The sequence below is a fragment of the Ictidomys tridecemlineatus genome, unplaced genomic scaffold (genome assembly GCF_052094955.1).
Source record: "Ictidomys tridecemlineatus isolate mIctTri1 unplaced genomic scaffold, mIctTri1.hap1 Scaffold_96, whole genome shotgun sequence".
In the NCBI taxonomy this organism is placed as follows: domain Eukaryota; kingdom Metazoa; phylum Chordata; class Mammalia; order Rodentia; family Sciuridae; genus Ictidomys; species Ictidomys tridecemlineatus.
Genome location: NW_027526172.1, coordinates 530,279 through 674,457, shown reverse-complemented (window position 1 = coordinate 674,457; position 144,179 = coordinate 530,279). Strand labels below are relative to the sequence as shown.

General features: G+C 38.1%; 1 pseudogene across 1 annotated transcript; it reads right to left on the bottom strand.

The window, feature by feature from the left end:
• Positions 1 to 35,590: 35,590 nt before the first annotated feature.
• Positions 35,591 to 142,606, bottom strand: LOC144374931 (neuronal acetylcholine receptor subunit alpha-7-like; annotated as a pseudogene). Its single transcript, XR_013434166.1, has 13 exons — positions 142,461 to 142,606; positions 142,065 to 142,204; positions 94,510 to 94,554; positions 84,723 to 84,832; positions 50,008 to 50,087; positions 46,520 to 46,687; positions 44,768 to 44,962; positions 43,734 to 43,820; positions 42,638 to 42,747; positions 37,844 to 38,416; positions 36,290 to 37,184; positions 35,874 to 36,193; positions 35,591 to 35,669 (listed from the first exon to the last, which is right to left on the bottom strand). The product of XR_013434166.1 is annotated as a neuronal acetylcholine receptor subunit alpha-7-like (transcript).
• Positions 142,607 to 144,179: the final 1,573 nt, after the last annotated feature.

The following is a 144,179-nucleotide window of genomic DNA, read 5'->3' as shown; positions in this document are numbered from 1 at the left end:
TGATATAAGAATTCTAATCCAGAAAAACTGTCCTTTGAAACTGAAAAAATAAATTGTATTATAAGATAAACAAAAGCTGAGGTTTTTGTCAGCATTAGGCCTGCTCTATAAGAATTACTAAATGGAGTCCTTTGGGCTAAAACAAAATACAACTACATAATAACTTGAAACCATACAAATACAAATAAAAAATCTCTAGAAAAAGTAACTGTGTATGTGACTATAAAATCCAGTATTTAAAATTTTTTATTTGCAAGTAGATATGTCAAACATGGTGAATACATGCTACAGACAAAATGTAAAGACAACAAAAAGAATATCTTAAAAACACATCCAAGTGGAAAATTAGGAAGCGTAATGTAATATATAGCAAAATCCTATTGATGTAACTTTAAATATATGCAAAGAAAACAGACCTTATAGTATAATTATAATTATAATATATTCCATTATATTATAATGGAATATAAATGAAAAAATGCATTCTGGCTAATAAATTGGGATGGAATTTTAATATGCTAAGAGGATAGAATGGAATAGGCAATAGGGACAACGTATATGAAACAAAAGAGAGGTAGTAATCATGTAAATTAGGAGACTTGACCTAAGATGTATGATTAATATTCTTCTCTTTTCACCTGAGTTCCTCAAATAATTGATAATCATATACATACATATACATATATATTATATAGATATATATGAAACAAAAGAGGTTATGTTCAGGCTAATGAAGGGTTTTGATCTGAGATGTATAATTAATGTTCTTTTTACCTGAGGTTAAAAACTATTTATAATTAAATATCACACCAGAATAATATATAATATGTATTTAGCACTTATTATGTCCAGCTACTGCATATGTATATGTGTATGTGTGTATTCCTAGATACATAAATTATTTACATATTTAAACCTATATAAGTATATATAAATTATTTATATATATAATTATTTATATATTTAAACCTATATATATATATATACACACACACACTCTCTCTCTCTCTCTTTAGAGAGTATCTGGTAGTTATTTGACTTTATTTTTCACTTTAAGTTTCTAATGTAATCTGGGAAGGAAAAATTATGAATATTGAGTTTTTCTCTATTTTTTTAAAGTGTCTAAGTTGTACCTTATTGAAAGTTTATACCATTAGGTTGAATCCCTTTCAAATCTTTTTGTATATAAATTGTCCTTAATTCTATATTCTTGATTCGAAAATGCTTATTTGATGCTAGATAGCTTGGGATCACTTAATGAACGGTTATAGAACAGACTTGTTTAGATTGCTGCTTCCCAGCCCTACCTGGGTCTGAAGACACAGAATAAGAACCACAAGATCATCTAAGAAAGAAAGTAGATCCATATTTTCCTCACTCTCAGAGTAGAAGACCCAGCATTTTCTGTCTGTCCCCTGAGATACACCAGGGACTCTGCTCAAGTCCTAAAAGTGCACTGTTGATAATACGAAAATGTGCTTCTTGGGAGCCTTCTCAGTGGCTACAACTTTCTCAGATGACCTGCTGCCATATTAATAAAATGTTAAACCCACAAACTCCCCACTAGTCAATAAATAATGCAGACTGAAATCAGTAAGTATTATGCCTCTGAGGGCTGTTTCATTGAAATTCACTGATTCAACACTATTCCAAGGAAGTTCTGCCTCATTCAGCATTCTTACTTGGAGTTTGCCAGCCTGAATACCAAGGTCCTTAAAGGCTCTTGCTATGGTCATCCTTTTCAACTCACAAACGATGGGGATCTAAGGCTGGTTCCCAGAGAACTGCAATTGTGTTGTGTCTCTAAAGACTAGTTCATTTCTACTTAGTTGCCAAGTCTGTGGAAGAAATCTAATAAGCTCTCTGTCTGACTAGTAACTTTTGCCCTTCTTCACCTCCATCACAAAGTTCAGAGGCACAAATTAGAACAACCTTTAGAAGGCTGACTCATACCCTTTTTCTTCTGTTAACAATCCCAAAGTATGAGTTTAAAAAAAATTGATTTCATAATTGCATCAGGGCTCTAATTCTGGAATTTCCAGAGCCAACTCCTCAAATGGTCTCTTAAGCAAATACATTCAAGCTATGTAATAATACATTCAAGCTATGTATTATTAATGTTTCTTTCAGCAACAAGAGGTATTTTTGTTTGTTTGTTATTTTCGTTTTTTTAAACTTGATGACCTTTCTCATGTTTCCTCCCAGAGGACAGAAGGAAGATGTATTTGGAGAGATTGTGAGGAGAGCAAAAAAGCACACAAGCAGTCCCCTCTGAACAATTACTGATGGAACACAGAAGATGCTTTAAGACAAACATCCAACATTTCACATTCAAACTCCTGCATCACGTGCTTTGAATGTGCCTCTTTGGCATAGGTAACCTAGGACATTGGCATCTGCTCACAGTTCAGTAGCAGTAAGAGAATTCCGGGGCAGGTTTGATACACTGCAGGCAGGCTTGACTTCATACAAATACGTATGTTGGCCTGTGCACTTGGTTTTTTCTACTCACATCAGTCTGTGATGATTTGTAAGCATTCTTTTGCATGTACTTGGTATATGGTCTAAGGGCTTATAATACTTGGTTTCAAAAACAAATGAGATTTAAGTTAAGACCCTGAGATTTTCTGAGTTAGTTGTGAGATTTTGAACAAATAACTTTCCCTTCTTGCCTTTTTCATTTCCTCACCTGTGAAATGGGGCCCAAATACCTTTTACACATGGGCTTTTGTCTAAGGATGCAAATGAAATAATGGGTAATTTCAAGTAACTGTAAACATCATGGAAAATGTAATTTGCTTCCACCATGCCTTCTCTTCCTTCTTCAATGTTATACCTTTCTTATAACTTTCATTATGTCTGCTGCCAGGGACAATATCTCTAAGAAGTCATTTTAAAGACTGACTTTTGGTAGGAAATTTTATAGGAAAAAAATGGTTAAAGAGTTGCAGGCAGGCACGGGTGCAAAAGATGGCCTAGCTGCTGCAGGAAGTGAAATCTATAATGGTCCCGGAAACCCAGTGTGTATTGTAAGGGATCAACAGAACTGGTGTGCAGTTGGTGTTTAGAAGAATTCTTAATCCATTAAAATACCAATAAAAGCATTTCTCCAGAAGGTTAATTTCTTCCTAAGATGAGGTTTATGCATTATAGCACACAAAAATGTTCTGTTCTAATCAGAATTAGAACAAATTTTCTTCTACGATGTTTGTAAAGTATACCAGGGCTTTGTTAATAATTTGCTAAAAATAAAAAGAAATTAAGATGTGTTTGTTCTTTGAGGCTAGAGAAGTCGTATTTGCCTACCTGCTATTCTTCCCATTAAAAAAGGTTAAAAGTATTTGATGGGCACCACTGAGCTTGCTGCAATCAAGGAGAGACCCACGTGATTCCAGCTCAGTGTGCTAATTTGTAAAACAGCAGAGAAAGTCTTATTGCCTTTGGAAGATGGAATGGCAGGCAGGCCTTGAAAGTCTCTGTCTTCCTCCACTCCCCACAAGAAGTCCCTGCTTTCCTTGGCATAGTTCAAGTAAGACAATCATCTTAATTCCTGGCTGTACACTTTCACTTTTATTCTTTTTTCTGTTCTTGAGAGGCACATTTTAGTGAAAAAAAAAATAAATGTGGTCATATGTTAATTTGAAATATTGGCCTTCCAGCATCCTTGTACCAGTTATATTGAATCCATTCTTTAGTAAGATGATAATGAGAGTAAAGTTGCAGATCTTCACAGTGCAGACAGGGGCCACTGAACTCGGCCTGCAAGTAACAAGAAAATGATAATTATCCAAGAAATAAAATGTGCATCAGCAACAGAGCCGCCAACATACTATAACTTTAAGGGTAACTGCAGAGAACTAATGAGGGCAGTGTGACCCACTGGATGCAGTGCTCAACTGGCCCATACCATGTGGTCACATGCTGAGGAGTCCCTGAGCCACAGAGCCTCAGGCACAGACCTCTAGCCTGAAAGGTGCCAATCGCTCATCCTATTCCTCAAGAATATCCTGCCCCAAGTCTTTGAAAGGAAACAAACATCTGGTCACAATGGGAAGCTGGAGCTTGAAAATTATCATTAAATACTCATGTTTCTTTGGCAAGAGATTTAATCTTCCTGACTCTCAATTGTGGTCCTAAAACAGTGGATTTAAAACTATGTTTCTAAAGCACCTGAACCTGTTAGGAAATGAAAATCCATATACATACATACATACATATACATATACACACCTGCATGTACCTACACACATATATAATCCATATCCATATCCATATCATCTACATATATGCATATACATATATAGAAGAAGCTGCCTCACTTTCCTCCCTTCCCACACCATACCAGTGTGAATGTGACATCTGAGTACCCTCAAAAATCTCCTGCACTAAACATTCACACTCCCATATTTATTGCAGTACTATTTATAATAGTCAAGATATGGGATCAACCTAGGTTTCCATCAATGGATGAATAGATTTTTTAAGTGTGTAATAAACATAATGTAATATGATTCAGCCATAAATAAGAATTAAATCCAGTCATTTGGAGCAACATGGATGAGTCTGGAGGACATTATATAAAATGGGACACCCCAAACCCTTTTCTCTCTTGTGTAGGCTTTTCTATTTTAAGCACTTTCAGTCACAATAAACTAGTTTCCATGGGCAGATTGTTTCACTTGTTTCCTTATGAGAAAAATAATGGTATGTGTCTCATGAGATCTTGGTTTGGATTATATGATGGACATGACCATGAAAAGTGCTTTGTGCTTAGTAAGCACTTTTCACGCAGCATATGTTTGTAATTACCAGACCATGTTTGCATTTGCAGACCTAGTTGTTATCAGCACTCATTAGAGTGGTGATACACAGCAAAAATAAAAATATTTTTTGAAACAAGTAAATGTGATTTAGTAACCAATCAACTTCAGAGGACAACAGGAAAAAAGGAAGAAATTCCAGCCAGATAAAAGAACTCTCAAGGGCTCAACAAAAATATCATGAAATAAATGGAGGAATTAAGCATAAACTAGATGACAATACTGGGTTAGAGCATGTGGAAATGTTGGGGAAGGTATCACACATGAACAGAGCATTTAGAAATTGGTAGGTTTCCGGGTATGTGGAGGGAAGTAGTGAGGAAGAAAAAAAGATATGAATGAAATAAAATCTGGATAATCACAGATTTCCCAGAACTGGAGGAGTTTGTGCTATAAAGGAGAGAGTTGCTATGCAGTTGAGCTAAGTAAGATGAGAGAGGATTATGGGGCCTCATTATGAAAACCTGGGAAGGCTGATCAGGAGCAAAGTTGATTCTGTCCCTCTGTCAGGATGTATAGCCCTATTTCAGAGTGGGGCAAGAATTTAGTAGGCTGAATTCAACACTGACCAAGTAAGGGCCTTAGCATTTGCAATGAGAGAATAAGTAAGTAGCTCTAAGGAAATGGCAGAGATTCCTTCCTGTTTCCCTTAGAAGTCCATTAACGCACTGTTTCTCCAGTGTATTTGCTATTAATCAATTCTGCGCTTTCCAAGTCTCTGACCATCTAGTCAAGGTACTGCACATGAATTTTTGTAGATCTGACTTCTAGCCATCACTTATGCAGATGAAGTAAAAGCTAAATATACTGCTTAAAGTTCTGCCCACTTGGGAAATATGCCTTTAGTAGTAATCTTCAAGGTCATTTTTGAGTAAGGCTATGGTGCTGTAGGTATCCACTTGTGGCTGGTGCCAACACATTAGGTAGAACCACTTGGAATCCAGTAAGGAAATACGATGGGGTCATCAATTTAAACTGTGGAGGAAAAAGACAAATGAGCAGGAGAAGATGCAATCAGTGTCTAAGCCACCTGCTCACAAAATGTGTTTCTGGTGTTGCTCAAACCTAGTCTCTGTGAAACCACTTCCATCTCATGGCTTGGTGTCTCAGTGCACAGAAGTATATAGGGAATGGCTCAGGCCATGAGGTCACAGAGTTCCTGTTCTGTCTCTACAAAGCTTGGTGGCAGAGCAAGATGATGGCTGATTTAAAAATACTAATAATTAGGGGCTGGGGGTGTGGCTCAGTAGTAGAGTGCTTGCCTGGCATATGCAGGGCTCTGGTTCCATCCTCAGCACCACATATAAATAAATAAATAAAATATATGTATTGTGTCCAACTACAACTAAAAAATAAATATTAAAAGTATACTGGGCTGGGGATGTGGCTCAAGTGGTAGCGTTCTCACCTGGCATACTCGGGGTGCTGGGTTCGAACCTCAGCACCACATAAAAATAAAATAAAGATGTTGTGTCCACTGAAAACTAAAAAAAATAAATATTAAAAAATTCTCTCTCTCTCTTTAAAAAAATACTAATAATTATACACAGATTAGAACACAGATTTTCTCCTAGATATTTACATAGTGATTATAATTTAGCTTTGACAGAAGGTTCATGATGTTAAGGCATGATTCTAAAATTCCAAATAAAACTCAAGGTCTTTTTGAAGAAAAGACAAAGGATTTATTCCGGCCATTCCAAGGGAGCAGAAAGCAGACAATTCTGCAGCCCAAGACACTGAATGCAGGTGGAGGGGCCATTTAAACAGAAAAACTACAAAGGAGGTGGGCAGGAGAGGCAAGTACAATCAGGAGACACATTTCATAAAGTGTCACTAAGTTCTCAGAATTGACATGCCCCATATCCACTCAGAAAGTAATCTAGCACCAGCTCCATAGTTCAAAGACATGTGGTCAGGGTGCAAGTGGGTGGGGTTGTCAGCTTCTATGCAAATGAGCTCTTACATGAAGAGGGGCTAATTTGCACTGGTGAAATATCTGAGCAGAATGGGGTTGGCCTGACTTAACTTTCAAATCAGCCCATAACAATACCCCAGTTTCACTGAATGAAACAGACATTCAGTGTCCATTACGCATGTCCATAATGATAAAAGTCCTGCTCCAAGACCCACTCAACACTTGAATCTTTTGGGGTAGCTCAGTAAATAGTTGGAACAGCACTCTCAGGTATGGTATATGTTACCTCCAAAAGGGCAAAAAACTAAAACTGTACATTTTTTAGAAGTAGGCAGCAGAAGATGGAACAAATTTTCTATCACTTTGAAGAAACTGTCCCAACATGATTCAGACCACATGGTCACAAGAAACCTCACCAAATTCATTGGCCTTGAGTTTTCGATGCTTTTATCACTTACCATAGGCCTCACATATGTCTCATTAAGACATTTAGGGTTCTTGCTATTCCTGCTCACCAGGTCCAATCAAGACAATGTCATCAGTAGTTTGGCAAGTTCTGTGGGATGCATAGATTTCTGTGCATGGAACTATCACAGAGAGCAGAAGAGTTTGAACTCACTAGATGTGAACCATCATCGATTCTGTGTTTCACTTCACTAGCCAAGCAAGCTATAAGAGCTGCTCCAAAATGCTCAAGTTGACACATTCAGCCCGAATCTCTGTAAGTATGGATAAGTTCAGCTTACCTAGTGTTGAATTCTGTGGCTTAATATTCTAAGGTTTAATATTCTTAGAATCCACACATATACTGTTACCTGTGTTTCCAGTGCTTTGAATCAGCAAATTTTTTTTCTTTTTATCTTTTTTCTCTGCTGCCCCCCAACTCTCCCACATATAGGAATCTCCCCAGGAGCTGGGGATGTAGATCACTAGTCAACTGCCTACCTTGCATGTGTGAGACATGAGTTCAATTCTCAGTGCTGAACAAAGACTCTCCCCATGGATCAGATTTTGCATTTGTCCCTGTGGAGCAAACTTGATGTTTATAACCCTAATTTGAGACCTCAAGACAATAAGGAATGATGGGGGTAGGCTTTGAGGGTCTCAGGCATCAACTGCAAGGGTTGTCCTCCCAGGTGAAGTTATTAAAAAGTCTTTAAATAAGGAAAAGTTGTTCTAACAGAGTGAGTGGACTGCTTTTTCCAGAAAGAAATGGTGCAGATGAAGTTCACATTTTTCAACTTTTCACAAATTCACATAGATATCCCAGTTCTGACTTATTCACAAGGGTATTGGTAAGTCTGAGAGTTCAACTTATACTCTTGACTGCGACCTACTGAATTAAACTTGGAGTTTTATAACAGCCCTTTCTAAATTGCTACTATAAGGAAACAAGATGTTTTGTGTTAGTGCTCATTGCAGAAGCTGTCTGATTGTCTGATCATGATACAAGCCAAGAGTTTACTGAAACCACATCATGTCCTGTGACTGCTATTTTGTGCAGTCATATGTGGCTATCATGTCCCTCCCCTCATTCCCATAGCACTGCCACTACAAGTGTCAAGAGTGGCACCCAAGGCACATGCTACATTTCTTCCCCAGCAACCTCAGGTTATAGTTAATTATAATGGCACCACATGCTTTGCGTTGTTGGAATTCCATTTTCTACTTACCATTGAATTCAGTGTGAAGAACACACCAAATTAACCCTAAAGTCTCACATCGGAGGTTTTAAAACAGTTGTATGGTCTGAATTTTATGCATACGTTTTTACTCCTAAGAGAGTCAAGGGGGCACACATCCAAGGAAAGAGCCCAAATGCTATTGGAATTCATGCTCACTTTTAAGCTTCAAAAAAGATAGGTGTCTAATCACTACTTTTCTCATAAATGTAAGAGAATGTTTTAGTCATTGTAGATTTCCTGATATTAACTATTAATTATAAAACCATGAAAGTGCATTATTAATTATTTATTAGGGCTCTCTTGACTTCAGGCTGACCTAGGTACCTTTGAATAACATGAGATGTTTTGTACAACAGTACACATCTATCCTGGAAGTATCCCATGGCAATAGCAAACTGTATCTCCTAGTATCTTGTGGCTATGTATCAGAAACCTGTCCACATTTAGAACTCCAGTGACTTTACTGAATCATGTTGGCTGGATGTGGCCTGTGGTCTTGGTGAGGTCTTAAAGGGCAAAGCTTGTTAACTTGTTCATTGTGAAGAAGAGATCTTAATATTCCTAACATGGTGCATAGCATCAAGGTTATTAGAATTCAAGGATTTAATAGATTTTTTTCCATCTGCTACATCAATAGCTATTATAAGAATTAGCTGAAATGCAACACCATTTAAATGTAATGGGAAAATATTTATCTTTTAGGAGGACTCCTCTCCACTAACCCTCACTTTTTGATGCTTAAAAAAGTGAGGAAAAAATGTTGTTATATATGGACCATTTTTTTGTGAAAATCCATATATTCACATGCATACATACACACAGAGAGCTAGATATAGATGATATAGATAGATATTGACATATATGATGTAGACATAGATGTGTAAATATAGATATAGTCATCTCTCCATATTGGTGGGCTCTTAATCTGTATCCAACCAAGTACAGATTGAAAATATTTGAAAAAGTTGAAGGCACAAAAAGCCTCTTGGGTCTTTTTTCTAAGGGTACTAATTCATCATGAGGGTTCTACCCTCATGAATTGCTCACTTTTTAAAGATTTTCATTTTTTAATAACATCACATTACAGAATTAGGTTTCAACAGAGGAAAGCTAAACTTTGGGTAGACACAAAGATTCAGCAAAGTCCAGCCATACAGGGGTAAATATTTATCGGGTCAGGATCCAGGTGGTAACTATCAGATTGTCAGATTTACCAAATAAAACATATGGGCACTTGTTTAAATTTCAGATAAGTAATTTATAAGTTTTGTTATAATATGGGTTTGGGATTTGTCATGTGAAATTGACTGTTAGACAATGGATCAAAATCTTACTGTTTTTTTTTTTTTGAGGAAATTGCATCCAAATAAACAAACATGCAAACAAACCATGAATGTAAGAAAATCCAAAAATATAGCATAAACTTTGAACCTCCCAATTGATACTGGCAGGAAAATGTCCATAAAACCATATAGTCTCCCCTCTAAAATGGAAGGAAAGAAAAGTTCTCTTTAAATGGTAGAGCCAGGAGCCACTGAGAAATATGGCCAAAGGACATTCTCTTGAACTCAGATCCAATGTCTAATCAAGATCCTTTTCCAAGGGCTGGCCCAGTTCATTTGAATCCACTATGGAAAGAGGCTGTTGATTTCTATGTTTCCTGGTATTTCTGGTGTATCTCCTTCTGAATGGGAGTTTTGATTGGGGCTATACTCTGTGCTGTGGTGTGTAGTTTATAGGTTACTGGATGATGAGGATCTACATCCTGGCAAAGAAAGAAAGGGCACATTATCCAAAGATCTGAGACTTTGAGTTTGTTGGGGCTTGGTGTTGATCTCCTGGGGAAATGCTTGAACAAGCCCCAAGGTTTTCATGCCAAGAAAAGATTATGATGAACACCCCTGTTTAAAAATCTATCATCCCTTCATCTTTTCTCAGCTCCACCTGCATTTCAATCTTGTCATGTGACTGAGTGCTCACCCACAGAATGTGAAGGTCACTTCATGGCCTGGCTTATGAAGACCTTCCATAGGTGATATTCTGTACTTTCCTCCTCTCTGGCTAACTTGGATTATAACCCCCAAGTCACTTTAGAGGCAATGTGGTAAAGATAATAGTTGCTGTTATTAGATGCAGACCAAGATGTCTGTGTATGGCACAGCTCCCACATCTATCTGGAACTATCTCCATTCCCAAGACAGATATTCTTTAACTTGGGTTTATTTAATGCTGTAGCTAATAAGATAATGACATATTTCTTTTATTTTATGTTTATTTAAGCGAATGATTATAGCCTTTATTTCTTTCTATTGCATTTCTAATTGGTTATTGTTGGTAAGTTTTATTTTTTAAAGTTCATTGTATATCAGGTTGCTTTATTGTCAATTAATTGGAACTTTGGAGTAGATAATCATATAAAATTTTTTGAAAATGACAGTTTTGTCTCTTTTTTTATTCTTTATGTATTACTAAGATTCATTATCCAATGTTAAATAGTAGTGGTAATGTGGGTGTCCTTTTTCTTTGTATGATTTTAGTATGAATACTTCTGATATTTCACTATTAGCTCTTATGTTTGGTTCTGTTTTCCATATGATTTCTCTTATATACAGTTAAGAAACTTTTCTTTTGTTTCTAACTTTATTGTTGTGTTTCTGCTTACATTTTTATCAGAACTTAGAGCTGACTTTTAACAAATTCTTTCTTGAAATCTATGGAGAGTTTTTTTTCTCTCCTTTAATTCTTTTAGGCATCTAAATCTCCTTTACAGGCATTGAAATTTTCAGCTGTTACTTCATAGTTGCATCTCTAGTCTTTTTTATAAAATAATCAATTTTTAAGAACTATTACTACCTGTCATTTGCTGAATGTGTGGGGTGTGTGTGTGTGTGTGTGTGTGTGTGTGTGTGAGTGTGTGTATGTGTGTGTTTAATTTCTGCACCTCTATATGTTGGTGAGATTGGCTGGTAGTTTTTGCTTTTGTGTTGGCCTTGTCTAGTTTTGGTGTTAGTTTTTACAGAAGCCTCATAGAATGAGGTAGACTGTTTTCCACCCCGCTCTATGCTGCTGCAGAGTTTGCATAACAAAGAGATCATCTAATATAAAAGGAAATGCTTTAGTAAAATTCACTCAACAGACTCTCCTAATTTGGTGTCATTCTTATGGATATTATTTTCTTTTTACTATCTTTTCAATTTTAACTTTGATATTTCTGTCTAGGCAGCTTGCTCTTGATTATAGTGTTCTGCACTTGCCTTAAAGTACCTATCATTCTCTTTCTGTCTGAGTACTTTTGAGGTATTGAAAACTCTGATTGTCTGTTTAGTTTTTCTAAGTCAATCTAGTTCATATGCTGCAACTTCTCTCATTTTTTTTTAATCTTACTCTGAAATGTTGCATTTTGTTACTAATGCATTTGGACAATGTATACTAATTTCTACTATTTGAGGAAATTCCCTGCCTAAGTTTTACATTAGGTTTAAAATGGACAAATCAAAATATATCATGGTTTATCTAGAATGTCAGTGTTTGAACTGAAAATAACATCATCCACATGCATTCTCATGGTATGTTTCTAAATCATTTGGAAAGTGAGGTGTGATTTCCTTTTTAACTTAATAATTATTAATTAAGGTAGTTATATTTTGGGGAGGGTGTACCAGGGATTGAACTCAGGGGCACACAGCCACTGAGCCACATCCCCAGCCCTATTTTGTATTTTATTTAAAGACAAGGTCTCACAGAGTTGCTTAGCACCTCCCTATTGCTGAGGTTGGCTTTGAAATCATTATCCTCCTGCCTCTGCCTCCCAAGCTGCTGGGATTACAGGCGTGTGCCACCATACCTGGCATAGAAAGCTACATTTGTATATTCTGGTAATTAATGCCCTAGGAAGCTAATCCAAAATAAGGGTGGGGGATTGAAAAAGAGAGAGAGAGAATGGGAAAAAAGGGAAAGGGAATTTCATCAAAATTGAAAAATTATCAGTAAATAGACAAATAGGATTAAGGAGGAATACAAAGGGAGAGGAAAAGAGAACAGTGGAATGAATCTGACCAAACTTTCATATGTGCATGCATGAATATGGCATGGTGGGTCCCCACATAGGGTGTATCCACAGGACACTAATTTAAAAAAAAAGGAAACTGAAAATAGATTGAAGATGGATCACCACCACTGGAGTGGAAGGAGGGAAGTGGGGGTCAATGTCAGAGCATACCCTAGTGTTGTATATAACTAAAAAGAATAAATTGAAAAGAAAATTTGCATTTATTAAAGGGGCATAGATCATATTTTGTTATCCTTTTATTCTTAATTGATAATTTAATTGTTTTATCAAAAGAAATATTGTTTATAACATTTTTGCTTTTAGGAATGTGTAAGGCTTCTCTCTGTGGCCAGAAACATAATAAATTTTTGTGTGTCCGGGGTGAGGATTATTTCAAAATTAACTGGAGGCAAGAAAAAGGAACATTGTTTTAAAACAAGAGTCAATTGTGACTCCTAGAGGCTCAGCTCCCTGGCTTTAGGTAGAATTCTGGTCAAAATCCTTGGGTTAAGAAATAGGACCTCAAGTGATATGTGCTTTCTTGCTAGAGCAAAGAAAACCTAAAGGAATTTCAACTCCTCCTCCTTCTTGTGCCCTTGTCACAAAGCTGTCTTGAAGGTCAGCATGATGGTGCTCCTTGTGGGGGCCAGTATCTGAGGGGCTGAAATGCTAAAGAGACTGCTCATATGAAGAAGATTGAACCAAGTTAAGGAGAAGATCAAGTAGTAATTCAGAGGCATGAGGCATTTTGAGGAAAGTAAAACTTGGAAGAGGAATTTTTAGCACTGAAGGATGGTGCCTGCCAGGTGATACATGCAGATACTCCTCACACTTGGGAAGCTGATGTGGAAGGATTACTTGAACATAGGCATTTGAGACCAAATTGGATAATATAGTAAGACCCCATCTCAAAAAAAAAAAATCACCATCTTAAGGATGGTATGTTACTCAGATTTCCATGACTATAACAAAAGACCTGAGGTAAACAATTTATAAAAAGAGTTTATTTTGCCTCACTTTTTTGTCCATGATTGACTGGCCCCATTGCTTTTACATCTGTGGTGATGCAATACTTTATGGCTAGAATGTATGATATTGCAAAACTGCTTACCTCATGACCAGGGAGCAAAAGAGAGAAAGAAGAGGGGTCCAGAATACCATTGTCCTTTTCAAGGGCATGTTCCCAATGACCTCCCACTTGGCCCCATCTTTTAGAGGTTCCACAGTAGGTCTTCCCTGAGAGACCAAGCTTTCAACATATGGGCCTTTTGAAGACATTTAAGATCCAAACTAGAGCAGATGGCATGGGTGTCTTGGAATCCTAGGGTAGAAGAACAATATATAACGGGAAAGTAAAAGGTGGAAAGTTCAAAGACAACAGCCCTGAAACTGTCCCTGACCTACCCCACTTCCTGAACATCAAGGTATAATTCACACATTTTCTATACTACAACACACCATTTCTATTTTTCTGGAAATAGGCAGCGTTAATCATTTGTTTCATGAAAAGACAAAACTAAGGCAAAACTAACAGGCTCCCTCGCAGTCTCAGGCAACAAGCACAGTGTGTACGCTGTATGCTGATAACAGTTAATATGAATTTTACTCACACTTTAATATGAAACGTAGAAAGAGGGGCACAGAAAAAGTGCAGGAGGCAGCAATCGGGCTGGGGGCAAATATTAATATTCAGATCTGTCCTGGATTGTAGTCCCCAACCTCTTTGCATTGTAAATCATCCATGTGGAAGCCTTGAGACTCTTAACTTTCCCTTTCAACTTTTAGCAATGTTTTTTGTCTTAGATCATTTTCTAAAATTAGATAACATGGAGATTAATTTATTTGCTTGTCACTTTCCCATTAGAGGGTTGAATTCATTTCTATTTTCATTACCAGTACACAGTGGCTTGTCCAAAATTACCTTCACCCAAATCCCACATGGATGAACTTACAGCATTTTAATGAGATGGTTCTTTGCTTTGGGAAGAATTTATAATAGGTGAAATAAATCTCCTTAGTTTTGAAGTAATACCTCACATGTACAGGCAGATATATACAGGCATGTGCATACAAACACACACACACACAAATACATACACACACAGCCATAAAGGTTGAGAAATGAGTTTGAATGTGAGACCACAGTATCCATTTTCTCCTTTACTGCAGGATAACCCACAATTCCTTTTCTATAAGTTCAAAGTTGGAGTTGTTATGCAGCATTTTATTAGATGATAAAGTGCTCTCTTTCTTCATATATACTCCTTAAACTGCTGAGTTATCAAAGTGCTCCATAAATAATACAAGCCTCTTGCCCATCATTAACAAACGACACCGCTAAGTGGACAGAAAATTCAATGATTCCCTTTTATGGAGATCACAGGACACACACTTAGAATAATTTGCTGACCCTGCCATTAAAAATTACTGTCTCCAGAAACCCTGGCCCTTCCTCTTGCCTTGGAAAATGGAGAGTTGGGTTTTTAGCAGTACACAACCAACACTGGTTAAAACTGTGACTTCACTTGAAAACTGGTCCATGGAAAGAAATTGGAACTATTGCTTTTCTTTCATTCAAAACCCCCTTCTAGCAAAGGCATCTTGAGCCAGGAACCTAAATTCTTTCAAGAAATCTTTTTCTTGTAAAGCCCAATGAACTAAATCAAACCCCAGTGTGACAATCATCATATTATTATTCATGATATGTCAAGAATCATTGTTCATGCATATCTTTCATACCATGAGAAATATACCACTCAATCAGATTTCCTGTGCACCAGTGTCAGGAAGTCAACTTGGGAAATGCAACCTAGAGTAAAAGGAAACTTGATAAGTTTATAAATCTGAACAAGGCAACTTCCCATAGGACAAATTTGCTGAAGCCAATCATGTATCCAGGCATCTTGTTTGATATGTTCTCCCCCAGCCCAAATAAAGTTACAGTGCTTTATTTCTCAGATTTCCAAGCAGCAACAACCCCATGCCTGCACTAATATCTCTGAAGAGTGCATGTACTCTGGGAACTGACCATCTATTCCCCAATTTAGGATGTCTTTCACCAGTCAGTTAATCCTGTGTTCTAGAGAGTGTAGTTCTATGCTAAGTTCTTCATAACACTTAAGTGTGTTCCCCAAAAAGAAAAACCAATGCTGTATTCTAGAGAAAATTCATTGCCCCTTTCATCCAGATGTACTTTTCTCTTCAGTTGTATCAGAATAAGCTTTCAGGCATGTTAAAAATATGGATACAGACCTCATCCTAGATCTATTGAATTAAAATTTGGGATAAAGGTGCATGCTTGGTGACTTTTATTCTTTGTAGGCTTCCAGACAGTTCTTTGCACATTTTTGTTTGAGAATCACTCAGGGTAGATGTTCATTATTTCTGTCCTGATGTTCAGTTGTCCTGGAAGCATCCAAGGAAAACTAATTGCACATAACAAGGTAACATCTGCAGGTATTCCCAGTACCTACCAGCAACCCTCATCCTCAGACCACTGCAGGATTGTGCACTGAGAGTTCTTGACAGGGAGAAATAGGATGGGGAATCATCTGAGGCTGGAAATCACAAATCTGTGTTCAAATTCAACATCTTCACTTCTGGTTTGGCAGTCTTATTTTTGTTACTCAATCTATCTTATTTCAGATAAAAGCAAAATGGAAGTAAAAGCAGGTACTTTCCATTCTATAGAAGGAACAGATGAAGTAATGAAAGTCCATGAGCTTTGTGTATAGTGATGCTCAATTAACATTTGAATAATCTAACTTAGAAATTTTAGTCTCCTTCCTAATTTCCCATTTGTAAGATGATGGTAACAGTGAACCCTGATTTGTAGATAATTTTGAGAGCTTGTTAAACATATGTGAGAAAAACTCCTTGTAGAGGACATTGTGAGGAGCAGAGGTCTTAAGTCCCTTTCTCTGCCTTGGAAGAGCAGGTGGGGCCATCAGCTCAATCTGAAGAATATGGAGTATGACCGGATAAATAATAGCCTCCTATGTGTCAACATCGTAATTCTCAGAACCTGTGAAAGTGTTAACTTACAGACAAAGGGTACTTGGCAGATAAAATTAAGGTAAGGACTTTGAGGTAGGGGAATTTAACCTGGATTATTGAGGTAGAGCCTAAATTAAATTGTATTAACCTTTGTAAAACAGAGGCAGAGGTGGATTTGACTGTATAACAGTCCTTCTTTCAGCCACAGATTTTGTTTTCCAAGGATTCAGTTACCTTCAGACAACTGTGATCTGAAAATACTAAATGGAAAATGCCACATAAACAATGTAAACAATTTATAAACACTGAATTGCACACTGTTCTGAGTAGCATGATACAAACTTGCACAATCTCACTCCATCCTGCCTGCAACGTGAGTCATCTCTCTGTCTGGCATATCACACTGCACACACCATCTGCCCGTCAGCCACTTAGTAACTATTTCAGTTAAGAGACTGAGGATCATAGAATTGTGGGGCTTATATACAGGGCTCAGTACTACCTGGGATTTCAGGCATTCACTGGGGGTCTTGCAACATATTCCCTAGATTTAAGGGGGTGAGATGTTTTAGTAAGTAAGACAGGCGATTTGGTGTCACAAGTAGGGGAAAACAAGGTGATGGGTTGTCAAAGGGCCAAGGAATGCAAATAGCTTCCAGAAGCTGGTAAAGAGAAGGAAACAGATTCTCCTTTAGAGACACCAAAAGAAACAAAACCTTTGATACTTTGGTTTGGCCCCATCAAGACTTCTTTCATATTTCTGATGACCAGAATAATAGGAATGCATTTTTTTTTGTACTGGCATTTGAACCCAGGAGTGCTTAAACTCTGAGCAATATCCCCAGCCCACTTTTATATTTTATTTAGAGATAGAATCTTACTAATTTGCTCAGGGGCTTGCTAAATTGCTGAGGCTGACTTTGAACTCAAAATCCTCCTACCTCAGCCTCCAGAGCCACTGGGATTAAAGGCACATGACACCACTCCCTGCCAGAATGCATTTCTATTGTTTGAAGTCGCTAAGTTTACTGCAATCTGTTATAATAGCCATCCAGAAACGAATACAGGTAAATTTAAAAACAACACGACTCCTAAGAAATTACGGGAAACATCTTACTAATTGACAGAGGAGAGCTATCTGAAACTTGAATGATCATATGAACTCACACTGTTTACTTCAGCAGCATTTACCAGGCACCTGGCTTTCACAGCTGAGCATCAGCCTGACACAACCTGCCATCTGACACAACAACCCCATCCCAACCATATTTGTTTCCTTATAGGTGGCCCCTGACACTTTACCCTATCTGAAGCATCTTGAGGATGAATGCTAAATCTCTCTTCACACATATGGCCCAGAAGAGATTCAAGCTGGTCTACTTTCCCCCAGAGCTGGCTTCAGTATCTTCAGAATCCACCTCTCGGAACCCTTTCAGCATGTGAGTTTCTCAGAGCAGTTTCAATGGCCCAGTCTCCTTGGGACTTGTCCCAGATTTAGCATTCCTCCCCAAGATGCTTCAGATAAGGTAAAGGGTTGGGGGCCACCTATCATGGCAGGTTGTGTCAGGCTGATGCTGAGCTGTGAAATGCCCTCAGCCAGGTACCTGGTAACACTGCTGGAGCACACAGTGAGTTCACGTGATCATTCATGTTTCAACAGGGGGCAAGAGGGTATTTACTCTCCATTCCTACAATTTTAACTGCTGACGATCCCGATCATATTTGTTTTCCTTTCTGTCTCATGGGTCCTTATCCTGGCAGCTGGAATCATATTTCTTACCTATCATAAAGGATTAGTTCTATGGTACCAACAAAGTGGATGCAACTCGTTCAAGGCACCGAGACTCCTGGGCTCACACTGGGATGATCATTATTATGTATCATTCATATCTGGACGCTTTTACTGGAGTGGGCAATTCTAACCAGAGAGCAGCAAGGCCAGCCCAGAGTCAGAACTCAGCCAGGCACAGGAAGGAAAGAAGGAAAGAAGGAAGGGAGGGAGAGAAGGATAAAGAGAGGAAGGAAAGAAAGGAAGGGAGGGAGGGAAGAATGGTAGGTGGGTCCCTCCCTCAGACTCCTGTCTTCTCTTCCACACAGCAGACCCTGCAGACACATAGCTGTCTTGAGCTCCAGGAACAGCACCCCACTACCCCTTAACCCCACCCCACCCCACCAAAGCTCAAATGGTTAAACAGAATGCTCCCTCCCAGGATGGAGAAACAGGACACAGACCTCTTTATTCCCCTTTCTCCAACAATACCACCCAGACTAGGGACAGCTCTTTTCCCACACAGAGCACTTTTCTCAGATGGCCAGCATGTGGCTCAGCCTCCTGACCTACCATTCCAGGCACTGCCTGGCACTAGACCTTCCTGTGAAACCCACAACTCTCTAGAACACATCAATGGGGGATCCCCTACCACGTACATTATCCTCGTGTTCTCCTTTAGCCAGCCATAAAGTTCCTATTTCCTAGAGGGATACTCAAAGCCTGCAGGCCATTTTCATAGCAGTCATGAATCACATGCCTTGGACCCCATTATAGACAAAGCCTTCCTTAATTTAGAACACCATGACCATCTACTCAGTTTTTTCCCCATATTTATTGGTACTTTATAGTTGTATATAATGGTGGGCTTTGATGTTGCATATTTGTAGAGGTACATAATATAACAACAGGACTTGGCCAATATCACTCCCCAGCACTTACTCCCTCCTCCCACCCCAAGTTTCTTTCCTCAGTTCTATTGATCTTCCTTCAATTTTCATGAAATCCTGCCCCCTTTCTTTACCTATTTCCTCTGTAGCTTCTACATAAGAGAGAAGACAGGTGGCCTTTGACCTTCTAAGTTTGACTTATTTCACTTAATATGAGGCTCTCTGGGTCCAGTATTCCCACGCTAACTCCTCTGAGGTGGGCAGATACCTCCACTGAAATGTGAATTCCAGGTGAGCAGCTTCATTTGTTTTAGTACCAGTAGGGCACATCCAATGTTTATTCTATACAGCAGCCCTAGATTTACCAACTCCCTTCCACCAAACCTTGAGGAAAGAGTTTCCAGAATTCTATTACAACTGTTTAATGTAAAAACAAAATACTTACAAGTTTTTTTAATTGACATGTAAATTGGAATGAAGTGGTGACTATTTAGTGGGCACCCCCACACCATCAAGTCCATGAAGGCACGTTCTTCCACTGGTACAAAGCACATGCATTCAGGGTTCAAATAATATCTCCTGCATGCCTCACAGACTTTTAAAAAAATCTTTTATGAGTGTATGATAGTTATACATAATAGTGGGTTATTTTTTTAACAATTTCATACATGTATGTAATATCATTTGCTCCAGTTCAATCCCCAGTGCTTGAGTTTCCCTTCCTGCTTCCCTCCCCCATCTTCTTCCTCTGCTCTTCTGGTCCTCCTTATATGCATGGTATGTTTGTTTTTCTTTTTAAATTGGTGCATTATAAATATACATAAAAGTAGAATTCAACATGATGCATTCATGCATGTACATAGCATAATTTGGTCAATTTCTTTTGAAAGGTAGAAAGAAGGGCTTTGCAGACCTTCGCTGTCTTCCTTGAGCTTCGTAAACCCCATCATCAATTCTAGACACAGACTGCAGACAGCTTAAGCACAGGGCTCTCAGACTCCAGCAGAGGGGCAAAGGCTCTCTGGCTTGAATTACTTCGACTCAGTAACAAGAGACTTCAAGTCAATTTTCCTTCTTTGTTGTTTGTCTGTTTCATTCCTTTTTGTTGGTTCTTTTTAGTTATATATAACTTTAGGATTCATTTTGACATAATAATAACAACATGGAATATAATTTGCTCTGATTCAGTCCCTAGGACTTCGGCTTTCCCTTTTCTACTCCCTCCCCCTGTTCCCTTTCCTGCTGGTTTTTTCTGATATTTACATACTTATTTTTACTATTATTAATGTCTTGTGGATACACATGATGGTATATTCACTGTGTAATAATCAAATATGTACATTGGAAAGTTAGGTTATTTCATTCCTCTGTTCTGCCCTTGTCCTGTCCCTTTGCTCTCCCCCTCAATTCCCTTCATCTAGTCCAACGATCTTTCTTCTATTTCAATGAATACCCCCTGTTTTTGCTTTTTTTCTTTCTTTCTTCTCTCTTTTCCCCCATATTTTGGACTGGCTTCTGCGAATGAGAGAAAATGTTTGCCTTTTGATTTTCTGGATCTGGCTTATTTCACTTAGCATGATGTTCATTGGTTTCATTCATTTACCAGCTAATGACATAATTCATTTTTCCTTATGGCTGAGTAATACTCCTTTGTGTATATATCCCACATTTTCTTGATATATATCATAATTTGTTTGAAGGTTACCTAGATTGGTTCCATAGCTTGGCTATTGTGAATTGTGCTGTTATAGACATTCATATGGATATATGATTTTAGATCGTTGGAATATGTATCTAGAAGGAGGATAGGTGGGTCATATAGTGGTTCCATTCTTAGTTTTTTGAGGAGTCTTCATACTGATTGCCAGAGTGATTATACCAATTTGCAATCCCATCAACAATGTACGAGTATAAGTTTTCTCCACATCTTTGCCAATACTTATTATTAATTGTATTCTTGATAATTTCCATTCTGACTGAAGTGGGATGAAATTTCAATGTAGTTTTGATTTGCATTTTCCTAATTGCTAGAGATGTTGAACTTTTTTTTATATATTTGATGAATATTTGTATTTCTTCTTTTGAGAAGTGTCTCTTGAGTTCCTTTGCCCATTTATGAATTGGGTTATTTGTTTTTTTTTTGAATTTATGTTTTTGAGTTATTTATATACTCTGGATATTAATGCCCTATCTGAGCAACGTGTATGAAGTTAATGATATTTTTGCAATTCTACTAATAAAGTAGTGGTGAACATTATGTCTTTTGTGTTGTTGTTTCCTGAAACAAAAATAATGTTCTTTGAATGGAATTAAATAGTAATCAAAAGTCATGGCAGTGCCTGTCTTAGGAGAGCTTTGGGAAGAAGGATTTAAAGGCCTGGAGCTTCCAATTTGTTACTAGTAGAATCATCCAATGAGCAGGGGGAGAAAAAGCAAGTTTTCCACTTTAATGAAGTTACTCCCCTTGTGGTATCATTCATACACTACAAAAATAAAACCAAGTAAAACAACAAGGATGTTCTTAACTCAGAAGTTAAAATTCTGCATGTTACAGCATCCTAGAGATCAAATCCCAGGGTTTAATTCTAAATTTATACCATCAGGATGTTGGTGGGCAGGTGGAAGTAGAAAATGTAAAATATTTTACATATTTTCAAAGTCCTCATGCAAGTTAGCCCATGCACTCTATGTGAATATACTGTAAGTGAAAATATCCTCCAGCCAAAGACCCTCAGGAACACATTGATAGGTAAACAAGTTGGGTTTATGATTCACTAACACTAAAGAGACTACATCTAATGCATAGGGCACCTGTGGGTCTATCAATAGGAGTGATTAGAAAGGGCTCATCACAAGACTTGGGCTTGCATTGGGTCATTTGGGGAAGTGTAATGGTAATACCATAGCAGAAGTTGCTGCCTGGACATTAGAAATACAATACTACACCCAAATAGCTCAAGCCACCCAAGGCTCAAGTCAGTGTTCAGAGATAAGAACTTAGAGGCATCTTTCTTACTTAAGACAATGGGCTCTCTGTTTATCCACAGCTTCTTATAAAGAGTTCATGCAGGCATTTCTTCATGGACCTAAAATGACTCAATTCATGTTGTTTGGTGTACATATATAAAACTTATTGTCTCTCCCTACCCCTGGCCCCACCCTTTCTGCTGAATTCTTCATTCCTGCTTCAGATGACCTATGAGCAGAGGGCTGTCCTTCTCACTCACAGTGCTGTAAGTACCTGTTCAGGATCTGTAAGTAAATATCTTGAATGTGTTTCCTGTGGCAGTGGTATACTGAATTTTCCCCTTCTACTTGAAGGACAGGGAACTATCTCTGAGACCAGTTTTTTTTCCCCTGGAACTCCAAGGAGAACACAACTCCAGGCTCCCAACAACAGAGTGATGATCAGATAGACATGAACCGGACAAAAGTCAGAGAAGAGCCACAAGAGCATCTTCCAGTATAAACACACTGCCTATGAGAGGGACACCAACTTGTTGGTCTGCACTTGGGTATTAGACATCCATCAGGGAATAAAAGCATCCATGAAAGGCATGCTATACATACCCACCTCCAGAGCTTTATTTCCCATAGGCAGTGTTGCTAGTCACTCTGATCTGGGACCCCAATTTAACTAAGGTCTGTAAAGACAGGTAGATTCAAGGAAGAAAGGTTTTGCTCAGGATTGGATGATTTCAGGAATAGAGAAATCAATGTTGCATCACAAAATACCATGAAAAAAACAAGGAGGTAAGATTTATTTTGACTTATGGTTTTGGTCCATGGTTGCTTGCCTGTAGTGAAATAAAACATCATGACAGAAAGCACATAGTGGAACCAAATTGCTCACCTGTAGGTCAGAAAGCAGAAAGATAGGAAGTGGCTGGGGTCCCAAAATCCCCTTTAAGGGCGCACTTCCAATAACCTAACTTCCTCCCACTAGGTCCCAACTCCTAAAGGTCACACCACCTCCTAATAGCACTACAGGCTGCTGACAAAGCCTTTAGAACATGGTATTGGGAGACAGTTCAGATCTAAACCACAATCTCCTCCAAGAGGAAAGCAGAGCAGAGCAGAGCACGGCAACAGCTTTTCAATTATAATGGAGCAGCATCCACACCAATTAGCAGGGTGAGGGGGGCGTTGGGTCAGTTTTATGTTTTGGACAATGTTCTGTCTTACCTGTGTTCAGGTTGATGACATAGTGGTCTCCTTCTTGTCTTGGATCTACCATAGTCACCAAATGGCCTTGCTGAAGTTCATGTCTATGAAATTGTTTATGTCCAGAAGGAGACAACTGAGGCCCAGTTGGGAGTCCCTGGCCAGCTCCTATATGTCAAGGACTGCTTTTCTCCTTCTCACCAACAAAACAATAACATCTAAGACAATTGAATATTTAATATAACACATTGTGCATTATTGTTTATTGTGAGATTATTATTGAATAATGCTTCATAACCTTTCTTTACGAACACTGGAAAATATTTAATTTGGAAGGGACAGCATTTCAAATCATGGAAAACATAAAGTAAAAATGATAAAAAGATTTTGGGCTAAAGGCAATCAAATCTTACAATATGCATATGCGTAAAGAAAGTGCTACAGTTGTTAGACCAAATCTCCTGAGAACACAGAGGGCTGCCCATATCTGTTCTCCCTGGTACCCAAGTGCCTCTCTCGCTCAGAACCAACTTCCCCAAAGGTAGTTCCTCAGTTGGGCTGCCCTTCTTTCCCCAAGCCACAACCCAAATCTACCCAGCACCTTAGCACTTCCTCTATCCCATGGATAGCTCCAATTTCCCTTAGAGTACCCTCCAACCTCCATGACACACAATGCCCCTGTCACTGCTGGTCATGAAAGGATGAGAAAGCCCTTCCCTGATGGTCTAAGCATCACCATAAAGCATGGAATAACATAAGAAGAAGCCAAAAAGTTGTGAAAGGTGGTCTAAGGAAAGCAGGCTAGTTTAGGACCTTAGGAAGAAAAGGACAGCACTGCAGCAGAAGACTTTATGGCCCCAACCCAACAGGGGACCCAGCCCTGCACTTGCAGGCAGCCAGTTGAACTTCTTCTGCCTCTGGTGACATGGCATCCCTTTGGCTGGGCTGGGTCCACCTGACACATCACCAACCTAGGGAAGCTCCTCCTGCCCCACAGGTGGCATGAGCAAAGGTGGCAGGAGCCTCTGGGACAAGTCTACACGAAGAAAATAACACAGAAGAGACTCTGAAAGTTAGACCATTTGGGGAACAATAGCCTCCAAAAGAAACTGGGACCCATCGACCAAACTAAAAAAAAAAAAAAAAAAATAGGTGACTTATGCTAAAGTAAAAGATTTATATAGGACCCAGGGTCTCCTAACTTGGCAGACAAAATGTCCACAATATGATTAAAAATTCTTTTCAATATGCCAGAAATCAAGAAAATCACATCTTGAGCAAGAAAGATAATCAACTGCTGCCAAGATGAATCAGATGTCAGCATTATCTAACAAGGACTTTAAAGGAGCTTCCATTAAAAATAAATGCCTCAATAATTACAAATTCTCTTGAAGCGAATGAAACCCTACAGAATCTCAGACCTTTCCTCTCAGCTCCAGGGCAGGCTCCTCTAGCTGCTGCCTCAGTTAGACCTGAGAGCTTTTGCTTTCCTTGCCGTGGCTGGCTACTTTCTGCCCTCTCAACCATTCTTCCTAAGACAGAGTCTATGTTGACCTCGTTGGTGTGGCTTCTGCCTCCCATCTGCACTGACTGATGACAGAGGCTCTGTGGGGTTTAAAAAGTATTCATTTGGGAAGATGGAGAAGAGGGTTTATATCACAATCTCCTGGAAAATGCTTCAAAACCACTTTTGACATTTTTCCTCCTAGATCCCTCTGTCCCAAGCTCTGGCCAGAGGTTATGCATTCATCAGTCAAGTCTTTTTGGCTGCACTTTTCCATCCCATACATAACCTAAAAATCTTACCCTCTAACTCACCTTAAAAATGGAGGAGAGAGATAACACCTCCTGCAATTAGATTTGTTCCGCCTCCCAGCATGGTGCTCAATAAAATCTTTCTAGGATGGAAGGAGGAAAGAGAGATGCTGAATCCCGAGCTCTTTTTCAATAATTTAGTTCTATTTTAATAACATAAATTGGATTATACCCCTCCTCTGCTTAGACACTTCAATGGCTCCCTATCACTCTTTGGAAAAACAATAGGAAATTCCAATGGCTCTTCCAGCATAATCCCCTCCCTAGTTCTTCTACTATGCTGTCCTGCTGTCCCTCCTTACTGGGTAATTCTGACTCAGGATTCATGTTGTGCAACTTGGTTGGCTGCCTTGGGGCATCCAGCCAATCCTGTCCCCTCTGAATTCCACAGTTCCAGGCCATCTGTCACAGGGTCACACTTACAGTTACTCTCTTGTCTCCATGGGTCTGCTGGCTAGTTCACCAGACTTCACACTCCACATGGCAATGTTTCTCCCCCTTCTTATCTCATGTCACAGACAAATATTCATTCTGTCAATGGTCCCTGATGCTTTTCATGTGTGAGGATTCCTTTCTAATGACCCTGCCAACTTCTTCTGAGTGACACTGCCAAAGACTGCATTTTTGACATTGCTTTTCAGCATTTGCAGTCTGAAAAATATCACTAGGGAAAAGACAACTAAAAACGTCTCTAAACTTTCCTTTTCCTCACTGGAGAACTTGTTGCTGCTACTGTCACAGTGGCAAAAGCTGTTTGCGAACTCCAAAGGAAACCTCATGTGTCAGAAAGCCTTGGAGAACAAGAACATAGGTGGTGGCGGGTAGAGGAGGCTGGTTCCATGCAGTGTATGCAGACTTGACCTCGCTGACATTTTCTAAGTGTTTTTTCTGTTCCAGGATGGGCTCTACATAGAAATCTCAGCTGCTACTATTATCCCTTTAAAGGTGAGGAAATGAGGTTTGGATAAGGCAAGTAGAGCGTGGGAGATCAGTCAGTGGGGGCAGAGCTCTGTTTGGTGGTAAGGCCAGCTGAGCATGATGGCCACTTATGACCGATGTACTAGAAGTACTGCAGGGGTGTGGAGGGGACAGAATATCTCAAGCTGGAAAATGCCTCACATAGGTTTTCTTAATTATGGCTCACTCAAGCTTTCTGTGGTACCTTAACACCACTCTAAAATATTTTATAGAAAGTTTTAACTCCATGGCCCTTTGGACATTCACTCTCAGCTGACACCCTTGCTCATGCCTTAACTAAAAGCAGTTTTAGGGATTGCCGGTGTCCCAAGAATCATGGTATTAAAGGGTTAACTGACAATGCAGAATATTTTCAGCCAAAAATTTTCATTTGCAGCTCCCAAAGGCAGCACTTACCAGTAACAAAAATGATATTCTGAATGAAGGCAAATCAGCAAGAGTGTCCCTATCTTTCCCTTTCATTCCAGATATTCAAAGATAGGACATAATTCAATCTCTGCCATTTCCAAACAAGTGAAGACAGGTATATTTGGTGTAAACAAAAGCAGTGTCAACACTGAGTTTCTAGTCCCAGTGTTTTTTCTGTTCCAGGCTGGGCTGAAATATCAGCCGCTACTATTAGTCCTTAGCCTTTTAAAGGTGGGGAAATGAGGTTTGGATAAGGCACAATTGTTTGTGTGAGACTGAGCAAGTCACTGTTGGTCTCCGTCTTCCTTCTTGATTCTAACCTTCTTGATTTTTAAGCCTGGGAGGTCTTCTGTCATTGCCCAGGGCTAGGGTTCCTCACTGTGTGGCCCTGATCTGTTTCCTTATCTAACTGGCTTACTGAGAAAGAGGTCCTTCTAGCTAAGGGTCACTTTCTCATGACTGTCTACCCCTAGTGTCTGGAAATGGTGACAGCATAAGATAAAAATTTTCTATAGCTGCTATCATCAAGTATCAAGACTGGGTAGTTTAAGCGACAAATGTATTTTCTCATAGTTTTAAATACACATTCCAGATCAAGGATGGTTTCTTTGAGGCCTCTCTCCTTGGCTATTAGGTGGTTGCCTTCTTGCTATGTTCTTACTTGGTCTTTTCTCTCTGTGTGTCCTACTCTCCTCTTCTTATAAGGAAACTGATCAGATTGGGTTACAACTCATCCACACATCCTTGTTTTTAACTAGTTAACCTCTTTTCAAAGCCTTATCTCCAAATAAGTTTCATCTTAGATCCTGGGACTTCAACATGAATTTGGAAAGCACACAGGTCAGTGTGTGACAGGGTCCAGCGTTTCAGATGAACATGTGGAGTGTGTGCCACGTTTCCCATGATGCCACATCAGTGTGCAATCTGAACTCAAGCTGTAGGTTGGCCTTAGCCAGTTGCTTGTGTTTTTCTCTCTCTGTCTATTTCTAAGTCTGGAACAATCTCAGGAGAACTCAAAAACCTACTGCTGGCCATTACCACCAAGGTGCCCTCCCGACAGCAAGAGGCCCCTACTTCCTCAAACAGAGATGCTTAGAAGACCCCGTGCCTCCTCCCTCGAGGGTCCACTGCCTCCTGAGCCAATTTTTAATCATTTTTAAAATTCCTCTTTTGCTACTTCTCTTTAGGGCCAAACCTGAAATCTCCCAATCCTTAACTCCAGAGCAGTGATTCTTATTTCTTTTGCTTAAATTTTTTTTAAAAAAATTAAGTATGTTTAGAACCTGATGGCATAGATGAGCTCTAAACCTTTATATATTTTGAAAATTCTGAATCGAGTTGAGTAGAGTGAACTCTTTTCACCAAGGATTTGAAACCCTGCATTCTAAAGTACTACAGCCACATTTCTCTTTGTGGACAGCATGAAGCCTGGAAAACGAGGATACCCACAGGAGTTAATCCTGACCCGAGGAAACAGAAAGCCAAGAATGCCCAGAGTAAAGGGAGCAACAGTAAGTAGGGACACTTGCCATTTAAGTTTTTGAGACTTCTTATATTTGAAAAGTGTAACAGCTGCTTTTATATTGTATACTAATTTTTTAAATGTATAGGTTAAAGCATGATATATACACGTATGGAAATAGCACATGGAAACCCATTAATTTGTACAATTAATATGATTGAATAATTATCACGATAAAAATTTTAACAAAATTTCTATTTTAACCTTAAAATACATATACAAGACTATCCTTATTTTCTTTGATAGTTTAAAGTAATTTATCTTGAAAAGCATGCATGAGGTTAATAAAAGGATACTATAAGAAATGGCGAGCTCTTTAATATTATCATTTATCACAGAAAGCAAAATGGGAAAATGTAGGTGGAAAAATATTAAGTTGTGCAACTACATAAGGTCCTTTAACAGAAAGATCAACAGCTCCAGCATGAAGTTAAAAACATTTGCCATGATACTCTAAAATTATTGAGGCTATAATTTTCCACTAGCCTTGGTATTTATGTCTAACACCTCCACTGTTCCCCATTTTTTCTGACTATATGCTCAATGGCTTTATGAAAGTTTTGTGAGAGGAAGAAAGGGTCAGAGATGTTCCTAAAATAACCAGCAAAATACTAAACGGCAGCAGTTATGTGAAGAGACAGAGCCTCATGCCACATTTTCAAAATGCTGCAACTAAGAAAAATGGAGCGGCTGTATCTATTGAGCATGGCTCCTGCTTCAGTGCATTCCCACCCCACCCTAGACATGCCTCCACCTGAAATGTAGACAGTCCTTGACTTTGGAGGGTTTGGTTTATGCTTTTCTAATTTTGCAATAATGCAAAATGATTGCATATTCTATAGATACCCTACTGTGACTTGGGAATTTTGTCCCCACCCCAATCCTGGGGCTAGAGATAATGCCATTTGAATACTTTGAATGCTCAGCAGATGCTGTGAGCCACCATTCCAGACATCTCTTCTGTCACAAGGGAAAATAATTGACATCCTACAGCGAGCTTTGCTTATAAGCTGTTCCCTTTTTCCCACCCTCCATTGCCAATTTGGAATGAGATTTGATTGAGAAGTTCTAAATTGGAAAGAATTCAAGAAATCCCATGAGTGCAGAAGCCCCTACAAAATCCCAAGGATCCCAGCAGATGCAGAAAAGCTACCAGAGCTCTTCATGTGTCTTCCTTCCATGAACAGAATGGAAAAGGGATGCCACTGTAACCACCTGCAAGGGACAATCAGGAAAAATGTGGGTGCCCCCACACCATCCCACCAGCTCCCAGTCCTAACAGCAAAATTCATGGAAATCTTGTCTTTCCTCTGTCCTAACTAAAGGTGGATTTGAGGTCAAGTATTGGAAAACACTGCTGGGAAGATCAGGGTAAAAGGAGAAAGCTGAAGAACCAGTTCTGCTGATCAAAGAGGTCAGAATTCCATGCTGGAGTACAAAGATAACTGACAGTGCAGATCTCCCCCCAGAGCAATACCTGAGATGTTATGGGCACTAATAGGCCAATGACAGCAGCAACAACTTTAAACAGAAAAGCTCAGAACTTCCATGCTGGAGGTTGACCTTCCTCTAAGAAGCTCAGCAAAAAAAAAAAAAAAAAAAAAAAAAAAAAAAAAAAAAAAGCAGAATGAAGAGGGAGTACTGAGTCTTCAACTTGAGCTTATGAGAAAATAATTTGAGAATTTGGGAAGAGGGTCACAGACCTTCTATTTAAAGGAAATTAAATGATGGGGCTGAGGCTGTGGCTCAATGGTAGAGCACCTGCCTTGCACAGGTGAGGCACTGGGTTCCATCCTCAGCACCACATAAAAATAGATAAATAAAGATATTATGTCCATTTACAACTAAAAAGTATTTTTTTAAAAATTAAAAAAAGAAATTAAATGAAAATAAATGGGGAGGTGTTCATGCTAACTTACTAAAGGAGATTAGAAATGAAAGAATAAACTGTGGCATGTGAGGAAAGATTCTATTTTGCAAAGAAATATAAGAGAGAAGAAAATTCTCCAACTTCTATATAGGAAGTTAATGAGAATTTTTTTTCTTTAAAACGAGCAGAAAGCTGGAATTGGTGGAATAGATGAAGGAGGTTGAAGGGAAGGGAGGAAAAATGGGATAGGGAAAGTAAATGGAATGAATCTGATCTAACTTTCCTATATACCTATATGAATCCATCACAGTGAATGTCACCACCATGTACGTCCACAGACAGTAATTTTAAAAAAATATAAGTAAATATCAGAAAGTTCAGTAGAGAGAGGAACTAGGGAAGGGGGAACAGGAGGGGAAAAGGAAGTACTGGGGACTGAATGAGAGCAAATTGTAATCCATGCCTTTGTAATTTTATCAAAATGAATCCTATTGTCATGTATAACAAACGGAACTAATAAGAGATGAAAGGTGAACTGCAGAGCTTTAGAAACAAATGAGGAACCCAAACCACCATCATTTTGGAATAGGTAATAAAGGGTCAGGGCAGGACGGAATAGATAATGTCAGGGAAAAAAAAATGTTAGCAACATAGAGGAAAAGTTTCAGATCTCTACAAGGAATAGAGAAGAATGACACATCTATAAGCCAAAATAAAGAAAATATAGGGTGTTCATAAGTATACCATGTATGTGATGGCAGGAAATGAATTTTCATAAAGTAAATGTTACAACTTGTGAAGTGGTAAAAATAACAAAGGTAATTACACTATCAAAATTGGGGAAAGAGAAGATTGCATGCAAAATGAATTAATTTTCACATCCCTTTTAATATCTTCCAATTTTGCCCTCAATAGTAGTATAAGATACTGTTAAGAATTGATAAATATTAAAACATTATGTAAGCCTATAAAAGGAAACTTTGTTTGCAGAAGGACTAAAAACAAAAAAGATAACTAATAATGTGCTAGTCTTTGAGATGAGAAATAGAAAATGAATAGATGCTGTCATGTTGATGAATTATGAAATATACGTTTAATTTTATTATGAAATATTATATAGGTAACCACTTAGACACACAAAAATATTTCTTTATTTTAACAAAAGGAAGCCATGCAACCAAAAAGGAAGAAAAAGAAAGAAAATCCCAAACAGGAAGCAAAAGAAATATGAATTTTAAAATGTTTAAAATTGTTAAAAGTAAATATATCTGTTATATTAAAATGTAAATTCATATTCCAGATAAATCTAAAAGTGCATCAAAGAAATACAAATTATGAGTGTGAAAAATCCTTGTAATTTCCTAAGTGACAGGGGAACACAGAGTATCTTTTGATCTATTTTTTGTTAATTGACCCAGTTCCTGGCACATAGCTTCTAAGTCCTAGGAATATTCTGGGTGATGGAAGATTTTTTTTTTTTTGTCCTAACGAGGTAGCACTCTTGTTGGGTTCCTGAATGGGGGCAGGAAGTCAGAAAGACCAAGCCATGATTAGAAACCTGGAACCTTTGACCACAGGAGGGAAGAAGAATTGGAAACATAGTCAATAATTGATCAGACCCATGAATGAAACCTCCATAGGAATTCCTAAAGGATGGGTCTGGGAGCTTCCAGGTTGGTGAACTGGTGGAGGTGCCAGGAGCGTCGCATACCCAAAGAGGCATGGAAACTCCATACCTCATCCCATACCTCAATCCTTTCCATATACTTCTCTTCTATGTGGCTGTTCCAGAGTTGTATCCCTTACAATAAATGAGTGAATGTAAGTAGAATGTTTCTCTGAGTTATATAAGCAGTTCTGGAACATGATTGAAACTTAGAAGGGGAATTTCCAATTTGTAACCAAATCCGACAGAAGTTGTGGATACCTGGGACCACTACTTGGTAGAGAAGTGGGACAAGGGACAGTTTGGTGGGATGAGACTTTTGCCTGTAGAGTCTGCCCTCATTCTGGGCAGTTAGTAGCAGATTGGATTAAACTATAAGACTCCAAGCAGGTGTCTTGGTTAGTGGGGAAAAACCATGCATACCTGAAGACTGGAAGTGCTGTGTGAATGTAGAGAATATACAGCCTATTTTCCCCATCAGTAGGTAAGAATACACTAGGCATCTTCTCAGAAAATCTATGGGCCTTAATTTTTAAATATTGTTTTTAGTTGTCAAAGGACTTTATTTTATTTATATGTGGTGCTAAGAATCGAACCCAGTGCCTCACACATGCTAGGTAAGCACTCTATCACTGAGCCACAGCCTCAGCCCCTATGGGCCTGATTTTAAAAGCAATCAAGTATGAATTCAAGATGAAGATTTACAGGAGAATCAAAATCTGATTTTGTTAAACAGCATATAGAAAATGGAAGGAAAATTCAAAGAGAAGCAATGCCAGGCTGTGACAGGACAAGTAGTCAAAGGCAGTGGGAACAGAAATCCAGATGGGGGTCAGGGTCCCATTCAGAATAGGACTTATTTATACAAACTCATTTTTATACACACACACACATACACACACACACACACACACACACAGTGTTCAAAGAAAAGTGGAATAAAATTTGAAATTTTTAACTCAATAAAACTGAGAATGTTAAAACATTCTTTAAAGCTCAGTAGAAGAAGACATCAAAGTTAACTCATATTTACCAAATGAAGATAATAAAACACTATGTATCAAAACGTGGAGATGGCTGTTAAATCTTTGATTAGAATAATAAAATTTGAAAGTTAAAGTATTCACTTGATTAAATAAAAATACACAGAAACATAGGAATTTGGAATCTTCTGAATAACAGAAAAATACATCACAACATCAAAGTAGAAAAGAAACTGTAACATGGATGAATCTTAAGGACATTATGCTAAGAAAAAGAAGCCAGTCACAAAAAGAACAAATGTCATACAATTCCACTTACATGAGGCTCCTGGAGTATCATATTGGCATAGATAGAAAAAATAATGGTGGTGGCCAGGGCAAAGGGTAGGCAAAATGAGGAGTTAGTGTTTAATGGGTTCAGAATTACAGCTGGGGAAGATGATAATGTCCTTGGAGATGGATGCAGGTGATGACTGCACAACAATTTGAAAATTTCTTGATGTTACTGACCTGCACTCTTAAAAGTGGTTAAGAGCTGAGGATGTAGCTCACTGGTAGAGTTTTTGCCTAACATGTGTAAAGTCCAGCAACAAAATAAAAAAAAAAAGATGTTAAAACTATGAACTGTTCCTTGTTCCTGCAACTCCTAAAGTGGGGTTTGCTGTGGACATAGTAGGAGTCTGCCCCCAAAGTTTCATACAGATGGAAACTGCAGACAGCAGCCTAAATCAATTACTTTGGAACCACTTCCCCAACTCATGATATACTACATGAGAAGGTCAAACCCATATAAAAATAAATTAAATGAAATTAGAAGAAGAATCCACCAGCGGTGAGGCAGCAATTCTTTGACCAAGGTCTAAGGAGGATGGAAGGGGTGTTTTGTAGGAAAAGAATAAAGAAATGAATGGTAAATTATGCAAGAAAGCGTTATTTCCTGAGAAATACATGGCAAGAGGGCTTCTGGTAAAAGTTTGTTTGGGTCTGTTCTCTAGAGGACTGTTCCCAGTGTGAGTGGAATGACCAGCAACATCTAATACAGTCTGGTTGTCCTTCCAGGTTTGTTCCACTGGCTCTCAGTGCCCATGGAAGGCAAAAGTTCCCATCCTGGGTCCCTGAAGCTGGGCAGGAGAAGGCTACACTTCTGTACCTGTGGCTTGGGTTACCCTGATTCCTGCTATCAGCAGGAAGACTGCCTCAGCACAGGGACCAATGGGACTCAGCATCTAGGTCCCCAAGCTGCTAAGTAGAAATGTCAAAGAAAAAAAAAACTGTGTCAAGTCAAATCAATGAACACAGGAGACACGTACACAATTAGAGGAGGAAAAAAATACATTAAAAATCCTAAACACCTATATTGTAAAACTATTCTAAGATGAAAAATAGATATGATTAATTTTATATTAAAATATGTAACTGAAATTAACTCCAGAAGTGCTTGAGGACCTAACCTGCTTGGTAGGAGAAATCCAGAAACATAATGGTGCTAGCCCAGAGATCTCACACATGGTTCTCTCAAACTTAAGTAGAAAATGATTCTAAAACCAAGTAGAGTAGTCCTCAGGGGTTTCATTCCAGGACCCTCCTCAGATATCAAAATATGATGTTGTTCAATTCCCTCATATTAAATGGTACAATATTTGCATGTAACCTATACATATTCTCCCCTTTACTTTAAATCATTCCTACATTATTTATAATACCTAATATGATACAAATGCTATGTAAATGCTGCCATATTGTATTACTGGGGAATAGTGACAATAAAATCTGTATGTGTTCAGAGAGCAGATGCAACTTTTTCCTGCATATTTGTCATCCACAGTAAGTTGAATCCATCGATGCACACAAAAGCAAGCTGTGGAATGATTAATCATAATTACGACTATTGATAGCAAAAATCATAAGACCAAGTAGCAATCACCTCAGGAATATAATAATGATTTACTCTTAAGGATTCTATTAACATAATAAAACATTCTACTAGAGCAAAGGGGGAAAGTATCTGATGATCTCCATGGATACTGGGAAGGCTTTGACAAAAATCTAATATGCACATTTTTCCAAGGGAGCAGTAATAGTTTGAGAGACTAAATGGATACCTTTTTATTATGACAAGGAAAATACATGTCTTCATACAAACAGAATTATGTGAGACATTAAAATATCCCATTAACATTAAGAACAGACAAGTGTGCTATGTGAATCATTGTTACTTAACAAATGCAATTGGATAAAGAAAGAAAGAAGCGTAATATTGGGAAGAAGTCCAAAGAAAATCTGAGAAAAAATATCACAATTATAGTGGTTGATTATGACATTAATGTAGAAAACCCAATGACTTTTCTAAACATCCAGTTTGAAAAAATGGAAAAAAAGTCATTCCATTGAAAATGATAGCAAAACAAAACATCTGTAAAAAGACAAGAGATTCATAATGTAGAAAACCCAATGACTTTTCTAAACATCCAGTTTGAAAAAATGGAAAAAAAGTCATTCCATTGAAAATGATAAGCAAAACAAAATATCTGTAAATAGACAAGAGATTCATAGAACCTGTTAAAAAAAAACCCATAAAACTCAAATGAGTGACTTAAAATTTGACTTGAATACAAGCCTAGTTGTAGTGTTTCTGAATAGCAACACTCAATTTATAAATTGAGGTACAATTTTAAAAAATGATGCATATGACAGAAAAATAAAGAGAAAATGGCAGTTGATGAGTGTGTTAACTTGAAACTATTGAATAAAGCTTTAGAAAAGGGGCAGGGGGAGGGGAGAGAGAGAGAGAGAGAGAGAGAGAGAGAGAGAGAGAGAGAGAGAGAGAGAGATCAACAGAAGAAAAATAGACCCAAATGCTTAAAGAAACTAAGTTTACACATAAGGTGGCATTTTGAGCAAGTGGGGAGAATATTATTTTATTACAGAAACACATTGTTATATACTGGATTGACACCACTGATCACAGATTGGAGGGAAGAAATAGGGTCTTTACCTCTGTTTCTTGCAATAAAAGATTCCCTCGAAGTCAGAAGATATAAACAAATGAAACCACAAAATTTTAGAAGAAAAAGTAAGTTTATTTATAATCTCAAAATCAGGAAGGCATTTAAATAAACTGTAAATAAATCCCAGTATCTGCAAAGAAAAATACAGATAAATTTACAACATAATATTATAAACATTCTATATGCCAATAAACAAGCAAACTAATAAACACATCAAAAGATAAATGATAAATTAAAATATTTCCAGACATAAGAGAAGAGCCTGACATGCACAAGAAAATGAATTAAGAAAAAAAAGGGGCTGGGGATGTGGCTCAAGCGGTAGCGCACTCACCTAGCATGCATGCGACCCGGGTTCGATCCTCAGCACCACATACCAACAAAGATGTTGTGTCCGCCGAGAACTAAAAAAAATAAATAAATAAATATTAAAAATTCTCTCTCTCTCTCTCTCTCACTCTCTCTCCTCTCTCACTCTCTCTTAAAAAAAAAAAAAAGAAAGAAAAAAAAGCCAAACAACCCTGCTCCAAATAGCATTTTACTAGAGTCTCGTGGTTTATCAACCTTCTTGTTGTAAACAAGTTCTCTTCTCAAGTTGCACACACAGGCACTTGCACATATGCACGCACCCATGCACACATAATACACACAAACCTTCATTTTCTCTAAACAAGTGAATTTATAGGCATTACTCAGAAATTAGTGAAATGCACATATGCACGCACCCATGCACACATAATACACACAAACCTTCATTTTCTCTAAACAAGTGAATTTATAGGCATTACTCAGAAATTAGTGAAATGGATGGCAATTTCTTTTGATCTGAAAATCTAATCTTTCATGATGTGCCCCACTCAGTGGTTGGATGCAGATTAAAGATTTCTAGGAGCTCAGAAGCACAGTTTTGAGCTTTGAGCAGTTACTGAATGACACAATAGAACCACAGAGGTTTTTCTTGGTGAATTACCTTCTGATCTCATTAAAAACAATAACAACCAAGAAGAGGCAATAGTGATTACTACCTGCTAATCTCAGTGGGATATGGTGTCCCCTCTTAGGTTAAAAAATTGAAATTGTTCTTGTCTTTAGAACACATCTCCAGTGAATCACCCATTAACCCTGAGCCAACTTTCTGTGTTGAAACTGGGGTGAACAAGCTATAAGGAGGCAGAACCCCAAAAGTCAGAAACCAGGGCTTATTGCTGTGCAGCCTCTGATGTTCTGACAGCTCCTCCATGTTGACTGCTACTGATGGGCATCTCGGAAAGCCACCATCCCCTCCCCAGTTCTTACTACACAGGGGCCCAGAGAGGTCCCAGTCCCTGCCTCCTGGCCCTGTCACATGGAGAAAAAGCCAAATAATATGCTCATTTTACGGTGTGCATTTGGATGGACATTCTTCTAAAACGAATCATCTCCAACAAGTATGAAGCATCTAAGAAATTCTTATTTTTAAAAAAGCACATTAAAGTGTGTAACTTAGCTTCAGTTATTCCTTCGAGCTGGTATTTCTCACAGAACACTATTTGTCCTTTGAATTTTGCAGAACAGAACAGTGTCGAGGGGTAGCACGTGAATCTTGGGAGTCATCTAGGATCTACAGGGGACACAGCCTCTCATGCACACTTGACTGGGTCTGGTCCTATATTGGAATTGACACAAACTTGAGTCCCTCTGATTTTTCTCAAAAGAATAGGTTTGTAAAAATTAGTCAGCTGGTATAAACATAGTTTACAAGAAACACACACATACACACACAAACAGTGTCTGTCTCACTCTCTTCTATAAACAGCATACAACTGTTTCTCTCTACCGACTCTCATCGGTAGAGAAAAAATATATAGTTGAACTACAGAAAAGCCAGCAGATAGGTTTTAGTTTTTTTTTTTCTTTCACAAGTCAATTATTAGAATGGATTTAGTGAGTGGTTTATTATCATTAGTTTTAATCTAGGTTTGTACACAGGCAAAAGCACACGTTGAATTTTTATGTGGGCCTTATGGCAAATGACATGCAAGCATGCAAAACCAACTGTACAGGCCTGCCCTGGCAGTCTGGAGCCACAGAGATCTCTCTAAATGGCTCTCCAGAAAGAGAACAAATGGGCAAAATGACTGTACAGTGGCCCTGCTGAACATAGTGATGTGCCAATGGTATGCATAAGATATCAAACAGAAAAATACTAAGATCCTATTACTGAAGGTAACAAGGAAACCTGTAACCATCAGGATTGACAGCCACAAAGGATACATCAGAGTTGTCACATTTAATGCTGCTGTGAGTTTACCACAGAATTCTCACCAACAACCACTTTGCCTATCTGTGCATTTCCTATGTGTATAGAACTGGGTGATGTTATGCAAAGTCTTTGGACACAGCCTCCACGAAGTTTGGAGCTGACATGAGGATGCCAATGGTGCAGATGATGGTGAAGACTGAGAAGGCCATGAGGCACAGGCGGTCCACCACGCAGGCTGCAAACTTCCACTCACTACAGACAGCCTCACTCTCATCCTGGCAGCGGAAGCGGTTGGCAATGTAGCGGACCTCCTCCAGGATCTTGGCCAGGTCTGGGTCCCCCTCTGAGGGCTGTCCACCATGCAGAAGGTGCTCATCATGTGTAGGGGAACAAGCCATGCGGCCACACACAACCCCAGAGTCAGGGGTCGGGGCGCAGTGCATGCCTTCCAGGCCTCGGAAGCCGATATACAGAAGGTTCCCGTTGCTGGTAGGAGGCCCTGCACTCGCACTCAACTCCACACTGGCCAGGCTGCAGCGTCACTGCTTGTGCTGGCAAGCTGGGCGGACCTTGTCTTCCCCGGGCCTCTTCATGCGCAGGAACCATGCACACTAGTTAAGAAGAATGACTCTGGTCTGGGGGGACAAGAGAATGTTAAGAGAGGCCAAGAAGTGGATTTTAACTGATCCTGACAGCACTGTGATCCTACATAACAGGCCTGACTTTGTTGATCCTGGGGCTAACACGTTTCATCACCTCCCCAGTGATTCTATATGGGCAGGCGGTGCCAAAGCCTAACAACTGTTAGTCAAACATGAAGTGAGAATAAAAGCTATAACAGGTTTATCACCCTGGTTATGAGCTGATTTTTTTCCCTGGGGTGGGCACACATGCTGCATTCTTTAAGAAGACAGCCTTGTCAGAGGAGGCCTGGCTTGGTAAGAATACCTCTGGGATAGGTAAACAACAAAAGTTACTTTCCCTCTCTGATCTTCACACATCTGTAACCAAGGACCTTCAGGTCTAATCCTCTATCTCCCATACTGTGTGTAAGGCACCCTGGAAGACCACTGTAAATCACAGAGGCACTGGGAGATTTTAACATTTAAGGACAGCCCTTGAACACAAGGACCACTGATTTGAAATAGTTCAGGCTTTCAACATTAGATGGTCACATCTCGTGATGACATTATATCTTTGCAACACTGGTTTTCCAAGTTGCCCTGAAAAAAAAATCAAGTTCCAATGTGAAACAAAAAAATGAAGACAGTGGTTTCCAATCTAATCCCAAGACTCAAGAGGATGTGCTGAATGTACCCTACAGGGGCTCTCATGATGTTAAGACATAAAAGCTAAATTGTTTCAACCTATGTAATAAAGACACTGTTGGGGAATATTTCCTCAGGTCTAGGAGCTCTGTGGAAAAATTCCTGAGACACCAATGTGCTGTGGACCAAGGAAGTCATAGAGCCCCTCATCTTAGGATCCCTTAGGCTACAGTGAACACCAAATAAAAGGATGTCTGGGAAAGTACTTATATTGAAAGTTGAAAGCAGAGTTGGCAAACTTTCTATAAAGAGACAGATGGTACATTTTTAGATCTGCAGGCCACAGATCTCTGTTGCAACTACTCAGCTTACGAAGTAACAAACATAGAAAGGATGTAAACAGATGAGTATAACAATTTTCTAATAACACTGTATTTTAAAAAGTTTGTGGGCTAAATCTGACCAGCTGGGTCTCAGTTTGCCAAACTCTGGCTCAAGTATATTATACACATTTGGTACTAATGTGCCTGAAGAAGTTTGTGAAAAATTACCATGTGAGTTTATATTATTTTTAACTCTCTTGGAAAGAGGGGAGACAGCTAATGTCCCAAAATAAGAAAAAAAAAGGAAGCATTTTTGAAGGCATCTCTAGATAACTATATAATTTTTGTAAGTTTCCCTAGATAAGTATATAAAAAGGGAGCTCTTTTCCTAAAATCATCCAGATACCTATTTCATTTTTTGAGTATGGGAAAATTTCATCAGCAACCTAGCAGATCTATCTCCATGTAGATAGAGATGGTAAGTTGTGAAGCTCATATCTGCAGGAAAGTCTTTCCTGACATTCATTTTTATGGTATCTTATCAAAGGTGACTGAAGCAAACAAGATCTGGGGGCAGGGAATGAGAAGAAGAAGGAAGAAGGAAGAAGGAAGAAGAAGAAGAAGAAGAAACACTAAAATAATTTTCACTATAGCTTCAAAGATAGGCCTTCATTTCACAGTGTGCTTTCCACAGTAGGTGGCACTCTATATCCTAGGAAGGCTGGGTCTCCTGACCCTGGAGTGTTTTTCACCATCTGTGCGGAGGAGGAAAACATAAACCTCTGTGAAAACATCTAGGGTGAATTTGGCCCTCAAGAGACATGTCATCTCACTTGGGCCATTAAGAGCTCTAGGAAGTGAGCTTAATTCTCTCATTTTACACACAGATAAAATGAAGCTCCAAGACGCTAATTAATTGGCTCAAGGTCATACAATAAGCAAGTGGTTACACCAGGTAATGTACCTAGACCTCTGTAGCTTCATCAGTCAGAGACTACATGCTCTTTCTGAGTTCCAGTGACTTAGCCCAACTCCTTCTTGGAAATACCACAAAGTCTTCACCAGACCTTGAGGGAAGGTGTCCGATAGTGATTGCAACTATACCCAGATGCAACTGTGCACATGAGAGCCAAGCAGGGTCAGGCACTTTTCCAGCCATGACTGAATCTGCACATACCCTGAGGCACAAATCCAGCTAATATGATCCACATTGCCAAGTCTATTTTTAATTCCATGGCCTGAATTATTAGCTTTCAAGGCCAAAGCATCTCCAAAGATGAAATTATCCTCTTGGCACTTATCAAACTGTGCTCGTGACCTCTTCTGTTAGGTTATAGTTTTGTTTCTGACTGTGCAAATGTCACATAATGCCACTGCACTCAGCAGTATCTTCTTCAGAGCAACAGATCATTGTAAGAGTCCCTTGGAGGCTGTTTATGTTTTAAAAACACATGGAAGAAAAGAAAAATGTAGTATGCTATATAAAAATGAAATGTATACACTTTATATTTCATTTGTAGCCAATTGGTTCTAACAAGCTCTTATGCTAAGAGGTGAAAAATTAGCATATGCTTTTAATTAAGATTTTTCACAAGAGCAGAGTATTATCAGGTCATTAAAAATGGTTTTGCATCTGTGTTTCATTCCCTTATCTCCATATCAGTTGAATAACTAATAAGAAATAAGTGTTCATATTTTCATAAACAAACACTAAAAGGAAAAAAGAAGAAATTCATTTGAATGTTTCAATATTGGTGGTGGGAGCAGGGTGAAGGGTGGGAATAGGAGCTCAATTTTCTTAGGTATAGTGTTAATATGATGTACACTTTTGAAACAGGTAAATGTATCTAAATGTATCATCTGCTTCAAACAGAAAGAAGGACAGACAGACAGACAAAAAAATAAACTAGAAGCCTACTCTCATATCTGTCCTGGCATCTTTTCCAAGTGTGTCAAATATATGAGAAAGTCAGATGAGAATGTAGTTGCATACGTGCAAATGAATCCCATTTTTTAAAGGGGGTAGGTACTTCTCAAAACAAGTCTCACATATGGTAGCAATGTGACCTATGCAGGAGGCATCATCATTTTAGGTTGAGTGACACTGCTGCTGGCACTATAAGTTACAGGTGAGTTTTTACTAAGTATATGAGAAGAGTGTACATGAAAAGGAACTTGAGGGGGAAACAATAAATTTGCAAGCCCAATATTTTAAAAAAGTGATCTTCCCTTAGTTAACTTGTAGGTAACTATGAACTACTGCACATTGAATGTTCTTAGAAAGCCCAGAAACTTTCTGTTCCTGGAGAGTATATAAATGCATCTCATACTTTATGCTACGTTTAACATGGTGGTGATTCCTAGACTCTCTTCTGGGCTTAAATACAAACTAATGGGTCTCTAAAGACAGGTTCCTTTGGGGATAGAAGAGATTTTTCCATCCTAGACTAAACACTCTGGACAGGAAGACCAAGAAGGTCTGCAGGGTCCACATGAGCATGGGAGGTGAAAACTCAGGTTTTGTTCTGGTGACATGGGGAAACTCCTGGCCCTGGCTCAGTTCTAATCAAGTTATTCCATTTTTTTCCCATCCCCTTTCCTTTCTCTACTAGTAACCTATCTACCTTTACATTATAGGGTTTCCATTAGATTATGTTTCTATGTGTATTAACTGTATGTACACTTGGGCCCTTTATATCTGCAGGTTCCATATCCATGGATTTGACCAACATTTAAGAAAATAACTGCATCTGTACTAAACATGTACAGACTTGTTTTTCCATTATTCTCTAAACAAAATCTAAAAGATTTTTGATATCTACAGGCAATCCTGAAATCAATTTTCTGCAGATACGGAAGGGTAGCTATGTTTTTGTATAGCTCATTCTGTTGTGAAGCCCTCACCGAGTTGCTAAGTGTCTGTGTCATCAGTTGCTTTCTACTGTTGCAAAATTCTCCAATTTGGCCATGCAAAAGAATAGTTTTTAGAAACACTCTGTTAGCAAAATACACAGGCAGCCAGTTATGTGAGCCATGCTCTGGGATGTCAGGTTAAAACACTGTCATAGGATGGATACTAAGAGGCACACTCACCATAACTACACTCTCTGAAAAGAGGTTGAAGTCAGAGAGGTGAAGTCATATGAAAAACAGACCCGTTTGTTTTGGAGTGCTACTTTGGGGGCTGGTTTTTAAAACAGATAAACCATATGAAGACTCTGCTTTAGGGAGGGGCTCTGACTCCATGGGAGTGAGAGGAACGTACCCACTTAGGCATCTTGCCCCCATCAGGGTCATGGTGGTGATATTGCAGCACAATCACTGTCACCACAACAGAGAGGCCCACAATGATCATGGTGCTGGCAAAGTACTGGGCTGTGAAGAGAACAGACACAGGGTGAGATCTGAGGCCCCAGGAGCACTGAAAGTCACAGGAGGAGTGTGCAGACCTCGCTCTCTTACTGTCAGTGACTGGCTGTCTGGGCCAGGCCTATAGCCCACTGCCCACACCCCTGGTGGGAAGCAGGCAGCCTAGAACCCAAAGACCTGACTTCCCATCACTGTATAGGAGTGGTACCTCCCATAATAAACCTCATAGGTGCTGGCAGAATGCTGCTTTGCAGCCTCACAACTGAATTGGAGGATTTGCTTCCCTGACAAGGAATAGAACCCCAGCTGCAGTAATGAGAGTATCAAATTCTAACCACTAGACTGGGTATCCTTTTGTATGGTTCCATTTATTTCCATACAGGAAGGTGCAAAGCACCTGTCATTCCTCCCCGAGCAGAAGGTCATGCCTCATACCTGTCTTGGACAAAACATATATTTCCCCCAAATACTTATTATATGGAAACCCTGAGTTATTCCTGGAAACAATGACTAAGAGGTAAATTGTATGTTTCTCCCTTTGTAACAAAACATTTGTAGACAAACAAGGTCTCAACCAAAATAATGAATCTCTAATGATAAAATCTTTGACCTCAAAGCAAGAATAAGTGGGAGAATTATGGTATAATAGGCAATTTTGCATGTTTTTTTTTCTTTGAGATGGGAGTCTCACTATGTTGCCCTGGTTGGTTTTGAACTCTTGGATTCAAGTGATCCTCTTGCCTCAGCCTCCTGAGTACTAGCACCACAGTGGCACACCACCACTCCTAGCCATTTCAGTAACTTAAAGCCTAACCACAAAGTTGAATATCCTCTTCCCACTATTTGGGCCCAAGTGAACAGAGGCAATAGGTGAGGGAGCAATACAGCTCTTCAGGGCATGAAGGACACATTTCTACTCTTTGCATCTACTGGGAAATGCTAGGGACTCTCTAAATCTGTAGTTCTAGAAAGGAGCCTGACTCTTGACTTACCTATCAATGGCACTGAATCAGATGTTGCAGGCATAATCTCTGCTACAAGCAGCATGAAGACAGTTAGAGACAGTAAAACTGTGATCCCTAAAACAAACACACAGAAGATCCTCAGACAAAACAGGCAACAAGTTCTAAATTTCCTCTACCAGTAATTGGGTCATCTAACCTGAGTTTCAAAGAATTAAGGAGTTGCTGGGGAAAGGCTTTGGGACAGATGGTTTCTTACATATGGGCATTTAAATGTTTTTCTGGAAGAAAGTCTCTATCACCTGTCAAAGTCCCAAAAGAATCTCTGACAAAGACAAGTTTTGGAATCAGAAATTTGGAGAAATCAACACAGAACAATTATCTGTCAGTTTCTTTACCGCAATATTATTGAGAGGTACCTCCACACAGCGGGAAAAGAAACCTTGCAGTCAGAAGGCCTGGTTTCAGGTTTTGACTCTGCCATTTACTAGCTGTGTGATCTTAGAAAAGTTATGTAATATTCTGAACCTTGTACTCAGAAGGTGAAATGTTTGTGATTGATGAACTGAGACACTGAGAAATTCTTTGAGATATTTAAAAAGTCATTTCACCATTCAAAGTTTTACTTTACTTATCTTCATATGGAAGCAACTGTAAGGAATCATGCTGCATACAATAGAAAAATGCAAGCTGAAACCGAGCTAAACTCTTCCCTGTCCACAATGAAGGCTGACTTGTTGCCACCATGGAGAAAAAGCACAGGCACTTCCGGGCATAATCAAACTAGCTGGTCCTCCATGGGTGAATCCATACTCTTTGTAGGATCAGAGGATTCCAGGATCCTGTGTTATTCTCAGGAGGGTACATCCATCCAGTTTGGAGCACAAATCAGGAGCCTATGATACTCTGGAGCTGCTTTGGTCTAAGAGGTTCATGAAGAATAAGTCAGGCAGGCCCTTGGGACCCCAAAATACATCCCTGTACCATCCACAGTGAACCCTCCAGAGCTGACCTAAAGGAAGGGCCTCCAGTCTCAGACTCTTGCCAAAGATATGGGCACTTACCAAGGGAGATTTTCTCCCCAGAGTCTGCAGGGAGCAAGAACACTAGCAGGGCCAGAGCTGAGATGAGTACACAGGGGATGAGCAGATTAAGGCCATAGTAGAGTGTCCTGCGGCACATGGTTACCGTGTAGGTGACATCTGGGTATGGCTCTTTGCAGCACTCATAAAACTTCTCACTCCTTTTGCCTGGAATTCCTGCATGGGGAGGAGGAGAAAAGGAACTATCATTTGAAAACATAATTACTGTGTTTGTTTCCATGTATATACCACACACGAGCATAGCCCTGGAGTTTGCTAAGTACTAAAAATCCTGGTAACTGATGTTTGAACAAACCCTTGCTAGTTTGTTATAAAATTGTTTTAAGATATCTCAGTGATACTTAAGCAAATGGGTAAATATTCTTTTGAAGGATTATAAGTACATAAAAGTACATAAGAATAAATGATGCACTTTCAATTTTTATCATTATAAAAGTAATTATAGTCATGAGCCACATAATGATGCTTCTGTCAAAGATGAAACAAGTGAATCTGGGGTTGTGGCTCAGTGGTAGAGTACCCATTTGGCTTTCATGAGGCACTGGGTTTGATTCCCCAGCACCAAAAAGCAAACAAATAAAAAAGAAATTGAGGGCTGGAGATGTGGCTCAAGCGGTAGCACGCTCGCCTGGCATGCGTGCGGCCCAGGTTCGATCCTCAGCACCACATACCAACAAAGATGTTGTGTCTGCCGAGAACTAAAAATAACTATTAAAAAATTCTCTCTCTCTCTCCTTTCACTCTCTCTTTAAAAAAAAAAGAAATTGATAAAAAATGTGCTTCAGTTTTATATCACCTACTGAACTATAGCTGTCTCAGTTTGTGTATGTACAGTGTATGATGCTTGCATAATGACAAAATCATGCAACAAAGCATTTCAGAATGCATATTTATTCAGTGTTAAGTGAATCTTAACTACATTGCTTTTCCATTTTAAATGGCTGTTGATAAAATAAAAGTGAAAATGACTGCAGAGTAGTAAAAAAAAATGTTTTTCTAAGTCTTAGAGATTTGCTGACAGGGTAGATTGCAAGATAAATTTCATGTTGAGAACTGAATCTTACAGAAGGAACAATTTTTTCATAATCTAACAATTCCTTGCAAGATGTGAGGAATGCTACAATGACCAGTTTGCCTCCTGAGCTTGACAATCCAATGGACTATGAAATTTATGATCACCCTGATTTGCATCCATTTCCAACTACTAGAGTTGCCTCAATCTTGTTGATCTTTTTCCCCAAATGCTAAGCTTTTATACCCACTTCTTGTTATAAACCCCAAGCTCAACTATCCCTAAGCAGACTTGTTCAGTGTGTAGCCAAACCCATTTCCCAATATTTGTAAATGTGTTTTGCTCCTGAATAAAACTGTTTTTACTTTATCTGAACCTCATTTATGACATTCACACTGTTGATTGAAAGTTGCTGTGCAATCATATTTTAGCAATGGCGTGGACTTGAAGATGTCACCAGCACTGACTTGTTTAAACATGTCCTCACCAAGCTGCAAATTCCTCCTGAAAGTGTTAGATTCACTCATTGTTGTTGGTTTCTCATCCTATAGCTCTCAGTAAATGATGAAGAATGCTGCAGAGTTCAAAAAATGCTCACACTGGAAAGGTCAGTGGAAAATCCCTAACTTTTAAACTTCAACAGGAAGAAAGCAGTTTTTTTTTTCCCCAGGCTGCAAGTCTTGTATCTTTGCTGGGCTTACCCACGAGATCCCATTCTCCATTGGGGATATAGCCACTGATATCTGCCTCCTGCATCTGCAGGTCCAAGGACCACCCTCCATAAGACCAGGATCCAAACTTCAGTTTGCAATGCTGCACGTCAAAGGGGAACCAGCGCACATCAATATAGCAGGAGCTCTTGAATATGCCTGTGTTAGTGATGAAAACAACCAGAAGGCTGAAGTGGAAGACAACTGAGATGGATTCAAAATACACAGCAGTCCCTCTAGACCATGTTGCACCTTCAAACTGCTTCTAAACCTACCCAGAAAAAAATTGTATATATTTTATCTATCTATCAATTGATCAATCTATTGATCTATCAATCTATCTTGCAAACCTCTAGACAAGCAGCTCACCTAAAGCTTCACTGTCTTCTGAAATTCAAAAACCATGACAGCTTCTGTTGAAGAAGACTTCTCAGGGCTTTTTGTGCAAAGAAATTAGTTTTATAAACTTGTGTTTGCTCTGTGCATCAGACTCAATAGCAGGAGAAAAATAAAGAACATTATAAAAAAAAACCCTCAAAGGAATTAATAAAAATGCTCAAGAATCTAAAGTATGGGGGCATGTATTTCTGTGTGGGTATGTTTGGTCTGGGAAGGCATTTTATTTAGCTAACCAATTGGGAAAATATGTGGTTATCTAGAAATAAATGTGGAGGATTCTAGATCAAGAATAGAACAACAGGCTGGGGTTATGGCTCATTGGTAGAGCGCTTGCCTAGCTTATGTGAAGCACTGGGTTCGATTTCAGTGCTACATAAAAATAAATAAGTAAAGATATTGTGTCCATCTACAATTAAAATAAAAATAAAAATACAACAAAACCTGACAGGTGTAAGCCCAAGAGAATACAAGGAAGGGTTTCCACTGAAAGAGGAAGTTCAGGCTCTGTTAAGTTGAAAGTGAATTTCCCAGAAGGTCATGAAGATGAAATCATTCTAGTTTTTATTTTTATGCCCTGTTCTCTTCCCTGCTCAGAGAAGATTGAGCAACACTAGAAGGCATGATTGGCTTAAGTGTCCCACTGCTGGTGGGGAAAGGCAGGTACTTTGTAAATGTCAACTATCAAGTTAAATAAAGACCATAGGGAGGCAGGGACTCAAAGTGCCTTGAAAACCCAGACTTCACCTCACAGCCAAGTTGTGAACAGATAATAAATTATTTGCCCCCTCAAGGTCCTCTAAACATGATTTGCAGCATTATTTCAAATGTTTATAGGAATCTGGAAGTCTTAACTGACACTCCCCTTCCATTAGTAGTGTGGATTCCCCCAAACCCAGACTATTTGCAAGTTAAAACATTCTATAACTATACAATTCCATTTCTATGAAAAAATCCAAGAAAGACACAGAAAACAGATCTGTAGTTGCCTGGGGCTGGCTGTGGGAGTGGGAATTAACTGCAAATAGGCAAAAGGGATCTTTGTGGAGGGAAGGGAATGCTCTAAAATGGGATTGTGGTAATGGTTGCACAACTCTAAATTTACTAAAAATCACTGAATCATGTACTTAAAATGTATGATATGTAAATTCTACCTCCATAAAGCTATTAAAAATAAATGCATAAAATGAAGCAGGAAAAGTCACGTTATAATCAAGTCTCTATTTCAAACCCCACACCCAAAACACTCTTTTATACCCATGTAACACTAAGCATCACTAAGCAGGGACAGAGCAGTGTCCCAGAACCAGCCCTACATGACCCCAAGGCACAGGGAGTTCTGTACCCTTCCTTCCAGTGTAAGGTATTGTCCCAGGTCACAACACAATGTGTCCCATCCTGACCAGACTCCCAGGGCCACTGAGGAAGGGTCATAGGATGGAGTCTCACAGAGTCTGTTGCATTCAGAGCATTTGAGGGTCCAGAGTGTTGCCCTGGTAGCTGAAGATAAACTCAGTCCTAAGAACAATTTGCAGCAACATATTCCTCTACCCTGGAGACTACTGGACACCATCTTCTAAAATGGCCCTTATAATGGCACTCATAACAGAAGCTATAACTTGCAGGCCGGTTGAAAAGGAACTCAGATGTGCTGGAAGGCATTCCACAGCCGGTCTACAGAGGACCCACTGTCAGAAGGAAAGGCTAGGGTAGTAAAAATGGGGGGAATTGCCCAAGAACAGTTGTGTTAAGACAGAAAGCCTGAAAAGCTAGATTTCTTCAATCTATACAAATATTATAGGGAGGTGTATGTCTTTGATAGATTCAGTCACTCATCCATTCACATGGGCCACACATGGTTGAGGAGCCAAGGATTCTAAGGTGAGCAAACACAGATTCTGTCTAGAGGATGTTTATCATCAGCTGACAGAAAGAGCATGTAAACAACAACCCAAAAAGCAAAGCTGGCTGACTTTGCTGTGTGCAGTGGAATGAGTAAGACAGACTGTTGAAGGGGTGTATGTGTGTGTGTGTGTGTGTGTGTGTGTCTGTGTGTGTAATGTGAGAATATGTGATGTGTGTGTGGTTGTGTGTGGGTGGTATGAGTGTGTGCAAGCTGGTAGTGAGATAATTGCAGGTTCCTTTTGAGTAGGCAGTTAAGTAAACCAGACAGTATAGGAGAAAATCCTTGAAAAGAATATGTTAAAAAAAAAGTTCTAAAAGCTAAACCCAAGATTGGTTAATATTCATATGCTAAAACAATCCACCTTGTGCCTCAAGGCCAAAAATCTGAATTTACCAAGCTGTGGATAACTCAATGAACAGCCTAGGGCCTTAGAAATCCCAAGAAATAATGGGTTTGGGGATGGGGGGTGGAGGTCTATCCCAGAAAGTGTCTCACCATGAGAAAGCTGAAAAGGAAAAAAAAAAAAAACTAGTTCAGGAACAAGTCAGTAATGAGCTCCCTAGAAAGCACTGAACCTAACATCTAACCCTTGAGTGCTCTTGAATGCATGAACTCAATACACCATGCAGCACTCCCACCATCTCCCCCAACACCTGGAACACCTGCCAAGACAGGAAGTCGAGGAAAGTGGAGGACCGAAGTGGAGGAGAGGGGACCTGATTGTCTGATTTGTTGGTTGGAAGGGAGAAAAAAATGGTTTGGATATCAGACTTGTGGGTCACAAGAGGGAAGAAAGGGCATGTTTATCTGACTTACATGTTGGAATGGAGACAAAAGGACCTGAGTATCTGGATTATGGGTAGAAAAGAGAGTTGGAGATTATCCCCAACAAGGAAGACTTGCTTTAATTATGGACTGACTTTACAGAGCACATGGCAGAAAATAAGAACCCCCGGCACATGCTGGCAAAGACCACTTGAGCCAGGATTCCAAGAAAAAAAGAGAAAGATGGCAGTCTTGAGGGGACCGTGAAAGCACAGAGAGAAGGGAAGAGGAGGAAGCAGGATGCATGTAAGAGCCAGTTGACCCTCAGGTGGGCCATCAACTGGGCTGATATTTGCTTAATTTACTTGCTTAAATTTTCCAACTGGAAGAAGACAAAGAAAATGGGTCTTACCTGGAGGAAGATACTGGCAATGTCCAGAAGAATTCACCAAGACATTGGTGTGGAATGTGGCATCAAACCTCTCATCAGCACTAGAATCAGAAAATGGAGTTTTGTGAGCCAGTGCTATGAGGCTGTGGATTCCTCAGTGCACTTAGATTAGTTGAGCCCCTGGTCAGAACAGTAGCAGCTTTCTAGGGGCTCCTGTTTGTACCCAGGTCTCTAAAATCAATTAAGGAGAACACCTGTAGATGGGAAAAAAAATCTCAACATCTCCACAGGAGATAAGGAACATAGGTGCATGTGGCCACCCCGTTCACCTCACAGGACAGGTCATAACCTTCTATGTTCAAAGCTTTACTTCCAATCTCTTCAAATGGGCCCAATACTTGCTGAGGATTAACAAATGTACTCCATATGTTTGAAACTGCAGGTGCAGGAGGGAGCTGGACACAGAATCCCAAAGGGGCTCTGGTCCACAGCTGGTAATGATGAAGGTGGGGGTAGGAAGAGATAGCAAATTTAGCACAAGTTTTAGATGAATGTGCCCCAAGACCCTCCCCTGTCAGTGACAACTTAGATAAATGCGCACACGGACCCGTGCACACCCACACATACACACACCCCTAAAAGGGGGAAAAAAGGATTAAAAGTAAAAACCTAAATTAACCATGACTTGCTTTTCTATTTTCTGACATTTCACATCTGAGGCCTTGCTGACCTGGAGGAACTGCCCCTCCTGGGATTAGTCAATTCCTAGAAACAGTAAACAAGTCTTCAAGACCTCTTTTCAAATATAAATCAATCAATCCAGAGCCTACCTCTCAACTCCCATTCTATCAGGCTCTCACACTTGGGGGTCACTATCCACCAGCCCTAATCACCCCAGGGATGTGAAAGTATTCAAATCAGCCCATTATAAACCTGCTTATTCTGCCTGACCTGTTCCTTCCCTGGCAAACCACAATAAAAGCTCCTATCTATCTACATTTTCCTTGATTTCTTTGCCTTATAATCAATCCGGCACTTCCCCCTGTATCCCTGACTCAGGGGTGAGTTATGCTTCTTGTTGTTAGGAAACTTTGAATAAAATCTTCTTTCTTAGCAACAGTCAGTTCTGTGTCTATATGTCTTACCATATTGATTAAAATAAATCCTGGGTAGTGTTAAAACACAGTCCTTCTACATATAAATAATAATAAACTGCCTCAAGAAAACCTAGGCAAAAAAAAAGATGCTCATTCCACAGAGTCAAATTGCCCCTCATTTTGATGACCAGAAAACTTCTAGTAAGGGCTGCCCACATGGATGGACAGAGGCTCAGTGAGCCTTTTCTATGCCTTGGTCCTCTCAGGAGAAAACACAGAACCACTACATATTTGTGATCAGTCTTTACATGAGATTTACAATCAAGGATACACATCTTTTAAAAATCCAAAGAGATCTGTCCATGAAAAGAATACAAAATTACTTCTTTAAAACTGTAATATTCTCCCCCAAAATTCAAGAGGATATTGCAATTAGGAAAACAGCAATATGGAAATTAAAGCTAAAATTGATGAAATAATTTTCTAAATAAATATTTGGAGGTTTGGCTGATAAAAAATCAGAGATGACAAGTAGGACAGAAATGATACACCTCCTAAGGACAAGGCCAGGAGAGCTCCAGTCCATTCAGAGACAACAGGAGAGTAGGAGGGAGAAAATTACTAAAGAAATCACACAAAGAAAAATTTCCAGAGCAGAAAAAAAACCATTCGAGCATGAAGGCAAAGAAAGGCATTTTCAAGAATACTGAAGCCTCAAAGAGCTTTCTCCCACATATGTGTCCTTGGTCAGCTTCAGAAAAAATGAGGATGAAACTGAGAAAGGAGAAACAAACTTTTAGATGAAACCTGGGAACAGAGGTGAGGATCACCACAACAATCCAGACAGGAGCCCAGGAACAGAGAGTCCCAACGAGAGATGCTAGAGATTTCTCCTAGGAAATGGAGATGCAGAGCAAGAGACAGAAGAAATAACAGGCTGGAAAACATCATGGATTTGATTTAAAATATATTAAAAACCATCTTCAAATAAGAATAACAGGAACCAGAAGCTGAAGGAAAAAAGTACATAAGAAAGTCATGATTTGAATATGATAAATATGAGGAATTTTAAAGGAAGAAAAGGAGGGAGGGACGGAGGCTCAGTTGACATAAAAGAATTATCCACTGAGACAATAAAGAACACATCCACCTGGTAACATCCAAACACCAGAAAGGAAAGACAGAGAGGAAGTAGGATAAGGATGTAAATATTCTTGCTTGATTGTAGTCTGTATCTGACTGCGTTAATGAATCATATCAGAAACCATAACTGGGCATAAAATAGCTAAAAATGCAAACCTTCAAAAATGTAACAACTCAGAATAGCACCATGGTTTTCAAACTAGGTTCTCTGGGACCCTAACATACTATGGAAGTCTTTTGAGATTTCTGCAAATGCTTGATTCCAATATTTTCTTTTCTTTGTATTTTTAAAATACGAATCAAGGTCCATGCAATCAAATGATTATACATAAAATTTTAACTTTTCAGAGATTACCAATATTAATTTATGGGTCATTTTATTCCCCTTTGGGTGAGAGATAAACTGAAATTTCTCTTGCCATGAATGTACACCACATTTGAATTTCTTGTAAATGATTCACCACATGAGATTTCAGTTTTGCATTACTCTTTTAAAAAATGCAAGTTTGTGTCTATAGTTACATAACAATGAATCTACACCAGACTTGGCATGTGTTCTGCCACTGACAATGGTCCTTGGCAGCAACAACAGAAAGTGTGGTCTGATGCCATGCCACAGGATACAAAATTTTGTGTATTTTAGGCTTGGGTTTCTTTCCTGGTTTTTATATTTATAATAAATACTATGAGCATCTGTTAGATCAATGATCCAACTCTGGAAAAAAAAAAAAAGCAGTTTCTACGAGCTTTTTCTCCAAGCATTTATTCCAATTTAAGTAAAGAGATTTTTAAGACCACAAGGGTAATAGGTTAAAACAAGATTAAAAAACTGTTGCCATTAGCAACAGCTTACCTGTGTTACTCCATGATTTCAAAGTATTGTTCATCCATACAGAATACTGAGATACATGGGATTGTGACATTGCAATTGTTACCAAAACTCGAAAATCAATATACATGATAGCAGTTAAAATGTTCTTTCCCATAGGCGAGTTGATTTTATCAATAAATAATACAAAAGTGAACTCATGTAACAGATGTGTGCTAAAAAGTACTTTCATCTGTTTTGAACATAAGGGCTGGAGATAAGATTGACTTGAAAAGGGACCTTGTTGCAAAACACTGAGTTTGAACATAGCTCTCCAAGACAAATAATGAGATTTTTCTGAAATATAAATGGCTAAAGCCACTCATTTTGTGGGTGGCCACAAAATCCACAGTCTGCTGCACAGCCTGGCCTTTTGCACACAGAAATGTCCGACAGATGCCAGAACACAGCAACCACAGTGCATGTGATCTTGAAGCCTTCCTGCTGGGAAAATCTGATAACCACAGAGATGAGATTGGTCCACAGGGAATCACTTCATTCCTCTCTCTGCTTTTGTGTATATTTGAAATTTTCTATATTAAATAGTTTGAAATGTATATATATATATATATATATATATATATATATATATATATATATATATATGCATTTTTTCCTTGACTACTGAAAGACACAAGGCATCCATAGAGTTTTGAGGATGCCCAACCTGGTCCCTAGGTTTCCTGCCTTCCTCTGGCTGCCTTCATCCTCCTCCAGCCAGAGATGACCAGAGTGCCATCTTGATGTAAGGAGACCTTTGAGTCTCACCACCAACCACAAAGGGGGCACTCACTGAGGACAAATTTAACTCGGATACTCAGGATATAGGTTCTGTCCTTAGGGGAGGGGTCAGGAGGAAAGGCCCCTACACAGACTCTAGAGATGGGCAGAGAAGCTACAAAGTTCCGCCATGCTTCTAGAAGGGGACATGATCTTATCATGTTCCTGAGGATAAAATTAAATGATGGAGGCTTCAGGAACTTCTGTTTCCCTAGACCATGGGTGTTTTTCTCACCCATGGTCTAGGGAAAAAAAAACTATCTAAGCAGTGAGGCTAGAAAGGGGCTTGGGGAAAAACTGAGGGTGGCTGTGCCAAGCAGGGTTCAGGGGCCCAACCTAAGGGGATGACCAACAATGCTTTCAGATGTAGGGAAAGCATAAAGTGGGAGATTCCACAGGGCATAGGTGGATCATGTGGGTCTGAAGTTGGAACTCTCCCTTCTTCATATCCTTGGGGTCCCATGTAGTGCCTCACTGTATTTTGTATCTGCAAAGAGCCCTGGAATTAGATCCCTCTGATCCCAGTTTCAGGATAAACTCCTCAACTTGCCCTGTTGCCATGAGCACCACCACTGAGCTTGAGAGGCTCAACCATAATCATGCAAGGGAGAGTGTCTGGGCCAACCACAGAGAAGGAAGAAATGGACCACCAGAGAGAAAAAATAAAAATAAAAAACAGTGAAGCTCAGTCATCAAGAAGTATCAGCAAGTCCAAGTCCCAATGGAATATGTGTTCCACAGAATAAGAATGTGCATCCAGGAACAGATGAAGCTTTGAAAAAAAAATCCAGGTATACTGTACAAAGAGGATACCATGTGTGGGTTCAGAATGACCCCCAACTAATGAAGTCTCAAGTGAAATCAGTCCCATCCCATCTGAGCATTTAATATCCTTGAAAGACTATGAGAAGGAAGAGTAGACTAGCTGAAAATGCTCTTATCTGAAAATACGTAAGACAGGAGGAAGGAGAAGCCCATACATTTCAGAAGACAATGGTTCTAAGGCACCATTTATTTTAGATTTCTAAAGAAAGGAAAAAAAATCTGTAAAGTACATATTAAGACACAGGGTAAAGGCACTACTGATGCAAGGTAGGTCCCAATTTCAAGAGGGAAAACAAGTTTGCTTAAAATAGATGGATTTTGTTAGATGAATTTTATACATTTGTACCTATATCTATACACCCTGTCATAGATATTCTGATTAAGTTCCATGTTTTCTTCTAAAACATTTCTTCTATGACCCACTGTATGGCCTATTACAGTCTGTGATGAAAAGCTTGTGTAGAACCAAATTTTCATGGTCATTTCTAAGCTGCTAGAAGTTCCAGGAGGTTATGTCTGGGTCATCAGTAGAAGGCTTCCAGAAGAATCCATTCAAGAAAGAAAATAAAACTGTATTTATCAGAAGCAGAAAGGAAGTGGATAGGAAGGAAGTAGGGAGATTCCAAAAACATAAATTAGCAGATATGTTAGATGAAGGAGCCTAAAGACCTAATATACAACAAGAGGATTACTGTCTGTATTTGGGAGACCTGTTAAATGTAGACTTCATCTGCTAGTGTTACAAAAGCAAACAAACTTAAGAAGAATGGGTAACTATGTGAGATGATGGGTATGTTCATTTGTTTCACTACAATAATTTTTACTATGCATGTTTATCTCACGATATCATGCTATATACCTTAAATATACACAGTGAAATTTATTTTGCAAAGGAGAATCCTTTCTTTATTAATTTACACGTTCAATTATCCATAACATTGATATTATTATCAAACAATTGGATATAACATTGGATGGATTATAACAATTTTCTAAATAGCATAGGGATATTATCATCACATGTTTCAAGTTTCTGGGTTCTTTATTTTGTTCCTTGAGCTATATGCCTATTCCTGACCCAGTACAATTCAACATCATATTAATTATTACAGAATTATGAAAGTGCTGGTATTTGGCAAGGCAAGTCCCTCAAACTAGTGCTTTTTCTTTGAAATTGCTTTAGCTATTCTTGACATTTTGCTCATTATTGTAAAGTTTAGGATCTGCTTGTCTAGTCCCACTAAGACACTGTTGAGACTTTTGGTGGAATCACATTAAATTAAACTTGGGAAAACTTGACAGTGTTATGTTACTGAGATTTTTGAGGCATATATTGATATAATACAACATTTATATAAATATTTCTTAGTGTGTATTAATACTTTTTAATATGTACAGATATTGGACATAAAACTTGCTGTATTACATTTTCCAGTTGTGTAAGAGAATAGAAATACATTCAATACTTTTATATTGATTCTGTTTTCTATCCAAAATATTTTGTCTTGTGAGTTTTCTATATAAAAATAATACAGTCTATAGATGATAATCTAGTTGATTCCTAATTCTTAACTACTTATTGGTTGTTGTTTTTTTTTAAGTGATGACAAATGATATCCTTCCTTTGCTCCACACACAGTAGACCCTCTTATCCAAGGGCATAATTTCCAAGGCCCTGGGGGATGACTGAAACTATGGAGAGCACTAGCTCCTATACATGCTGTGCTTTTTCCTGTAATTACACACCTATAATAAAGTTCAATTTATAAATTAGGCATAGTAAGATTAACACCAATTAATAATAAAATAGAACAGTTTTAACAATGTATTGTAATAAAATTGTTTACTTCTGGAATTTTCTGTTTAACAGTTTTGCATCACAGTTGACCATGGCAATTGAAACTGAGAAAAGTGCATCCAAAAGGACTAGTGTAGGGAAACATTAATGTTTCAGCATTAACTGAGCTTTTGGTAAAGATCATGTGTCAATCTAGGTGATTTTTATTCTAATACACAAATGGGTATTAAATAATATCAATTAATTTTTTTCTTCCAACTACCAGGATGATTGTTTTAGATTAAATTGTATTAGTAGATTTTTGAAAGTTAAACGAAACTTGCATTCTTAATAGAAAACTAATTTTGTTAATATTTATTGTTAAATTTTGTTAGATTTAGTGTGCTAGTATTTTAATTAATATTCATACATTTTTATGTTCTAAGTGTTATGCTAGATGGGACTTCCCCGTAAAACCCACCTTTTTGAATTACTTTTTTTTTTTTTTTGGGTACTGGAAATTGAACCCAGGGAAACTTAACCTCTAAGCCACATCCCCAGCCCTTTTTATATTTTTGTTTAGAGACAGGGTCTCAAAGTTGCTTAGGGCCTTCCTAAGTTGCTGAGGCTGGTTTTGAACATGCTGTTTTCCAGCCTCAGCCTCCTAAGCAGCTGAAATTACATGCACATACCACCATGCCCAGCTTAAATTGCTTTTCTGAAATATATCAAGAGAACGAAAAGACAAATCACAGCCTGAGAGAAAATATTTGCAAAAAGCATAACTTATAAATAATAGGATAGGCAAAAAAACTTTTAAAACTCAAAAATAAGAAAACAAATAACTCAACTGAAAAACATGTTCAAGACCTTAACAGACATTTCATCAAAGAAAATATGCAAATGGCAATGAACATATGAAAATAGGCTCCACATCCTGTCATCAGGGAAATACAGATAAAATAGCAATGAGATACCATTACAAACCTATCAGAATGGCCCAAATCTGGAACAATGACAACTCCAAATGCTAACAAGGATGTGGAATAACAGGAATCCCTCCACCCCTGACAATTCATTGTAAACTGGTACAGTCACTTGGGGAGACATTTTGGCAGTTTCTTACATAACTAATATACTCTTAAATTTGATTTGTGGAATTTACACAAAGGAGCTGAAAATTTACATACACATAAAAACTGCCCTGCAGATGTTTAAAGCAGCTTTATTCATAATTGCTAAAGCTTGGAAGCAACCAAGATGCTCTTCAGTAGATGAGTGGATAAACTATGCTACATCCAGATATTAAAACATTTTCAATGCTAAAAAGAATTGAGTTGGCTAAAAATGTGGCTCAGTAGTAGAGCGCTTGCCTAGGCATGTGCAAGTTCCTGGATACAATCCCCAGAGCTGCAAAAAAAAAAAAAAAAATAGAATAAAACAAGAAAATAAAATAAAAAAGTAATAATGATAAAATTTAAAAATAGAGAAATAAAAAGAAATGAGCTATCAAGCTATGAAAAAAGCAGAGGAAGCTTAAATCTATATTACATTCGAATTTACATTACATTACTAAATAAAAGAAGCCAAGTTGAAAAGGTAACAATACTGTATGATTCCAACTATATGACTTTATGGAAAACACAAAAACTATGGAGACAGCAGAAAGATTAGTGATGTTAGGAGTCAGTGGGAGGGACAGATGAATAGATTAAGCACAGAAGATTTGGGTGAATAGTCTCCATAGGACACTATAATGTACAACACCAAGAGTGAAACAATGTAAAATATGGACTCTGGATGATAATGATGAATTAGTGCATGTACAACACCAGGAGTAAAACTTAATATAAAACATGGACTCTGGATGATAATGATGAATTAATGCAAGTTCATCAAATGTGCCACTGGGTGGATGATGTTGATAACAGGGAAGTCAGTGGAGGTGGGGAGCAATGGGTATAAATGGAAACTATATTTGCCACTCAATTATACTGTAAACTAAATTTGCTTTAACAATATACATTTTTAAAACTTCACTTAATTTTTGGTCTATATTTCTATTTTGTTTGAAAGTATTAAATATTGTCTAAATTTCCAAAATTTATTGAGTCAAACTCCCATAATATTCTGATTTAATGATCATATTTAAACCTAGTAATTTATACCTTTTATACTTAGTAAACACTTTCCTATGCCTTCTTACTTTGTTGTTAATCGCCTCCCAAATTGTTATTAGTAGTTATTTTAAAAAATAAATAAATAAAACTTATCTTTTATCAATATGTGTTTTATTTATCTTATTTAACAAATTTCTAGTTTTATCTTTATTCTTCCTTCTTTCCTCTTTGGATTTAATGTTGTTTCTAACATCTTGTGATTGGCTAGTTAATTCACAAATTTCCTTTTTAAATTGTTTCTAACATATTTAAGGTTATGTATTTCTCATTGTGTGCCTTTGAAAGGCCTGCAGTCCATCTCCTTACACATACTCCATACACATCAAAGGTGTTTTTTTCTTTTTTTAATTCACATTTAGATGTTTCATATTTCAGATATTTATTTTTAAAAATAATTTATAATTTATAATAAATAAAATAATTTATTTTTATTTACTTAATATTTATTTTTTCCTGTTTTTGTTTTCATCTCTTGCGTACATGTGATTTAGTTCCATTTAAATAGTCTATACTTCGATCTTTTTAAAAAACAAATTATTGTTAGGAAATACCTGCTTTTTAACAGATATTTTGTCTTGTTGAGTATAACTTTTTTAAAATAATAAAAGCATTTACTTTATTTTTTTTTCTTTTTTTAAAATTTGTTTTAATTAGTTACACTGACAGTACAATGACCTTGACATATCATACATTTGAATCTGATGGGTTATAATATCTCATTTTTCTGAGTATACAGGTTGCAGAATCACATTAGTCATGCATTCACTTATATACACACAGTAATAATATACACACAGTAATAATAAAGTCTGTTTCATTCTGCTATCCTTCCTATCTCCCCAACCTCTCCCCTCCCCTCCCATCACTCTCTCTACCTTATCTAGGGTAATGCTATTCTTTTTTTTTCCTCACATCTTCATACATGTATTTTGTATAACAATTAGGGTCTCCTTCCAACTATAATTTTTTAAGACTGCTTTTTCTTTTTAGTTGTAGATAGACACAATATCTTTATTTATTTTTATGTAGTGTTGAGGATTCAACCCAGTGCCTCACACATGCAAGGCAAGCTCCTTCCACTGAGCCACAACCTTGGTCTGACTATAATGTTTTATTTCTACTATCTCATGTTGTGCTTTGGATTTTTTCCTTCCTTTAAGTTTCTGACATTTTCTTTATTTCTTCTCCCCTTAGTTTCTACCTGTTTAGAAGATAAATATATTAGTCTTATGGGCCTGTTGATTCTTCTTACATTTTTAACTTGTATATTCTACATAAAGCTGTTATGTGTGTGGTCTTTTTAGGCAACGTAAGTGCACCTGAATGTTTTACCTCCAAGTACTCTCCAAGAAACATGTTTCATGTCACTTATTTACAATATTTTAATCCCACTTGGTTTTTGTTTTTCTGGGGGTGTGGATGGTACAGAACCCAGGACTGGCAAAGACTAAGTATATATTCTACCATGGAGCCATACCCCAGCCCTCCACTTTGTGTTCATACCCTAAATTCATCTTTATGATGTTATGCATTCCCATTTGCATGTACCTAAATGTTTACCAATTGCCTTCCTATTGTTCCTTTTCATACATTGATCCACTTTTATCTTCTGGTCATTTCTTTTATATGAGTACAGACTTTACACAGTAAGGTCCTTTAGTCTTTGTTTTCCTGAATGTACCTTGATTTTGCCCTCTGTGTAAAGAATTGTTTTGCTTGTAACAGAATTCGAGGCTGACAATTATTTTCAGTACTTTAAAGACATTATTTCATTTTATTTTTGTTCTGGCGCCTATTGTTGCCTTTAAAAGGTCTGCAGTCTACCTAATTGCCATTCCTTCGTTAGCAAGCTTTTTTCTTTCATTATTTCCAGGATTTCCTTTGGCTTCAGGCATTCTAGTTTTTTTGGCCCCCCCCCCCCGCCCCACACAACATTTCTTGGGCTCCTTTTTTATTACACATTGTTTCCTCAGACTATGTCTCCTGAATCTGAGGATTTGTGTTTCTCATCAACATTATTAAATTCTCAGCCACTCTTTTGGAACATGGCTTCTGCAGAAAAAGCACCATATTTCAGTGGAAAACAATATTCTCTACAGGACACAGATTTAAATTATCGATGTTCACCCACTGCAGATGAACAAGTTTTGTGTCCATTTCCAGGTCATCTCAAAATCCCCAAATGCCATATAAATTTGTACTGGTTTGGCTTTTCCACTGAACTGACTATAACATCTGCCTGGTTCCTTCATATCATATGAGTTAATAAACTCTCTGACAGGTGTTCACTTTTATATCTGTGAGTTATGACTTTACCTGTTTTCTGAAAATAATCTTTTTAACCATTTTCCTACATTCTTTCTGTCATTGTCTTCAACATTACTAGACAATGTATGTGGAAATACCTCTTCTTCAAGTGAGAGGAACTCTTTTGATAAGAATTCGGCTTTCTAAACCTGCTTTCTTTGTGACCTTGGACACACTGCTTCAGTTGCCTTATCTGCAAATAATAATGGTACTTTCCCCAAAAGTTTATTCATATGTGTAAAGAATTTGGAATAGAACCTAGGATATAAAAACACAAAAGAAGTGTTAGAAATCATATTCTTGCAACTACAATTTAACATTCTTTCCTATTTTCCATCTATGTAGTGTTCCTTGATTGACAGGAAATTGTCTCTGTCAATTTAAATGATAATGTCTCATCTGGCATCCTTAGCCTGCACTAGATTTTTAGATTTTGATGGCTATAATTCTCACCTCTATTAATCCTACTTGATTCTTTTCAAAGCTACATTTTAAAGTTTTTTTGTGTGTGTTTTTAGTTTCTTTTATGTTTAATTTTCTTTCTTCTGCTGTGTTTGTAGCTGCCTGCTCAAATTCAAATGGATTCTTAAGAATGTTTTGTAATTTTTAACATACAGTTCATCTTCAGCAGTTTTTTTTAATTGAATCCTGGTCATATTTTCTGTACTGTTTCATTCCTGATAAAGCCTTTGTATGTAACATTTTTGTAATATATAAGAAGGGATTAAAAGACACAGGTGCAGTCATGGAAAAATAGGCAAGGAAGGAGAAATGAGCAGGGCTCTGGGGCTCCCTCAAAGCTGCATGGCATCCACTCCTGGGCACTTATTATAGCAGGGACCATTTTCAGGTTATAAAAATCTCATAACTCAAAGGCTAACTTGCATCCCCATAGCTTTAGTTTACTGGCTGGACAGACTAGAATGAAACTCTAATCCTTGTAAGGCCAGGGTTGCTACCTTTCCATAGTGATCCTGTGGACCTGGCTGGAGGGCCTTCTCTCCAGATGCCCTGGGCTCCTTTCTAGCAGGTTGCCTCAGAACCTTCCAGCTCAACCCAACCATTTCTAATGCTGGGTGTGGCAGGGCTTTCTCAGGTAGTATTGGCTATTAAAAATAAAACAAAAACAAACTTCAGATGCATCAGAGGGAACCCTTCACTCCACCTGTTAGAAATCTATAAGGGAGCTGTTGAGCTGACTCCTAGCACACCCTAACACAATCAAGTTCCTTCCCATCTTCCTGTGCTGCAGAGTAGGCTTTTCTTCCCCTTTCCAACTTCTGACTGAGTCGGCTACCTTCTGAGGGTCTTGGCCTGCTCAGTTCTCCCCACCTTGTATGGAACCAGAAAGAAGAAGCACAGACTTTACTCCTGCCTTGGTGGGAAATTAGTTTTGTGACCCATGATGGTTCAGTGAATTCCCTAGCACTTAGTGCTAGACTCTATCCTCCTGAGTCTATCTGGGGCCTTGACATCCCTTGTATCACAAAGCTCTGTGTAGCCTGTGTAACTTGATATAAATGGGTTCATAAACTAAACATAATTAATTAAAGTTCTTAAACTATGTGACCTATATTTGGCCCTGGGCCTGTGAGGAAAAGAAAAAAGAAAAAGCAGGAAAACTAAACATGTCTACCTGTGGAAGAGAAAATATTCTGACACTAATTTCCTATGTATAAAGAGTATTCATTACATGTGGAAATACATCTATATCAGTCAAGGGTCACCTGAAAATATAAAGGCAAACATAACAATGTTGTACCATGGCAGTTTGTCCTCCAGCAATAAAGCTGACCTGATGTTAAGGGAATTTTATTCAGGGTCCCAAATTCATGCCTGAGGTTTGCTATAACTGACTAAAAACTGATCAGACTGATTTTGTTTTCTTGTTTTCTTTCTTTCTTTCTATTTTTTTTGTGTGTGTGCTAAGATTTGAACCCAGGGGCCTTGTGCATGCTAGGCCAGCATTCCATCACTAAGATCCATCCCCAGAACAACCCCTTCCTTAAATTTTGAAACAGGGTCTCACTAAGTTGCTCAGGCTAGTCTCAAACTTGAGATCCTCCTTCAACAGTCTCCCAAGTAGCTAGGATTACAGACATGTGCTACCATGCCCAGTTCAGACTGATATTTCTAAAGAGAGTGAATTTCCTCTTACATCAAGTATGGAAATTGACCAATATCAACCTGAATAAATATAAAATCCAAATAAATGAAGTGTTATGTTTTTATTAAAAAACCTACTTGCTATGACAGTATAAAAGAAAGAAAATGATAAGGAGGTGATAAGGTTAAAATGGTAAGGAAGAGTTGATAAAGATTAAATGTGGTTACAAGGGTGGGATCCTAAACTGGTATGATCGTGGCCTTATAAATAAAAGGAAGAAAACAAAGCTGGATCTAATCTGTGTCCCTACCTGCTCTCTTGTGGGTGCACATGTAGGAGCAAGCATTCTCTCTCTTTCCTTCCAAACCTTCTCTCATGAGGACACAATAGGAAGAAGGTTACCTGCAAACCAGGGCCCACACCAGGGAATCAAATCAGCCTGAACCTTGATTTTGGGATTCCTAGCCTCCAGGACTGTGAGGTTCTGTTATTTAAAGCCACCAAATCTGTTATTTTGTTATGGCAACCCAAGCTGACTAAAATACTATTATTCTCATTAAGTTGGACAAAATATTATGAAAATAAGACAAAAATAAACATGAAAAACTGCAGAGAAGCAGGTGGAAGAGATAAGATGACATTAAAAATGAATGACATGGTGCTGAGCTCCCTGGGTTTTCTATTTGTCTCACATATTCCCAACTGGGTCCTAAAGAAGGCTTCCCCCATAAATATAAACAGGAACACATAAAGTCCTAAGCAAAGCGAAAAGATCAGAAAAGGGGAAGTTGGACAAACAAATATTGTGTACACAATAGTTCTACCCCAATTAAACACCAAAGGGAAAAAAAATGAGTGTGCTCACTAACCTCATCAACAAAGGCCCAGTGAAGACGATGTCTAACTTCACCAGGTGAAAATAAGGTACCCTTTCCTATATCTGAACAAGGTGATGTGAGAGAAGGCCAAGGATTTGGGACTAAGCCTTGACTCAGTGGTAACAAGTGCCATTTGCCATATCACTAGAGGACACTTGTAAAGTCTGGACTTACACCCCCCATCCAGAAGTAACAAGGTGCCCCTCTTTCTCCTAGGTGTCAATGGAGGCTAGGCAGGAACCCTGGACCACTACTTCCACCTGACAATAGGGGTGCCATCCTCCATTAGTGCAGTATCAGAGGAGGTGAGGTATAGAAAAGAACAGTGAAAGAAGACAGTGGGTCTCATAAAATAATACTTAAAGTGTCAAAGATATAATTAAAATTAATCATAAAGCCAAAATCCAGGAAAATCTCAAATGTAATAAAAAAAAAAGAAAGAAAATGAGCGGATGACAAAACTGAGATGACACATCTTGGAATACCGGAATTCTCTGGCATGGCTTTCACAACCACCATTATAATAATGCTTCAGTAAGCAATGAGGAACATGCTCTGAAACAAACAAAATAGTAGAAAGTCTCAGTAAAGAAAAAAGGAGATAGAAGGAAAAACCAAATGAAAAATTTGGAACTGAAAAATATACCCAATGGGATTAGAAACACACAGGCTGGACTCAAGAGCAGAGTAGAGATAACAAAGGAAAGACTCAGTGACTTGAAGATAGAATAGAAACAGAAATTATCCAATCTAAACAACAAAGGTGAAAGATTATATATATATATATATATATATATATATAACATAAATATATGTGTGTGTATTTACTTTTAAATGGGGAGAGGGCTTCTGGGACAAAAGATCTCATATTTGTGTCATGAGAGTCTCAGGGAAAGAGGAGAAAGAAGAGACTGCACATTATTCATAGAAATAATGGCGAAAGCTTTTTCAAACTTAGTTAAGGATATAAATCTCGAGAGCTAAGAAATTGAGTAAAACCCCCCAAAAAATAAATCCAAAGAAATTCATGCCAATACTTATCCTAATTAAGCATCTAAAAACTAAACATAAGAGAAACTCTAGAAGCAGCAAGAGAGAAATGATCCATAAAGGGATTTAAATTAAACTAAACAAAGGTCAGTAGAATGACAGTAGAGTTTTCATCAGAAACCATGGAGACCAGAAAGCAGAAGCATAACATTTTTTTAAGTGCTAAAAGCAAATACCTGTCAAGCAGAGGTCTATATTCAGTAAAAATATCCTTCAGAAATAAGGAAGAAATGTCAAGACATTTTCAGATGAAGGAAAACTAAGAGAACTCATTATCAGCAGATTTCCTTGGAGAAAAAAAAAGTGCCTTAAGGAAGTTCTTAAAAGATAAAATAAAAAAGAAGAAAGATAAAATGTCTATTCTTGAGTCAGATATTGACACTAGTAGAACAAATATAATGCCTACAGCAACCTTGAAACAGTCAAACAAAGGGACACACTCAAAAACAAATAAAAAAAGAATTCTAAACAAAATGTTCAAGTAAACCATAGGAAGACGGGGAAGAGGAAATCTGAGAAAAATATACACCCTGCAAATACGATTCAGAAAGAAAGCAAGAGTGACTATGCTATTATCAGATAAAGTAGACCTTAGAGCTAAGAAAATTAGAAGGACAGATGTAAATTTACATAATGATAAAAGCTCAATCCACCAAGAAGTCACAGCAATCAAAATTGCTTTCCCGAATGAGGAAGTTGCAAAATATGTGACGGAAATGAAAAAAAAAAAAAAAAGAAAGAAAGTAGACAAATTTACAATTATATGTAGAGACTTCAACATTCTTCTCTCAGAAACTGATGACAGGACAACTAGATAGAAATCCAACAAAGATGTACAAGAACTTAACACACCATCAACCTGCAGGGTTTCACAAGCATTTAGACAAATGGCTAACAATAGCAGCAAAAAATACATTTTCATCTCACATTGCTCTAGAACAGAGACCAAGACCAACCATATCATGAGCCATAAGACAAACCCCAATAAATTTAAAAGAAGTAAAACCATACAAAGTGTGGTATTTGCCTACAACAAAATCAAAGTAGACATGAATAAATAAGGTAACAGGAAACTCTCCAAATACTTGGAAACTAAGTGCCACATTTCTAAAGAGTCTATGAGTAAAAAAGGAAATCTCAAGAAAACTAAAATAAAGATTTTTGAAATTTCTTTGTAAAATATGGTTAATCTCAATTTTATCAACGCTTTTGCATTAATTGAGATCTTATGCTTTATTTAAATGCTGTAGTAAATGATGATGGTTGAAATTTGAATATTATATAAACTAGCATATTTTGTAAAAAAAAAGAAAACTAAAAAAAAATACACTGAGCTTAATTAAAAACAAAAATACAAGGTATCAACATGTGTTGGATTAGGATAAAATCCTAAGAGGAACAGTATAATAGTAAATGCTCACATTAGAAAGAGCATGTTTCTAACTTGTAATATATGCTTACTCTTTAAGAAACTGGAAAAAGAAGAAAAGTCTGTAATAAGTATAAGAAAGGAAAAAATAAATAGAAAAATATAGAGAAAATCAATGAAGCAAAAATGTCCTTCCTTGAAAAGATCAATATAATTGAGAAATGAATATCAGGAATAAATCTGAATGTGTCATTATAGACTCTGTAGATATCAAGTGGCTGGTAAGGAAATGCTGCAAACAACTCTACATACACACGTTTAACAACTTAATAAAAATGCATCAATTCCTTGAAAAGTGCAAACTACTAACACCCAACCAAGAGATATGGCAGAGCAAGCGGAGGACCCTGAAGGCAATTAAACTGAACTCATGATTCTCAAGACTCTTAAAAATGTAATCTCCAGATCCTGATGGTTTTGCTGAAAAATTCTAACACATTTAAAGAATAATGGATATACATTCTACAACTCTTTCCCAGAAAACATAAAAGGAGGAAATCCTTGTAATACTAAGAAACTAGTATTATTCTGATACCAAAACCAAAGATAGTAGAAATAAAAAGGTTAAGATTAAAAACTGTAGCCCACAATCCGCATAAATACACATAAATATCCTTAAGAAAATCTGAACAAATACAATTCAACAGTATATGTAAAGAATTTTACACATGACCCAATGAAGTTTATTCACTGTGTTCAAAGCTGGTTCAATAACTGAAAATTTATCCATATAATATACACCCTTTTCTTAAAAAGCTAAAGAAGAAAAGGTACATAATCATACCCATTTATGCAGTAAAAGTAAGTGACCATTTTCAGCTTATACTCATAATAAAAACTCATAAAACTGTAATAAAAGGAAATCTCTTCAATCTAAAGAAAGAACTACTAAAAACTACAATTAGCATTATATTTAATGGTGAAAGAAAATGTTTTCCCCCTAAAATAGGAAAAGGATAAAGATGTCTACTTTTAATATAATTCTTGAACTCTTCTTAGGGAAGTAAAGGAAATAAAAGAAATGAATATCATAAAGAAATAAAACTGCCTCTATTGCCAGGTGACCTGATGGTCTATGTAGAAAATATCAAGGAATCCCCCCAAATTAAAAACTTCTAAATTAATGAGTATGTGTATCAGGGTCAAAATATATAAAATTGACACACAAAAAGTATCTATTTCCATACAAGCAATAAACATGTGGGGACTAAACAAGGGAAACCAAAAATGAAACACTGAAATATAAATCTAATAAAACATGTATAGAAATTGTATGCCAAAAACTGCAAAGTGCTAACTAAAAAATCATAGGCAATTTAAATAAGACACATATCTCGATCACTGCCTGGAAGATATTATAGTAAGATGCCAATTTCTTTCAAAATGATCTCTAGGTTTCACAAATTTCCTATTAACACCCAGCCAGGATTTTCTAGACATAGAAATTTATAAATAGACAGGAAAATGAACTAAAATAGCTAAAGCAATTTTAAAAAAGAAGAATGAAGTGGCAGGAAACACCCTACTCGATGTTAAGCTTTACTGAAGAGCTAAAGCAAACAAGATAAGCATAATATTGGAAGAGGGATAGAAATAAGATTAATAACACAGAATAGAAAACCCAAGAGTAAACCCACACAAATATGCTCAACTAATCTTTGCAAAGGTATGAATCACTTCAGAGAAGAAATAAATATTTTTAACTAAGGAAGGCAGAGCAATTAGAAATCCATAGGCATAAAGATAAACCTCTAAACTTCAGATACATAATAATGGATGATAATTAACATATTAGACCACATACTTAAATGTAAAAGTTGCCAGAGCAACTGAAAGAGAGCTCTCTGGCAACTTTTACAGCTCGGAAGCAGCAGATGTGTTCTTCCTGGATTTCCTCCCTGGGCATCCCCCTGGTATGTTGAAAGCCAGCTGAGTGCTGCAGAAGAATTACTGCCTAAGGTTTTGGAGGCAGGGCTCCAGAACCACTCTCTGCTGGGCTACCTAGTACAGGAGCCTCCTCTGCAGCCTTCTGCACCAGATGGAGGGGATCAAAAAGGTATCTTGGGACCTTCTTTGAAAACTCCCAGGACAGTATAATGGTTCTTAGGTGGTCTTTTGAACCTTGTCACTCTTGTGGGTGCTTGAGAGCCTGTTGATCATCTTGACTTATACCTTGATTTTCTGATGTCTCTTAGAAGCTCCCAAGCGCTTGTTAACATGTAAGACTCCATCTCTGCTTTGCACCAGATCTAATATGGCAAGTGTGGAATATAAAGCTCAACAATCTGCTGGCTGCAAGTGGTCCCCTGGAACAAACTTTAAAAAACTCTGCCTTCTAGGCATGAATACCAGCTTGCATTCATTTAATTAGGTAGAAGCTAGGAGGAATTTGGTGGCTGGAAGTTGTGATTTTCAGCCCATGCTCTAACCTCAATTACATTCTTGTCTCCCTCCTGCTGCCAAGAGAAAAACCAACTGATTGATGAATGGTGCTTTCACCATGGGGCTTATGGCAGAAGAATGATCAGGAACTTGATGTTAACCACCTGAATACTTTCCCCAGGCACTTACTTAGCTTCTTATCTTTCCTATGATGCATGAGTACTATAAACTTTAATGAATCATTGAAGGATTCCATATGCATTTTTTAGTTAATACGAAAGATGTAACTCTGACATAGTTTCTTTGCTCTTAGAAAGTAGAACATGGTATGGGATGCATTTCACAGATTCCAAGACGATACTTCTAAAGGCTATTATTCTGAACTTAAGTATTTTGTACTCATGGGTCCATTCATAGCTTACTGGAGACCCATGGTAAGTACCATCTGGTTTTTTGTTTGTTTTTGATTTTTAAATCTTTTTAAAATTAATTTATTTTAATTAAGTATACATGACAGCAGCAGAATGCATTTTGATTCATTGTACACAACTGCAGCACAAATTTTCATTTCTCTGGTTGTACACGATGTAGTGTTGCACTGTATGTGCAATCATACATGTACCTAGGGTAATGATGTCCTGCCGCAGTCTACCATCTTTCCTGCCCCCTTTCCCCTCCTCACCTCTCCCTCCCCTTTGCCCAATCAAAATTTCCCCATTTTTCCTATGCCCCCCCCATTATGGGTCAGCATCCACTTATCAGAAAAAACATTTGGCCTTTGGGTTTTGGGGACTGGCTTACTTTGCTTAGCATGATATTCTCCAACTCCATCCATTTACCTGCAAATTAGATAATTTTATTCTCTTTTAATGCTGAGTAATATTCCATTGTGTGTATATATATATCACAGCTTCTTTATCCATTCTTCTACTGAAGTATATCTAGGTTGCTTCTACAGCTTACCTATTGTGAATTGAGCTGCTATAAACATTGATGCTGTGTTACAACAAACCAATAAATAAATGGGCTAAGGAGCTAAACAGACATTCTCAGAAAAAAAGATGTACATTCAATCGACAAATATATGAAAAAAATGTTCAACATCTCTAGTAATTAGAGAAATGCAAATCAAAACTACTCTTAAGATTTCATCTCACACCAGTCAGAATGGCAGTTATCAAGAATACAGACAACAATAAATGTTGTCGAGGATGTGGGAAAAAAGGCACACTCTTACGTTGCTGGTGGACCTGCAAATTGGTGCAACCAATCTGGAAAGCAGTATGGAGATTCCTTAGAAAACCTGGAATGGTACCATCTGGTTTTTCAGGTGAAGTTCTTCCTAACTTTCCAGTTGTTATCCTCTTTCTTTTCTTTTTTTTCTCTTCCTTCCTTCCTTTTGTTTTCCTTTTCTTTTCTGTACTGTGGATCAAACCCAGGGACTCGCACAAGGTAGTCCACTCATACATTTTAGTAACTGACTTTGTTGACTTCACTTATAATAAAAACAAACTCCAGACTGAGGACAAGGCAAAGAAAGAAGACTTCATATTTCAAAAGATGAGGATCAGTTGCCACAGCAAAGCCAAATTGCCTAACTTCCGTTTCACCTTCCCCAAACAACTGAATTTCATTTTATATTATCTTTTTATTGGTCCATTCACAATACATTTATTGTGTTTTTAATTACTGCATTTCTTGGTCCTCATAAACATTTTCTGTTTCCAACTGCTTTTTTAATCATTATTTTATCAGGGACATAATATTCTATCGAGCAGATTTGGTCCATTTCTCCATTGTGGCTATCTGGTGTCAGCTTTTTAAAAACTTTGTCTTGAGAAAATTATAGTTCATAAGAAAATGAAAAATATAGAGAGGCACATTTTCCTATCCCTTCTAATTTTCCCCCACAGTAATATTTTAAGTAACTAATATCAAAATCAAGAAACTGACATTGGTATAATCTACAGAGCTTGTTCAGATTTCACCAGGTTCATATGAATGAATTTCTGCATATACATGATCTTATGCAATGCCACAACACATGTAGATCTGTATAACAACCACTATAATTAAGAACTGTATCATTTTTTGCAACGATCCCTCATAACTATCTCATTATAACCACATTCTGTATGTCCCTAAGCCTGGAAAAGACTTAGCAGTACTCCCTCATGATTATGGCAGTTCAAGAATATTGTAGGCAAGAATTTATACAGTTTGCTTCCTTTTGAGATTGGCCAGGTGGTGATCCATGGTTTGGATGTATCACAGTTCACCTAACCATTCATACATTAAGAGTCACTTGGGATATTTATAATTACTTAGTATTAGAAATATAAAATGTCCATATGTCCCTTTTCATGCATTTTCTCAAAAAAATTACTGCTAAACTTGGTTTATTTTTATGGTGTTTAGTAGATGTGACTTTTTCAACTCCTTCCTTTTCAATCTTCTACAACATTTTGATTCAAATATGTTGTCTGTATATATCCACCATTTGGATTTGGATTTGTTTTACTGCCCTATCTGTACGTCTATTTTGTTTGGGAGTATAGAATTTAAACTCATTTGCATTCTTTGATTAGTGATTTTTTAAAACTTACTACTTACTACTGTCATCCTATTAGTTATCTTTCTGCCTTTTAGGATGAGAAAAAAATTTTTTTCCACTATCTCTGATATTTAGTGTGAAGGAGCTACAAAAGAAACTGACAAAAGACAAATTATCAATAATAAACAGATATTTACTCATGGTGCATGCAGGAACATGCAGAAATAGGTGACTTTCCAAACAGCTAAAGGGGAGGTTGGGGATTGAGGGCCTTCCATGGGAAGAATAAATGGGTCTGTAGGAGAACAAAAAGAGGTAAGAAATTTCAGATAATGTTTGTTTATGTATATCCAAGGGGCTTTCTCTGTATTATTTTTGGACATTAAAATTCTACTGGAAAGGGGTTCATGGTGTCCTCACTCCCAAAAGTTTCTGTCTTTAGTCAGTAGACAGAAGCTTCCAGAAGACTTCTGTCACCACTGAATCCCAAATGTCTTTAGTGTATTCATCAGAGATAGGGGTCAGTGGTAGAGTACTTGCCTATCATGTGCAAGGCCCTAGTTTTGATCTTTGCCACCCACCACCAGATAATAACAACATCAACAATGAAATAAAATAATCTTTATACTAACTCTGGGGTCCAATACTTCTATTGTTTCTAAACAATACTTCTATTGTTTCTCACTTTTCTGATCTTGCATTTGGTATGTTGACTGCATTTTTACTGTTGTGTTTCTTATTTAATGTCAGATGGTTTGGAAGTTATAATACTATTTCTGTTCCTGGGAGAGGTAGTCTAATATTTAACACCTATATTTACTTGTACCTTTCTCATTTTGTATGTAACTAGGGCATTTCCATCATATCCAAACCAGAGAAGCCCTACATTAAACTTCTATGGTTACTTTCACCCCCCCAATCTCTTCCTCATTCAAATCCCCAAGTCATGATTTATATTGAAAATATCATCAAATATTTAGATTTAACTATGACTCTTGGTGCCAACATGATACAGTTTGAATGTCTGTTCTCTCTTGAACTCATGTTAAAATTTAGTTGCCATCATACCAATATTAGTGGGTGGGATTTTAAGAGGTGTTTCAGTCTAAGAGCTCAGCTCTCATGAATAGATAAAAGCAAATGCTGTTACTCCTGAGTGGGTTACTTGCAGTGGGAGTGGTTTTGGTCCCTCTTGTACTTGCACTCTTTCATGTACTCTCTGTCATGTTGTGATTTAGCAAGAAGACCCTCAATAGATTCTGTCCCTTTGATACTGGACTTTCCAACCTACAAACCATGAGAAGTAAACCTCTGTTCATTATAAATTATCTAGTCTCAGGAATTCTGCTACAGTGGCACAAGCTGGACTAAGGCTATGTTTGCCTTTTTCTTAATTTCAATTTGCTAGAGTATATTCTAAGTAATTATTTTAGACTTGAATCTCTACATATTTGAAACTGCCTTAATTTTTGCCTAGGAAATTCAGTTTAGTAAAATAATTTGTTTAAAAGAATAATTTTCTGGCCAATATTTAAAAGTAATACTCTATTAACTTAGGAAAATTTGTTTCCTATTACAATGAATTTTCACTTGCAGAGCTTGTAAGGGTTTTCTTTTTATCTTGGATGTTTTAAAATTTCAGCATGATAATACATCTTTTTATTCATTCTGCTCAGCACTCAGTAAGGTATTGACACATGAATAGATGAATATAACTATCTCATTGCAATTCAGCAGGGAAAAGATATATTGCTCAATAAATGTTAGAATTATTTTCTAACCCTTAAAGAAAAGTTAAGTTAGACACTCCACAACATGTACAACAATTTCAGAAGGATAACCCACAAAATAAAAATTAAACTATCTGGTTTATCAAAAAGTATTAGAAGAAACTGTAACTGAATGAATTTGTAACTTTTTGGTATGGCACTCCAAGACCATTAAAGATCCATCAAAAAAAAGATGTAATTATCCAAGAGCATAAAATCTGTTTTAAATAAATGTTATGGTTTGGATTTGGAATGGCCCTCAAAAGTTTGTGCATTAAAGGGTTGGTCACCAATGTAGCAATATTTATAGGTGGGGCTTTTAGGAAGTGATTGAATCATGAGGACCAATCAATTTCTGGACTCATGGCTGAATGGACTATTGGGAAATGGTGGCAAATAGGAGGTGAGACCTAGAAGAAGAGAGTGGTTCCTTGGGGCTGTGCCCTTGGGAAATACATCTTGTGCCTTCTGTGTGTGAGTATGAGTGTGTGTATCTGTCTGCCTGTCTGTCTGTCTGTCTCTCTCTCTCTCTCTTTCTCTCTCTCTCTCTCTCTCTCTCTCTCTCTCTCTCTCTCTCTTTTTAGCTAATATATATATATAAGCTCACTGGTCACTAAGGAATAACAAAAAGTGTTACAATTGCATTTGCCACATCATGCAATGTTTACAAACAAACATCCTTCAAGGTACACAGCACCCCAGAAGGGGTGACTGTGGCCATGGGTCAGTGTTAGATTCCTAGAGGAGAAGTCTCACTGAGTTGTGCTGAATTTCTTACATTTTATTCATATCCCAAACCTTTGCCCCAATCCATTTATTTTTTATTTTTTGTTGCTGAGAAGATGGATCAATCAAAAAACCTTGAGTTCCAACTGCAACTCTCCATGGTTACATGGTAACAGCCCTAATAAGTTCATTCATTCACTGGAATTTGCTGGTTTCCATATGCTCTTGCCATGCTAACTTTTAGGGAATTATAAAATGTGAAGAGAGGGGCTGGGGCCATACAGCTCAGTGGTAGAGCACCTGCCTTGCATTTATGAGGCAATGGGTTCCATCTTCAGCACCACATAAAAATAAATAAAGATATTGTGTCCATCTACAACTAACTAACTCTCTCTCTCTCTCTCTCTCTCTCTCTCTATATATATATATATATATATATATATATATATATATATATGCTCACTGGTCACTAAGGAATAACAAAAAGTGTTACAATTGCATTTGCCACATCATGCAATGTTTACAAATAAACATCCTTCAAGGTACACAGCACCCCAGAAGGGGTGACTGTGGCCATGGGTCAGTGTTAGATTCCTAGAGGAGAAGTCTCACTGAGTTGCGCTGAATTTCTTACATTTTAGTTTACTCCTGATCACATGATTCCTATTCTTTATCCTCTCTCTTGAGTTAAGTAAATGATTTGAGAGCCTACCTTATTTGCTACCTTCCAAGATATGTCCCACCACTCTCAGAGCCCGTGCTATAGCTTAGTTTACTTGTTTCCCCACCTTGCTGGCTCCCATGCATTAATATAACAATTCTGTCAATGTAGCTTGCCATCTTAAGGTAAGGGGACCCATATAAATAAAGTATTGTATGAACAAAGTCACTCTCTTTTTATGTTGTCAAGCCTGGCCTTGAACTCACAGGCTCCAGAGAACTTTCTGCCTCAGTCACCGGAGTAGGTGAGATTACGGCACACACTACTGCCCCCAATCTAAACCAAGTCACTCTTAAACATATATATAAAAAAAGGGTTCAATTAACAGCTGTTCCAGGACCCCAGGCAGAAACCAGAATAATCCCAGAAAAACTAAATGGTGTGGACCCCCTACTATTAAAAAAAAAATCTCACAGTCTGCCCTTGAATGAAGATCTCTCTCTCTTCTAGATATTTCTAAGTTGTTATATCCCTGACACATCCATCATCTCCTGCTCTGGAGGATACTTCTTGGGACCCTTGTCTGACACCCTTGAAGAAGCTGGCCAGTGTTAGAAAATGCATATGGGCTTGCAGTCAAAGCCCGGGAAAAGCCATTTAATCTCAGAAACAATTTTCTCAATTGTGAACACAGGGGAGTCATTCCAGATCACTTCACTGATTGCCACAAAATCAAATCAGATGAAACCACATAGGGTGAAGTGATTTATTGCTGATTATACATGCCTTGAGAGCAGTGAATGTGCATCCTCTTAGAAACTATATCTTATGCATAGTGGGTCCTCAAAACAATATCCCTGAGCTAAGCAAATAGCTTCAGCACACCAGCCCCATGGTCCTGGCACACAAGCCTCAGTTTCTCCAGATTTTGAAATATACCATTGGGCACTTTCAGCTTGGGCCCTCACCCTGTGTAGCTGAGGTCCTAGGGTGAAGGGAAGAATTAATTGCCCTGGGACCCACAATTATCTATGTCCTCCTCTCATGCAGGTAGCAGATGAAAACAGCCATGGCAGATAGTGAAAATGCACAGGGACACCCACAGCAGGCCCAAAGGAGGAGGCAGGGTGGGAACTGACCTTGGCCCCACCTACGCTACCCATCCTCCTTCCCTCAGGCAGCTCATGATGATGACTGAACTCCCCATTGAATTCCTGTCTCACATATTTATTACACAGACCCTTACAATCCTGTTGGCTCTGTTCATTGCTACAAAGATCAATAAGCTCATCTCCAAATCTATGCTGCTGGGCATGATTGGTTTTGTGGCCCTCAGGGTGCAGGGCTGCTCTGTGGAATAGACTTATACCACATGCAGGAAGACAGCCTTTCCTGGGCCACCTAGGATTCAAAGGCATCCCCAGAAAACACCACTCACAGTAGCACCTGGCCCTCTGCTACAGATTCTGCTCAGGCTCTTAGACAGCAGTTGGATTTTTCCATTCTCTGTTCTGTCATAGGGTTACTCTGTGGCCTGCAATAGCAGGCAAGGGATTTGGTCAAAGAAAAAGTAGGTGTCACATGCTGAATGAAAGTCATAATAAAGCATCAGGATGGGTCGAGTATGGTGGCACAAACCTGTCATCCCAGCTCCCTGGGAGACTGAACCAAGATTGCTGTTGGAGGTCAGCCTCGGCAACTTAGTGAGACCCCTGCCCAAAATACCATTTTAAAAAAGGGCTGAGGATATAGCTCAGAGGTAGAGCACTTTTTAGCATGTTCAAGGCCCTGGGTTCAATCCCTAGTATCAAAATTATAATTATTATTTTTTTTAAAGGCATCAATACGAAAATCCCACAGCAGCTCCAGAAGAGACACACTCACTATTTCCAGAATTGAAAGGAAAGGTGGAGGCAGAGGCAGGCAAAGTGTCCCAGAGAAGACCTGAAAGTGAAGTCAGTCCACATCCAGACAGAGGGAGAAAGGAGTTATTCCTCTTGTTTCATTTTTAGTTTTTAAAATTTATATGCAAAAAGTGATACCCATTTAGGGTACCATTTGATGTTTCCATACATGTGAACACTGTATAATGCTCAAATCAGGATAAGCATATTTATCTCCTTAAATATTTTTCTTTCTTTTTTTTGTGGTGAAAAGATTAAAAATCCTCTCTTCTACATCCTTTGTAATATATAATACTGTTATATTTTGGGTCTGGAATGCCCCCCTAAGGCCCATGTGTTACACCTTGATCCCTAACCCACAGTGCTACTAGGAGGTGGTGGAAGCTTTTAAATAATGGGACCTAGTGGGAGGGTTTAAGTTACTGGTGGCATGCTTTCAAGGGGATTACAGGACCCAGAGTTATCTTCTTTCCCTTTTGGCTTCCTGTGCTACAGGCTCCCCCCATGATAAAACTGTGAGCCAAAATAAGCCTTTCTTCTAAGTTTATTTATCTCATATATTTGTTACAGTGGTGAAAAATTACCAACTCAAGTACATTATTGTTATCTGTAGTCACCCTACTGTGTAATAGCACACTATAACTTAACTTGTAAAAAAAACAAAGCACAAGAGCACTAAAAGTACATGGACTTTCCAGACATGACCAGAGACAGGCAAGTAGTAAGCCAACCTCTAGAGTCAGGCAGGCCAAGCTGGCTGGCCTCAGGAAAGTGACTGAGCACCTGTTTCTTATCTTGAGAAAAGTGGATATGCATATCAATTTGACAAAGAAAGAAGGAAGCTTCTTTGGTGCCCTGGCACTAGGTGGGTGCCCAATAAAAAGGGTTTGGCTCCAACATGCCGAAGTAATAAGTGTGGGCCTGTGTTCTGGGCCTGTGTTCATGGAATCATGGAGAAAGACAAATGGCTCCCAGTTGGTCAAAGGTGGACCCATGGCTGGGTTCACAGTGGTTGGCTTATGGTGCAGACTCACTTGTCCTCCCTCCCCTCTTGGTGTTACTGAGAGGCCAGAGGAAATAACAAAAGTAAAACATGTGTACGCCATGCCCTGAGAGAACAATGCAGAAAAGAACAGAGAGTAACTTCTAGACAAAATCACCTGATGGAAGTCAGTTGACAGCAAGGTGGAAGGAGAATAAATCTTTTTATAATTATTCAAAGCAAAAAAGAAGTGAAATGAAAATGCTAAGAAAAAGGGTGAGAGCCTCTTCCACCTCACTCAGAGTGAAACCCAAGAACTCCCAGACTTGGTCCACTCCCTATCCCGTCTCTGACCCACTCTGGTGACTGACTTTGTCCCCTTCCCCATCCTTAACAGCCACAAAGTCCCCTTCTGTTCCTAGAATAGATCTAGATGACATATTCCTGCCTTAAGGCAACCATAAAAGATACATTTTTTTAAACGATAAAACCATGGCACTTGTACAAGTATAAAATGAACATGTGTCAAAGACAGCATTTAAGTCACTCATTCATGAGGGAACCTCAAGGTGCTAAAACCATTCTGAGGAGCACCCAGGAGACACACATAAATGTAACCAGGAATCTAGGAATGCTGATCTCAATCTGTTAATAGAGGAACCTACCACCTCACAAAGTCCTTTTGCTTCTCTATGGACTAAAATCATTTGCTTTACTACCAGTTTTCTAGAACTTACAGAGTTGAAAAATAGGTGGAATACCATGATGGGCACAGTTCACTGCAGAATTAGATAACCAGTAAGGTGTGAACTCAGTAAAAGCCCAATTGTCTTCTTCTTTCTTGAATTTCCAAGTCTTTCACAAGCATTCCTGACAGGCCCTTTGCCCTGGCTGCTCTTTCTGTCAGGAACACTCCCCTCCTTGACATCACATGATGTACTATTTTGTGGGTCTCACCTCTGCCTCTGGTCCTAGCTCTTGCTATGCCATCCCCTTCCCCCCTCCCCTGCTGTTTTACTGGGAGCACCTTCAATTGGTGCATGCTCTCCCCTCGAAAATTCCATTTCTCTTTCTCTAAGGGACAGATATTTGGTCTGGTTTCATCATGGCTGCACCCTCAGTTCCCCCAACAGTGTACAATAATAGTGAAGGAGCCTTCATCCAATATTGACTGGATTAATGAACAAATGAAAAACAAACAGCACCAGAACCCAGGATGATCAGGAGAGACTATGATGAACCATTCGGATGATGATCTTAGAGATGTAAATATAGATTGGCTGGCTCCACTCACTTCTTGAAAACAGACTGCTTCTCCTCCTCTCCTTCTGCCCACACACTATTTAGAAACAGCCTCTCTCCAGATTAGGTCTGAATATTTGATAATGCAGATTCATCCCAACAGTACATTGCTAAAGCCTTCTTCTCTGAGAATGCAGCAGCAAAACTATCTTTGCTCACCTGAAGATTCCTACCACATACAAGAACTATTCCTGACAACCATTTAACAATGCCTTCAGCACCCTCCCACCTCAAGGCTAACCATGACTGCATTATGGGTCTCTGAGCACCAGCAGGCCAACTTAATTCTGGTCCACAAATACCATGATTTAGGCGATGTTAACAGTGACAACATTGAAAGTGAGTGATCCCATTCCACATGCAGACCCTGTGTGACACCCCCAGGAAATACTCAGCAGGCCTGAACTTTTGTTTAGCCCAGTTACCTTTGCAACCTGCCTGCCTACTCTGCTCTGGCTGAGGACACCCAGCTGGCCAGAGTCCTCAGACACTCTCCCTACCACTCACATCCTTGCTGTGTGTCCCAGAAAGCCAAGACTGGATCTACAATCATAGCAAGGTGAAAATGATTGAAATTTGAGCATATGGCCCATCTGTGCTATGGAAGGCCATACTGACAACCATCCTTTCCACACCCAAGGCCCCGACAGCTGTTTCCTCTGGGGATCTGCAACCCAGCTCAAGGCTCTGACTACCAAAGCACACTTGGTCCATGCAGGGAGTAGGATTGCCAGACATGCCATGAAACTCACATCTCTGGAAGCATCTCTGAGATGGTCTCTCAGAGGTTCCCAGTAGGAGTGGACCCCAACTGCCCACAAAGCAACTTTTAATGGGTCTTTGATTGGTTTTCCTTCTTTCCTTGCCTTAGTAACCACCCACCCCACCCCTACCCCAATAGTGCTTCTCGGTTATGACTACCCCCAAAAAACACATGAATCTGTCTGGGCTTGACTTCTGGGGGAACCTAAGACCATTGGAAAGGGAATAAATTGATTCCATTGGCACCTCATTGATTAGCACAATTAAGAATTCTTATAAAGCTATATTACAACGCACCCAGAATGCCCTGTACACGTTGTCACTTCCAAGGCTCTGCTATCATCACAGGGTGACATAAAAGTGTAAAGAAAAACATCAACCTATAGATGGGCAAATGCAGCTTTGTACAGTCTGTGAAATGGATGATTAGCACTCTTCACTGTTTTCAAATTTCAGAACCTACAAAACATCTTTAAATATGCTCATCAAAAATGAAGCCAGAGGGGTTGAGTCAGTTGCCTGCTGTTGCATGGCATAGGGTGGCCTCCATGTCCCTAGGATTCAGACCTTCTGCAAGCTGACTGCTGATACTGGCAAGGCTTTCAATTCCATCCAAAAGAGGCCATCATGACAAACCATCTATAATTGCTACTCACTTTGAGCAATATTGTGTTCAGAAAAATCCTTGAGCTGATGGCTTCAAGTGAAGCAAAATAAAGCAACGAGAAACTACTGAAATCAGCACTGGGCAGAGCTTTTATTAACGCCCATCCTCTCCTCAGAGCCTGGCCAGCTGGCTGGGAACACATAACTGGTTCCCCATCCATCAAGAAAATTCAGCAACCTATTCCAGAAATGATGCAGAGATAGCTGTTTTGCAGTGACCCAGCCTCTTCAAAGCACAGAAAATGCATTATATCTCAAAAACCATTAGTGGCTCACACGTGGGCTCCAATATCAACCTGGAATACAGTGAGAAATAAGAGACGTGTTTGTGAGGCATCACTGGACTCAACGCTCCTTAAAAACCCTGGCTTTCAGAGTGATAGCATTTTAACCCCCTCCTTCAGTAAAAGCCCCTGTACCCTCATTCACACACTAATGAACCAACAAATGAGTCTCTGAGCAGAACATGGGATTATGAGTGTCTGGCAGCTGGCAAGAAATATTAAGCTGGCATCTCTCAAAATCCCCAAGTACAGAATATCAGGAGGTCAGGATCTTACTAAAGACAAACCCATTTTTGCTAATTCCAATGTCAATTTTTGGACTCTTTCATATTTCAATGTTTTCTGGGTTGCCAATATGATTTATTCTCTTTGCTTTATTTCTTCTCTGGCCATTCTTAGCAACATCCTCTCAGCTCCTCCTCCTATTAATTCCTATATCCTCCTTCCACTTTATCTGTTCATGAATATGTATTAAGTGCTCTATCAGGTCCCCTGAGAAAGAGAAGCCCTTAAGTGCTGTAGGGACACGAACCCCTTTCTGTTAGGTTGAAAGGATAAGGGAGGTGGGAATTCCTCACCCAAAGAGGAACTCTGATTAAATAGCCTGTCTGCAGAAGACTCAGCATGTATCAATGAGGTGAGACAGTGGGGCTAGGGAATAGCAGGTTTAGAAAGGTGGGCCAGTCCATACATACCTGGGGGCCCATGCAGTACGTCTAGCCAGCAAAGGGAAGCTGTTGAATAGAGTCTAGGAATTATCCAACGATGTTTTAGTTTGAAACAATCTCTCTTAGCCCACTAATCCTCTTACAGAATGAATTTAGTTGAGTGTTCCATTTAGCCAGTACTTTCAATATGCATGCCTAGTCTGTTCTTCCTGTTCTCCCCAAATTTTTAATCTGACCTTCACAATTTCATCATTTTCCTTCTTTAGCATCTGACAGCTAATCTCCCCTAGAGCTCACCTTTGCTTCAATCCTTTCCTGCATGGCCTAGAGAGATGGGACCAATTCCCCCCACCTTGACTCTGCACCTCTGCTTACTTTGCCCAACAGAATGGATGACAGACCATTCTGGGACTCCCATGCTCAGTCCCAAAGACGCCGGGCAGCCCCTACTTTCTTCCTCTTGTTTCCAACCACCAAGCTGGGGGGACATATGCACCTGTGGAAAAGGACAGGAAAAGAAAACCCAAGTGGCACAACACTCAACCCCAGCTAAGCTTCCAGCCACTGCCAACATTCTTGCCAGCCAGCTTATTCCAGCAGTGTGACTGTGTTCCCTGGTATTCTAATTCCAGCTGACTACTCTTTGAAAGTGTTACATGGAATAGACAACCAGCCCAGCCACATGGGTCCAGTCAGTCCACAGCATCCTGAGAATAATAGGAGTTTTCTGTTTATTTAAGCCACTAAATTTAGGGTAGTTTGTTCTGTAGCAATAGATTATGGGTACCATGTCTAAGACAGGCTTAAATAATATTCTCTGTAAACGATTCATGTGAGCATGAAAGCCATACATTTAGCAGTTTACTTCAGAAAGAAGTCCTACATCCCACTGCTCAGAAAAATTAAAGCATAAGGCATGACAGCCTCTATATGCTCCATCAGCGATTCTGGAAGACTCTGTCAACAGGAAAGGAGCAGAAGATGAAAGAGAAAATTTGCTAAGGAGAGCTTAAAGGCAGATGTGAGAAAAACAGAATTCTGAGCCAGGCATAGAAAGAATATGGCATTATTCCTGAGGGCCTGTGTCATATGTCAGGCAGAAACTACTGTATCTTTGCTCCTTCAAATTCAATTATACAGAACACTTGAGCAACTCTTCTTTAGCCAGAATAGTTGAATCATCAAACTTTTTATATTTGGGAGTTAACAGTTTTACACACAGATATAAAAACCCATCTTTTATAGCCTTATTATAAAATCTATTATTGATTCCAGATGAAGAAAACTGAATTAGGAACTGTGAAACACATTCTTTTTCAACTGTTAAAATACTCTCTTAATACACATGCCATGACTAAATGTTTATCATTGCTAAGTACCACATTAAACATGCTACAAACATCCATAGAGATTTCCTTCCGAACTCTGTGAAGTTGGCATTTCCTTCACTGTGCAAAGGACAAATGGAATAATCAAAAGTTTTAAATATGGCATATTTTATGGCTATAATTTACATCCTGATTTGTTCAACCTCAGAGCTTTGTTTATAAGCAGTCGGCCATAATGCCTGTTACTATCTGAATTGCTACCTCCAAAATTCGTATGTTGAATTCTAAACCCCAGTACCTCAAAATGTGACTTATATTTGTACATAGGGCCTTTAAAGAGGTAATTTAAAACAATTGAGGTTATTAGGGTAGTCACTGTCCAATCTGACTGATGTATAATCAGAAAATCCTTTGTTTCTTGCCCTCAGGAGAAAAACTATTATATTAAGAAAAGGTTAGGACATAGACAAGCACAGAAGATGGACAGTTGTAAGCTGCAGAGAGTGGATCAGAAGAAACCAACTCTGATTGGGCATGGGTTGGGAACAGCAGGAGGGGCTATCAAGAGGTACCACAAAGGAGCCTTATGATAATGGTAAGTTCTGTATCACAATTGTGACTACACAAAGATACACGTGATAAAATTTCATGGACTCCCCCCCACAAATACATAACAAATGAAATCTGAACAAGCTCTGTGAATTTTGCCAATGTCAATTCCCTGGTTTTGACATTGTGCTATACTAAAGTAAGAGGCCAACATGGGTGAAGGTGGGGTGTAGGGTGCACAGGGCCTCCCTGTACACATATTTGAAACTTACTATGAATCTATAGTTACTTTAAAATAGTTTTAAATATTTTGTAAGAGAGCAATCCTGCCTACTCCTTGATCTTAGACTTCTGGTCTCTGGAACTGTGTGCAAACAAATGTCTGTTTTTTTAAGCCATCCAGTCTATGGTACTCTTTTTACAGGAGCCCTAGCAAACTCATACAGACCCTAAGAAAGAGATGACCCAAAGTCCAGCATAAAAGTTCACATGCTTCATCCCCTCAAAAAGGGATTATATACTTGGACATTAGACAGTTTTCAAAGCTCAGTTGTCCAAACTGTTTTTTTCCCACCTCTAAAATATTAAATATATTTAAGTAGAGTACCTAGAGATTAAGGGTGTTTTTTAATAAATATCTTTGCAGTCACCACTTAGGTGAAGAACATTGCCTAGCAGTACCCGGGAAAGTTCCCATTGCCTTTCCCATTAGTCTCTTGATCTTTATTTAAGCTGCAGAAAATGCCAGCAGCTGAGGAGATATTCTTCTAAAAACAGGTCCAATGATTCAAGGGAAATAAGACCCCAGCAGCAAAAACAGAATTAGAAGTCCATAAGAAACAGAATTGTTCAGGCTTCTGGAAGGAGCAATATAGGATGAACCTATTAGCTGGCTCAAGGGGGCTCACTAAGTGACCATGGAGGACAGTGATAGATGGTCACACCATTCTCTGAATCCTGAAAAGTCCAGACTCCTTTCTCCCTCCAGATAGAACTAAAGAGGTCTGCCTCATTAGAAAATTTATTTTATCTTAATCTAGTCATCATGTATAAAATAGAAGAGATAGTCTAGATATCTTTATTTGGCTAAGTGGTTTAACAAATAATTTTACTACTCCTAGAAATTTTTCTTGCCTAGATTCTTGCTCTAAGTCATCTGCTCTCCATAACAAACAGCCTTGACTTATTGATGAATCCTTTGTTTCTTGCCCTCAGGAGAAAAACTAGTAGAATATTATTATACTTTACTTATGTCAAGTGGGCAACATGGGCTGCTTGTTTCCCTGACCAGCTAAAGGCGAGAGTCTTTATGAACTTAGCCACCTTTGCAACAGAGCTCTCCTAATACAAATGAAGAAGACTCCACCTGGACATCCCATAGGCACATACTTTCTGCTGTTGATGGCAACCGCTGCCATTCAGAGAGCAAATGTACTCTTACACATGAATGCTTCATACCCAAATATGCAGAGAAAAGGTGTTATGCACCTATAATGCATGATCCCTAAGGTGACCTTGGACAACATGTGGGAAAACCTGAACTTGCATGCAAACACAGAAAATACCAGCCGGGGTGGGGTGGGGTGGGGTGGGGACAGAGCTGCTTCTCAAAGTCCTGGTCACTTGCAGAACTTCATGAGGAGCAATGGTTCCAATTATAGATAGCATATCCAGCATTTCTATAAAATGTTCGAATATGCTTGATTGCCACATATATACAAGCAAAAAATCACTTTTCCTTTTGTCCAGAGTTCTTACCTGTTATAGAGAAGAATGTCTGGTTTCCATATCTGGCCATCTGGAAAACGAACAGTCTTCACGCCTGGATATTCTGACATATTCCATTGTAAATAGTGATCTGTCCAAGACTGGCACACAGACAATGACATTAGCAGCACTTTGCTTCCTGGCCTACTTATATTTCTTGTAAGAGATTATTAGGTATATTCAAAGTGAAAAAGAGTTTCAGACATTTATATTTACACAAACTGAGTTGCTGTCTATACAATATTAGGCAACTGGGAATTAAATAAATCCTTCCAAAATGATCATGAATAGCATAAAAATCACATTTAAGTTTCTGCTGTCACCATGACCACATTTAGATGGTAACATTAAAGCTAATTCCAAACCACTGCATGCCCTGGAGCCTTCTCTCCCACAGTGATGGGTTCCTTCTAGCCAAATGAATAACTCTTCTGCTTTTCAAGTTTTCATTCTAAGGACATTTTGAAAAAAAAATAAATTTATTTATTTCAACTGGAATAAAAATCAGGTTGTGGAAATATATACCATTTATTTCCATGAAAACAGTACTGTGCAAATGCGTGGGAGACTCTCAGAAATTCTAAGGGCATATTCTTAGATTTGGATTGCTTCAGTTACAACAACAATGCTTCTAAAACCAGGACCTACCAATGCAAACACTGAGCCTGGACAGTGGGACACTGTCAGGATAGAAGGACGCAGGTGAGGAATGTGAAAGTATTCATAGATGCACAAACTCAGGTCCAGGAATTAATTTAGATTCCTGAGTGTCTACTGTACAAACAGAGGAAGGCTCTTGCCTGGGGTTCTCCATCCCAGGATCAGGTGCTAACGTGCCATTTCTAGGGCCAAATTCTATTGGGACCATAGAGGTGGAACCCTAGCTCCCCACCAGTGTCATGAAACCAGCACTCTACCCACCATGGCATCTCAAGGATGGCAGGTGTGGGCCCAGCAGATAATACAACTGTATCATAATCAGGCCCCATTCTGTTTTCATTTCCCCTGGGACCACCCATGTTCTGGAACAGACTTTCCAATATTTAGAAAGGTACCCTATACAACACCTCCAGCTGGAACCAAGGCAGATGTCCCTTAATCAAACACTGTTATTTTTGCTCTGAAACTTACATATTTACACTGAGAGATAAATAAATGCTTCAATTGCACATCAATTTCAATTTCATTTCAGATCAAATGAATTTGATGCAAGGTTACAAAAATATCAAGGGAAGAGGGAGAAATGAATTTTCAGAACTGTTGAAATTCAGGAATTATAGATGAGGCATGGTGGGTTTAGAACTATTGATACTGGCAACAGGGGCCCAAGGCCATGTCCCAGACATCTAACCAAACTCTGGGGAGGGCAGGTATATCTGCAAAGGTTATCTGAGAGTTGAAACAATCTGAAGTCAGACAGGAGAAGATACTAAGGTAAATAATATCATTTTACAGCCAGGGACCTCAGAGAATGAGAATATGTTAACAAATATCATTGGGAAGCCTCATCAGGGGTATTTAGGACTGAGAAGTACCCTGCTATGGTCTCTAATTAGACAAGGGCTATTGGAGAGGGTATGGGAGGAGAACACTGAGGAAGGGCTGGTCTTGTTCAAGTTGTCTGTCAGGAACATCTGGGTGCCACCAAAGGTGTTTTCTGAAGTCTGATCTTTCTCAGGACCCTTGGCCCTGTGCTCCTCTTTATTTCTCTCCCTGCTCTGGGCACAAAGCTCTTCCATACCAATTTCTATGCTTTCTTTATATCTCACCCTGGGATGTATCTCTGGATTGGTCACTGATTATTATAAAGCCAATTATAGCAACTATTAGTAATGCTAATCAGGGCCCTAGGAATCCAGGAGTTGCTCGGAAAGGTGAGTTATAAGCAAGTTATAAGCAAGCACTGGTGTGGGAAGCCACTCTGAATGACCACACCTTCCAGTCTTGAATCACTAGGCTCTGACCAATCACTACATTTCGTGGTGACTTGGGCATTGTCCCAGTTCAGATAGCAAGGCAGGTCTTCAGGTACAGGCATCATCCGTGGGAGTTGAGCTACACTCACCTATTCCTTTGTAATCCTACCCCTTGCCTCATTTGAATGGCTTCTTCCCAATAAAAGGGTTCAGCACATGTTCCTTTCTCTCTCTTTCCACAGACCCCTAAGGTCAGAGAAGCTGTCACAGGATCCAAATAAAAAGATATCACTCTGTGCGATTATTTCGTGCCAGCCCAGTTCACCTGGAGTGACCTTAAGTGTTTAGTCATGGGATGCAACCTACTGGACTCTTCCATGTGCTCAAACAATGGTCAGAAGATGGAAGGGAGACAGGGAAAGAAACTGCTTGGTCAGTCAAGCTTAGACCTATCTAAAGGCAGCAGTCCAGGCTGCATGCTACCTCCCCAACACTCCACACCTCCTCCTGCATGTGCACACCCAGCTGTGTATATTCCTCAGGTTCAGTGCCTCACCAGGTGGCAGCACAGCATCACGTGCATGCCCATGTTCATCACAATCCATGGAGGAGAGCATGATCACTATTCTTATTTACAAGAGACTAAGACTCAGAGTCCTGTATCTTTGGAAGCAGTCACTGGGTCAGGACTCAATTGCATTACATGATCTCAAGCAAAGTGATCTCTGCACTGTTTCAGAGCTGGTTCTTCTAACTCAATGTGTATACTGACAAGGCAGCCCCCATGAAAGCATGGACTGTATGCTATCTCTAAAAGTGCTGACCAACTGCTCATGTTGCTCTCCCTTACTCCAAAGCCAGTCTGGCCCACAGAAAGAAACAGGGAGCTGCAGGGAGTTTGGGAATCAAACAGACCTGGCTTGTGCCAAGGTTCTGGTACAGTGTTGCTGTGTGAGCTTAAATAGGTAATCTCACTTTCCGAGTGGCAACTTCCTTGTATGTACACAAAACTCATAGTGTGGCAAGAATGAGATGAGATGATGTGTGCAGTGGCAAGTAAAAATTCTAGTAGTCAAGTGATAAATGATAACAAAAGACAGAAAGAGACTCCTCCATTATATAAAATCCTACAGGATGCTTGAACTATAATAACTGAGCTCTGGCCAAAGATGTAGAAGAGTGAGGGCCAACATGATGTTGGGAACTGGAGCAGGAACCTTCTGCTGCCCTCCATGGGTTTCCTATGAAAGGACATAGAATAAGGCCTGTCAACAGTCTAGTTTCAGATATATGTTGTTTATCCTCTCAAAACATTTGCTTCCAATTAGAAGTTAGATCCCTAAGGGGCGAAGCACAGAGCAACATCTCTGTAGACAACACTTGGCACCTTTTCCATGTGGTGGCACCTGGAAAGCAGCATCAATGAACCTAGAGATGGCAATAATCCCTGATCTTCCCATACAATAGAATATTCTGTTCCTTCTCTCCCTCTGGAATTTCTTCTCATTGAGTCTTCAAGAGAAGAGGGTGTGGGATTATAAATGGGATATGCAGCGAACAAGAGCTGTTGATCTAAAAAGCACAATAGGAGTCTAGATTCTTCTGTGATTCTGACACCTGGGCCCTATTAGACCTACCTTGAGGTCATAGGAGACTTTTTGGTGTGTGTGTGCATACAGACCAGCATGGAAATGGAGGGGGGAGGGAAAATTTTCTTTCCTTTAAAAAATATACCTTTTAGTATAATAAGAAATATATTTGGTTTTCCCAATCCTTACAATTTCCTAGGTGCTAGGAGTCTTTTGTGAAAGAGGTCCTCTGGACCATACCTGAGTTTATGCTAATGAAGTGATTTAGGTTTAGGTCTCTAGGTAGCTTCCTGATGGGGGCTGGTCACCAGAAAGGCCAATCATATTATTAAAAGGTGGGAACTTTCAATTTCTTCTCATCCCAACTCCAGGAGAATGGGTTATAAAACAAAACTGGGTTATAACAGAAAGGTTCAGGGAACTTCTGGTTCAGGGCTATGGACACAGGGATGCATGGGGGATGGTGCACTCAAGAAAGGTCCAAGCTCCTCACCCCTCCCCATCCTTTGCCCTATGTCTCTTCCATTTGTGTGTTCCTGAGATACATCCTTCAGAATAAACCAGTAAACTTAAGTATTCACCCAAGAACTGTGAGCTGTTCTAGAAGAATGTTAAATCTAAAGTGAAGGAGGGTTATAGAAACACCTGAATGTACATTCAGGCAGGTGGAAGTACGGGTGTCCTAGGCACCCCACTTGCAGCAAGTGTCTGAAGTGGAGGCAGCCTTGTGGGACTGAGCTCTCAAGCTTGTGGGTTCTGACGCTAACTCAAGGTAGATAGTGTCAGAACTAAATTAAATTGTTCAACACCCAGCTGGTGTTGTAGAGTTGGTTGTTGCTGTTGAAAAAGATATCACATATTTGGAGTCAGAAAACACCATCCAATCCTATTTTTGACAACCCTTCCAATCAACTACTTTGATCACCAAGAAGGAAAGTGAGCCTCTTTCCATCTCTTGGCTCCGAAACTGCTTTCCCAGTGAGATATAATGATTTAATCACCCCACCCTAATCCTCTGCATGCAATCAAGGTCCTAAGCAGGTCACTGGCTGGCTAAACTATGACCCTGATGTGCTGCGTTTTAATGTGTTAGAGAAAATAAATGCAGAAATTTAAAAGGTAAACATTTTAGAAATAATTTGGTTTACAATCTAACATTCTATGATTGAATGCAATTAGTACCATAATTAAAATTAGAAGGTTAAAAATAGAGAATAAACAAAAGAAGGCTGGGAAATCTAAAGAGAAGAATGAGCAAGATATCAAAAGAAGACAGAGTTTAACAAAGCAAATGTAAGTCTCTGAATGGCTCATGTGTCTCTTTAGATAACGAAATGGCTGCTGTCATTTCTTCTGATACATTAAATCAGATTAGGTCTGTTAGACCTCCCAAAGTGATAAAACAGTTACAGAGACCATATACCAACTGCTTCCTCCTAGGAATATGAAGAACTAAATAGAGAGATCAGCAACTTCATATTCCTTAAGGTTATCCGAATAATCTGAAACTCAGAAAAAAAATCAAGGACAACTGGGAGAAACGATAATAAAATCAACAAACTTTAGGTCAAAGAGAATTTAATTATTTTTTATTCTTCTGCCTCTTCCATTTTGCATGCGTAGGAAAACTATCATTTGCAGAAAACTAACCTCAGAGTTTAAATACCCTAGAGATAAAGTTATGTGGATTCAGATTTTCAGAACAGGAATTCAGCAACATAAAACTGTGGAAAATAAAAACCCATGACTCAGAGCCTTTTCCTTGAATCTGTTTACCTCCTGCCCACATTACTACTTTTCCAGATACTCTGCCCTTTCTGCCTTCAATATCTAGCTTTGGTTCCTGTACATGTCCACTACTCAGGCTAGGTTACGCCAGGCTGATCACTCATGATGAAACCCCAAAACAAGGACCATTTAGAAATGGTTTGGGGGAAGCTTCCAAGCTTGCCCTTGGTTAAGGATCTCTTGCCCAAATCTCCCAAGTCCATGGTGTGACACATAAGAACACCAGGGTTTCTAGACTGAAGCACCAAGCAGGAGCCGGGGACACAGAGGCACAGGATTGAACCTTGGAACTGTTAAGAGTTGTTTTAAACCCAAGATTCTTGGGATGCCTTAAAAATTTAGTTGGAGTACTTTCACAGTTTCTGCATCACCATTCCAAATAAATGTCATTATTCAGCTTTATAAGTGCACTTGCCATAAGAGAATTGGTTTTCAATATGGCAGGCACCTGAAAAGAAGTATCAATTAATGATGGAATGCCAGTGCTCCCAGATCTTCCTATTTAGAGGAGTCTGGGACTTCACCTGTATCCCATTACTATAAAACAGGATTGTTCCCACCTTTGACTTCTTCCATCCTTCCATCAGTCTGTCCCCTGCAATATTTCTAAGAAACCACTTGGTCTTGCTATGTCAAGCTTTTCTACTTTCTTCTGACTTTAAAAAAATTAATTGGCATATAACTGCACATACTTATGGAGTGGAGTGTGATAATTCAACACATGTACACAATGTGTAATGATTAAATCAGAGTAATTAGCATTTCCATCTCCTCAAACATTTATCATCTCTTAGTGGTTAACATTTCCTTAAATGTGTTAATTACACAACCTGATTGTAAATGGCTGAGAGTGGAAACTGTGTCTTACATTTCTAGGTGCCCTCACATGGCCTCATTAAGTATTTTCCACGTTAGGTGCTCCCAAAGGTAAGTTGAGTAGGTAAAGGAGACTTTTTATAAATGAAGCTGCAGATGCTTCTGAAAATGCAAGTATTAATTAGAAATAAGATGGGCTTCAAAGAAATTTAGAGATCTCTGGTGACATCCTCCAAAGCAAAGATTTTTATTTATGGAGCACCTGAACTCAATACAGTAAGTAATAATCCAGATATATTTTTTCCTGAAAACCAATACCCTTTAAAATATTGCTGTATCATATACTCTGCTGAAAACCAATAACTTAGAGCTAAGATAGGTGGGCACCAGAGAGAGAGAGAGAGAGAGCTGTCCATGGCACTTATTTTGTAAGAAAAACATCAGTAACAGCTTTGTTCCTTAGAGGGCACGGGGAAAGCATCTGTATCATCCCCCAAGTTGCCAGAGCTTAACCTTATATTGAAGTGTCCCAATGTTATGCAGGTGTTGGCTTTATGTTGTATTGTAATATCTTAGGCCATTCTGGAAAGGCAGTGGGTTAGGAGCTAGGGGTCCTAACAGTGAACAAATCTAGCTAGAGCCCTGCTCTCCTGGTGCACACATGCTAGTGGAGGCAAGGCAAGGAACTTTTGGAGGTTAGGAACAAACACCAGTGAATACAAAATATGTATGATGGTAAGAAGTGCTTTGGAAGAAAAATTGAAGCAATGTAAAGGGAATACAGTGGGGGCTGGTATGTAGATAGGTGGTAGAGCACTAGCCTAGCATGTGAAGGTCCTGTGGTTCAACCCCTAGCACTGCAAAAGAGTGGGGACAGTGTAGGCTGGAAGTAGCAGGGAGTGTTTGGGGCAATACACAGGAGCTCAGGGAAGACATACTGAAACAATTGTTTAGGAAGAGACCAATAAGAAGTTATCAAGCAAATCAACAGGTTCTTAAGAACCTTCCAGGCAGAGACAGCAGTAAATGCAAAGGCCCGGAGGTGGACATGTATTTGGATAATGTTTGCATTACTTACATCAAGAGGGCAGGAAACACTGCTAGGAAAGAAGACAGAGAAGATGGGAAAGGAAGGATGGTCTAAGCAGGGGGTGATCAAAGTTGACTTCAAGGCACTTTAGCTCTTAATTTCCACAGGGAGGCAGGACACCCTGAAGAGATGAGCCTGAGAGGCATGTGACTAACCTTCATTGTATCTTAAAGGATCACACAGCCTGCTATGTTGAGAACAGACATCATTAGAGGAGGCAAGCACTGCACAGAAGACTGGCCTGGAGACTCCACACTACGGGAGATGAGACAAGATGCCAGTTTAGACCAGATGTGAAGTGGTTAGATCTTGGATCTGTTTAAAATGTTGAGATGTCAGAATTTGCTAATGAAACAGATGTGAGATGTGAAAGACAAGAGTTAAAGGTGACACTGAGGTTTTTGAGTTGTGCAGATGGATAATGGGACTGCCATCTACCCTACCCAGACAAGGGTGACTGTGGAAAGAGGCATGAATGTGAATGCCCCACAGATACACGTATGAAGAGAAAGGTAGTGGGGACAACTGTTAAAGGGATGCTCTCAGCGGGTGCCAGAGGATGGGGCATGTCCACTGGAGGCAGGGCTAGCCTTCCAGGGCGGAACAAATCATGCATCCCAGGGAAAAGGAAGGAAGCTAGAATAGGTGGGCACAAGAAAAGGGATGGGATCTACCTACTGAAGCATACATACTGCTTTAAATGCTGCAGGAGAAAACTCCTAGACTCCACCCTACTCATTATGGGCAGGTTCTGCAAGGGGTCTCATGCATAGCTTAGTGAACCTCTGGGACACTTAGCAAATGGATTTAAGCAGATCTGTTTTCTCTCTCTCAGCTCTGCATGGCATTCCCACAGACTCACCTGGGAATACCACAGGCCCTCATTTTTACTTCTCCTCCCCACTCCACTTTACAAAGAAAGGCATTCTTCACTTAACTCATCTTGGGAGACTATACAAAGAACCAATAAAGATCAGCCTGCAGTTGTCTCTGTGTATGAATTACCTTAAAAAACTGAGTGACAAATAATTTAAAAGGTGAGGGGGTAATCCTTTTATTTTTTGCTTTCAATAAAAATGAAGAAGAAACTAATTAAGTTGCCAACTGATGCATTTGATGGAAACAATGTTATTTTGTGCATAAAATCTGGAAGAAGTTCAAAGAATTGAATAATATTTTTTTAACAAAAGTCTTTCATTACCAACTCAAGATGCTGCTGCATCTATTAACAAACTAAGTTAAAGAACTCATGATGACAACTGTATTGTTCTGTTCTCTTGTGTCTAGAAATAACAGAATCACCTGTGGATACATAAATTAATTTAAAACAAACCTCCATCTTGACACAGACATGAATTTCCAATATAAAAAGTATTATTATGTATTAAAATTTATACCAATAAAAATGTGCCAATAATAATAGCAATATTAAGTCAAATCTGAAGAACTTTTTAAACACTTATGGTCTGAAGGAATATTTCTATGTAAACATTTACATTTGAGAAAAAAATGAGTTATAGTGATTAATAAAAGTCTTTCAAATACAAAATTATTTTGCATTATTTATAAAACCCTGCATGAAAAGCATAACAGAAATGCAGATGCAAGGAGAAAAAGAGGATATGTAAAACATTAAACAGCAAAAAGAAGGGTTTGCTTATATTGTTTTTTAAGGAAATGATATGGACACAGAGTTAATTATTATGATGATGATATTAAGATTCCATGTGAAATAAAGACTAACAGTTTTATGTTTGAATTTCAATATTTACAACTTGATGGCACAATATCACCTGTAATTAATTGAATTTAGATTAGCATCACAGATATCAAGTTAAAAATCCAGGAATATAAAACAAATTGAGTATCCCTTATCCAAAATACTTGGGAACTATTTCAGATTTTGAAGTTTTTTTTTTTTTGAATTTTGGTATATTCGTGTAGATTTTGCTGGTTGAAGATCTCTAACTGAAAAACCTAAAAACTTAAAATCCGAAATCTGAAAGAGTTTGAATGTCATGTGCAAAATGTTTCAGATTTCATAGCATTTCAGACTATCGATTTTAGATTAGGGATGCTCAATCTATATAATCTTTAGAGGTTTTTGCAGAAGTCACTACAGCATGAAATGTGAAGACTTATAGCACAGAAACTCTCAGACTGAGTCAAACATGCATCTCTTGAGGGTACAGAAGACATGCAGGTGCTGCAGAGCACTAGGGAGCGGCTACAGCACAGGTTGGGACCATCTAAATGCTGCCCTGCATCTTATTATTTTTCTTGCCTGAAGTGGTTTTGAAATGTCCCCAGATCACCCAGTAGTACAATAGAAGCACACATCAAGCCCTGCTGATATTCAGTATTGAATATTCAATGCCAACCTAAAGGACTCTCTAAGCCAGAAATTTATAGTCTGCAGCATGACACCTCCAGCATTCGTTGTTGGCAGGTGTAGAGTCAGGGGTGACAGCCTGGGCTTTTCCTCACAGAACCTCTGCCTTCCCTGCTGATCAAGCACATGCATCCCAGAAGCATAAATAGGCAGACACAGAAGCAAGGATGCCACTGTCTTAACTTACCATTTGCAGCCAAATATTGGTGGTTAAAACTTGGTTCTTCTCATCCTAAAAAAGAAAAACAAGAAAGAAAGAAAGAAGAAAAAAGAAAAAAAAGCAGCATAAATACAGCTTATGTACTTTACAAAAGAAGGAATGATACAATTATTCATGTAGAAATTTGACTATTGGGATCATTGTTGTATGTGCAAATTAGAATGCACCAAGCACTTCCAAATCTATGCCAGCAGCATTTCCCCAGAGTTAAGCTTTTCTATTCATTCTGAAGTAATACACATTTATTATAGAGCACTTACAAAGGATGGCAGAGTATAAAGAAGGAAATTAAAATTGGGCAGCCCTACCATCCAGAAATGATGTCTGCTAAGGACTGTGCTATTTATCTTATTTATAATTTACATACTTTAAAAATTGGGTGCAAATTTTAATTTTTAAAGGCAGTTTTATTGCTAGATTTATGTACTTTTAAACAAATATAAATATTCAATGCTTCCCTCCCAAAAAAGCATGGCCCCATGTCAAGCAGCCCCACCCTATGTTGAGAATGCTGTAGCCTATAGCTCTGCCACATCCCTGTGGGTCTGGGTCTTCTAATATTCTCTACCTGGCCAATCAACATGTCAGGTCCCTGCCATACATCTGCAAAATAAATCCTACACAACTGAGTAAACTAAGGGTTAGAAAAGTAAGGCAACTTTACAAAGAATACACTCACACTGGGATATGTCTGACTCCAGGACCCATTTTTCTGCATTTCCAAGATACCTTTCTGCATGGGGATCCAGCAAGGTATCAAGTTTGTGCATCAGCCACTGAGCCCAGCACAGTGTATCAACGTTGTTCAAACACCAAGCATCTACTACAGTTTGGATCATAAGTATCCCTCAAAGGCCTAGAGCTATGGAAGGTACTAGAGCTTTTAAGAGGTGGGGACCTAGGGGCTGTGGTTGTGGATCAGTGTTAGAGCAGTTGCCTAGCATGTGTGAGGCACTGGGTTCTATTCTCAGTGCCACATAAATAAATTAAATTAAAAAAATAATGTTATTGTGTCCATCTACAACTAAAAAAAAATTAAATAAAAAGAGATGGGGCCTAGTAGATAGTCTTTAGGTCATTAGGGGATTGCTCTTGAAGGAGACAGACAGTGGGACTCCAGCCCCTTCCTCTTCCTCTCTTTCATTCCTGGCAGCTCTTGAGCATGTCTGCTCTACCACATGCTCCTGCCACAATGAGCTGTCTTGCTACAGTCCCAAAGGGAGAGGCCAACCAATCACAGACAGAAACTTCCAAAACAATGGACCAAAATAAACCTTTTCTTTTTGTAGGATGATTACTTCAGGTATTATTACAGTGATGGAAAGTGAACTAACATACCATGTAAAGAAGAGTCTAGTCAAACTTGCCCTTTACAATTGGGATGCAAGCAGTACTTTATCACTGGCCAAGTCCAGCAGGGTCTAGCAAAAAACAATTCACAAAGAGGCAACTGAGCAACTTTTATACAATAGTTATATTAGAATGTTGTCGTTTTAGTATTGAATCCTCTCAACTGCAACCTAAAGGATTCCGTATATTAGCAACTAACACCCTCTCCAGGGAAAGTATTTATTAATGTTAGCGTGAAGACTTGGCTGGAAGCTAAGACCTCAAGTTCCCCTGTAATACGAATTACTTGTCCTGGTTCACTAATGCGAAGTCACCAAAAACAGGCCCAATGATTGAAAGCACCTAGCATCTGTCAGGGTGTAGTCTGCAGGCAGGGATGCAAATGAGAATTGAATGCTGCTTCTTATTAAAATAAAAATGTGGTATACAGGTAAGAAGTTGGCAGGGACACTCTAACATATCCATGCCCCTGTGCCCTGCTGCTCACCTGCTGAGTGCCTTTGAGGGTGAGACGGGTGGGGTTGGGCAGATACCACAGAGAGGATACTGCTCCCAGTGGACTATATCTCAGAGGGTTCCAGGACAGGGGATATGCTTAGGAGAAACTGACAGTTCTGTAACAGAGGAAAGACATTTCCTTTTCCAAAACAACACAAGCCAATATATTTTCATGGTAAAAAGTTGTAGAGCTCACAGTTCTCCGTGTTCCACACGAGGAGCCATATGTTAAAACTGTACACGTGCTCAGTTCCAGTTCGGTCTCCTATTCCTTAAGCTCTTCAGGACATGAATCTGCTGCCTCAACTTATTAAGCAGCTGTTGTTTTTAATGGACTTAGAATTAGCAAGGTTCCACATTTAGGTGCCTTTTCTTCTTTTAATTGCATTTGTGTCTTCCTCTCCTGAGAGAAAGGCTTCTGCGGTTTGGGAGCTCAATTACTACCAACCTAATTAAAAGGCTTTTTTCTTTCCAGCATCCAAACGGAAACCTCATTAGAGTGACACTGGATTTCTGTGCTGTGTGGCAGCATGGGACCGAAGTATAGCATTTCAATCTGTAATCAACAACAAGCAGCAGCCAGCCACCACCTGACAGTACAGCAATGCCAAGGGGGGTCCTCTGCTGAGGCTCCAAAGGAAGCCCGTTGTAGTCGCAGGGCTCCACTCTCCAAATGCATCTCCTTCCTCCTCTCACTGGCTCAGGGCCGCACCCATAGGGTGACAAGGTCTCACACTTTCTCCCACCTGCAATATGCTGACTCATGGATACACACATATGTACACACTCACATTTGTCCTCTGCTCACATCCACATGGGGCTTTCTGAACACAAACATAATCCGTTCACCCTCTTTCAACTTCACTGAACAAAGGATCAAGTCAAAAATCCCTTACTCAGTGCACAAGCCTTTTCTCTGTGGTCCAGCCAAGTTTTCCTTCATTCATTCGTTTGCTCATTCATTCATTCAACAAATGTTATGAACCACTTCCTGTTTCAGGCAATATGCTGGCCTGATATGTAATGTGGTAATTGAACATTGTTCCTGAGCTCCTGGAAGATAAAATGGGGGAGCTTGCCAAGGCTCTATTCAGGTGGAAAACAGCATCCCACAGGTACCCCAGGGCTGGTAATTAGCAAGCAGTGCAGTTTCTGTGTCTTAGCCTGTTTAGGATGTTTTAAAAACAATATAAACTGAGAGGCTTATAAACAACAGGAATTTATTTATCAGTTTGGAGAATGGAAGTCTGAGATCAAGGTGCTGGTATAATTGAATTCTGCTGTCTGGTGAGGGCCTGCTTCATGGTTCATAAGTGGTGGTCTTCTGCCTGTGTCTTTACATGGTGAAAGGGGTGAAATCGACTTTCTGGAATCTCTTTTATGAGAGGACTAGTCCAATCTGTGAGGGAGCCATTCTCAGGACTGAACTACTTCCCAAGGAGCCCACACCCAATATCATCTTGTGGCTTAGGATTTCAACATATGAATGGGGAGGGCACAAATATTCAGACCATAGCACTCTTAAAATTGTTTTCAGTAATTCCAGATCAACCATCTGGCTATTACTGCCCTGTCCACACTGAGCAGGACAGCAATGAAGAGTCACAGACCATGTGGGCAGAAGGATCTCTGGGTCTAATCTCAGTTACCCAGCCAGTAGGCACTTGTAGTCTTTGTGCTTCAATCTTCTCTCCTTGGAAATGAGAATATTAACAGCTGCTCTATGTGCCTCCTATAGCCAGTGGTATTAGGGTAACACCATTCAATCCATGAAATGTCACTCGGCATTAGCAGCTGTCCCTGTGCAGCTGCTTGCCCATGGATCTCCCTGAAGAACATGCTCCTGTCTGCCTTGAGGACTCAGGAGAAGCCTATCATGGAAGCAAAGAAGGTCAGTGTGGCACCGTACCCCAGAGTCAAGTGGCCTGACTCTCCTCCCTCTTTTTTAATTTGAGCACTTCACTGAAGAGCACACTTTGATTTATATGAACACATTTTTTTTAAAAAAAATCAATGTTTCTGAATAATTTTGTATCTTATTTAAGTACAACTGTTCTGATGATGTGTAATGTGCTATCTTGCATTCTTACAGCAGCTATTCTTTTGGAAGTTATGAAAGAATTATTCAACATTATTTCACTGCTTTCTTTGCTTTTGAGTAGATGCTGAGGAAAACAAAACAAAACAAAATACGTAACACTGGATCTAACCATGTCTAAATTCTTGCTTGCAGGGAAGACCACTGGATGATATAAATTCACATTTTTGTAGCACTGTATAGTTTATAACAAGGATGGCTTTTATCCAATTTAATCTTTACACCAACCATATTTTATCCTAGTTTTACAGAATAATAAACTGAGAGTCTATGATTTTTTTCTGTGTCAGCAACATATTAAGTCTGACAAAAGACTGATAGAGTAAGAAATAAACTCCTACAAATCAATAAGAATAAAGGCAGATAATCCAACAGAAAAAAATGGGCAAAAGATGAACAAGCACTTTACTAAACAGAATTTCTATGATACCTGAACAGGGCACGGCTAACCTTTAAACAGAGTTTTTATTCTTGTAAATGTCATACATATATGGACACGCATGTGCACACTGTGTAACTCACTTTGGCCTAGTGGCAATTCAGCAAAGCTAAAAGAATTGTTTTTTCTCATTTAATAATGAGAATTACTAATTTTATTTGCCTCTGTTCTGTTTGAATCCTTTGTTGTAAGTATATATTACCTTTATAATCGAAGGGAAAAGGGAATGCTTAAATAATCAATTGTGGAACAAAACAAAATAAACTCCTGGCTTTTATATTCAAAAGTAAAAGCTGAGATCCAACCTCTTATTCTTCTAGCTGAATGATTATGTTCTTAACCACGATTTCATCCTGACATTTATGCCATAACCATGGGCACTTTGATTATGATAATGGAAAAAAAGTTTTCTTTGGTATTTGTACAGAGCAGAAGTTCTCAAAGCACAGGCTGGGAACCCCTGGGTTTCTGAGATGAGGGCAGAACTGTTGTTTTAGATCAGTGACTCAAAACTTTTCTCAATGAGACTCGGGATGTAGTTCTGTGGTGGAGGGCATGCTTAGCATGCATGAGGTCTGGGTTTGATCCAGAATGCAAAAAAAAAAAAAAGAAAGAAAGAAAGAAAGAGAGAGAAATTCAGAGAGAGAGAGAAAATCGGAGAGAGAGAGAGAGAGAGAGAGAGAGAGAGAGAGAGAGAGAGAGAGAAAGTAAGTTAGTTAGTTTGTTTGTTTTCTCATAGGAAATTATTTCCTTCTTTCTCACTCCTTCCTCATGAGCATTGCTTGGAGTTCTGCACAGCCAACAGAACATAGTAGATCATCAGTAAAAGCAAATAAGAAAGTCTAGCTACCTTCTATTAAGTAAGGCATTAAGGAGATTTGCAAACTACTAAAACAATTTCCCCTTCATGTAAATGTGTTATGTTGGGAAAATATAGTGTCTTTTTCATAAAATTCTTTTCCTGTTAGCATGTAATGAGTTTATTGTCTTTTTAAATGGATAAACTGCAAAAAGTTTTCTTAGTTTTAATTTCTGACTTGTTAAATATTGATAGATGTATGCAAAATTTGGGGCATCCTCAATAATCTTTAAGAAAGTAAAGGAGTCCTGAAATCTAGAAGTTTCAGAGTCACTGGCATAGATATTGGCATTCCTGACACCCTGGTTCTCTTACCTCAGGCCTGGCCTTGGCAGAGTACAGATCACATCTCCCTCCCTGCACTTACTTTGAGGCTACTCAGGGTATGTGTCTTCGAGTGCAATGTAAAAAGTCTAGATATCACAGTCAGACCTGGGCTTTGCCACTCTCTGACTGGATGAACATGGGGAGGCCCCTGAGCTTTTCCATGATTCAATTTCCTTATTTAACCTCACTGAGACAGAGACTGCAATCCTTGGGAAACTTCTGCCCCCAGAATGATTTTAATTTTTTGATTCTATTTTTAACTATCAAAGTTAATTCTGCATAGCTCTAGAAAAACTCTTTGGGAACAATGCAAACAGAAAGGCTTAAGGGATTTTTAGAAATCAGACCCAAGTATAACACAAGTTTTCTTCCCTCCCACTCCCAACATATCGGTGTGTAATTCCTTACTGACATAATCCCAAAACAGACACATAAAAACAAACTGAAGAACTGGCCAATTAGGCTGAATGACTCTTCTGGGAAGAATAAATGCCAGATACATTGGGGCAGGTGTGTCTCTGAGGTTAGGTCCTTGATCCCAGCAATACCAACTGATTTTTCCTTCCCCTGTGAATCCCAATGTTCAATGTCAAATTGAAGGAAAAAGATGTATCGCTAAGATACGCCAGCTGCCTGTGCGTGCACGGATAGGAAGGCTCTCCTAGGGAATTGTCCCCTTACCTCGCATCCATTTAGATCCTGTAGAGTGAAGCCCATTTCCAGAGAGCTGCCCACCCTTCTCAGGAAATGAGGAAGAGTTAAAAGCAGATACTTTTAACTGCTACTAAGAGCTTCCTTCTGAAGAGGAAGGGCTCCCTTGCCTCCTCCACAGGTTCCAAATCTGGAGGAATGAAGCCTGGGAGAGGATCCAGAGAGCAGAAACTAACAGCGATGGAAACACCTCCCCAGTTAGCAAAGCTAGGGAGCAGAGGTGACAGGAAGACAACACAATGGAGGCAAGACACACAGGGAGAGAATCAGCTCCAGGCACATGGTGGGGACCAGGAATCAAGCTTCATCTGAAGTAGCCCTGGATAAAAACAATCAACTCCCCTCTGTGCTTAAGCCATCATCTGGACTAGATCAGTTTGCAGGTATCTCCTGCACCATCTACAACAAACATGGCGCCCATAACAAGTTCTATCTGACAGGACTGAAAGCAAACAACTGCACTGAGTCATACTTCCCACAAAAGCTTTAGGGACAGATTTGGGTAGCTCAGTATCAGGCTCTTCCAACAAATTCTGTTAGAAACCTAATTATGATATGTCCCATCAAAGAACTGACCTAGAGACATAGTGATCACAACAAAGGTCCTGGTGTGAAACCAGAAGAAAATGGGCTCAAAGGACAGATGGGAAGGGACAAGATACATGAACAGAAGTTAGAAGCAGGACTCATTTGTCTAATATTTTTTTAAATTTAAACTTGTTTTATGACTGACACATAAAATTATACATATTCATGGGATATCACGTGATATTTCAATACATGTATACATGGTGCAGTTTAAATCAGGTGAAACATTTCTATGTCCCTCATTTACCACTTCTTTATGGCAAAAACATCAAAAACATTTCTTCTGGCTGACATTGTGGCCCAAGCCTGTAATCCCAAATGGCTCAGGAGGCTAAGGCAGGAGGATCACAAGTTCAAATCAAGCCTCAGCAGTTTAGTGAGGCCCTAAGAAATTCAGTGGGACCCTGTCTCTAAATAAAATATAAAAAAGGGCTGGGGATGTGGGCTTAGTGGTAAAATGCACCCGGGTCCAATCCCTGGTACCAAAAACAAAAATAAAACAACAATAACAAAAAAACAAACAAACAAAAAAACCTTTTTTCCAACTTTTTTAAATGTACAGTGCATTATTAGTATCCATAGTCACCCCACCCCACCCAAACTGCTTGCTCCTAATGACAACTTATACTCATTGACCAACATTTCTGTATCCTTCCTCCTCCCCCTGGAAATTGGATTTAGAAGTGGTAACTTTTTCCTGATGTTTTTTAACGGTTTTATTGGTACATTATAATTATGAATAGCGAGGCCCACTGTGATATATATGTACATGCACATAATATAATTTGAACAACCTCATTTCCCAGTACATCCTCTTTCCCTAATCTCCTTCCTTCCCCTCATCCCCTTCCTTTACTCTATTGGTCCCCACCACTACCATTTTTTATTTTATTAGGCCATTGTAATGACACATAAAAGTCAGATTCATTGTGGTGTACATGAACATAGTATAATTTGGTGTATTTTACTTGAACATTTATAATAATTTTTAAAAATAATATAGATTCATTTGTTTAATAAACTAAGAAAAAATAAATAAGGATCCCAAATAAGGAAATAAGGACATGTAAATTAATTTACTCCTATTATAACACTGAAAACAAAAATTAATGAAGAAACACACAAGGCCTGAGAAAATTTTTTTAAAAAATTGGAATGACTGCTAATGATCATGGTATGATTATGAATAAAAAATGAAGAATTAAATAAGTGTATTTGTAAATAAATAATATTTAAAAGGAAGCAAACAGGCATGCAGCAGGCACAACAATATACCATGTATAGCCTGGAAAAACCCAGACAAGATAGGCATGCTTCTTAGGAGTTCTTTGTTCCATGTCATTTAATAAACTTTGGTTCAAATTAAACATAATTTCAAAAAGAGATAACAAAATGACAGTGGAATATGAAGGAAGACTGCAGAGTTAAATAAACTGAGAAACCAAATGACATTATTACATAGTTAATAAATCAGAAACAGAAAGAAACAAAACAGACACAGTTAGAAATTGATTTACTGGCAAGAAGGCAAGGCATGAGGTAATCGCAATTTGTGCAGAGGACTATCACAAATAGATTATGTTGATGAGACAAAAGGCTGGAGATGGAGGTAAAACAAAGATGACACAACTAGAGTGGGTGGAGAGCACACTAGTTAAGTCCTCTGGGATTAACACACAAAACAGTAGACTCCTTCACCTGAATACTGCTCTATTAACAGAACTGCAAATGCTGGATGAAGTCAAATGACTTTTAAAATGCAAATCAAAGTTCACAAGAAAGCAACAGAAAACCTCAAAAAACAAGATTCAAGGGGAAATCAAGATAAACATAAGTGCACGAGATGACTAAGGAAGAGCTGCAGAGGCAGGGAGAGCTGTGGCCACGCATATTCAGACAGCAAGTTTGGCCAGTGCCCACTGTCCTGAGGACAAGCTGACTGCACAGGTGCAGGTAAGGTGAGGGCAACAGCCCCCACCCAGGCAGCAGGGGGATACTGAAGTGACCTCTGGAAGAACAAAGAAGTTTGTATGTTTCCATCTGGGCTGAAAGCAGAGAAACAAAGATGGACAATAATCCTGAAAATGCATGGTTTTTCTTCTGATGGAGAATTCAAACATAAATAATATATAATATATGAGAACTATGCAAGTCATTGAAGAGCATAAATCTTGTTCTAGATGAGTAAAACCTAAGGCAACCAGAATGTAGTAACAAATAAGCAAACCAAATGAAATTTTAAAAAATTGCCCAGAAAACTATAATTGTGATTATGTGCTCCTGCTGTTAAATATAAGTGAAAATTTCCCTACGAACGAGAAACAAACCAAGTGAGCAGAGTAAACTCCTAAAAATTCAAACGAGAAATGTAGGTGAAATTTCTTCATAAGCGAGAGACAGAAAATGAATAAGCAGAAGTAAATCTCCATAAATCCAGGCAAGGGAAATATGAGAGGGTAACAATGAATAAGTAGATTAACATCTGAAATACATTAAAGATATCAAAATACACTAAAAGAAGATGGGGGAAAGTAGATCTGAAAAAAATGAGCTCTATGAAATTATAAAAAAAATAACTTAGTAACTGCAATAAAAACCCAATGAACAGGTTAAATATCAAGTAAGGAAAAACAAATGATAATCAGTAAGCTGACAACAGACACAATAAAATAATCTGAAATGTAGCTCAGAATGATAAACAGAAACTATGATGTTTTAAAGACATAAAGGGTACAATGAAAACATTTCATATGCATAGAAAAACAACAGAAGGAAAAATTTAGGGAAGAAAATGGTTGAGAAGTTTATAGAATTGAACCATTAAACCTTCAAATTAATGTAGTATGAGGTTCTAAATGGTAAAGGTGAACCAAAAACTAGTCAAAGCTCAACCACTTTTCAGCTTCAACATGTACCAGCTTAGAATGAACTACTCCCATACTTACAACCAAAAACTGAACAAACTGAAAAATTAGTGTTTTCTTGGAACCAGGAGGACTGAGATTTCAGGGTCACGCTGAAATTGGAGAGAGAGAGCAAATTCAGAGGCACAGCCAACACCTGTTGACTTGAGGCAGAAGCCCCTGGAGCTATAGAAAAAACTGTGATAATACTTACATGCTAATTGTGATGACTCTCCAGCTGTTGAGTGTGTACTTTAACAGAAGTAGAAAACTCTGAGGGCTCCAGTCTTCTGGATGCCCCTCTAATTTCATGGGTTTCACCTCTAGGCACCCCATGAAACTCCTATGATGGATCTGCAGTTGAAGCAAGAGGAAGGGAGGAGTATTCATGGTGAACAGATGCCCCAGAGCAGTCTCAATAACAGAGGCCTATAGTCTTGGCTTTATTAGAGCCTTAACCTTGCTGGGTAAAGGCATCGTGCCCCCTCCAGCACCCCATAGCATTTCTGTCTTGCCTAAAGTGGGAGAAAGGCTATATGCCACTAGAGAACACAGCCCAGAGACACTGGCCACTAGAAACAGAGATAGAAGTCTAACACAGGATCATAAGTTACTTTACCTTGCCCCACTTAGCACCATGCCCACAGGGTTCAGCCTAATCAGTAACACTATGAATCAGAGCCAGGGCATTGCAGACGCAGAGTGCCTCAGGGATGCCCAAGTCAAGAGGGAAGATAACAACTAGGACACAATAAGTGCCTGGGACATAAAAAAAAATATGCCAGTATTCATTCATTTATTTTAACAAAATGTACACTCTAATAAATGTAAGATAAAAATAACAGACAAAACTAAATGTAGAGTATGTGAAAGCTCAGTGTATTATCTTCTATTTACTCATTGAAGAGTAAGTTTTATCAAAATATAATACAGTTTTAAAATAAAACGTTAGGCTGGGGATATAACTTAGTTGGTAGAGTGCATGCCTTGCATGCACAAGTCCATGGGTTCAATCTCCAAAACCACAAAAATAAAATAAAATGTTTACATTAAAAAAACTAAATCATGCTACATTAAATATTTATTTATTTACTTACTTATTTATTGGAAAAGAGATCTTGCTATATTGCCTGGGCTAGCCTTGAACTCAGAATCCTCCCACCTCACACCGTTCTGAGTAGCTGGGACTAGCTAATGGCAGGTGTGTGTCACTGTGCCCTATGAAAAAGAATATCCTAAAAGCACAGAGTCAGAGTTTATCTATAAGGGAATAACAATTGCCCTGAGAGCAGATGGCAAAATATAATAGCATCCAGAAAACAACAAAGTGACATTTTCAATTTATATAAAGTAATCATGGAAATCAACTTTGAAATCTATGCCCAGCTAACCTGTCATCCAAGGGTAAGGTCAAAATAAAAGCATTTTTCAAATTAATAAAGATTTTGTTACTGACACCACCTCATTAAAGTACTTACTATCAGGTATTATCCTGGAAGCATAAACACTACATTTAAAAGAAAAAAAATGGAATATAAAACATTAATTTGACATAATCAAAACTCTGAAAACAATTTTAGAAAAACCCTTTTCAATTTATGTGTGTGTAGGTGTGTGTGTGTGTGTGTGTGTGTAATTCTTTTACATTGTTTATCCTCAATAAATATTCATTTCATATTTCATTAAATTTAAGATGTATTCAACTTTCAGAATAAACTGATTTTTAAAATAAGTTAAGGTGTTGGGGCTGTAGCTCAGTGGTAGAACACTCACCTAGCATGTGTGAGGCACTAGGTTCAATCCTCAGCACCACTTAAAAACAAAATAAAGATATTATGTCCATCTATAACTAAAAAATAAATACTAAAAAAAACTATTTAAAAAAATAAGTTAAAAGGTGAAAAGAATGGAATATGGCATTAGGTTTCTTTGTACGGACAATGAAAGTTACAGAAAACATGAAATAGCAGAGACTGTTAACAATCCACCTCAAAGTCATACAGTCTAACATTTGAAAATCATTAAGTGTGGTAAAGGGCCTAAATGAGGAATTTTTACCAGAATCAACACTGATATGTTAACAAATTATCTCAAAGGCTGAAATTTCTAAGTTTGCAGATGCCTCTAAACTCACCTAAACAGAGAAAGCTAGTAGCAATAACCTATAGGAACATATTACTTAACTGTAAGAAATGAGACTGGGGGAAAAAGGGATTTCATAACGGTGATGTGAGAGCACTAAATGTAACTCAGGAAAAGATAATAAGAGTCTTCGTCACCTGGCACAGAGGCACATGCCTATAATCACATTGACTCAGAAAAATGAGTCAGGAGAATGGCTAGGCCCTAAACAACTTAGCAAGACCCTGTCTCAAAATAAAATAAAAAAGGCTAGGTTGTAGCTCAGTGGTGAAGCACCCCTAGTTTCTATCCCTACTACAAAAAAAAAATGTTTAACTGTCTTTAAATTTCCTGGTTTCATGTCATCCTGCATTCCTGGCACTCCTTAATAAAGAAGGATATGAACAACCAAAAGGAAAGATTGTTCTTTCCCAAATATTTCAACACAAACATAACAAAAAGGGAAAGATGGGTGTTTAAAGCAATCAGTGATACAGTAAGGGGCAGGGGCATAGTTCAGTGGTAGAGTACATGCTCAGCATGCTTTAGACCCTGGGTCAGATGGTGCAACTCCTATAGGAAAACAAATCCACATTATTGGACCCCATACAGAAGTCAGAGGCCAGCCAGGGCTGAGAGTGGGTGTGGGTGTGGTCATGCAGTCAGTGCCAGCCTGGCATCATGGCTACATTATGATGCACAAGCATAAGCAGTAGGCAGGGCTGACCTCAAAGTAGCCTAAGCACAGCAGCTGGCCCAAAGTGTTTTCTATTTCCAGCCAACTCTGGGACAGACTGCCCAACACTGGTGGGATTCATGTTTATTAAGTAGTGCTTTCTAAAATAATACCTCAGAGAAAGGCAGGAAGTTGAAGAAAGATACACCAACCCTTCAGCCCTCTATTGGTGCTACCATGGGTCTAGCCCTGCTGCTCATGGTCCCAAGTGCTTGTTCTGAGATTTTAAGTTGTCATCCATATTGCTACCCAGGCATCCCCCAAGTGCTGCTCTCCAAAGCTAGGAACAAACTGGCACAGTAGAAAGACAGCACTGAAATCCCTGTCTTAGGAAACTAGGCTGGGGCCACACTGGACCTGTGGGCTAAAAGGGTGCCACCCCAATGATTGACATTAATGAAGAGGAAGCAACTCCTTTCTTACCAACTCCTAGTTCACACTGTTATTATGAGGAGGATTTTAAGTGTCAAAGAATCTAATTAAACTTGCAGTTCCCAAATGTATTTATAAATCCTTTTTGTTTTTATGTAAAATCTATAAATAATGGGTTTGCTAAGATATTTAGGCTCCAATTCTTCTCCTACAGACTTCCAGAAAGCTAATAAATTACTGGTGCCCAGAAATATCATGGGTATTCATTCTAATCACTGCAGTTGAGACACTAAGAAAAAAAGCTACACCTCTCCCTGCCCCCAAATTCCTTTTCACTTGGAATCCAGAGTGTATTTGGATGTCCTCTCTTACAAGGAAAAATGAGGAACTAAGTAAACCAAATTCAGACTAGTCACGAACCTCTTCTCTTCTGAGAAGTACAATGAAGTGTCATACCATAAAGCATTCTACACCAATTACCAAGAAGAATGTTCCTATCACAAAGTCAGGGACAGAATTACCTTGGCACTTTTTCATAACTTAGGTGATTAAATAGTTTGTATAAATTTCTAAAGTAATAACTGCCTTTATAAATGACCTTTTGTTATGTATGAACCATTTGATATGTCTGAGATTTTTTTTTCCAGAATAAGCCCTGAAGCGGAAAAAAAAAATTGTTCAATGTAGGCAATGCCCAAGTTTAACTTTATAAAATAGCTACCACCGAATTTCTATCCCACAGCCCTCTACTTCCTACACCTTCCCATCACATAGGGACCAAAATAAATTTGCATCTATTTTTATATTCATTACAACCTAGAACACCAATCTGTTTCTTTTCAATTTAACCAAGGAATGTATTTGTCCTAACTTAGATTTATAGTCAGGTTATTAACAGAGAATCAGGTTATAATAAGAAGAAATTCCCAGGAATGGAAGAGTCCTTTGGCATTTTAAGTCTAAGAATTTTAAGTTCTCTTATTTCCCAAAGACACTTCCTAACCTCCCCTCCTATGGTCCCATGTCACAATAGTCACAATACTCACTCGCCTCCCTCAGGCCTCAGGAGGAACTTTTCAAGTCCCACCTAAGTTGTTCCACCTGGAGCTTAGAGCCAGAGTGCTTCCCCAGAGCTCTGACAGTGGAAGCTCCATCAGAAAGGCAGAAGCAACAGGGAAGGAAATTAAGACAGCAGGAAACACACCATCCAACAAGGCAAATCTTATTCAAAAAAACTCACAAGTGGAGAGACAAGGAATAATACTCACAAGGTCATGAATATGTATTGCTGCTTTGTGAAGGGGAGAGGGCAAAACAAAACTTACCAAAATATACAAATAAGAGAAAAGCGAGAGATTTTCAGTATGTTTGTCTTCTCTCATCTCCCTGGATCCATTCTAACTTCAAATTTATAAATAATGTATATACTTGTCAAATATTGTGAAATTTCCACATTCTGAATGCCTTCCCTCCTCTGGGTATAGATTCATGGATTTTCTTCACCACAGACAGTAGGCAATGATCCTTAAAAAAATGAAAGATTGATTGTCTTCCATAACTGTAGACCATTTCTTTAAATCTGTAGTTACACATAGATGTGTGTAAAAATAACTAAGTTGCCATTCAAATCAATGCTTTAAAGTAAGACTCAGAGCAGATGAGGGTGAAACTGACAGCTTCCTATACTGAGCCAATGTATAACTATCACAGGCTTTCTTCAGTGCAATCTAAAGTTAATTGTCTTTAAGAGTTAAAAATATATATATATATATATAATAGGGTCATTTGTTAGATGTGGAATTACAACCCCAAAATGTAATATATATATATATATATATATATATATATATATATATATTACATACATTATATATATATTACATACACTATATATATTACATATATATATATTACATATATATATATATATTACATATATATATTACATACATTATATATTTTATATATATATATATATTACATTTTGGGGTTGTAATTCCACATCTAACAAATGACCCTAAGTAATCAGACCATCAAAACAAAGATGAAAGTCTGAAAATGTTGGTTATGATGTTATGTATAATGCTAGCAACACTGTCAACAAGCTAACTTCCTAGTAAAAAAAATTGCTAAATATCCATGAGGTAAAATATTATATAATTTAAATATGTTTTCAAAAGAATATAATCATGAAACATTTAAAATATAGGGGAAAATTATATTTATATCATTCATAAAATTATATTTATACCATTATCCAATTGTTTAAAGAACTGCTTACATTCTATCCTGTGATCTCCATACTATTCATCCTATTTACTCATGAATGTGATTTGATTATTTCAGTGATGAATTATTTTCTAAAATCTTCTGATCAAACATCCAACCTACTTTACTCAGAATTATCAGACCTCTTGAAGCAGTAAAACTAAATGCATGAACCCAACATCAGAAGGGAGAGGACAGAACAAAAGCAGGAGGAAACCCTGAGACAGAACAATGGCACCTACCCAATTTGAAAGACAGAGATAAAATAAACCAAAAAATAAATAAATAAAAACACAGGGACCTATGAGACTAAAACAAAAGTTCTAATAGTTGTATAATTGGAGTCCTGGCTAAAAAGAAAAAGGGTGAAGCTAGAAAAGTACAGGAAGAAATAATGGCTGACACAATCTCTGACAACTGATACAAATCTAGAGGTTCAAGAAATGAGCAAACCCCAAACAGGATAAATATATGGAAATGCTCACCAAGAATATCTAAGTCAAACTTCTAAGAACTAAAAACAATGAAAAATCCTCAAAGCAGGGAGAAAAAAACGGTATTTGCCCATAGGACAAAAACAGAGCAATGGCAAGAGTATTGTTCTACAGAAACCAAACAGACCAAAAGGAAGAACCATAGTAGCATTTTCAAATGTCTAAAAAACAACTCATAGTCTTATATCCAATGAAATACTTTGGTCAGAAATGGTGGTTGTGCTATAATAAAAAGCAAATACTCTGAACTTAAAATGATGTACCTAGTGGTTCTCGCTTATTTTAGTTATCTCAGTTGAAGAAATGTTTCTTGGTGGGTTTGTTTTTGTGTTTTTGGTACCTGGGATTGAACTTGGGGCACTCAACCACTGAGCCATATCCCCATCCCTATTTTAGAGACAGGGTCTCACTGAGTTGCTTAGTGCCTCGTTTTTTGCTGAGGCTGGCTTTGAACTTGAGATTCTCCTGCCTCAGCCTCCCAAGTTGCTGGGATTATAGGCATGTGCAACTGCTCCCATGTCTTGATGGATTCTTAATAGATTTCTATTGAAAAGAAATCTAAACTTTACAAAACCTAGCTTTATTGAAATAATAATTTACATACAAAATGTACCCACTATTTTAAGTATACTAAGTTTAAACAAATATGTATATATTCATGAAACCATCACCACAGTCTAGAATGAACATTTTCATCATCCATATGGATTTTCTTTGCCTCATCTAATTCCATCCTTACGCCCACTTTGCCTGAACCCCCAGATGACCACTGATCTGAGTTGTCACTACAAATTCATTTGCTCGTTTTCTAACTGGATTTTTAAATGTTGAATATTGAAGGCTCTTTCCATATTCTAGAGATGAGTTCTTTGTCAGATATAAGGACTGAAAATATTTTATCTTTAGAGTGGCTTTTAATCCACTCAACATCTTTCTTAGGAAAAAAAATGTTTTAATTTTAATGAGGTAAATTTATTTGTTTTTTTTCTTTTATAGATCATGTTTTTGGCATCATGCTCAAGAACTTTTCACCAGACCAATGTCATGAGGACTTCATGATATTGAAACATTTACATCTTTATGTTTAAGTCTGTAATCCACTTTAATTTTTGTATAAAATATGAGATTTAAGTTGAAGCTCGTTATTTTTTTCCCATACCAATATCCAATTGCTGCAGCCTCATTTGCTAAACAGGTGATCCTTTCTCCACTGAATTTTATTTGCACGTTTTTAATATCAGGAGACCACACTTCTGTGGGTCTACTGCTAGATCTTAATTCTATTAGTTGACCTATTTGTTAATTTCTCCACCATTACCATAATCTAGATTATTGTAAATCTTCAAATTTGTTAAACTGGTCCCTCATATTCCTTTTTAAAATATTTTTTTAGTTTTTGATGGACCTTTATTTTATTCATTTATTTATTGCAGACTGAGGATCAAACCCATTGCCTCACATATGTGAGGAAAGTGCTCTACCTTTGAGCCACAACCCTGGCCCCCACATATTCTTTTTAAAAATTGTTTTAGCAATTCCTGCTTTTTATATTTCCATATAAATCTTAGAATAATCTGTGTCCATGTACAAATATCTCACAAGGATTTTGTTAAGAATTGCATTAAACCTGTATATCAACTGGGGGAATGTTGACACACTTAGTCTTCCGATTCATGAATATGTTATGTCTCTCCATTTACTTAGATCTTCATTGATTTCTGTCATTAGCTTTTGTAATTTTCACTACACAAATCCAGTTTATCACTTTGTTAGATTAACACCGTCTTCCTTTCTTCCTTCTTTATTTTCTTTGTAAGCACTTATAAAAGGTATCATATTTAATTTTTGTGTCCACATGTTTATTGGTAGTGCGTAAAAATAGATTGATTTAATTAATTCCTGCAGCTTTGAAGAACTTATTTATTCTAAGAATTGTTTTTGGGTTTTGTTTGTTTGTTTTGAATTTCCTATACATTTCTGTCTTCTGCCAATAGCCACAATTTTATTTCCTCCTTTCCCATCTGAATACTTTGTTTCCTTTTCTTCAGTTTACTGCACTGGGTGGAACTTCCAAGTATGCCATTGAATTTCAGTGTAGAGTAAACATCTTTGACCCATTTCCCATTTTAGGGAGAAATTATTGGTTATCAAATCACTGAATATAACTGTAGCTTTTTGTTAATTATCTTTATCAAGTTGAAGTTTGTCTCTACTCACAATTTTTCTGAAATTTTTATAATGGGTATTAAATTTTTTCACAGTCATTGATATGATTGCTGTATTTTATAGGTTAGTTTTCAAATATTAAACTAGCCTTGAATCTCTATAATAAACCCTGCTTGGTCATGACAACTCTTTTTACATATTGTTAATTGTGCATTTGCTAACATTTCCTTAAGGATTCTTTTTCTTGTTGATGTTTATATTCATGAGATATATTCATCTTTTTTCCATCTTTTATGTTTGTTTATGCATTCTTGGTAGTCTTGGGGATCAAACCCAGAACAAATACTCTACTATTGATCTATATCCCCAGCCCTCTTCTTTTCTTGTACTTTGTCTGATTTTTAATGAGTGTAATGCTAGCTTCATAAATGAAGTGAAGTGATTCCTCTTCTTCTGTATTCTGAAAGCGATGGTTACAATTGGTGTTTAAAATCTCTTTTAAACGTGATAGAATTCAGTGAATTCACCTAGGTATGGGAATTTCTTTTTTTGAGAGTTTAAAAATGACAATTTCAGTTTCCTTTACAGTTACAGGGATTTTAAATTATCCACTTCATGTTGAATGACTTGTGAAAGTTTGTGATTTTTGAGGGAATCAATCTGTTTCACCTCATTTGTCCAATTTATGAATGTAGGTACTCTCCTTATATTTTGATGTCTTCAGGATCTATATTTATATCCTATTTCATTCCTGGCATTGGTTATTTGAATAGTTTTTCTTTGTTAGTTTGGTAGATATGTATCCATTTTATTGATCTTTTTAAAGAATCTGCTCTTTGTTTCATTGCTTTTAATCGCTTCTTTTTAATTTTATAGATTTCTGCTCTTGTCTTCATTTTTCCTTTACTCTTCATGTTTTGGGTATTTCTGCCCTTTTTTGTAGGTTCTTTATGTGGAAGCTTAAACTGCTGATTTGAGGCTTTTGATCTTTTCACATATATGCGTTAGTGCTATATATTTCCTAGAACTTGATTTCTGTTCCAAAATTTTAATGTTACCTTTCATTTACAAGATTTATTTTTAAAAATAATTTTGACTCATCTTATTTGATCCATAGATTATATATAAGTGTGTGTTTTAGTGTGTTTTAGACTCTGAATACTGCAATAGTTTGAATATGGATAACATCCCACCAAAGTTTATGTAATAAAGCTCAATTCCCAGGGCAGGGAGTATTAGGAGGTGTTGAAGGTGTTTAAGAGGTGGAGCTTAGTGGGAGCTTCTTAGGTTGTTGGGGTGTACCCTTGAAAGACACTGTGGGACACCAATCTTTTAGTCACTAGTCTCCCTACTTTCTGCCTCACGATTTGAGTGGCTGAACCACTAATGCATTCCTGCCATGCTGTGTCACTCTTGCCAGAGGCCCTCAAAAATGAGGCCACATGGTCTCACATACTTTCCTATTATCCTTCTATTACTAATTTATAATTTCATTGTGACTGGAAAAGATACTTTGCATAATTTCAGTCACTGTAGTGTACTGAGCTTTATGGTCCAAATTATGTTATACCTTTGTGCATGTTTCTTGGGCTCTCAAAAAGGGAATTATTCTGTATTTCTTGAGTAGAGCATTTTATAAATGTTGATTGCATTCTATTAGTTGCTATTACTAAATTTGTCTGTATCCTTACTGAATTTCCATCAGCTTCTTTTCACTTACTGAGTTAGAAGTATAGAGATCTCCAATGATGGATGGAAATAGATGGATGTTTCTATTTTATTCCTTTCAGTTTCATTGGTTTTTTCCCCTCTGTGTTTTGAAGTTCTGCTATTTGGTGCACATACATTAAGGAATGCCAGGTTTTCTTGGTGGAATGACACATTTACCATTACATAGTGTTCCCCTGTCTCTGGTAATTCTTTCTTTCTTTCTTTTTTTTTTTTTTGCCCTGAAGTCTACTTTGATATTAACACAGCCACAGATGATATCTATATCTTTGGATTAAGGTTTGCATGTTGTGCCTTTTTTCTATCATTTTACTTTTAACTATCTTATGCTGTTATATTTGATACAAGTTTCTTGTAGACAGCTTTTGAGAGTTTAAAAATGACAATTTCAGTTTCCTTCATAGTTATAAACTGATTTATGATAGTTGTTTTTTGAGGATCCAAGCCTTTTCAACTCATTTGTCCAATTTATGAGCACAGAATTCTTCATAGTTCTCTTATCCTTTGATGTCTGCAGGATATCAAATAACTTTATTTTTAAAGTAGTTTTAGGTTTACAGAAAAATGAGTGAAATGTTCCTACAGATGTACAACCTCCTCTACTATCAACATCCGCCATCAGAGTTCATTTTTTTTTATAACTGAGTGAACCTACAGAATTATTACAATATTACCAAGTTATGCTTTGGATCTGAAATGTTTTCCAAAGGTCCATGTGTTGAAAGTTGCCCAAAGCAAGTAGGCTCAGAGAAGGGGCTTTTGTTAAGGACTGGTTCCCAAATTGGATCTGAACTAGCTTATGAGGGTTCTGACCTGATATTATGGTTTACGCATGAGGTATTCCCCAAAAGCTCATGTGTGAGACAATGCAAGGATTTTAAGAAGTGAAATGATTGAGAGGTGTAACCTAATCAATGGATAATCAGTGGATTGATCCACTGATATGGATTAACTGGGTAATAACCTTAGGGAGGTAGGATGTGGCTGGAGAAGACAGGTCACTGAGGCAATGCCTTTGGGGTACATATTTTTGCCCCTGGTAAGCAGAGCTTTCTCTCTGCTTGCCATGCCTTGAGTCAATTTCCTCTGTCATGCCCTTCTGCCATGATATCGTGCCTTACCTTGGGCCCAGAGCTATGGAGTCAGCCATGGATGGACTGAGACCATAAGCCAAAATAAACTTTTCCTCCTCTAACTGTTCTTCGCAGGTCTTTTGGTCACAAAGATGAAAAAGATGATCAAAACACTTGATCATTAGATTAATCCACTGATTGGTGAATGAACTACTGGGAGTTGCCAGAACCTCTAGGCAGGTGGGACATGGTTGAAGGAAAGAGATCATTGGGGGTATGCTATGGGGACTATATCTTGTCCTGGGCCCTTGCTCTGTCTTTCTGCTTCCCAGTTGTCATAAGCTGAATAGCTTTCCTCTAATATGCTCTTCTGCCTCACTTAGGCCCAAAACAATGCACTCAGCCAATCAAGGACTGAAACCTCTGAAACCAGGAACCAAAGTAAATCTTTCCTTATTTAAGTTGTTCTTGTCAGGTATTTTGGTCTTGATGAAAAAAAAAAAACTGGCAAACATATCATCTTAAGTCCAGAGTTTATGTGAGCCTTCCTTCTTGAGGTGTAGTCTCTGGGTTTGGAGAAATATACAATGACATATAGACCCCAATACAATATCTTACAGAGTTGTTTCACTGCTCTGAAAATCGCCTGTGCTTTGCTTGTTCATCTCTGCCTACCCCCAGACCCTGAAAACCACTGATTTTTTACCATCTCCATAATTTTCCTTTTTCAGACTGTCATATAATTGGAACCACAAAGAATGCAGGCTTTGTGGGTAACTCGATTCATGACCTTTCAACTTTATGACTGTGTGAAGGTAAAACATAAAGTAGAAACTATACTTTGTCTCTAGTTCCTGACAATTTCAAAAACCCTGGAAACTTCCTGAGTGATAAAAATGCTTTGCTATACTATATATAATGAAGTGACTCACAGGGGTCCCTTGAAGAGTTCCTGGATAGGGCCAGGTTGCAAGAAAAACCAACAATATGATTGGAAGAATGGAATTTTCAGGTTCACTTTAGAGAAATAAAGATTATAGATTGATAATTCAAATATGTGACTGGTAATTTAATCCATCATGCATGGAAAATGAAACTCCAATTAAGAACTCTAGACAAAGCATAGGGGGGGGCTTCCTGGTTAATGAACACCACCATGTATGTCCTAGTAGGGTGGTACCACCCAATTTCAGAGGCAGAAGCTCCTGTGCTCAGGATTTTCTGGAGTTTGTCCTAAGTAACTTTCATCTGGGTAGCCATTAGCATCCTTTATAATAAAATGATAATTGTACAAATAGCACATACTGAATTCTGTGAGTCTAGTGAATTAAAAAAAAAACTGAGGAATTACAAGAAGCCCCAAATTAAATTTGAAGTCAACTGAGCAGAAATGTAAGCACCCTGGTGACACCATTAGTGGTTGGGATCCGAATTAAGGACCATCTAGTTGGAGAACCCACCCTTTAGTGGGATCTGATGCTAACTCTAGGTAGTTAGTGTCAGAGTTGGTATGGATTATAGGACACCCACTTGATGTCAGAATTGTTGACAGGAGGCAACTGGCAGTTGTAGGACAGGCCTCAGAAACAATCCATTGGTATTCAAGCAGGAAGACAAACTGTTTCAAAAATATGTCTCTAAGAATATAAAAGGTAGAGGTTCACATGGTCTGAACATAAGATGAGAAACTTATAGCTCTACTGGAGAGTTTGTGGATGAAATAATGATATTACATAAAAAATCCAACAATTGAAAAAAGGCAATTAGTATTAACTTTAAAAAAATTAATATAATCATAGTGCACTACATGTGTTCAGATGTCAATAATGATTTTATGGATTATTCTACACTGCAGATTAATTCAACCCAAATTGATGATGTCATTTCACTGGAGGACTATGGAAGGATAGAAGACATATAACTACGTGGTTGCAGAGATGGGAAGTGAATGAAGAATTAAGTCCTCATCTTCAGTACCTGGAAGTCCTAAGATGTGCAACATCTATACCAAAAAAGAAACATTATGGGTACTTCATTTAGATATATGAATGTAAATATCAAATAAATGGCTAAAAGAAGTATATTTGGTTGTCGATGAAAAATGTAAATGGAGGCAGAAGTATAAGTTTCATAGAACCCAGTTTTCAAACTATGGGAAAGAATTATAAGAATACAAATAAGAGATGAGGGTAACTTAATTATCAAATTAAGCTTCTTTGATAATGCAGGAACATTCAGAGGTAAAATAATTCGATCATGAGAGCTGTAATCACATCAGTCCCTCTCAGTTTGAATGGATTAACTGGGTGGGAATAGTAGGCAAGGCAGGGCATGGCTGGAGGTGGTGAATCACAGGGGTGTACCCTAGACAGGTGAATCTGCCCTGTGCTTCTTCCACTTCTCTCTGCTTCCTTGCTGCCATGAGAGGAGCAGCCTCCTTGCACCATACCCTTCTACCATAATGCTCTGCCTCCTCATGAGTCCAGACCAATGTAGTCAGTCCACCAGGGACTAAACCTCTGAAACTAAGAGCCAAAATAAATGTTTCCTCCTCTAGGTTGTTCTTGTTGGGTATTTTGGTCACAGTGATACAAAGCTGACTAAAATAATCACAAGAGTACTGTGACACTATCATGGGAATTTTTTATCATTTTTAAGAATGAATTTTTTATCATTTTTAATTTTTGGTGGAATTTCAGAGATCACACAATTTTTTTTAAATGCTGCTTTTATTATTCCAAATCTTTTGTATCTCTCTAAATCTTCCTAGTAGCCACTTGCAAATAAGTGTTTCTATATCATGGGAGCTAAAATAGTTAATTCTGACAGGAAGGGATCTAAAAGTCTGTTTATGGAAAGTATCATAAGAAATCCCAGGCTATTGCTTGCATGTAGGAAAGTGTCTGGAGTACTTTCCTCTCTCCTCTTCTGTTGCTACCACCTGGCCTTCTTCCAGGCCTCGCCTGGGTAAAAGATGGCACTACGTACTGCAACTATATGACTCTGGATGCAGGGATTTCCTGTGCCCATATGGCTGGAAACTGCCTATCATTTTCTGTTCATGTTGGGTCTACTGTACTATAATAAATACTATGAATTTGGTCTAGATTTGGTATACAATAAACAATATAAGAATACTAACAACAACATATCCAACAGAGTGGGTGAAGGATTGAATGAGAGATGCTTACCACAGAATCAGCCCTAACTTTGGCTCCTGCTGTCATGCATCTCATCTTGTGCTCATGATGCAAATCCAAACTTCTCATGGTTCACAGTGCTCCTTGGGGTACGCAGCTCTGCCTATCAGCCCTTGCTGCATATGCTCATCCTGCTCCTACATGCTCTGATGCCAGCTTCAAGAAGCAACCATCACCCTCACACCTCAGTGAGGGCCCCTCCCTCTGAGACCAGTTGCAGAGGGTTTTCCTTATGAGTTTCCATTGCAACAAGGTACTCAGCTGTGTCTATTAGCGTCTACCTGGTGCAGTTATTCCCCAGCTACCTGTCTACATATTTATTTTTGCCCAAGTACATATGATTTAAGTCTCCTATTGAAAGAGGCATGCGGCTGCAACTTTCCAATCTGAATGTGGGGTGACACTCATAACATGATGATTATGGATAAGACTGGGCTTGTTTCTGTTGTTATAATGTGTCACCAGTTTACCAGTCTTTTGATGTGTTTTCTAAAACCATTTCTTAGATTTAATGGATTGTTCAATTTTCTTTGTCCTATTATTCTCTTCAAGGTTTGAAAATTTTACATCCTATTTCTATTCTTATAGTAGTTATTTACAATTTTTAAAACCCATAATTTACTTACTCTCTCTACAAATGCCTACGTAAGTCAGCGCACATACACACACAAACATATATACTGGTTATAGATATAAATAAATGATAGGTGATAGAGACAGAGAGAAATATATTTACTCCCCAATTTTTTCTACCTCTGAAATACCCGATTTGCCACCCCTCCTGGACTATTTTTTACAATGATAAGATCTAATCATTTGGGATAGATTGCTGTTGTTGTTGTTGTTTCAGGGATTGACAATTAGGCTTAATGACAAATTTTCTGGACTCTGACAACTTGTATTTCTTATGCACACTTATTTTGCTTAGGGCTTTTTTCTGTTTTTACATAATTGCAATACATTATTCCAGAAATTCTTTCAGATAATTTGTGAGTAGTGAACTTTGACTCCTTATATATGTGGGGGAAAAATATGTGTGTGTGTGTGTGTGTGTGTGTGTGTGTGTGTGTACATTTGCTTTTCTACTCTTGGCTTTGCAGAGTCTAGGATAATAAGTACTTTCCTGTCTGAGCTTTGACATTATCAAGTCCTGTATTTTTTGATAAGAAAGATATTATGAGCTCATTCTTTTAGAGAATGGTTTTCCTCTATTCGGCTGGATGAATAAGATTTTTTCTTCATACTTGGTGGAATGAAATTGAAATACTGAATGGATCTTTTACATTTAAGCCGCATGTCTCCCTTAAACTCTAGAAACTAAAAGGAAAAACATCAATATTTCCCATTTGCTCAGTTATTGAGATAAAATCAGACTCAAGTCAGAATTCATTCCAATATCTACTTTTAGTCAATGGTTTCCAAATACAATTTTCCACTGAAGGACTCCATGACAAGGCAGATCCCAAGGCTGGGTAGGGGGAGGAAGGTACACACACTTTTGCCTGGGGTTTCTCATATTATCTTGTGCCTGAAATTCATAGAGAAATTATCAAGGGTCATGGAGGCCACAACACTAAGATACAGATGCCAACCAAATGACAATGTCAGCATCCAGAAAGAAAAATAACTACAATGAAACAAAACAAATTAAATACAAAAAGAAAAAAAATCAGTAATTCAAGGGCAAATAAAATCTCATTGTCACCTATCTAAATAGGTTAACTACTGCATAATTTTTAAATAAAATGAACAGCTAAACATAAAATACCCTGAAAACAAAAACACACAAAGAGGATTGGGTTGAAATCCCCAAATGTCCTCGACCTAGACAAGCTGTTCATAATAATGAAACAACATCCCATGTGATCATTGAAGACACATAAGTGAGGCTGTTTGAAAACTTTCAAGTTATGTATACATAGATGATGCATTTAACAGCTCTTTTCAAATACAGACAGTGACATAGACTCTCAATGTCATACAACCAAAGCTACCTACTTATAGGAGTGACAGGCCTGAATCCCCCATACACCCTGGCTCCACACTCACAGCCCTTTCCAATGTACCTAGTAGATTCAATAAGCAAATCAAAAGGAGACTTGCTTTCCCTCCAAAAGAGCAGTATTTCTGAAATAAGTGGTATCCTCCCAGTCCAGACAAAAGTACAGGGTGTATCTCATCTAGAGCATTTCCCCTGACAGTAAGTTTGAAGCATTTTAATAGTACTTCTTTCTAATTCAATGTGCTTTTCAAGTGATATCTAGAATACCCAGGAAGCCAGGGAAAGCTGCCTTTGTGCTAATACATCAATGACCAGCTGCTCCTCACTGGAACAAAACGCCACTGGAAGGAAACATTTCCTGTCATGAATATTGCTTTCCACTTTGTACTTTAATCCACTGCCCATAATTTTCCCTGTCAGAAACAATGAAGGTGCCATCTGTATGCTGCCATTTTAATACTTGCCTGATGGTTATTATCAAAAGATTGTCCTGGATCACTATCACTGTGTTAAACTGTTACATTCACAGAACAGGATGGAGAATCCTATAGAAACTTCCTTCAGCTGTGTGACATTCAGCCCTTGGGTACAGAAGCCTCAATTCAATGCCTCTTGTTCCTGTAGTCATCAGTTGGTATATGCTATTCCCAAGCCTCACTGCTGAGAGAAAAGTACCTGCTGCAATTTCTACTTATTCTGGAGTTGTAAAATACAACACCACGAACATGAAGAACAGGAAAGTCTCAAAGCCAGATATGAAAAGATCTTCCTGCTTGAAATATCCCAGACTACCTGAAATTTACCTAACTGCTTTCAACTATCTATAGGATATACCCCTAAAAATAAAACAGATATGTAAGTCAACTTTCCATTACTGTAACAAAATACCTGAGATAGTCCACTTAAAAGAAGAAATGTTTATTTTAACTCACAGTTTCCAAGGTTTCAGTTCATGGTTGATTGGCCCAGTCAACTTGGACCTACAGCAGCACAGAACATATAGTGAAAATCTACTTACTTCATAGTGGCTGGGAAGCAAAGAGAAAGGAAAGATCTCTCTTCAAGACTTGCCCCCAAAGACCTAAGTTTCTTCCACTACATCCCACTTCTTAAAGGTTTACCATCTCCCACCAGTGCCATGTATGGAGGACCAAGCCCTCAAAATAAAGGCTTTTAGGGGACATTTCTGATACAAATTATAACAAACATAAACACCTGAATATTTGCAAATATCAGGATCCTATGAACTTTTTATCCATTTTAATCAACGTATTTATTATTCTGTAAATTTCAAACAAGAAATTTTATTGATCTTTAATATACAGATATTTTAGGCAAATGTAAAATATTGATTCAGCCACAAATTTGCTGAGTAACTACATTTAATAAAAATGTAGAATACTTTTTGTAATAAATATAAAACTTTTATAAAGAAATCCTAGTGTTGCTTTAAAATAGTGTTTTCAAAGCTTTTAACTAATTGATTTTTAAATCCCAAATATGTTTTACTTTATAAGGTATAAAGTTAAGGTTGTCCAAGATTACATACCCAAAACTGCATTACCTATTTAAATACCATCTTTAAAATCAGTTTAGCTAGGTTTTGGTGTGCTAGGTCACTTTGCAAACATTTAGTTTGATTTTCCTTCAGAGGCAGATTATAAGATCAAACAAAAAAAACCATCTCCATTTCATTCATGAGCCACCACCTTTCATTATCAGACCCTGCTTTGAGGGACACATTGTCATGCCTAATAAACAAATTTTTAAATAAGAGACCATTGACTAGAGGCTGTCCCCATACTGTTACTTCTTATGTAACAAATAGCAACCTAACAAACCCAAGCAACCATAGTGAAATCTAATTTGGAAGTATAATGAACAGCAAAGTTTCACCCAATGATAACCAGTCAGGTTTCAGTCAATCACAGGTAACCAACTGATAAGACCATGCCCACATAGGCAAATGCCCACCTGTAGCAAATCAGATGATTTCTATACTTCTGCATTCCACCTATAAAACCTTCCTGATTTTTCTACTTCTGCATTTGGCTTATAAAATCTTGCTACTGGGTGAAACTCTCTGAACCTCTTCTAGCATTCAGTCCTGCCTGATTCATGAATGCTTCTTTGCTCCAATAAACTTCAGTAAATTTTCTTTTAACAAAATCCCCTCTAAAAATAAGAATATCCCTGAAGAATATCCATGCTTAAAGCACTTTAATCTTAGGAGTCTAGATTTTTTTGATATTTTAATAAATCAAGAAATAGAAATATAAGAAGAGTATTAAAATAGTCATAATAACAAGAAATAGAGGCTGTAAAAACTAGCTGTCTTATGAAGATATACAGCAATGGGAAATCCTAGGACAGGGTCCAAGGCTTCTCATAAATCCTTCTTTACTGTTAGCTCTGTAAATAATTATGTCATTTCAACATTTCTAAATATTAAAAACTACCTCAGCTAATATATTTTCTCCATAGTGGATAATATGATGTATAAATGTGATTTAGTTTGACAATCATTCATTCATCACACTAGTAACCCTTTAGTCTTGAAAAATAAAAGGAATTCATTGGTCAAGATTTCTCTAAAGCTACTTAAATATACTTTAAACCACACAAAAATTCAGTTCTAGATGCAATACAGATATAAATAAGAACAATAAAAATACAATAACAAAAACCTTATTAAGAATGTATAGAATTAGGCTGGGAGTAAAACTCTGCAGGAAAAGATATGTTTAGTGTATCTGAATCCCTGGGTTCAATCTCCAGCACAGACAAAAAAAGAAAAATATCTTAATGAATGTGAGGAAAAAAAATACTTTTAAAACATGGCATCATGTGCAGTGAACATATAAGAAAGGATTTCTAAGTTGGGCCATGCTAAAGAATTTCTGCTTATCAGAAGACATCATATTCTACAAGTATACTATACTTCCATTAAAAGTTTTCAAAAGAAAACAGAAAGAACATTTTAAAAAGTAAACCAACAAGCCAAAGAGTCCCAAAGAGTCTCAAAGGATATTTGCAAAGTAAGTAACTGATTAGTATGGTTTGACTATTTATCCCTTCCAAAATTTACTTTTTCATTTCCTTTATGATGGTATTAGGTGGTGGGACCTTAAAGAGGTGGAAGTTATGAGGGCTCCACCCTCATGAATGGACTAATGCCATAATTGCAGGAGTAAGTAGTAGGTCTACCCTCTCTTGCTCTCTCTTCTTGCTCCTATGCCATGTGATGCCTCCCACCATGTTATGACACTGACAGAAGACCCTAGCTAGATACTGGCACCTTGATATTTGACTTTCCAGCCTTAATAAAGATAAAAAGAAACACCTAGTCTCAAGTATTCTGTTACAGCTGCACAAAATAAGCAACATGTTCAAAATAGAAAAACTCCTACAAATAAGTAAAAAAGAGGATATACAAGAGATATGAATAAACACTTCTTGAAAGTAAATATTCAAATGCAAAACTAAAAAATGAAAATGTCCTCAACTTTATTAGTAATCAGAGAGCCACTACTTAAAATCACAAGGAAATATCACTCCATCAGAAGGGTAAATTTATGTTTTTTCTATGTTTGCAGTACTGTGGATCAAACTCGGGACACTGAGCATGTTAGGTAAGCAAGCTCTACACTATAGAGTTATATCCAGTGCTCCAGAATGACAATTTAAAAGACTGAAAATACCAAGTTTCAGGGAGCATGAGCAGCAACAAAAACCTTCAAATACTATTGGTAGAAATGTTAACTGATATAACCATTTGGCATCATCTGGAAAAGTTAAAATCATGAACCTATGACCTACCACTACTACCTACAGACCAGACAGAAATGCAAACCCTTTGTATAGAAAGACTGACATCTGAATTAAGGACAGTGTTGTTGAGGAGTTTTGCCCTTTAATGTGTGGGAATTGAGGCTAAGTGGGTAGTGTCAGAGCTAAATTGGATTATAAGGCACCCACTTGGTGTCAGAATTGTTGACAGAAGGCAAAAGTGAAAATAAGCACCAGTTTGACAGCTGTAGGATAGGCCTAGGAAACAACAAATCTAGTTTCTAACAGAACAAAATGTATCAAGAGTCTCTAATAATGATAAAGATAGGAATCCACATGTGTCTTAACATAAGGAAAGAGATTTATATTTCTACTGAAGAGTCAGGATAAAACAGGGATTATATGAGAGAGTCAACAACTGGAAAAGGTAGTATTAACTCTAATGAAAACAAATATATCATAATTTACTCCATGGCTCAGATGTGAAGTGATTGCAAAGATTTTCATATCAATACTACAGATTAATTTAACAAAACCCGATTATGTAGTTTCACTGTGGGAAGGTGGGAAGACAGGGAGATAATTATTTGACAACTGTGTGGCAGTGGAAGTGGGGAGAAAATGAAGAATTAAATCCTCACTTTCGGCAATGATAAGTCCTTAGATGTTGAACATAGCTTACACCAAAAAGTGGCAATATGAGCATTTCATTTAGAGATGTGGATGTAAATTTCAAAGAAACATCTGAAAGAATATTTGTGGCAGTGTTCTGCATACTAGCGAAAAATCTAGAAACAACCTAAATATCCATAGATAAAATAAGAAATCTTATTATCATCTTACAACAAAAATAAATAAAGTAGAGCTACAGGCAACAACTTGGGGACTCACAAAAATAAATTGAACAAAAGCAGCCAGATTCAAAAGATTACATATTGTATGCTTGTATATAAAGTTCTAGAAAAGGGGGCTGGGATGTAGCTCAGTGATAGGGCCAATGCTTAGCATTTGCAAGACTCCAGTTTTGACCACAAGCACCGCAATAAAATAGATAGATAGATAGATAGATAGATAGATAGATAGATAGATACTCTGAATGAGGGAAAAGCTGTGTAGGTGGTGTTACCTTAGGTGGGCTTCCTTTTTGTCAACTTACTGAGTTGTTTTTGATATGGTGCATTTGCTCATATCTATTATACACAAAGTTTTAAATTGGTTAAGGAATAATTTCCAAAATTAAAGCTTGTGTCTCTCCCTGAGCTGGCTGGTGAGTTAAAGTTTACTTCAAGTGACAATAAAATGTTTTCATAGAAAACATAACAAACTAATGTTTTCTAATTAGTGATTTCAATTGCAAATTTTATCAATTTGAATTTAATGAAATATATTCTGGCAATCAGTGAACAGTCAGTCTTAGCCTAATTTGTTTAATCAAAATTTCCAAACATAATTTATTCTATATGTTAGCTTCTTAAAACATATTAGAAACTCATAATAAATTTCTAAAACTTGAAACCAACTTGAAAGCCACTCCAATGCTTGCCTTCTCTATATATACTAAAGCAAACTGGTTTTCCTTCCTCTAAAGTAGACTTTTTGACTCAAGACAGGAATCTTTTTTTTAAAATTTTATTGATGGTCTATCATATTGTTAAACAGACAATCATGCAAAGCAGACTCTTGTTATAACATCATTAAACTAGAGAGTACTTTATCTTGGCAAACCCTTTCTACTCCAGCTACAGAATATACTAAACCAATATTTTTCCTACACACACAAAAAATTTCTGGGTGCTTATGGTAAAAAGATCTCAGAAACCTTGTCCTAGGGCCAGGGACGTAGTTCAGTGGCAGAGGCTTTTCCATCATGCTCAAAGCTCTGGGTTTAATGCCTGGGACTGAAAACAAACAACAAAAAAAATCCTAGTCCTCATAGCTGTGCTGTGGCCCTAATCCCCAATATAATACGCATTTGGTTGCTTCACCTTGATAATCTTAACCTTTTGGATATCAGTTGGCCTATAAACTAAGATAGGAATCTTTACAATTTGCTTTCAGTGATCCAAGAGTAAATTTCCCACACTGAGGATCTCTTACTTGTGGAATTCATTAACAATGACAATGGCAATTTCCTTCCCTCTTCCCTCTGCCACCAACAGTTAAGACTCATCAGCTCCTGCACCAGCAATGGACTCAGAACAGGTGGTCAGGCCTCTTATCCAGGCCTCTTCCTCTGCTGATTTTTATAGAATTATACCAGATTTTACATAACTTCCAACTGGATCTCATATTAGTTTCAGTTGATTATTTCATCTTGCCAGGAGCTGTGACCTGAGGCTACTATATAGCTTCCAATTTGGTATCTTGGAATATGAATAACTGTATTATGTGATGCTTTATTCTACTAAAAATGATATTTAGCAGTGAAAGTAAAGGGTAACAGGTAAGGATAATATGGACACATGTACACTATTTTGTGATACTTTGGAATCATTTTTGCCACAGTCATTTATAGTTGATGTTGACTGTGAGGAAATCACTGAAATGAAGAGCATGTGACTTGCTATTAGAAGATACCAAATGAGCACTGGGATATAGCTCAGTGATAGAGCATACTTAGCATTCATGAGGCCCTAGGTTCAATCCCTAGCACCAAAATAAATTAAATAAATAAAATGAAAAAAGGATTCCAAATAACTTTCTTTTTTGTAAAACACTACCTAATCCTGATTTTTAAAATAAACCAATAAGAGAGCAGAGATTTTCAATGGCATCCTTCCATAACAAGACTATTTCTCTTTCTTTAACAGCATGTCAGGAATGAACCAGGAGCTCTGAGAGAAGTGAATTCTTTGGGGGAAAACCTTCAGAGGTAGACTTCAAGGGTATCATTTACAACAAAGTCTCCTTTAGTAAAACTGCCCATAATTCTCAGCCTGTAACAGTAAAAAAAAAAATGTAGATTTATGTTCTTAGAGCCAAAAGCAGTATTGACAGGGATAAAACTCTACTGCAATAAATATGGATCAATTACAAAGGAGCACTGTAAACAAGTTTTAATTTAGAATTTCAATTCTGCTATCAGCAAGAATAACAATGTTATCAGCAATGTTAAGGAGGTAGTGTTAACCAAACCTTGAATGAGAACAATTAGGAAAGTTGGAAGAAATGCAAAACTCGTGTGTGTGAAGGCACCAGAAAACTCACAGGCAGTAAGGAATTGTAGAGAAGCTCCCGAAGCAAAGGAATACCCTGAGAGAACAACAGGATGTAGGTTACTCTTGCAGAACCATATGGTGATTCTTTTAAAAATTCCTAAGAGGTTAAAAATGAGGAGACCTAGATTCAAGAGCAAGGAAGACAAAATAAGAGTTCAGGAGTTACTGAAGATGAAAAAAAAATTCTAGTAAACTCTGGGTTTACACCCTAGAATGTAGATACAAGAACCAACTTCGCAAAGACTGAAGCCTGGCTTCTTATTTTTTTAATTCCTACATGGATTGAGGTAATCTGTTACTACTGGCGCTCATAGGCTGGCTTTTGATCAGAAGCAAATATAAAACAGGAGTAAGAGTATTTTCAATACCCTCAGATTATCCCTGCAATTTTTCATATGCATTATTTGAAATGAACTACAAAACCATCAGTCTAAGAAGGAACATGTGAAAATGCCATGTGACTGAAAAATAAGAGGAAAAATCAAAAATAGAAACAGAAGCATAAAATATCACAAGGATGGAGTCATCAGATATAAAATTATTCTTATTGATGTATTTGAGAAATTTTAGGACAAACTTGAGATCTATATAAATTCTAAAAGTAAAAAATACAGTATCTGAAACTTTAAAACCAATTGTATTCCCTGTATTTCATATTCTTTTCCATAATTTCTGGAACTAACAACAAATAGTTAGAAATAAATTATCTCATTGTATCTATCAGTCAACAGAAAATAGTCTGAAGCCCAGAAAGAAAATAACAAAAATTATAGAAAAGAATATGAAATATAGGGACTACAATGTTTTTGTTTGTTTGTTTGTTTGTTTGCTTTTTTTTTAATCGTCACACTATTAACATTTTGGGGCCCAGACAATTTTTTTTTTGCCTTGGGGGGACTGTCCTATGCATTTTAGGATACTTAAAAGCATTCCTTTCCTGGACTCTTCCCAATAAATATCATTACCACCTTCTTCTCCAGTTAGACAACCAAAAAATGTCTGAAGACACTGAAAAATATCCCCTCAGGGACTATACTGTTTCTAGGTGAGAAACACTGGGATAAAGTGACAAACTATGACCAATTCATGACTGCAATCCCAAAGGATAAAAGCAGAATGAAACAGAATCCATACTTAAAGTAAATAATTGGTGACAATTTTCCAAAACTTATGAAAAAAAAAACAAGTAATAGACTCAAGAAGTATTATGAATCCCAAGTAGGAAAAAAAATGCCCTATGTACAGCATAGTAAGACTGTTAGAAACCAAAGATCAAAAGTAAAATTTAAAAGCAGACCAAAAAAAAAAAAAAAAACAAGAGTAACCCTGAGGGAACAAAAACAAGACGTACAGCTGATCCCTAGAAAGTCAATGGAAGTCAGAAAACAATGGGGTGGTACCTCAAAGTGCTGAAAGGAATCACTGTCAACCCAGAGTCTATCTCTAAATTATTAAAAATGATAGCAGCAACATTAAAAAAAAGATAGCAGTATAAATATATTTTGAAAAAAAGCAAATAAAGAGAGATCTTGCTACTCCCAGGCCCACACAAAAGAAAACACTAAAGGGTAGAAGGAAAAAGATCTCAGATGAAAGTTAGAAGATGTAGGAAGGGGGCTGGGGATGTGGCTCAAGCAGTAATGTGCTCGCCTGACATGCATGGGCCACTGGGTTCCATCCTCAGCACCACATATAAATAAAAAAATAAAGATGTTGTATCCACTGAAAACTGATTAATAAATATTAAAAAATATTCTCTCTCTCTCTCTCTCTCTCTCTCTCTCTCTCTAAAGAAAGATATAGGAAGGGACAAAAGTAGCCAAAATTTAAAAGTTTGGGTAAATATAAAAGGATATGCTAATGTATAAAATAGTTATAATCTGTATTACAGAGTTTAAAAACAGATACAAATAAAATATATGACAATAACTGCACAAAAGTTAGAATTATGGGGTTGGAATGGAAATGGAAATGAAGTGATCTTAAGTCCTCATATTATACAGAAACAGTTATAATTTAGTGTTTCATTATTCATGGATTCCTGCTATAATCTCTAAGCCACTACAAGAAGAATGTATGACTCACAAGCTAGAAGAAGGTAAAACTGGAATCACATCAAATGAGTAGTTCATGCAGAAGAATGTAATAAAGGAGAAAAAATGAATGGAGAAGAGACAGGGCAAAAGCAAATACTAAAGGATAGATTTAAACCTAACGATATCAGTAATCACATTAAAGATCGCCAAAGACAAAGATGATCAAACTAAAGCTTTAAAAAAAATCCATCTATTCGAATGTTCTCTCTGATATGTGGATCTTGACACACAATAATGGGGGAACAGCAGTTCATTGGATTAGACAAAGGTGAACAAAGGGAAGGGAAGGGGATGGGAAGAGGAAAAACAGTAGGATGAATCAGACGTTAACTTTCCTAAGTACATATATGAATTCAATACCAGTGAAACTTCATATCATGTGCAACCACAAGAATGGGAAGTTATACTCCGTGTATGTATAATTTGTCAAAGTACACTCTACTATCATGTTTATCTAAAAAGAACAAATAAGCAATTTTTTAAAAAAGAAAAATACATCTTTGCACTGCTAACAAGTAAACAATGAAACGATCCTAGATGATTTCTAAATTTAAAAAGGAACAGATATTGAACAGAAAGTGATGGTGGAAGTTATACAATAATGGGGAAAAAACACAATTTGATTTTAAAACTTGCAGTTGTTTACAACTTGGCCTATTTGCATCACTTTAAAATTAATGCCTGTTAATATTGATTAAGGCACCATACATGGTTTCTCACCATTTTAATTTTTAAATATTTCTCTACACATCCATAAACATGAAGAAAAGATAGCACAGCTGCACCAGAACGCCTTGGGCAAGGGTGATCTGGATGATCCACACACCCATTCTTTTTTTTAGTTTACTTTGGTTCATGATATAAAACATATACTTCTTTTGTAAATTTTAAGAAATGTTACTTTTCATAACATTATTAGGTCAGGTTTCTAGTTATGCATGTAATGAGCTAGGAGGCTACCACTGTGTCCTAACAAGAAGTAAAAGCTGAACAGACTAAAAAAAAAAAATCAATAGCTCTTCTTAGACCCCAAAAGGGGATTGCTGGGGAAACAGACAGGTGATTACAGAGAGCCACTGTTCACAACAGAGACTCAGAGCAAAAACCACTGTGGAAATCAGTGGGAGGCAGGAAATCTTTCTGGTAATTAATGAATTGCTAAAGGTCCAATTCAGTCAACACTGAGAGTTAAAAACTGCAGAGAGACTTAGTCATAGAGGGGCCCCATGATATTGTAGGATTTACCTCCAGGACCCTGACTAGGTTTCCTCCAGTAAAGATCAAAGAAAAATCCCCCTTGTGTCCTTCGCAGGGAAGGGCCAAATGAGCCATTTTGAAATACACCAGACCACTCTGCTCTAAACAAAGCCTGCTCTGAGGAAGAATAAATTCATGTCTCTAAACTATTGATTTCTTGACAAAGCCTAACTTGCCTGAGGAAAGGAAAATACCAACTGAAGTCTGTATTAGCCACCATGTCCGAAGATGGAGAAAATTACTGAGAAACACTTGTGAGTGTCATAGTCCAGAGGCTTAGGCAAACCACTGAGACCTGATTAACCTCAGGACATGGAGCACTTCCCCTTCTCCCATACCTCATACCTATTGGGAAAGGTCTTTGGAATTTCTTCACCTAGTACATCATGTCTGGCTATTAAGACAATATTACAAGATACACTGAAGGACAACAGATACAATTTGAGGAGACAGAGGAAGCATCAGAAACAGATACGACAGGAATTTTGGAATGATCAGACCAGGAATTTAAAACAATTCTGATGAATATACTAAAGGCTGTAGTGGATAAAGTAGAAAGCATGCAAGAATATATGGGTGATGGGAATTCTAAAAAGGAACCAAAAAATAATACTAGAAATCACAAACATGGTATCAGAAATGTAGAATGCCTTTCATGGGCTTATAATGTGCTAGACATATGTGAGGAAAGAAATCTCTTAGCTTCAGGATATATCAATAGAAATTCTGAAAACTAAAACAAAAAGAGAACAAATACAGTAAGAAAAAAAAGGAACAGAATGTCCAAGGACTGTAGGACAAGAAAACAAATCATGTATACATAATGGAAGTACCAGAAACAGAAAGGAACAGAATACTTGAAACAACAATGACCCTCAATTCCCCCAAGTTCTTGTCAATCACCAAACCATAGACAATAACTGCAGGGAAGATGTGAAGTAGGATAAACTGCCAATCAAATAAAAAGTATACATCTACATGTATGATTTTCAAACTAGAGAAAATAAAAAAATAGAGACAAAATTCTGGAAGAAGCAAGAAGGAAAAAAGACCTTATCTATAGAGAAGAAGAAAAAAAAAAAGATGATTACATTCAACTTCTCAGAAACTCCGGCAAGCAAGAAGATGGGAGTGGATATTTAAAATGTTGAGAGAAAAAGCAACAACAACAAAACCAGCCAAACTGGATTTCTGTACCCTGAGAAATTATCCTTCAAAAGTGAAGAAGAGGGCTGAGGTTGTAGCTCAGTGGTAGAGCATTTGCCTAGCATGTGTGAGGCACTGGGTTCGATCCTCAGCACCACATATAAATAAATGAATAAAATAAAGGTCTATATATATAAAAAATATTTTTTTAAAAAAAAGTGAAGAAGAGCTGGGTACCTATATTCCCAGTGACTCTGGAATCTGAGGCTAGAAGATTACAAATTGGAGGCCACCCTGGACCACTTAGCAAGATTCTGCCTATAAATAAATAAATAAATGGAGATATAGCTCAGTGATAAAGTATCCCTGGTTGCAATCCCCCAACAAACAAACAAACATAAAATAAATACATTTATAAACAAACAAAGGTGAACCCATACAAACAAAAGTTGGGGAAATTTGTTGCCAGATATCCTTCATTTCAGAAAATCTTAAAAGAAGTTCTTTAAAGAGAAATAAAATGAGTAGATTTGAGGTCAGAAACTCAAATTTACAAAAAGGAAGATTGCAAAAAAATGTATAAGATACATATATTTGTTTTTCTTATTCTTACATTGGTTAGCAATCATGTATTTGTTTATGTATCAGGACTATTTTGTTACTATAATGTAATCACACTATCTCTGAAGTGGTAACAATGCAATAAATGGAGAAAAACATATCATGCCAACAACTAACAAAAGAGCAGAACTTGGGTTAGCTGAATGCATATTGCAAACTCTAGGGAAATCACTGAAAAAGTGAAAAACAGAACTAAAAAAAGTATAACTGATATACCAAAAAAGAAAAGGGAATCATGTAGAACGCTCATATCCAGCCCAAAAAGGCAGAAGACTGGAAGAACAGGAATAAAGGTTAAGGACAACAAAGAGAAAACAGTAAAAAATGTGGTAGATAATAAGCCAACGGTATTAATAATTAACTTGGAATTTCAATGATCTAAATGCACCAATTAAAAGACATAAATCATGGAAGTGGACCAAAAAGAACAAGACCCAAATTTACATTGTCTACAAAGCCCCACATTAAATACAAAGTCACATTCAGATTAATTAATGAAGGAAAGCATATCTTGCCAACACTAATTTAAGAACACTATACTGATTTCAGATATAGAGGCCTTCAAAGGGTCATTACAAAGGGACCTAATTTTCTAAAAAAAAGTCAAAATCCTTAACATGTATGTATCTAACAAGAGGATGTAAAATTATATGAGGCAAAAACTAATAATTTCAGGGAGAAATAGATGAATCTACTATCATAGTTGGAGATTCCAATACAAGTTTACTAAAAATGGACAGATGCAGCAGGCAGAAAATCATTAAGAACACAGCTGAATTCAACATCATTAAACAACTGGCTATAATCAATATCTATAGACCATTTCATCAAATAGCAGAACTGCATTTTTTAAGATCACACGGTCCATTCAACAAGACAGAACACATTCTAGGCCATAAAGCATTGTTTAACAACTTAAAAGAATAGTGATCATACAGCGTATACTCTAAGTTTTCAATAAACTAGAAATCAATAACTCAAAGATAGCTGGAAATTCCAAGACATATAGAGATCAAAACTTCTGAACACACAGGTCAAAGAAAAAAATCTCAAGAATTAATATTGTGAACTAACTGAAATAAAGACATAACTTATCAAAATTTGTGAGAACTAGTAGAAACAGTGCTTAGAGGAAATTTTAGAACACGGAATGAACATCTCAGGAAAGAAAAATCTAAAATCTAAGTTTCTACCTTAGTGGGAAAGACCACAAATCTGAACTAAACAGAAGAAATATTTATAACTGAAATCTATGAAATGGAAAACAGAAAATCAATAGGGAAAATGAACTGAAATAAAACCTGATTCTTTGAAGCCACACTAACCAAAAACTAGAGAGGATATACATTACCAATATTAGAACTGGAAAAAAAAGTACAACACTATAGATCCAATGGATATTAAAATAATACATAAAAATACTATGAACAACTCTATGTTCACGAACTTGAAAACCTACATGAAATTCATAATTCTTTGAAAGACATAATGTGTCAAAGTTCACACACATAAAAATAGGCAATCTGGGCAGACCTATATTTATGAAATAAATTGAATCGATAATTAATAATATTCCAAAAAGGAAAGCATCAGACCCAAATGGGTTCCCTGGCAAATTCTACTAATCATTTAAAGGTAGAAAATATAACAATTCTCTACAATCTCTTTCAAATGGCAGAAACAGAGAGACTACATATTAAATCATTCTATGAGGCCAGTATTACCCTAATGACAAAATCAGAGACACTATAAGAAATGAGGACTACATGCTCATGAACAGATATAAAAATCCTCAACAAAATTATGAGCAAACTGAATCCAACAATGAATAAATATAATTATACACCATAGCCAAAGGGATTTATTCCAGATATGCAAGGCTCACTCAACATTCAAATAGTAATGTTATCCATCCCATGAACCAGCTAAAAAAGAGAAATCATATAATCATATCAACTGATGCAGAAAAATAGATGCATTTCACAAAATAAACATTGATTAACAGAAACAACCAAAAAATCAGTAAAGTAAAAATATAGGAGAACATCCTCAACTTGATAAAGAAAATATACAAAAATCCTACAACTAGATACACATTTAATGGTAAGAAATTCAAACTTTTCCACTAAGATCAAGAACAAGGCAAGAATGTGCCCTCTGATCACTTCTTTTCAATATCATACTGGAATTACAGCTAATGCAATAAGACAAAAAGGAAATAAATATACACAAATTGGGGGGGATAAAATTGCATTATTGCCAATGTCATAATTGTCGGTGTAGAAAATCTGAAAGAATTAACAAATTAAAAACTCTCCTGGAGCTAATAAGCCATTACATCATGTTGGTGGACACAAGGTTAATATGCAAAATCTAATCACTTTCCTATGTACCAGCAATGAACAAAAGAACTTGAAATTTAAAACATAATTTAAGCCTGCCAAAAGTAGACATCTGGGTTTAAATCTTTAAAAATTATGTACAAAAGTCTGTATCAGAAAAACTGCAAAATTCTGGTGGAAGATATAAAAGAACTAAATAAATGGAGAATAAATTTATTTTCACAAACTCAATATTGTCAAGATGTCAGTTCTTCCCATCTTGTGCTATATAGATTACACTGTAATCCCAACCAAAATTCCACTGATATTTTGTAGATACTGAGAAATTGATTCTTAAGCTTATATGAACAAGCAAAAGACCCAGAACAGTTCAATACAATATTGAAGGAGAACAAATTTGAAGGAATAATATATCCAACTTTGTATTTACTAGAAAACCACAATGGCCTTGACAGCATAGTGTTGGTGAAAGACAAATAGATCAATGGAACAGAATAAAGAACCCAAAATAGACCCATGTAAAAATATTCAACTGATAGGCTTTTAAACAAATGATACAGCAGCTACCATCTATGTGTACACACACACACACACACACACACACACACAAAAGAATGAATGAATGAGTCAAATGGCACAGACCTTCACAAAATACATCTCAAAATTTATCAGATTGAAATGTAGAATGCAAAACTATACATGTCCTGGGATATAACACGGGAGAAATACCTAGTTGACTTTGGGTATGGTGATGACATTTTATCCACAACACCAAAGGTATGATCCATTAAAGAACAGTCAATAAGATGGACTTCATCAAAATTAAAAAAAAAAAAAACTTCTGCTAAGTGAAAAATATTGTCAAGAGAATGAGAAGACAAGACAAACACTGGAAGAAAATATTTGCAAAAGACACATCTGGTAAAGGAATGTTATTCAAATATATATATTTCTCATAAAATTTAATAAGAAATAAACACGATGACTCAAAACTGGGCCAAAAATCTGAATGGATAGAGATACAGATGGCATATAAACCTAAAGATGTTCCACACCATATGTCATAGGGGAAACACAAAGTAAAATAACAATGAGATATCACTACATTCCTATGGGAATGGACAAAATCTAGAACAGTGACAATACCAAATACTCCCGAGGATGGGGAGCAATAGGAACTCTCATTTATTGTTGATGGAACTACAAAATGGTACAGCTACTTTGGAATACAGTCGGACAGTTTATCATAAAAGTAAATATACTCTTACTATTCATTCCAGTCATTATCCTTCTTGATATTTACCCAAAGGATTTGAAAACTTAAATCTACATAAAAACATGAATACAGGCGTTTATAACAGCTTCATTAATAATTTGTTAATAATTTCCAATTTTTTGAAGCAAATAAAGTGCCTTTCACTATATGAAAGGATAAACTATGATATATCCATAATATAATATTATTCAGTGCTAAAAAGAAATAAGCTATCAAGTCATAGAAAATGGAGAATTTAAAATGCATATTGATGATGAAAAAGGCTATTTGAAAAGGCTACAAAGAGTATGAATTCAGATGTGTGAAATCCTGGGAAAGGCAAAATTATGCAGATAGTAAAAAGGTACTCAGCAGCTGCCAGAGGTTGGAGTAGAGTATAGAGATGTAAAGGCATAGCACAGAGGGTTTTTAGAGCAGCAAAAGTACTCTTCTGTACAACACTATGGTGGTGGAAATTTACCATTCTATCTTTGTCCAAGTCCATAAATATGCATATCACCATCAGTGAAACCCCAATGTGAGCTCTAAACTTTGTGTGATAATGACAGGTCAGTATAGGTTCACTGAATGTAACAAGTGTACCACTGGTGGGGGATGTTGATAAAGAAGGCTAGGCATGTGTGGGCATGGAGGTATATGAGAAACCTCTGTACCATCCTCTTAAATTTGCTATAAACCCAGAACTTCTAGGGGAAAAAAAGTGTGGACAAATAACTTTACTGGGATAATTTCCAGATTTTCCTTAGGCATTTGTTCTCAGAATGTGTTCTATAAGTGTAATCTTTATAAATAATATGGGATAATATTTAGAGTTGTAGCATTTTTAAATAGTAGTGAGTAAATGCAAAATCATAAATCTGATGAGTCTGAGCACAGGGCCACCAAGGGGAGTTCAGAGGAACCACAAGGATACTGGGATACTGGGATACCTAGGATACTGGGCTCCACAACTTTGTTGCCTTCTGCATTTAGGTAAACTCTAAATGTTTAATCACTACTGTCCTGTGATTAAAACTTCCAAAAAGTGGACCTGCAATCCAAAATCTATAAAAATTTCAAAAATCATTTGTGCATAATTATGTGTTTTATATTTGTGCCTAATTATATATTGATTCATATTATTAATCTTAAACAACCTTGCCTTCTGGACATGATTTCATAACTATGCACATTTATTTTATGCAAATCAGCTCTTACAAAGGTCTTTAGATGTATGTGTCCAGGTGACTGACCAAATGGCAAGAATAAAGGAGAAATATTATGAAAATTGTTGGCAGTTTAGAATCTTCCATTTGCATCAATTCAAAATGATTTCTTATGTACTATCTCATTCCCATCCCAGTGACAAGCCCATGAGGTTAATAAATTAATAATCATCATAAGTCAGAGTATGCATTTAGGAATAATTGAGGTACTTTCACTTAACAAATGTTTCCCTTTCTCCACATTCCCACAGTATCATTTTAGGTTTGACCTTGCCGTTGTTGTTTCAGTTTGTCTCCAAAAGTTCAAGTGTTGGAACTTTAATTCCTCAGTGCACCATTATTAGGAGGTGAGGGCTAGTGAGAGGTGGTTGAGTCATGGAGACAGAGCACTCATGAGTGGATTAATGCCTTTCTTTGGATATTCTGTATGCTTTCTTTGGATACATTCTCATGAGACTGATTAGTAACCCCAAGAACAGGTTGTTCTAAAAAAGGTCACCTTTGGTATTTTGCCTCTTCTGTGTCTATTTGCCCTTCTGCTTTCTGCCACAGATTAAAGCAATACAAGGCTCTCATCAGAAACTGAGCAAATGCCAGCACCATATCCTTTGACTACCCAGCCTCCAAATTCAAGAACCTCTTATAAAAGTACCCAGTCTCAGTATTTCAATTTAGCAACAGAAAACAGACTAAAAAAGACCCATCCTCATCTCTGACATACATTCCTCCCTTCTCTCCAACCTATCCCACACACAATGTTCTAGTATCATCTAAACACAGATCTGATTACTTCCCTCCCCTACTCAGGAATTCACCTTCCCACTCTCTACCTAGTGCTTTATCAATTCCTTTGAAGACTCTTGTTTTGTCCTCAAAACATATTCACTTTTTTACTGTAATCAATAGTTTACACTTGTTACATTTAATAAAAAATGTCATGGTTTAGATTGTTTTCATTTCTAGGAAAACATGCTACAGCAAGCTGGTCTTTCAGCTTCATGAAATGCTTGGCATGCCACTTCCTCCTGTTCTCTTAGGTACCCAGACTAGAGCCCAGGGTGAACTCTGCAGAAGCATTCAAGACATCTCACACATTAACACTTCTACCAAAGAAAAATCATAACTTCCATCTTGCTAGGTGTTTTCTCTAACACAAAATAAAAGGATCAGTAAAGCTGTCAGTAACCAGGTCAATACTGTATCTCTCTTTTAGAACTTCTCAAAACTCAGCACCACATAAAAATAAATAAATAAATAAAAGTATCATGTCCAACTACAATAAATAAATAAATAAGACCACCCAGGAATCAGGAGCCCACCTTGTTGAAATGTGTGCCTCCTTCACTGCATTTTTCCTCTCTCTGTTCTCATTACCTGGAAAGCCATTCCTACTTTCTCCAACTGGCAAACTCCACTCACTTTTAGAAAGCCAATCACTTCCTTTTTGAAACCATTTTCAGCCACTATAGTTGGAAATAATTGTTTTCCTTATGCAGATCTGCAGCACTCGGTATATTTATGTTAGATTTCATCAATATAGTAAGCTTGGATTTACTTTTTTAGTATCCCAAGCCAGATAATGAGATCACTGAAAACAGAAATTATTCCTTGCTCATCTGTAAATTATCAGAATCTAGCAAAGTTCATATTATTAGCCCAATAAATTTGTAGAATAAATTGACAAAAGAGTAAATGATCTTTAATGAAAATAAAATATGTAAAAACATATGCCATTTCCCTAGCTCTCTAAGAATTCCTTGCCGACAAAAAGTAGAACAATAATATGGCAGGGCGGGGGGAAATGACTATGGTCTAGAACAGCCCAGTCAGATGGGTAAATGACCCCTAGAGTTGAATTTGTAACAAGAATCCTTATCAGCCAAGATTTTGCCACATAGATCCCTTATGAGGACCATAGTGTCTCTGTCCAGGGTGCTGAGATTTCAGCTGGAAAAACCTGACTTTGTTTCTTAACAAGGAAAAGCCAAGCAGAACTAGAATACAAATGATTGCATATTTCCTTGTCTCATTTGGAGACTTCTTTCTCATCCAGGATGTTAGGACAATCATATTCAATTTGTTACAGTTCAGTCAGTTTAAGTAGATTGTGCTGACTTTGTTCCACAAAATAAGTTACCCAGTCCAAAGGAGGCTGCAGATTTAGAAAGAAGGACCTGTGAGTTAGATGTGGGTTTTCCTCACTACCCTTTCTCGAATCACTATGTGACCTTAGGCAGACTACCACACCTTTCTAGGCATGGACTTCTTGCCCTGTAAGTATTCTGTGATTAAGATAGAGCAAATCTTCAGTGAATCATAAGTGTGTGTCAAGAACTTTCACTTTTTTAATCCTCTCAAAATCCTGTGAAGTGGATATTATTATTCTCATTTTACACATGAGAAAACAGGGCTTATAAAGCTAAAGTAGTTTTCTTAAGGCCACTCCACAGCATTGCCTGGTTGGGAAGTTCAATCCATTCACAGCTAGATCCACAGCCAAGGTGACTTTAAGACTTTCTCTGATTGCCCCTTGCATGACCTCTGGCTGCTGATGGTCATCTTCACATGTTTTTATAACACTGGAATGGTCAGGGTACACAGTGATTATGATTTTTTTATTTTAACTTTTTTAAAAACATGACAATTTTTAGAATTTTTCTCATCATTAATGCTAACTATGCTTTCACTTCTTCTAAGGTGAAATGCCTCATATTAATCACATTCCTCAAAGAGTCTCTTACAGAGGCAGGGATACCCAGGATATAAAAGCTTACAGCTTCTCTGTGAGTGAGCAGTCTCCCATAGCCTTAGAAGGCCTGCTTCACTTGCTTACACATGTTCCTAAGCAAAGTAGCTGCTACACCATCACATCCTATCCAGATAGCATGAAGACAACCCCATAAAAGGCTGCTGTGGAACATACAGTGAGGTAGCCTGACCAGAGCAGATCCTGAGCAAGTAGGGAAAGGGAGACTGACTTCCCTTTCTCACCCTATCATGTACCATTTGTGGAGTATATTAGCTCAGCTGCCTGGCCCTTCCTCAAGTCATTTTTCTATGGAAATGACTACAGAATGTGCACAAGTGTGGGGTCTCTTAAAGTTATCTCCACATTCTTAAACTACTCACAATAACCCATTAATTGCTAAAATATCCATTCTATTTACAGGAAAGTCAAGACTCAGGAGACTCAAGAAATTTACCTAAAATCAACAACCCAGAGATCAACAAAGCCCAAAGGCACCAAAATCCCAAGAACAAATCCTGAGCTCCTTAAAGTAACACAGGAGCTGTTCTATAAAGCAAGTACATCTTACAAATGCCCTGGAGTCTCTATGCCTCTTCCACCCCAAATCCTCTGCACCTCCATTGCCCTGTGACCTAGAACAACTTTTTCAGTTTGTTTCCCTAACTTGATATCCCTATCCTCTCTCCTTCTCTGTAGCCTGTGCTCCATAAACAGCAACTAACTCATAAACCAGTAATCCAGGTGACAGTAGCTATCTTCCCCTAAATCTCTCAAGATAACTTTTCCACATCATCACACATACATTCAATATCTAAAACAGGATTCTTCCTATAGGAAGAAGTACACATTTGACACACATGTAATATCAGAAGGAAGTCATTTGTCACTGCAATTTTAACTAGATTAAATGACAAATACGTATCAGCATGGCCATGTGGGTAACTATTTGCAGGATTATGAAATGTCACTATCATCTTATGCCACTCTTCCTGAAACCTTCTGGTGGCTTTTAGCACTTTCTAGCTGGAGTTGTGGCTAACTTGCACACCTCTTTCTTATGGTATCATTCCCTCTCCATGAATATCATTATTCCTTTGCCCCACCCTACCCTAATCCAGGCACTCCAGAACAGAATTCAATGCCTTATGTGGACCAGACATGCAAACCTATTCATAATGAATCAAACATTTTGCAAAAGTATCAGTACTGTATGAAGGATATACCAATGCATATTGAATATTCAAAGCAGTCTAGAGGAAAAATTAAGAGAACAGTGCACAGATTTGCCAAGTGAAATGGGTACTGGTAAGGCTGCAAAGCAAGAAGAGTTCAATAAGAGCTGGAAGCAGCTGCCTGAAGGGACAGACAAGTGAATCTCTGGTGTGGAGCCTTGAGTTCTCCGAGGAACACTGCCAGAGGAAGATTCACCAGAAAGGTAAAAAAAAAAATCTCCATTACTCAAATGGGAGGGGAGTCCAAACATCCACAGCTCGCCCTAGGACAAACCTACATGCTAGTAGCAGCAGAAAAGCCTAGAACTGATTAAATTGACACTGAATGAGACCATTCGCACACTGTTCTTGCTACTGATTCCTAACATGGAATACTTTCGCCCTGAGTTTCTAAGCTGAGGGAAAGGTGAGACCCAAGTTCTCATGCACAGGTAGCCTGGGCGATGAAAAAAAGCTTCACCTGGTCCCTCCACAACAGGCGGGGAGACCAAGGCAGCCCGTGGCAAACTGAAGTCGCGGTCAGATTGCTGGCCGCCTCGTTCGGGACCAGCTAGGAAGTCCGGGCCAAGCTACACTGCTTGGCAGTCCCTGTGCTGCCACAGCCCCTAGGAGTTGGCGACAGGGAGATGGCATCCCTGCAGCCGGCGCTGGGACTCACCACGTCCATGATCTGCAGAAGGCTTAGAGAGAAGTAGACTGTGAGCGGCTGGGAGTCGTTGGCTACGGGCCTCTCCAACGGGTTGTAGTTCTTGACCAGCTCCTTGTAGAGCTTCCTCTGGAACTCGCCTTGCAGGGACACTTACGAAGAAAAGAGCACCGGCAAGCTGCTCAGGAAAGGCCCGGGGAGAGATCCCCACGCCCCCCTCTTCCTTTTCCCTCCTGCACCCCTGCTCGCGTCCCCCGCCGCTCAACCATGCAGCCCAGAACTGCAGCCCCGGCAGCGCCCTGCTGCCCCTCTCTGGCGGGGATACCCAACCTGGCCCCCGAGCGGAGCGCAAAGAGCCGCCCGGGATCCCGCGGAAGAGTGGAGGACAAGAAGACGTGTCGGCTTTACCTTGCAGGAGCGACGCGACCAGCGCCAGCCAGACACCTCCCCGGGTGCCGCGCATGTTGGTTCCCAGAGCTGCCGCGAGCCGGCGCGCCGCCGTCTCGGCTGTCAGCCCGGGCCTGCGCCTGAGGCCGCGGAGCCACCTCTCCCGCTTGGCTCGCACGCCTTTAAAGAGCCGAGCGCGCCCCCGCCTCGCCCGCCCCCGCGCGCCTCTCCACGTGATGAGCCCCGCCCCCGGCCTCCTCCCCGCCTGCCCTCGGGGGAGGGCCTGGCGTTTTCCTGGCTACCTCCAGAACTGCTGCGCCCGGGTGAAAGTGCTAGAACTTTGAGCTGCTTACGCTCTGGGTACCCCCATCCTAGTTTCCACTAAGCGGACCCCGCATCACGCCTCAGGCAGGGGCTCTCCAACGCAGGGTTCTGTTCTTTGCGTTCTTTGTCCCCTTTGTGCGCCCTCCTGCTCTCAACCAGAAGCAGCCTCCGACCACTTCGAGAAAGTCGGAAAAATTCTCGGATCCAAGACTCCCTCCTCCATATCAGCGTCTAGGTGGCAGCGACACGGAACCAGGCTTAGGAAAGTCTCTCCAACAGGATAAGACAGATCAAAGAGGAAGCCCTCTCCAGCATCCCTTAAGCCCCGGGTATTCTTTTAGCAACCATTCCCTGGACATCACCAGCTGGATTCTGGGCTGGGTTCTGGATGTGCGGAAGGCAATCTACAGAAAAAGAGAGGAGCTGCAAATGTATGTTTTGAGATTCTCATTAGATAGCTTGATTTATTTCCATTCGTCTTTAAAAAAGATTCAGAATATTGAAAAGTTAACTCCAACTCCTGTTGGACTGACAACCAAAACCTGATGGTATTATTTAGGCCTTTTTGGGTCCCAAGTGGGATTAATAAGGCAACGAAGTTACAGCGAAGACAGCCATAGAGATCTGGGCGGGGGAGAGTCCTGAATGTTGAGGAGGGGGAGGAGGTGTGGTTCTGAAAAGATATGAAAAGGGGCTGGAAGAGAGGTACTAGGGAGGGGCTTGGAGAGCTCTGGTAGTCTCTGTCCCGCTCCCAGAAACAGGTTACAGAGAAACAAATATTCGGGGTTTCCTGCGCCCCTGTAGGGGGCGCTGTCGTCCGCTGTCCAGTAGACAGCTCATCTAAACCGCCAACTGTGGAGGAGGCAACAGCAACAATGTTCGTGCGTTTCTGAACTAAGACGGGATTTTAGAGTGACACTAAGAACTAGGGAAAGGCTCACGAAAAAAGTAATTGAGTTTAAAGTAGTAGTAGGAATGGTGTACTGACCCCCATAATTTCAAGGAAATACATTGTCCTTGCAATGAGGTTTCTTGAAGAAAATTTACGTTTGTTAACTGATACATGTATACACACGACAGTATAGGCTTTAACTGCTCTAAGGCCCCAGAAGAAGGAAGACTGATTCTTTTGTGGAAGCGTTCATAGAAGGTGAGACAACTGACCAGGTCTCTCAAAGAGCATGTGTTGTGCCAAGGAAAGAGAACAACAGACAGGTGTGGCATCTGCCTCCCCAAACCCCCTAATCCCGACCCTAGGCATTCCCAAAGGAATGAGCTGCAAGATAAAACCTTCTGACAAAGGCAGTATTAGACAAGGAAGTTAAAACCCAACAACAGAATAGAGAAAGCTCAGAGACATCAACTGGAAGATCTTCACTGGCACATCACCTCATGTGAGTGCAACTTATTCTCCTG